Raw genomic sequence first — 101466 nt, forward strand, 5'->3', positions numbered from 1 at the left:
TTTGCAGGGCACTGAGAGCTGGATGGAGCCACTGAGGTTGCACAGGGCACAGAAACTGGGTTTACCTCAGCGATACTTTTCCGAGAAGAGCTGCGTTTAAAGCTGGCATGGAGCAAAGTGATTTTCTCGCCAGGGATTAGACTAGGGCGTAAAATCTTTCGCTTAACGACATCTTTCCACTTCAGCTGCACTGATTAAACATCAAATCCACAAACACTGTACTATGCTTAAAGTCGGCCTTAGAAGTGGCTTTAGCTTGAGTGGATTCCAGATTTAACCAAGAAGATCTACACAAACAAAATCTCCATATGAAATATGTCTAATTGTCAACTTTTTTTCCACACGTACACACAGTCACACACAGTTATTATAATCTTGCTCTGTGTTGCTTGTGACTCAAGTTGGGACAAAAGCAGCTGAAGCTCTCAGGCTTGCCATCATGTAGTCATTGTGCATGTCATGGTTGGCATGGGAATACCGTCACATTGTTCTCCCTCTAAGGGCTAACAATCACACATAGAAACACATAACACACATTGATAAGCATCTCTGGCTCTATGCATGGCTGCCATCTCTGAGACACTTTTTATGATCCCCACATCCACATGACCTCAAGATGAATCTGATGGTTCCATTTCTTTGTATATATGTGAAGATGCTCTTTGAGCACCTTATACAAACATCTCACCACAGCACAGCCTGGTTTTAATCTGATTTAGTTTGTTGTCAAAAATTGATTGGAACCTATTGGCAACACTGGAACCAGTGGAACCTGTAGTCGTGGTAGCTCTACTTAACAATGACAATGCTAACATGCTGATGTTCAGCAACGACAATGTTGACCATATTTACCTGTACCAAATTTCATCCATCAAGTCCTTGCACAGGTGTCAGCCTCATGGTGGACCTCATGACGGAAACTAGAGGGAAGTCTTTAGGATCCATTCGCTGGGCACCATGAATGTACAAATTCTGACCTGCTGGTGGCACAAGATGAAAAGTCAGGTAATCACTGAAGTCATTAGGATTTGTCCTCTGCGAACCGAGAAGAGCCATACAAAGTTTCACGGCAATGCTTTCAATGTGTTTTAATTGATCCGTTTGTTAAGAGATACAACAGCAGGAAAGGCCCAGAGCTTATATTTCTGCCGGCCAGACCAGGGGCTGCTTCGATGGACTGTCAGATGGCATGTGAATGGCGCTTTGAGACGCTGTTGAGAGCTGAGAGAGTACTCAGCATTGTACCCCTCAACACAAAGAGACAGCTCTTGTGAGGGGATGGCTGATGTTGTTTTTGTGCGGCTCAGGAGAGCCTCCCTGACCTTGAATTCAACTATTGAAGTTGATTGCTCGCACAAAGCAATGAAAACTGGTTCACGGTGTTGCCATTCAGCCACTGACAATGAGTACATCACATTCTTTTGTTGTTGGCTTTGATTTGATGGACAGCCATAAATTACAGGATTGTTTCAGTGCAGGTAGTAAAATGTGGTGAATATTTAATTTCTTTATCAAACAACCCCGGAGTGGGCCTTTGTAGCAGAAATGTTTCCGCTCCTGGCGACTGTAAAATATCTCATAGGAGCAACATTTCCGGACGCAAGAGAGAGGCCATCTCGTTAATAGCGTTTATCAGTGAGCGTTAAATCAAGCAGTCAAGTCATGTGGCTGGAGAACGTCCTGTTGCCTCAGCAGGGCGTGTGTGTGTTTTTGTGTGTGTGTGTGTGTTCATATGTGTGTCTAAGGGTGGTTGGTTGTGGGTGGAGTCCCGGGGTTGCCAAGGCAACAGTCTCAGTTATGTAACATCATTTGGCGCGGTGTAAACAAAAAGCATCCAGCAATGTGTACAATCCTGCCTTTTATCAGTGCTGTGGAGAACATATGGAACCCGGGGGTCTGTTCAAACCAAAGCACAGCAGTTAAATTTAGAACAGCAGTCTGTTTCTCTAAAGCCTTTAGAACAGTGGACATTATAGCCTCATAATTTAAATTTTACAACCATGTGTGATAACTCTAATTGAACACCCTGAAATATGGATCGTCAGGCAGGCGAGCTGCTGTTTGTGCTTTGCCTGTGGATTCTGTACTGGTGTTTAAATGGAAAACTGTCCCGTGTGCTGTGTGTATAAGGTAGAGCTTATCTACACAGGACAGCTTGGGTGCCAAAACCATTGTACTGTATTTATATAGGGTGTTTATGAGCAGTTCCTTGCATATCTGCAGCAAGAGGAAGTGTACAGAGGGAAAAAAAAAGGATAAAAGGACGCCAACCTATTAATACTTCAGCAACATCAATCAATATCCAAAAGCCTCCGTGGGTGCCAAGAGAAATAGGACACTCAGGCATTCCTTTATGAATACTGTCTTTCTTTGAACGATTAGGTTCAATAAATATCTGTTTTTGATATGAGAGGAAACAAAGACATAAAAACAGCACAAGAGGCCTTGTGTTATCAGTTAGTGAAGGACACAAACAGCAGTGCTTTCCCCTCACATAAGAAGCTATTGTTCAAGAAGACAGTTCTGCTGGGCAGCTGTGCTTATTTTCTGTTACCACTCCATGATATTAATAGCCCTGCTGCAATTCACTAACACTGCTATGGGGGCAGTTGAGGAAGTCCCCGTCTTTAATATGACCAAACTGTAATTGCACGACTCCAATGACAAAAGTCTAACTGGCATGGAAGAGTTTGGGAATGTCAAAAAAGACCTTCTGTTCAGTCTGTAAGTTGGTGAACAGATCTATGGAGAAACAATGACAAAATTAGGCAAACACATAGACGTATGCAACATTCATGCGCATGCTTTTTAAACTAAAACGAATCCATTGGAAAGGCTACAAAGTCAGCAGAAGACAGAATTTTCAGCCAAGCCATGGATTTAAAACATTAGCTTAACTTACACTCCTGCAACTGATAAATTCTGCTCCTCAGCTAGAAATAAGAAGCCTACTTCTGTTAACCTCTGTGGGAAATCAAAGATCCATTATTTAAAAAATGACCACAAATTTTGAGTGCCAGAATAATCTTTGTAAAGTGCATAAGTGCCGTGTGAGAGTGGAGAGTCTCATAATTTGCCCGTGAAGTAAATCTTGTGGAGAGAAGAGCAGTTTTTTAATGTCTCTATCATCTCTGCCTCCCATCTCAGAATTCATTACTCCAAATCTACAAACATCAGAACAACACTGCATTTCTGCTGAACCTGAAAGACACAAGCCCCAACCACAAAAAAAGATCTGAACGGTGATCATATTGACTTTGGCTGACAGAATGGGGTCAATTAATAAACAACAGTTCTGCCATCAGTATTGCATTAGTTCAAACCAAACAAGAGGTCTTCTTGGGAAAATGTGGTTATATTAAAAGGTTTTCACATTTCACACACACTTTTGCTTTTTCATCCCATAATGAAAAACCAAAAACATCTTGATTTTTATATAGCCATACATACAGTGAATGCAAAAAAAAGAGTTGATATTGATATTAACGGTTAAAAAGACTTATTGTATTTGAGAGGTGAATCATTTACACACACGATGTTATCTACACCGATCATTCACACACACACACACACAAAAAAATAAATCCCCCAAACGGACAGAAACATTGCATCATGTTCAGCTCACTGGTTGTGATAAGACAACACCTCATTCTTGTTCTTGCAGAAAAAAAAAAGGTTCCGGTATTCAAATGTGCCATTTTAAGTTGTTGCAGTTGAAACAGGTGAGTCATAAAGCTCGAGTGAGCCAGGAGTCCCACTCTGCAGTCTGCAGGAAGCTTGTGATGTGATGGTGGGCGGCTGTCACACAATCGCTTATTAATGGGTAGATTTGCCTCTCTGCAGCAAAGTTTCTTTGCACGACAGCTCTGTTTCTCTGAGACGGCTTTTGCAGAAACTGCAGCTACTGAAATGAAAAATTAGAAACTGTTCAGGCTGCAGTTTAGTTTGGTAATCTGGGTGATCTCTTCACACACTAAAGATTAAATTCAATACAAATGAGTCTATTTTTTCACTTCAAGAGGATCCTGTCAGTTGTGTGCTTATAAAACTGTGATGCATTCTCATTCTTTCCACGGAGTTGGTTGCTGGGTGAAAACTTTCGATTTATTTATGCATTTATTTGAGAGCTATTTCTGACCATGTGGCAAAAATAGCATGACCTTTTTCATTTGGCGATGTGTCATAGCTGTACCAACAGAGGATTAAAATAACAACATACATGCTGTCTTGGCTCTAGACACTGCAGTACACCCAGAGAACCTGTTTCTAATGCTATAAATGACTTGAAAGTATCATGTCATAAAAATAATAAATATAAAGTTAGAATTGACTTATTTTAGCTGTTTCAAAGCAAGACATCTTGTTTTCGCACACTTTTGACTGAGTGGGCTGTGAGAACATTATGGGGCGGCCTTGATAGATTATGTGTTAATATGTTTATTGGAAGAAAGGTGAAACTGAGCAATCAGTAAAATTTCCCTCCATACTGGTGTGTTTCCCTCCATTAGCTTGAAGTCAACAACCTAAATGGCTTGTTAGGATGGAAAGTATGAGTTAACACAGGGGAAACAAAAGTGAGCGTGAATCCTCAAAAGTCATTTGAAACTTACTGGTTCTATAATGTGTGTGCACTCACAGTTAATCTTATAGATTTGAGAATTTTGTATAATTCTCAATCAAAATACAGATTTAATGGACTGTTTAACAAATATAATTAACATTAGCCTAACTGGGGAAACATTAGCATTAGCTGTCCCGCATTTTATATTTCTGTGTCAACTCTCATAAAACTCATCCATATCTGCTTTCAAAAAACATGGAGATTCACTGTATAGTGATGTTATTTTATTAATAGACAGAAGAAAAAAGGTCTTCTTTTTGGAGATATAGCTAGCTCCTTTAGCATCGTAGTCTCTGTGGATGAGTTGGCAGAGAAACACAGTTGCTTTGCTAATGGTAGCTAGCAGGCACAAAGAAGAGGAAGAAGAATCAGTTTTTGTTGACAGTATATATATATATTTTTTAACAAACACACACTGAATTCGTCTTCAGCATTTGACCCATCTTTAGTTGAACACACATGCAACACCCGGCAAATTACATGCAGTGAAACACACACAGGAGCAGTGGGCAGCATCAAGCGCCCGGGGAGCAAATTGGGGGTTAAGTGCCTTGCTCAAGGGCACATCAGCCGGCTAATGGAGGTGACCTTCCGATCACAAGCCGCTTCTCCAACCTCTAGGCCACGGCTGCCCCATGCAGATTGTTATGTTAGCAGTGATACTGAAGAGCATGTTGAACTTTTGTTATCATCTAAAATGGCTGATCTTGTAGGTAAGTTTTTAAGCTGTTCATGGTGTGTCATGTATCTAGTTTAGCTAATGGCTGGCTAGCCAAAAAGTGAGATTAGCTACCACTCTTTTCCCAGTGGATATTTGTTTGTTTCCTTTGACAAGCGAGGGGGACAGATGTATTATGTGCCTGTGCTTCAAGATAATATGAGCATACTTGTTAGCAATATAATGTTTGTTTTATTTCAGTTCACTAGTCTTTAATATCTGTATTTTTGACAGTTCTGTGGCTGTCAGTTAGCCTCCCTTAACACAGCTAGAATGCTAATAGTTACAGCTTTATGTGGTTGAAACTGAAAATGAAATATTTTCACTGGCTGTATGCAAATAAGTTCAACATACAGGTGAGTAGATAACCAGTACTAAGCTAACTGGTTTTAGCACAGGTACCCACATTCACCAGCATGCTGGTGTATGCTGGTGATAGAAGCCATTCACAAGGGATCCACAATGGCAGTCAATGGCAGTCACAATCAGTTTGGAATTGTTTTCTCTTCGGACAGTTTGTTACCGTCAGGTTAGTGTTGGCGGATTCTTTTTTTTAGCATTTACTTGGTATTTTGCATCCCTGGTTTTTTTGTACTAATTTTAACTCAGGTAAACCCCAAATACTGTAAGTACAGTATTAAGTAAGTGTACGTTTTTACTTTGCACCAATGTAAATAACAACAATTCAATAGGGCTCCTAGACAGACAGTAGACGAAAACTGTATTTACTCAAAGTACATTTACAATTACTCAGGTACAATTTTGAGATACTTGCATTTTACTTGAGTGTTTCTTTTATCTGCTACTTTATACTTATACTCCACAATACTTAAAATACTTCACTTATAATACAAGTTCACCTCTATAGTTATTAGATAACATAAAGTACAGTGCAGATTCAGATTAATTGTACAAAATAGAATCAACTCATAAATTATGTTTATTATCAAAAAGAATTTATTGATCATCAGGGGAAAATTTACAATTTACTCAGCAACAACATTCTAATACATCAATAAGTTTAACTGAATATTACCCTGAAAGGGTCCAACCTGCAAAATGAATATTTTTAGATTTTTGTACTTTGAGTGTGTTTTGATGCTAACACGTTTGTAAGTAAAATTTAAAAGGCATGGCTGGACAAAAAAGGAAAAGAGTATTTCCTCACTGAGGTGTTACCACTTTAACTTACATAAAGGATCTCACTGCTTCGTCTTACACTACTGGTTATTTGAGTGGTTGTTTGGCACCAATGGAGGCCATAGTTCATCTGTTTATTTATTTATTTGTTTATGTGCGGCCACGAGGACCGGTGCTGGCGCAGGGAGGCCCACTGCTGCGTCCTTGCTGCAGGTTTGAGCATGGGAAAGCCCGGTCGGTAGTGGCGGAGGGGTACAACGTGACCTGACAACAAGGAACCTCCGGGAAAACCGTCACTCCTAAACTATGTGCAGGAGAGGGTGGATGGGGGTCCGTCAGGGGGGCTTACGATAAACGACACAACCTGCGGCTGCGCACTGCTCGACTGGGAAGGAATCTTAATAAGATCCAAATGCAGGGGGAGGAGGTGCAGCTTCACGAGTACGGATCCACATAAGGGTAAAGTGCTATTTGACGGTGGTCATTGGCGCTGAGGTAGCGGTGCGACCGTCGGGAACCCCCCTCGGCCAGGATAGGACACCCCACGGCGGAGAGGCGGAGACGGGACCCCCGTTGACGTCAGTGGGCCTGTCTGTTTCCTGCAATAGAAAGTGAGAGAGAAGGTGAAGGTAGCAAACACAGAGCTGTACCCCCTCCTCTTTACTCTAAAAAGTGTGTTACAACCGTGCACCTGTGAGTATTAATAAATCCACTCTGAGGGCGCTTGATTTGTTTTTCTGCGTATTTTCCAAGCCGGACCCGGAGCGAGTTTCTGCCACTATGATATGGGCTGCTGTCGGTAGCGCAGCCAGAGAGAGTCGGACATGCTTTTTTCGCCCTGTGTCTCTCGTCCAGTTTTAGCCTGCCGCGAACTTTGAAGGGTCTATTTAGTGTGATCAGGTGGAGGCAGGTGAGCTGCCCCCCCACCTTTTTTTTTGGTGCAGTGTTTCCTGTAGACTCCTGCAGCAAACCGTGCTCTGAGGACGCAACTTGAGCTCTCTGGTGGTTCTGTACGCTGCGGTCTTTGTTGCTGTTTTGCACTGTAGGTAAGCCCGAATTTGAATGTTCATGTGCTCTCTGTCACTGCTTGTGTTGATAACGTTGAGATAAATGTGCATGCGTGGAGGCTGACGGTTTGGTTTTGTTGGCTCTGGGGGGGTGGGGGGGAAGTGTCCCATTAAGCCCTGCTGCAGAGACAGCGAGGGGTTTTCCCTGGCTCCTCCCTCACTTACAGGGCGTTCACGTGTTGCAAAAGGCACAAAATACGCTATTCCCATGCATTGCTTTTGCTGACTTCATTGCATGCATTTAAAGCCAAATGATTTCTTCCCTTCTGGTGTTTTTTTTTTTTTTTTAATTTATTTAATCACGATTGCTTCCCATGAACCAGGCGCTTATCTCTCCTGCAGCACGGAAAAAAACACAAAAAGCAGCCTCACTTTAAAATTTATAGTTACTCATATTAATTACGTCGCACACTCTCAGACACCGCCAATGCGTGACTATGCGTGCACTTCCGCCGCTGCTGCCCTTCTTTACATAATGCCTGTGGTTGTTCCTCAGGTGTGAACGAAATGATCAGTCATTAGTCACTTGCAGCCCAGCCTCACAGGGTTAGGACATAGCGTTACAGCGCAGGATCGGTTTGAATCACCGGTATGTTATGTTTCTCTTTTCCTTGTGTCAGTATCAGGGTGTTTCCTCACATATTTGTGCACACACGTGCGCGCGCGCAAACGCACGCACACTCACAGAGACACGCAGACAGGCTGGCAGACGGACTGACAGACACGCCAGAGGAAATGTCTCTCTCCTCCTCCTCCTCCTCCTCTTCCTCATCCTCATCATCATCATCACCCGCGACGTCGAAGCCAAACAAAACTGGGCATCAGTGAAGCATCCAGGTGAGCTGCTCTCACTGTCTCTGTCCACGCGACCTGGACGTGTTTTCTGCGACCTGCTGCAGGCGCCGAGCACACAGCGAGTCCGTACCGAAATCCACCGTGAGATGATGTCATTGCTCTAGCGCCACATGTACCAACTGTATGGAGAAAAAAAAACATCATCCAGTTGTAGTAAGTGTTATGTAATATCGGTGAGAGGGGGGAAACAAAGGCTGATTCCTGAAGCACGGCTGCTCTCTGCACCGTGCATGTCTCTGACAGCGGGTAGAGGTGTTATGGGGACACGGTGGAGATGATGCAAGGGCAAGAAAGCTTAAAAATCTGATTTAAATCAGATATTTGTGTATGATTTGGGGATTTTATTGCCCCCCTCCCCATCTATGCAGAGGTGAGCTTTTCTTCTGCAGGTGTTTGTGCATAGCAGGCAGCACACACAAGCTTTTGAAGCTCTGTGGGTTTGACATGTCGATAACATTTAACTTCCAACACCCACCTTTTTTGCCTCCTGTTGTTCTAGCGCACCAGAATTTGCATAAACCCGTCTTAAGTTTTCGATCTTTCATTGTGTAAAAGGGCATCAAGAAGCTATCAGTTAAGACGTTTCCACTGTGAAGGTGGGTTCAGGTTTTTTTGGATGTTTTGCAGTGTTCTCAGCCCAGCAGGGAGATTTCTCTGATAGTAACCTCTGTGTGGCCGCCCAGCTGCCCCTGAGCCTTCATCACACACAGGACTTCATTGTTTGCATCGTTCGCCATCCGCGCTGACATTCGTCAAAGTGAAGAGCAGGCAGCCTGCATCAGTGGCTGACATGTCAATCAGACGTTTCCTATAAACAGCAGCGGATCTTCCACCTCTCTGTCTCTTTGTTTGAGATCAGAGTGGCAGATAGCAGCTGCTGCAGAGGTTATATTGATATGGGGAGAACACATTCACACCTCCTCCCACCGACGGAAGACAGCAGCCCGAGCCGCACTGCACATTTATCACAGAGCAGCTCAGAGAGGAGAGGCCTGAAATGAAAGTCCAGCCGGGACACCTGTTTGAGGACTGAACTCAATCAGCGACTCTGTCCTGGACTCTGACAGCTGCCAAGTTAGAGCAGAGGACGCGGCACAATGCGAGGTCAGCTTATTGATCGTGTGCGAGTTCACCTTTAGCTTATTCTGCCTGTGTGTGTGTGTGTGTTTTCTGTAGATGTATCCAGACTGTGGCTCGGGAGTCAAGTCTTCTCGAGGTCCAACGCCAGAATCCACTTTTCCCAAGATGCACGTGTGAACTGAGGCAGAAAAATGCCGCGGACCAAGCAGAACAACCCGAAAAATTTAAAAGGTGAGTTGGCTCTTCTTTTGAAGGAGTTCAGGCTGTGTTCTGCGCTTCCTGTCTGGCGGATGGCGGATTTGTTGGTTGGGATGTAAGCCTGAACTGCTCAGTCGTCTCTTGTGACCACAGAGCAGTTAGATCACTGCGTCTTGTTGGCATGAGATGTGTTATTTTGGCTTAAGGTAGCATCATTATTTCCTTCCTGCGTGTCCTGAAATGCAGTGCGATGAGGGTCTTCTGTTCCTGGATGATGTTGACCTAAAATGATGTCACATGGCGAAGGCGTTTGTAATATTCATGTATACTGAATAATACCAAAAAATACTTCATCGACTAACTTTCCAGTAAGTCTGTTTGATCATCACTGTCTCTCTGTAACTTCTGAGTTAGTTTGTTATGGGCTGAGAAAAATGTCCGACTTCTTAAGGACTCTTTATCTGACAGACTATCTGAAATGTCTGGTCACTAATCTGCCTACAGGGTTGCTTTTCTTGGCTCATGAGAAGTTTTGGAGTTTGGAGTTGTCCGGGTCTCACAGGATGTGATCCTTTAATGCCTTCGTTCTTCTTGTGCTTAAGACGAACAAGATTAACAGGGCAAACGATGGCAGGGTTTTCCCTCTTTCTTTCAAAGACTCGGTGCAGACTCTCCATTCTAAAATGTGTTTTCTTTACTGTTGCATCACTCGGGTGTTTTGAGCTTCATTGTGCAGAATGACGTATGTGCAGAGTTTGACACCTGAAGGCTGTTTTCACATTTATGTGCTGAAGGTGGGGAGTTTTTGTTGAGCCAGCTGTGGTCCACTGAGCACCACCTTTCAGCGAAGAAGACTTTCAAACACATTCATGGATGAGGGGGGGAAGAGGAGGATGTAAAGGTTGTGTTTTGTGGAAAAATCCAGTTGCACACCTGTGACAAACCTGATGTGTCACTGTATGACATTTTAATCTCAGCACAACATACAGGAGAGTCTGAGGATGCGTTGATGGTTTTTAATCTCTCATCAGTGGAGACAATACAGTCTCATCAGATACGAGACCAGCGTGCTGAAGACATTTCTCTGTCTGTAAACAGCATTTGGTGTTGATTCAGTGTGTCGCCGTCAGTGAGAAAAGAAGCCCTTACTGAGGTGAATCTTCAGGATCCCGACGCCACAGAAAACACTTACAAACAATATAACAAAATACGATAAAAATACACATTGAAGACAATAAAGCTGGTGCAGCATATTGAAGCTACGGCACGTTAAAACAGAGCACCAATTGGCTTGATGCATTTCGTGTTATGTTGAGAATTGACAGATTTACGTGTCAACAGACGTTTGCAGTTCACAGATCTACGAATTTGCCGCCGTTACATGCTGGGTGTGAAAATGTGCATCACTGCCATTCCCCAGCAGTCGATCCACACAGCAGATTTCCTCATGTCTACGAGCAGCGAGCCAGAGTCCCTCTGGTTATTTATCATATAAACATTTTTTTCCCCCATTGAGCTTTTCTGGCCAAACAACATAAATAATTAAGTTTTCGAACAGCGCGTTTCATTGCCTAACAGAAGACGAGAGAAATGGTGGCCAAATGACACTTGTTTCTATTTTTAATGATGAATTTCTCTCGATGCAGATAATGGAGCTGCAGCTGCTGCAGCGTGGTGGGACTTTTTTATTTTTTCACTTGAGTGTTAAAGATGTGGACGTGAAAATACTGTAATTCAGATTAATTTGATTGTGATGGAAGAGCCTGAAGTCGGGGGCGGGTTTGGAGACTTGGATGATAAAAGTAACTTCCTGCCATGGACAGATTATGAGACAAAAGACTCCTGGACACAGTAAGAGACCCAGACTGACGGAGACACAAATCAACAGTGTTGTTTGTAGTCATTTTGAGTCTCTTTTTGTTTGGTTTGGCCTCTTATGGTCCTTTCACGTCCCTCTGTAGCCATTTTGTGTCTCTTTATAGTGCATCTCTGTGGTTGTTTTATGTGTCCTTTGTAGTTGTTTTGCATCTCTTTAGTCATTTTGTGTCGATTTGTACTTGTTTTCTGTCTCTTGCTGTCACCTTCCGGCACCTTAATTGTGATTGAAAACACTGGTGCATAGGCCTTTTCTGGCCACATGTTCTGTTGTCTTTTTAGGATCTTAATCCAAATCTAAGCCCTTGCTGGGCTGTAAACTGAGTGAAGAATTGCAGTTGAAGGCAGTGGATGCAGCGATAGCCCGTCATGTTTTTACAGTATCTTCAAAGTGTTAACTTGAACTTGATGTAACTTGCTGTTTCCAGTTCTGGTGAAATTTCTCAGCATATTGTTGGGAGAACCCATTTCAGTCCCTCATCTGATAACTTGTTCAGGCATTTGTTTGGCTTCTTGTTTTGCCTTTTGACCTAGTTCATCACCTCTCTTCCCAGGCCTGCGCTCAAAGCTTTCCCTTCATCAGAAAGGAAATGGTAATTGCATGGCATGCTATCACATGCTTAAACTCTGCTGTGGAGAATGGCTTTTCCTCGCAACTTAAAGAGCCCTGCTTATACTGCCCCGAAGCCATCACATTACGATGATTAATGTCCAAGACTGGCTTTAAAAAAACGCCCATCCCGAAGCTAAATGAGCCTTTAAGACAGTATTTTCTTTGCTTAACAGTGTAGCCGTAATTAATCTTAGCACAGATGCAAACATGGTATTTATTTCGGTATGTTGGCTGGAAGATGGGAAACCTCAGCTCTTCTCGGGTCCTTTCTGCCTCAGAGGCTTGGCAGCCGTCGGACTCTGGTACAAAAGAAACCGCACTAACATTTTCCCTGCCGGTCATCTGAAAACCGACTTGACACGGTTTGTCCTGTCGGCGGGACACAAAGGATGAGTTGTTTTATTGACCCGACTGCTCTGATGACATCTGTCAGGTGAAGGGTGTGAATTTAAGGGTGCTGCCAATAACACTGCAGTCATGAGCGTTGATAAGATGTTATCTTTGTTTGTTTTCACGGGGGATATTTTACGACTTCTCAATTACAATTTTGCGTTTCTTTAAAACCATAATTTGCAGAGAAACAGTGGGGACTTTATATATTTGCACCTTTTTGAAAGCCCTGCAGTAAATCCAAACCTTAAGGAGTTTGTAATGATTGGTTTCTGTTGGCACTGCAGCAACTGTAGCAATTATATTTCAGGCTGTAGTTAGTGGTGGTGTTGAACTGGACCGAATTATATACAAGGAACAAGTAATCCAACCCCTCCAAAGCAGCTTCATAATGAGTTTGGCTAAATTACATTTTATAATTCAGTTGTTCTTTTTCTCCTAAGTGGAGGGCAGGCTGACCTCTCTTGACAAACCTTTTCTTTACTTGTTCTTCTGTTATTTTGGGCTATTGGGCAACTTAAAAAACATGCTGTACGGACAAGGATGTTTAATGTAGTGAAGGTGGTCCTGCGTTTGAAACAGGAGACCCTCGTATTCAGCCACAGAGCCGATCAGAGGGGTTAGACGCAGACACACATGGGACAAACCTGTGTTGTATAGAATATTCTCATACAAACGTGTTGGACAAGCTAAAACCTAAAACATTTTACGATAGCAGCGTGGCCTCGAGGCTCTGTGTGGCGTCGCTGCAGCAAACAGCTTGTAATTCATGATTTAAATAAATCAATAAATCACAACATTAACAGATTTACGCAGCAGCAGACGCTTTGTCTGTAAAACATCAGAAAGTAGAGAAGCACTGTAATGTTCCACGGCTCATGGGGATCGATGTGAGTCGCTGTGTCAGTGCAAAACTGAAAAATATTTTTGATTAATTAAGAGATTTGTCTACTAATCGTTCAAACTTTAGATTTCATAAATGTTTGTTTTTTTTGCGTAAACAATAAGAAAGAAGAGAGAAAGAAATCAGCATGTTTAGTGCAGTGTTGCGTCTGACTGGTGACGGTGGAGAAATTCACAAGCTGTTTTAAGTCGGGCTATAATCTACAGGGCATTTTAGAAAAGTGACAGCTTAGTTAATGGCTCTTGACTGAGATTAACTAAATGTTGATTTTTATTTGTTGATGTTGTTTTTTTGGTCAGGCCTCCCACTCCGCTTGACTGTATTTTTATCTGAAGCATAATAAACCATCACACACTGTAAACAGAGTAACAAAAGAAATCTTCTGTTCTGTGAAACCGCATACTCGATTGTTTTCAGATCCTTTTTCGCTCTAAGACATCAGGAAAGGATACAAGCACGCGATGAATCCCTAAAGGGACAGTGCTTAGAATCAGTCATTAAACATAAAGCTATAAAACATAAACGGTGGAAAATTTTCACTCACTTACGTCTTTGTTTTTTAGTACCTTTTTACTGCATTGTGCAGCAAACCCTCTGATTTTCAGTCCTGCCACAGGCCGGTGGATGTGCTCCTGTGTGTTTGTGTTTACGGTCAGGAATGATCCTGTGACGCAGTTTGTGGGCAGCAAAGCAGGAAGTGAGGAACTCCTGTCCCCCCCCCCCCCCCCCCCCCCGCTTTGAGTCTTTGTTTACGTTTCTCAAACAGCTGGTCTCTAAGTAGCTGAGCCGGGATAGGCAGCGGTTTCCCCCTCAGACAGATTCGCCCTCTCTCTGCCCAGTGACGCTGACTGCTGCCAGGCGAACTGTGAAGTAATGAAATATTAGGTTTTCTTCATGTGCACAGCACAAACTGGAAAACAAACAGAGAGGTTTATTCAGGCTACATCAGTGCAGCTACCAGCATTTTGTTTTCATTTTGTGTGCGACACAAAACAGAAAGTCAGAAAGCAGCTCACATCAACTCCAGCAGTGAAATCTCGGATGCCCTTTAAGGCTTGAGTCACAGTCAAATGATGTATAACAGCACTCGTAATACTCGACGTACATTTTCCTGATTAAACTTACATACTTTTACCTGAGTAACATTTTAAATGCATGACCTTAATTTGTACCAGATTATTTTTACACTGTTGTATGAGTGGAATTTTATTTATGTAAAAGATCTTAATACTTAATACATTACAATTTTGTATCAGCTTACTTCTTTCTACTCTGAAAAATGTTTGCGGTTCATGTAGCCGACAAACTTTCCCCATTTTGCTTCCCACCATATAAATTACACCTGTAAATATGTCGGCTGTAAATGCTGAAGCTGTGCAGTTTTAGTTTGCATTTACAGCATGTTGTTGGTTTGCGAGGTTGAAATATCATAAAAAAAGAAAAAGAAAAAGAAAAAAAATCCAGAAATTTAAATTTTTAAGTCTTTAAAAATTCATATAGAAGTTTTTAGTCAAGCAAAATGCGACACGGTTCAGGGGGGATGCATTTAAAACGCACGACGTAAACAACCACTGAAGACAACACCAGGTCTGTGTGGAGCGATGAGGAGTAATGTTTCTCACATCGGCACAGGAAGCAACCGTCAGTGCCACATTCACATTGTGTTTTCTATGCACGTGCAGAAATTTCTATCCTCTGCCATGAATTTGTGCTACATTTGAGTGGAAACCTGGCGTGTTTTGACAAATTGCTGCTGAAAGTGAGGCTTTTGCACAACATTTATGAACCAGGCAGTAAATGAAACACGCCCACCTCTGCTTTAAATTCAAACGAAGTCAGTGTGGTGCAGCACACTGTGGGATGTGTGGCCTAGTTAGCTGCGACAGAAAAATGTGACCCCCCCACCAACACCAACACCACCCTGAGTTAAAACTCACTCATTCAGAAATGAGTGCAGTTTTATTAACCTTTAGGACAATGTGCGCCGAGCTGCGTTCACTCGCCCTCTCAGTACGTGTCCCGTCCATGTTTTCGTCCAGACGGCCTGTCAGCGGCTGCGTGATGTCGGTGTGGCGTTTGGCTTTTCCCTCGCGCTCCTCAAAGTGCCCCTGAAAATGCCCAGACTTGTTAGCAACACTGGTGTTTATAGAACTGCCTCTGCATTCCTCTTGTCTTATAAAAGGCTCCTCACACCAGAGCCCAACAGGTCTGGTCTCCTGCTTCAGCAGAGGACATGCTGCGTGATAAATGGTGAACAACTGCAGTGAAAAAGGGGGTACATTTAACAAGGTGGAAAATGTTTACCCAATAAAGCCGATGCAGGGAGACGGATACTGAGTTTCTCATCCTTCACTGTGCTGACAGGGATGTTTATGCACAGAAATAAAGTATGTGTATTTTATCACGTTAACCTGATGGCTTATTAATGTTTAGAAGTGTAGTTTGCAACGGATGGTGGATTTATTATGTTCAAAGTAAGTGGAAAATTGTCTTCGTGAGCCAAAACTGAAGGGATGAAGACGGCTCAGATTTCCGTCTGTCAACCCTGGTTGTTTTTAACCGCTCTGGTTATTTGGAACAAACGGACAGAAACGGTTTCCTGTTAATGATCAACCGCGCATCTGACCATGGTTAAATATCCAGGGTAGGAATAAACCCCAGCAGCAGCCTGCACTAATCAGAGTTACATGCTAACCAAGACGGGTCACAGAGATGTTTGTGTGGTGCTTTAAAGCTGCAGTGTGAGTTTTCTGGCCTCAGCTGCCCTCGTTTTCAGCATTTAACCTTCAGAAATGTCTGGGAAAGAAGGTCAGAGAGGTTTGTGAGGCCTCTTCTGTCAGCTCCTTCTTAATCCCTTTAAATCTCGCTGTCAGACCAGGATCAGGATCTCCTGCATACCACAACACTGTTTCAGTAATCATTAGTTTATGCAGAAATGATCAGAGATTAGATGAGGCTGATGAGATTAAAATACTTGCTACAACATTGGTCTGTGTATTGATGGTGTCTGTTTTTAAAAAATAAAATAAAATGGATAGAGATTTAAGTTTTATTTTTCTGCAGAGACATCGTGTCCAATTCTTGGTTAAATTACATTTGATTAGTGCAATAAAAGTTGTTTGTAATTTCACGTCAGTGTTAGCAAGCTGAGCTAACTTCAGTAGAGGAAAGTAACTGAGTACATTTGCAAAAGTACTTCAATACAACTATGAGGTACTTTTTCACTGTAACAATTACAGTTTTTGTAGTTTTTACTAAAGCAACATTTTAAAAAGTATTTCTGCACTGTGGTATTACAAGGTTTAGTACTTTTTCCACCACCGACTGATTTCACTCTGTCCGAGTTTAGTTAGCAAGCTAGTTAGCCTAGCTTGCTAGCTAGCTTCTGCATCTCCTGTCAGATGTCTGCCAGCTGTTGTGCCCATGCAAGAACTTGAATTTTTTTTTTCTTTTTTACAAAAATACTATTACACATAATTTAGCATTTCTGTTAAACTGCAGCTACATTCAGTTTAGATTTCTGTATGAAAAAAGTGAGAAGAATTTAAATTTCTTTCTGCTTTTTAAATGTCCCGTGTGAGCAGGAGCTGCCCTGTTCGGTCTGTCAAAAAGGTGCAGAGAAAGAGTTAACACCCTGGCCCGAGCAAATGGATTTTTACATGTTGTGTCATGCTCAGGCAGCCAAACCAGTGTTTCCTTACGGTCCCTTCAAATTACAGTGTGCGAGGGCAGCAGGATTCACACAAAGGGAACTTCTCTCCCAGAGGCGGGAATAAACCAGGGTTTTAGCAACAGTAACTACAACAAGACAGGCTCAGACTAGTTCAGGGAAGTCTGTTAAACTTGGTAACCTCAGAGACGCTTTCACTTTGACAGAGGCCGGGAAGCGACAGGGAGGGAGGAATTTTTATGGCCATTTTTTTGTGTGAATGAAATTGAATATGGCGAGCGCTCGCTCTGCCATCCTGAAATGTGGGTTAATGTCTATTCCTTCTGTTTAATGGAGGAATAAAAGCATTTGCTCTAGACCCTTTTTCACCGTGCGCTGGTTTTAATGGCAGGCACATCGACTCATGGTTCAGACACTGCAAAATACATTTTTCGTGATGGAAAATGTGACAGTCAGGGAGCGCAGACTCGTGCCCTTTTTCCATTTTGCGTGAACTCTTAATTGTGAGGTGCATCACACAAATGGTGGTGTTTTTCATCACCTTGGGCCTTCTGCTAAGTGGAGGGCAGTCGCTCTGTGACAAATCAGCCCTCAGGGTAACTACACTGAGGTGGGGAAGAGAGGAACCTCCCCAACACCTGGTAACATCTGGTTTTGAGGAAACCAATTTGTGAGTTGGCTAATTTATGAGAATTTCAGACTGCAGCTTTTTCATGTCAATATTTTATTATTATTTTTGCATTCTACACAACTTGCTGTGGTTGTTGGCCTCATAACTGAGGAGTAGGGATGCAGAATACAGAGAACTGATCCTGGTCTTTGTGGGCTGGCACCAGCAGAAACGTCTCCATGTCACACAAAACAAAGAAGCTGGTGGTGGATTTCCAGGCGTGGACACTCACCCCTAACACCAGTGAACATCCAGGGAATGGACACTGAGATAGTGGACTCCTGGTGTTCACCTCAACAGCATACTGGACTGGACAGACAACTCCAGTGCACTGTACAGGAAGGTCCAGAGCAGACTGTACCTGCTGAGGAGACTCAGGTCCAGGGCAATGCAGGAGGTGCTCCTCAGGACCTTTCTTGACTCTGAGGTAGCATCGGCCCTTTCCTGCGGAGTGGTCTGCTGTGGCAGCAGCATCTCTACTGCAGACAGGAAGAGACTGGATAAAATCATTAGGAAGACCAGCACGGTCTTAGGGAGCCCCCTCGATCCAGTGCAGCTGGTGGGAGAGAGAAGGATGACAGCCGAGCTGTCCTCTCTGGTGGAGTATGACTCTCATGGCCTGTATGAGACCCCGACAGCACTGGGCAGCTCCTTCAGTGACAGGCTGCTTCACCTGAAGTGTCTGAAGGAGTGTTACTGCAGGTCTTTCCTCCCTGCTGCTGTGAGCCTGTACAACCAGCGCTGCTCCCACCAGACCCCCATATATATATATATATATATATATATATATCTATATATACATAGTTTGTTTAAAAAAAAAAAAATTAATATTCCTGTATTTTTAACTTTGTACATTTTTATATGACTTATCTGCACCTTTATTTTGCTGTCCTTGAGAATTTCCCCATCGTGGGCCTAATAAAGGCCTATCTATTCTTACCTTAATCAAACTTCTAGTCAAAAATTCACTCCCTTTGTATTCATTTATGTAAGAAAATATAATTAATTTAAGCAGTGGTTGCAGTGATGCCTGCTGCATTTTCTCAGGTTACTTTAAATTGAAGTTTTTGACCTTGTCTTGTATGATCAAATGTAAAATTTGACAAATGAAATGATGATGATGGCAGTTTCATTAATCAGCTGCATTTTCCTCTGTTGTGAGCTGACATTAACAACTCTGTGTGCCTTTAAGTGTTGAACCTAACATTTCATATTGAAGAATCTGTTCTACTGGGGCTCTTTAATTGCTGCATTGGAAAGTACAGTCAGTTATAAATGACTGTTGCTGAATGAATTATGATGTGAATGATTTTCAGTCACATTAAAAGCCTAAATTCACTTCTGACTACTTGTTTTATCTAAAACCCAAAGGTTACTACCACATAAGACAAAGAAGTAAATTTAATTCTGCCTCTGTTGAAGGCCCACTTGAGCTTTTCTTCCTCCCACCTCACCTGAAACCACTGCTGCGTGTAGACTCTCAGTCTGAATGTCTGTCAAACTCCTGCCTATTTATCAGACGTTGGTGACTAATACCACAACCAGCACCTCCTGCCTGCTAGTGCAGAAAAGGTCGCGCATGTGTGTCTCTCAAGTGTGCGTGCATCTGTGCTCGTGTGGGTCTTCGTTCGTTAAGTCGTGCACCTCCTCATCCGAGTTGCGAGCGTCGCTCTGTGGAAGCAGAGATGCATTTTCAGATGAGACGAAAGTTTCAGCAGACGATTGAGGCCTTGTTCATTAACAGCCTTCCTCACCTGTCGGATCTGTCTCGGATGTCCACAGCTGAGGCAGATGTGTGTGTGTGTGTCGCTGTAAAGCCTGCCCTCCACTCTGCCGTTTATGTACGACCTCCTGAGGACTAGAGGACCTTACTGTTTAAAGCCTTGTGTGTGTGTGTGTGTGTGCTGGGCTTCAGCTCGTGTGTGCTGCCCAATCAGTCAAATTATTGGGCTTGAACTCTTCAAACTGAAGCATTAATGAAGGGCTCAGGCAAGCGGAGTTAAATTGGAGCTAACGAACAGTGACCTCCTTCTTCTTGTTAGGTGCGTGTGCACACACGGGCGCGTTTTTCCCTCCACAGGTGAGCTTTTACGGCCTGCGGAGCCACTTCCTGGAAACTTGGTTGAGCAGCATTGATGTTGGCAACTCAGGAAGGTGAGCGTCTGAGTGGGAATGACGAGGGGGGAAAACAGGGTGGGGGCCCTCTTTGCCTCTGCTTGCGTCAGCACAGACACCCAGAATAGTGGAAGAAATTCTCCCTGCGGTGGCGACTCGGGGCCGATGCCGGGGCTGGATGTCACATCATTTGGAGATGTGATCATGACACATTGAGGAGGCGCAGAGCTCCTATACACACTGAGGATATATGTCATCTGCAGAGAAATGCCCCAACAAAACCTGCCTCTGTTTCGACGGCGGCTGCTGATTCCCAGGGGGTCCTTTTTATGATTGTGAGGAAAATGTGACACGTGTTAAGCTGCTGGAATTGGAGGTTAAAAAAAAAAAAAAAGCTTTGGAAAAACTGCTCAAATTAGAAAAAGAAGCTAATGTTTGCCAGCCGGAAACCCTTAAAAGGGTTGTTGTGTGGGGGCGCTTTTCTGTGTGTGTGTGTGTGTGTGTGTGTGCGTGCAGCTGTGTGTGTGTGTGTATGCAGAGCTGGCATTGCTTAATGGTTTGCACACGCAAAGCCCAATGTAGGGGTTGCCAGGGAAACAGAGCAGCATGAGTCTCCGTCTGCAGGTGCTGTTCCTTGTGTCCTACTGCTGGAACCTCCTACGAATGTGGAGGGAGGGGAGTGAGGGGTAGAAAGACGAAGGAGCACGCAGAAAAGCATTCTGGGAGAAAAGCAAGAGCTGATGCAGGCGCAAACAGCAACGGGCTGGGAAAGTTGGGATTATTATGAAAGTAAAGTGGGATGAATAGAGACGGACTTAAGCCTGGATAAAGATAACAATGAGGTTCAGACATGCAACTTGGTAATCTGATGGAAATAAACGAAATGCACCTCCTGTGCTCCCCCCTTCCAAGATGGCCGTGTCATCTAATGCACAAGGGGGAAAAAAATCAAAACTTTGGGAGCCAATTTTAAGTTATTCAGATCCATCTATAAAATCTAAAATAGACTGTTTTTGCACCTTAAACAGAAGCACTTTGCGACTAATGGGTAATTGACCAAACATGCTCTGTTTCCGGCTTCAGAGAATGGCGGCAAGATGACATAACTGAAAGAACTGCAGTCACACCTCAGACACGCCAAAACAGTGCAGAAAGCATGATGGATATGTGATATTTGTGTGTGCACGGTCGCCTCATCGTTCCACACAGATCTGATGTTTCATCTGCTGCTGTTTTTCATCTCTTCGGTGGATGTTTAAGTCGCATGCTTCATGAACGGGAATTAATTTTTGACGTGTCCACAAAACATTCGGCTCAGCTTCATTAATTCATGTGTGAGATGCATAAGTCTGATGTAAGGCCAACAGTGTCACCTCTTCCACATTCGAAAAGGCCTGGAGTCGAGGAGGAGGAGGAGGAGGAGGGGGAGGAGAAGAAACAGTGCTGTCGGTTCAACCCAAGGATCTGGCAGAAATTCGGATAGTGAGGTTTGATGGAGAAAACGGGTGGAGGCTGCTCCGTAACAGTCAGGAAAGCCACTGATTCCCCCACCCTTTGAGCAACAGTCCCGGAGGTGCGTTCATACATTCCTCCTCTCCCCTGTGAATCTCCCTCTCTGCTCGTCATCCTGTTTCCAGTGTGGTCCAGTCAGATCATGCATTGATTCATGAGGTCGTTCATTAGGGCTGCTGACTCTGACTTCCCTTATACGTTTATGAACGCTGTGATTAGTAGTACCGGGAGCAGTTTGTCGCAGCAGCACAGAAGGTCATAATTAATTCAACGTCTGCATCTCAATTCTGCTCATCTGGGACTTGAACTCTGTGATGTGATTACCCATATTGTGCTGAATTTAAGATCACAAATTACGTTAATGCCTCGGTTTATCCGTCTAGTCAGGAGATCTTGTCCTTGGCTCGGAGCGACAGGTCGTTGCTGCTGCTGCTGTGCTCACCAGATGTTGAGGTGGAGGAGAGAGCAGGTGGGCAGATGGGTGAGAAGGCTGAGGTTAGCTGTGTGGCTTCCTTAAGGTCAGACCGTGGGCTGTATTTATCAACAATGACACTTTTCTCTGCTGCGTGGGACGCCTGCTGTCATCACTGCGGCACATCGGCCAATCAGAGCGCAGCTGTGTGGCTCTCGGAGAGTCACATGCATCAGACAAGACAGGAGTGACAAACTGTTGCGCTGCGTGGGAAACCGAGGCCCGTGCTTCGCTCTCAGGCAACTAACTGAAGTGACGGCTCCACAACACATTTAAAACCCCGTAGGAAGTGTCAGGGTGCTTTCTCAAAAGTCACGAGCGCAACAATCCCCTGCTCCTTCAAACATTATCCAATCGGCCGCCTCCTTTAAAGCTTCTGCTTGTTTTTGTTGTCCCTCCTAAACACTCGGTGATGTGAGGTGAGTGAAGAAGCTCAGAGGGGACAGTTTGCGCTTTGCGCAGCATAACAAGCAATTTGAAATGATTAGAGAAAATTGCAGCAAGTTTTTAGTGTTGTGCGGTGAAGGCTATTTGGCTCTGTGTGTGTCGATGCAGCGCTGCTGAGACAATAGTTTCTGATGGGGCTGCTGCTGAAGCAGACCGTCTGATTTTGTTTAAAAACAACATCTGTGTAAGAGAACTTGGTAGATGTTTGATGATTTAGTGCTCCAGCTTCAGCACTGATGTCAGTTTATTATGCAGCTGCAGGACACTCACATAAGTTGTGCCGTAAACCAAACAAAACCTTCATTAATAAATAATAATTATTATTGTTTTATATTAATCGGTTAACTGTTTTTGCTTGTTAAACTTGAAGAAAATAAAGAAAACAAATGGTTTTGCCCAAAGCTCAAATATAATCAATCTGCACTGTTATAAAACTGAGAAAAGCAGCAAATCTTCACATTTGAGAAGAAAATATCCTGATTAATGTCTGACCATTTGTGCTTGATAAATGACTTCATCAGCAAAGCATTTCCGGACCAGTTGTTGATGAATTCTCTGTCAACTGACTAATTGATTAATTCCTTAGTAGTTTGAGCAATGTTGTTTGAGAAGAAGGAACAAAACACAAGCCAGACTTTCTCAAATGTTTAGTAAGAACACAAACTCACAAGAAGCTAAATAAATGACGACATTTTAAATTAAATCGCCATCCATCGCTCAGTTTGGACGCTGGCTGCCAGCAGGCCTCGACCCTGCTCTGGTTCTGCACAAACTCGTGTGAGTGTTGACTTGCCGTCTGCAGACACACGCAGGCTTCTGCAGTCAGTCAGCAGAAAGCAGGATGCTGAATAATGGAGCCGAAAGCCATATGACTCCACACTGTGGGCGTTTTACAGGAATCAGTGGACCCTTCGCATGTCAGCAGATAAACTCCCTCTGTAGGGCCTCCTAAGAAACCGAGGGCCGTGCTTCATATCACGAAGCCCGTCCATTCATAAACTCGCTCTGTGTTTTGATCGTTTCCTCGCTGCTTGTTTAGGCCTGTTGCCATCAGCAGGAAATATGTTGTTGCGGCTGTGCGGGTTTGTGTGTTTGTGAGGTATTGACTGAATGAGGATGCGTAGGAGGGAGTAGGAGGAAGTGAGTGAAGTGTCTGTCAGGGGAGGGGGGAGGGTAAGATAGGAAGGGGTGGGGTGGTTCTTGGCTCCCCAGACTCAGTGGACTTTAGCAGGTCGATGGTGTAAGATTGAAAGCCCCCAAACAGCGTGTGAGTCATCAGGAAGGTTAGGCGGGGTCAGCGGGGTCAGGTCAATATTTTAAAGACACACACATGCACACAGCGGAGGGTCAATACTGTACACAAACGCGCACACACATGCACACACATTTAGAGCAGCAGGTCGGGAGGTTGTTGCAGGAGTGGAGACAGCAGTGACAGGTGGCAGACAGCTGGAAGATGATGCACTGTGGAGGCGACCTCGTCTGCTGCAAATCCTGTTTGTGTGCAACTGATTTTCAAAAACAAATATGTTTTGTAGGAAACAGTGCTGACTGACTACACTTTACCTTTATGCGATGTTGACTGACATGATTATAATTAATGCAGATAAAAGATTGTAGCTTTGAAAGTTGCCTCTGGATGTAAGCAAGGCAGTGATTATGTTCAAGATTTCTGGACTAAATTCATGTAAAATCCACTGAAAGTTAAACAGCTGGGACAAATCATGAAAACACAGACGACAGACGACAAAGATGGCAGCAGCTGCAGCCTCAAAATGATTCACAGAGATAATAATCCATTAATTTTCTGCCGCTTATCCAGGTGCAGGTTGCATTAATTTAATTAGGCCTAATCATCCCTGTGAGGTTTTCTGCTACTGATCAAACCAGCCCAAATTTCATTCTATCAAAAGGTTTTAAAGGTCTTAAATGTTAACTTGGTGAACCCTGAAGAAAACCTGATTATCCGATGAAGCTGGGAAACTCGTGCTACGCTCCTCACGGCGGGGTCAGGCGGTCTCGTCAAGCCTCCCATCAAGCGATCGCGTCACGCTGGCTATCGGATCAGTTGACCGTAGTGATGGCTTCTCTTCTTTTTTTCTTTTTTTTTTTAATGGAAAAACCCATTCAGCCGTGCAACAGCAGCAGCAGCGGCACCGTGTTTCTGCAGGTGCAAGACAAGAGATAAAGCTCTCCAAAAAAAGACTTGGGGAGAAGGTGAAAAAAGAGAGTGAAACGGGGGCAGTGCAGCAGTGGAGGATGGGGAAGGAGAAGATTGCAGAGCGCCAGAGTTAAGGGCGTGAAAGAGGGGAAGAACGACGTCAGGTGAAGGCAGCGACAGGGACAAATGTAAAGAGGGTTAACAGGGAGGCTGTGAAAATATGTGTAAGAGGTAGGAGGAGGAGGAGGAGAAGGAGGAAGGGGTGCCTGCCTGCTGGCAAAGCTTCATCCTCTTGCGTAACATGGGCCATTTCTTCCTTTAGCCGCTGTTGCCATGGGGAGAGATGGGGGGGGGGGGTTCTGAGCTCCCGATGCCTCTCGGGCTGGAGAGACTCTGGGGAATTCTGAGCTGCGACGATCCCCGAGTTCCCTCCTCCAGCAGCTCACACTGAGGAGGAGCTGAGGGGAAAAATGGGCAATTTTTGAAAATCCACTGGTTGTATTTCCACCCCTGTGCCAAATCTGAAATAAAAATAAGGAAGCTGCTGCCATGTGAAACTGTGTGAGAGAGTCAGAAGTTGTGTGTGGGAACCTGCGGGATGTGTGACTCAGTCTCTGGCTCAGGTGTGCCTTGTGAAATGAAATCCAGGCATTGTTTATAACCGCGATTTTATTTTCCATGTTCACGGCATGACTAACCCTGAGTCGCAGCAGTGTGTGCAGGTGTTTCTGCAGTCTACATACTGTGTGTCTGATGGTCTGTACGTGTGTGTGTTTGTGTGTGTGTAATCATCAGTCACTGTCTCGTTCAGCAAGTGGTGAAGAAAACGTGTATCCTCACCCTTAGTGCTGGTATGAACAGTTGATTAATTGATGAGGCCGGAGAAAAGAAAATTCAGATGAGAAGATCAACAACAGTCTCATCTCTGTAAATGTTAGGCTATGGCCTCCCCCACCGGTGCTTCTTAAACAGCACTAATTAACATGTGTCTCCTTTGTTTAATTTAAAAAAAAAAAAAACAGAAATGAAAAAAAAAAGCCAGTTTGGGGAGTTACGTAACTATTTTTTAGTGAACAGCAGTCAGGCACACTGACACACACAAACATGAGATCTTCTCGGCAAATGAGTGTACTGCTGTGGTACTAACTTTAATCGTGTAAGTCATTTTATTGGTCAAAAATGACAAAACTTTGCCGTTTTCAGCTTCTCGCGTGTGAAGGCAGGCAGGATTTTAATTTGAAACATTACCAACAGAATATGAAGAAACAACAGTGTTGACGCAATGTCAAAAATGTATTGCAGTCTCCTGTCTCGCAGTACCGCTTTGTGCCTCTAGGGGCGATGGTCTGATAGCCCCCTCCTCCCCATAGTTTCAGATGGGAGATGTATTCAAGTGTTGACTTTCTTGCTTGGGTTGATTAGAACCCCGTCGCCCGCTGTGACTCCACTTCATGATCCGAGGTCCTGGTCCAGGCAGATTCAGTAAGCTAAAGGGCCGCTGGCTCCCTTTGCGAGCTCCATAGTGAACTGAACAAACTGTATCTATAACTACAGCCAAAGATAACTACAGCAAAGAGTCTCCTGAGCAGCAGCCGGCAGTGATGTGCTACGCTCAGATTTTAGGAATTCCCTTTGACCTCTGGACATATTTTAGAAGTCGCACCACACAGCATGTGAGCCCTCAGCAGTGGTGAGCTGATATCCATCAACAGATGTACCTAAGAAAGCAAACATTTTGTGTGTGTGTGTTAGCGCTGAAAGTTTCATAAACTAATTCACTAATTAAGAACACGTTCTGCAGAATAAACTACCATGAAAGTAAAAAATCCTTAAGACTAGTCATGAGCTGCATTCATATCCAGCAGCGTCTTGCCTGTGTGTTGATGTGGAGGCGGTGTTGCCTTCAAGTCCAGGTTAACCCAGTACTTTATGTCACACACGTTTCAGTAGCGTCTCCAACTGCTGCTCACCCTACACAGATAGGATCAATGCACGGAATGGATAGATGAGTATTTATAGCCTCTGCGGGGGTGTGGGAGGTTGTACGCCACAAGTAGGTTAGCTGCTAATCTGATGTTGACAGTGTGTGTGAGGGAGTTGCAGAGGAATTAAAGAGCTGTGCTGTTTTTGGAGCCTCCATCCTGCTTTGTTTTGCTTTTTTTTTTTCTAAAAAGAGACGGCACTGCTGCTCGGCTCAGGGAAGTCGGCGCTCAGGCGGGCAGGGAGGGCTTTCCCTGAATTGGAGTAGGGATTCTTAAAAAAAAAAAAAAGGAAGCCAAGGAGGAGGAGGAGAAGAGAGGAGAGGAGAGGAGGAGCAGGGGAGGTGGGGGTAGAAGGAACACAAAGGCAGGCAGGGAGCAGAAAGACGCGTGGTCGCTACGCTGACAGACCAGACCAGGCAGAAGTGAGAAGTGAAAGCTCGGCTCTCGGCACCAGAAAACACAGCTGTGTGTTAGTGTGTGAGGGAGGACGGACAGACAGACGGCGGCCGGACTTTCTGCTCTGCTGAGGCATTTCAGTTTTCTCCTTTTCTTTGCGGTGAGAGAGAGCGAGAGAGAGACAGAGAGGGAGAGGGAGGCACAGGAATGTCTACGGTTAGTGGTTGGGAAAGTATCTGTCTGGGTTGGGAATGTCAGGTGTTTCCCCGTAAGCGCGACTGACTCCGTGGAGGGAAAACCTACTCTCTGAGAAAGTGTCGACTTTCTTTGGTCCACTTCTCCCACCTAACAGGTACTGTGCTGTGCTGTGCTGTGCTGTGCTGTGCTGTGCTGTGCTGTGCTGTGAGAACTCGTCTCTGTGCTGGTCAGTTTTAGTCCTCCCTGCTGGCTTTCGTTTCACTATCGTTTCTCTCCTTATCTTCTTTCTCTTTTCCCCCCATGTCCTTACATCATTTCATGTCTCCTGCAGAAGTTTGCCTCCCTCTCTGTGTTTAGTGGTGCTTTGTCTCTGTCCTGCAGCGATGGGGAAACATTCATTTAAATTGATCAGTATTCACAATTTTTCACTTCTCTTTAGTGCTGAAAGTATTATTTTTGTTGGTGATAAGTCAGCCAGTTATTTTCTCGATTAATGGTAGCTGCAGTCTGGTGAAAGACTGTCTGTCACAGTCTTCTGCAATCTCAGCGTGATGTCTTTAGATTTCTTTTGGTCCGAACAACAGTCCAAAAATATTCACACACATTTATAGTAATGTAAAGCTAACAAAGGGAGAAAACCTTGAACCATGAACTGAAATGTTTGTTTTGCTGGAGAAAGAGTTTCCAATTTCCTTTGCACCAATTAAGTCACATTTTGTTTCAGCTATACTTGATTTAGTTTGAATTCAACAGAAAATAACTGCACAAGTTTTCCACCATTAAATTATCGTGTTCCACGCCAGCCAAAGTGCATCCTCGCTCCCCGTCCATCCTCTTTCTCGCTTGCGTCTCCCCTGAGTAACAACAGTGTCGGTCAAGGGGTTAACCTACCCAGGCGGCTCATTAACCCCCACCACACACACACACACACACACACACACACACACACACACACACACACACACACACACAAACACACACACACACACACACACACACACACAAACACACACACACACACACACACACACACACACACACACACACACCACTAACCCCTAATGCTCCAGCGCTCATTTGCAGCAGCGTGTTGGTCCTCCTCGTCCAGGCAGCAGCAGCTGACGTACAACATGAGCGGGTGGACAGGATAAGCCTGTCGGTGTTATGCAAGAGTTCGCTCCAGAGATAGAGCAGAGCTGAACTTGCGACACTTGTGACTTCTTCTTCCACACACCATGAGATCATCAGACTCACTTAGCTCCCCTTCCATCCCTCCTGCCTCATGTAAGAATAGACGTACCTGTTGTTATTATTATGGAGGAGAAACACTGAGGTCAGTTATGAGTGTTGCTGCATGCGCTCTTGACTGTGTGTTTATTTGTAAACATCCTTTTGCTAATTGCTTTTCCTTCGTCTTTTCTGCTATAATTTAATTACGCCCTGTTTAAATACATCATCTTATTAGCGCTCCTGGAAACATCCACCTCAGCGGCGGCCTCAGGTAAACCTTTTGGTTGTTGCAGGATTTCCTGTTTGCCGCGTTTACTCATTTAGTGCATTTTCCACTCACAGAAATCTGAAAAGTCAAAGTGTATGCTTCACCGAGGTTGAAAACTTGATGCTGGAAACAGACTTAACAAATGCGTCATGACGTACATTAAGCATGTGACCGAAACACGCCGAACCGACAAAAGAGCTGCGTGAAGCGAGGAGGCCGTAAACAAACAAACAAACATTGAAACAAATTCCACATTTCCATCATGTTTTCCACATCGTTGCCACATATTTTATTCCGTTGTCTTGTCGTGCTCTCTTCTTCTGTCTTGGTTTAGTGCCACCAGCTGGTTATCTCAGTGAACCAACAGAACAGTAGTGGGTGGAAACGGGATTTTCATTTTCCTTTGCAGGTTTTCTTGAACTTTGGTTAAAACCGTTTTACGTTTGGATGGAAACTTGACTTTCATTTCAGAGGAACTCATATTATTGGTTGAGCTGCAACGGTTGGTTAATTAATCAATACAGTGTTTTTTTTGTTGTTGTTTGTTTTATAAGAGGCAGACATGTTGTTGTTGCTTACCATGTACTTGAACTGTTTTTAATTCCGATGTGACAGGAACAGAGGAGAGTAGGAGGCAGGGTAGTAAAAATGGCCAAAAAATGCTGCTCTTCTTAAATGTGAGAATTTGCTGCTTTTGTTTGTCTCATAGTGAATCTTCGGGTTTTGGACTGTTGGTCAAACAAAACGATCCATTTGGTGGGCATTCCCCACTCTTTTCTGATGTTTTATTGGTCAAATGGTTAATCATTAATCAAAATAATCATTAATTGCAGCCATAGGTGGGATTGCCAAGCTGACACTTTTGTGTTCTGGTGCTGTAGATGTCTGAACATGTGAGCAGTTTGGTTTTATAAGACTCAGACGTGTAGTTGGTTGCCATGTTCTTGTACTGTTTTTAACTCTGATGTGATATAAACAGAGGAGAGGGGAGTGGGCAGTGGAGGCAGGGAGGGAGAAAATGGGAGATGGGCAGGAGGGGGGGTTAAAAGAAGGTGGTGTTGATGGAAAGAGGCAGAAAGAGGGAGGAGAACGAGAAGACAAAGTGGGGAAATTGAGGATTGAGAAAATGAGAGGAGGAGGAATGTGAAAAGACAGCGAGGGAACGCCATGTCGCTCCTGCTCGGTGTGGTTATGTAACGTTACCTCCTGCCTACTGATGATGGCAGAGGAAAGCACAGAGTAGTGAGCGGCGAGCAGCGAGCGGCGTGGAGGTGGGTGGCAACAGCAACATCACAGAGGAAGAAGCAGCCACAGTATCCATCAGAGCCATATCAAAGGTCAAAAGCTGCTTTTGCCTCCCTGTAATTCCCAGAATTCAACCTGCTACTGATGATCGGTGTTGTTCACCAGGCTGTCGAGACCTGCAGCATCACAGAGGATGGAGCCACGACGACGTGCTTTAATCTCTTAATTTTTTCAGTCATTGTTAAAGCAAGACTTTCTGCAGTTTGCTTGTCTTACGTTACCAAAATGAAATGTCTTTGGGTCTTAGGCTGCTGGTCAAACAAAAGCTACCAAACAATCCAAAGTTCCAGCTTCTTAATTCTGAGGATTTGCCATTTTTCTTGGACTTACATGTCAAACAATGAAGTGAATAATTGAGAAAATAATCAGCAAATGAATCGATGCCAGTAATTGTGTCATTTGGCCGACAGTTTATGTGGTCATGAGAGCACAGTTTCACTCTGCCTGGTAACTATGAAATATTAACATTTTAAATGCCTCACAGACAGCTTATGGACCATGTGGACTGCCATACAGCCATTCAGGCCTTTTTCTGTAAAGAATTGTTTTGAAAATGAGGCTAAGTGTGAGTTTTTCTGTGACAGTGGACTGTTTCAGTTGTTTCTTCACAGGTCAAATGCCTTGAAAGGTTAATTTCCGACACTGGTTGACATACACATGTATGCCTGTTGTAGCCACTGTCGAGATGTGTCCCTCTGTGTTTACATGCAGTATTAGCCATGTATGCGTCAGAGTGTATGTGCTAAATGAGCTATAAAAGCAGATGGTTGTCTGATGGCATCCACAGGAAAAGTAGAGAGAGCCTCACAACAGCTGCAGGAAAGCCCTGTGGGAGTCCACAGAGCCGGTCAGTGGTCTCTGTGGGTGAGCTGACGGCACACTGCAACCAGGCACTGTAGCAGCACATTGTAACAAGGCACTGTAGCAGCACATTGTAACCAGGCACTGTAGCAGCACACTTTAACAAGGCACTGTAGCAGCACACTGCAACCAGGCACTGTAGCAGCATACTGTAACAAGGCACTGTAGCAGCACACTGTAACAAGGCACTGTAGCAGCACACTGTAACCAGGCACTGTAGCAGCACACTGTAACAAGGCACTGTAGCCGCACATTTTGACAAGGCACTGTAGCAGCACATTTTGACAAGGCACTGTAGCAGCACATTGTAACGAGGCACTGTAGCAGCACATTGTAACGAGGCACTGTAGCAGCACATTGTAACGAGGCACTGTAGCAGCACACTGTAACAAGGCACTGTAGCAGCACACTGTAACAAGGCACTGTAGCAGCACACTGTAACAAGGCACTGTAGCAGCACACTGCAACCAGGCACTGTAGCAGCACATTGTAACGAGGCACTGTAGCAGCACACTGTAACAAGGCACTGTAGCAGCACATTGTAACCAGGCACTGTAGCAGCACACTGTAACAAGGCACTGTAGCAGCACATTGTAACCAGGCACTGTAGCAGCACACTGTAACAAGGCACTGTAGCAGCACATTGTAACAAGGCACTGTAGCAGCATACTGTAACAAGGCACTGTAACATCACACTGTATGCCAGAAAGACACTGCAACAACACACTCCACGAACACATTGTACAGCAAAAAGACATTGTAACAAGCCACTTTAACATCACGCTATAACAGCACAATGTAACAAGGCACTGTAACGTCACTCTGTAACAACAAAATGTAATAAGCCATTTCAACATCATACTGTAACATCACACAGCAACATCATACTGTAACAACACAATGTGACATCACACTGTACCGCCGCTGTTCGATCGTTCCGTTAATCATTTGAGCTCTAAAATGGGCGCAGCCTGAAATAGTGATTGTCTTTGTTCTAAAACCAGGACAAGAAAAAAAACACATTCTTCTAAATTAAATCCTAATTTAAGGATTTTATGTTGCTAACATGTCTCGCGTGTTTCCATGCACAACACTTAACATGCTCTTAAAGCAGTCATGACAGCCCTTATTAACATCTCAGACCCCCCCCCACACACACACACACACAACCCCCCGGTGGGTGAGCAGTGGGAGGCAGTGGATGGAGGAGAGCGAGTTGATCGAGAGATGAGCCTTGTTTTGCAATCAAAACAGCAGAAAGGAGGAGGGAGAGGAGAAGCGAGAGGCAGCCCTGAGTGAGATCCCGCTGCTGTTTTGTAACATGATCAATGACCTCACGTACCTTTGGATCCTTATTTCCTGTGCAGGCTCACTGCCTTTTGTTGCACTCGCTGCCTCTTGCTGTACTCGGCCTCATAAGCTCCAGATCTAATTAAAAGTTGTCTCTCTTCCTAGAAGGCTCGGTAGCTGTGATAGTCCCTGCTCCCACAGTGAGGAAGCTGCTGTGATTAGATCCAAAGATGTGAGAGCAACATCTGTCAGTCGGATGAAACTTATTAGCCACAATTGTGTTAGAATCCTCGCTTTGGACTCGCAGTTGCGTCAGTGTGGCCTTTATGTGAGCTATGAATCTGTTTCTGACAGTAAGTGGTTGTTTGCAGGCCTCTCTGGAATATTTGATGATTTCACGAGAGGCTGGAGGGTGGCAGAGGTGGAGGCACGACTCAGATCCTTTACTGAAGTAAAAGTACCAATACTTTGATGTGAAAATACTCAAGTAAACAGCTGGTTGAAGAGATAACCACTCATAAACACCTGAAACATGAGCAGCTAGACCCTGCTTCTGGGAGCCGTACATTTAATCTTTAATCGTTCATTATATTTGTAAGATAACCTCATGTTTTTCTTTGCAAAATCTTAATTTTTTACAGCTGTCAGATGAATGCAGTGGAGGAAAACGTGTGATATTTCCCTGAAATGTAGTGGAGCAGAAGTAACATACAATGGAGATGCTCGAGTCACTCAAAATTGTACTTGAGTGAAAGTACTCACTGGCCTGCTGGCTTCAGACTGCAGTTTCTGATAAAAGTTGAAAACAATAAATAAATCAGTTCATCTCAGCCAAGCAAAACACCTGAATGTGGCTTTTATATGCCACTGAATGCAGGTCTGATCATGACGCTTTGCATTAAAGTGTTGAGATGAAATTGAGTGAAAATGAACAGAGTCGGGGAAAAAAAGGCGTCCACCTCTGCTGTTGAGCTTTGTTATTCATCGTCCCTCCCCACGTGGTTCTGGATTGGTTTCAGTTTGGTATTCAGAGTGTGAAGGGGTCGGCGTGGGCGTCCGGTTGTGTGCAGACAGGAAAGAAAATTTCTGGCCACCAAGTCTATTCAGTTCATTACTGTTTTAAAGGTGAACGACTGAGGAGGACGCTGAATGTGTGTTAACCTGATTATGTGTGTGTTTGTAGACATGTTTAACCTAATGGACACCCAGCACACACACACACGCAGGGCAGGGCATTAGAGGTTACTAGCTGGATTACTTCATTCAGGCTCTGTTGCATTATCACCGGCTCAGCTGTCATTAACTGAGATGTTCCCACAGGGATGAGGCCATGTGTCCTCCACTGCTCTCACTGCCAACACACACACACACACACACACATTTACATGGGGGTGTGCAGAGTGATCCCTCTTCATGTCATTTTTAAGAAGAGCAGAGATTCTGCGCTAAGCCGTCTACGTGAGTCAGTGTTTATTTTTGCTTTCACCCCGCCAGCACCAACTTCAGGCTGTTGCTTTGGTCGGCCCTAATTACAGAGCGCAATGTTGATCCTGGAGTTTCTGCCTGTGAAGTATTTATCTTCTGTACCCCGGCAGTGACACTGCAAAAAGCGCTCGGTCACACTGTTTGTTGTCTCTGGCCTGGGTAAATATTTATCTGATTTTCAAAACCTTATTTGCGACCAAACTGTAAAACCCTCAGAATTCCCCATAATGACTAATCCTAAAATAGAGCAGAGGGAGCTTCCTCTTTCTCCCAGGCCAGAGTACAGTGCGGTGAAACCTGCAGGCCAGCGTCACTCTGCGAGGTGCTTTTTTTTGTCATTTAACACTTTAGCGGAGTGACTTCAGGCACAGCGAAACCCTCAACACGCTGACCTGCAGGCTGCATCTGGGCGACACCCTGCAGCTTTATCTCAGCCCGTCACCGTGGACATGTTTACCAGGCGGCTCTGCTTTGACCGAGCGCCACAGTTTTAATGTTGACTTTAGAAGTTCTCACACAGTCCCACTTCCAGACTTCTGGCTCTGCACCCACACACAGCCTTGAGTTTCTCTTTTTTCTTTTTCTTTACAGTTAGAAGGAAAAACAATATTATTGCTGGGTGTCTTCGTTTTTCCATGGATTTCCTCAGTTAAGATAGAGAACGGCAGTGGTTTGCTTTATTTATGGAAGACATTTCATGTGCTTTACGTGAAATCAGATCGAGTTTAACTTTATTATGCAAAGAAAGGACATCCATTTGATCAGAGGACGAAAGAGCTTTCCTGAGCTCCGGATGCCTTCAAATGGGTTATTTTTAATCAGAATACGAACCCAAAAGCTACTGAAACAATTCATTCTGTACAACTGACTGATTGTTTCGACTCTAAAACAGGTACGCAGATGCACGCGTGATGTGGAAACCTGAACGAAACTCTAACACTGAGCATGAGCTTGTGAGTGAAACAGGAAGAGGCATCCAGTAGTTAAACCTTTGAAACCACAGATACTTTGATACCCATAGTCTCAGCTCTGCTTTACCTAAAATCAGTGGTATTTTACTTAAACCAAGAACCACCTGATCAAAGAATAAGCAAACAAGCAAAGTGTTTTTAAAACACATCTGAAGGGACTCGGCCACATCAATCATCACAGCAAACCGAAACTAACTGCTGAAATACAACCTCCTCGCTGAAGCGTAAGGGAAGAAGAAGCTGCAGGACGAGAGTAGGACTTTTCTTATTTTAAATGTTAAGAACCTGCGAGTGAGTTGTTGGGCAACCAGCAGTTGGCAGGACACGTTAACTTCCTCCCCCCCCTCTGACACAAACAGAAAGAGGGAGGGAGAGCGAGAGAAGGTTCCCCTGGAGGGTGCCAAAGCCGGTTTACGTGACGTCAAGCGGCCGGCTCTGTTTGGGCAGGCCCTACCCCCTCCTCCCCCCTCCTCCCCGCCACCCCCCCCCCCCCCCCCCCCCCCCCCGTCTTCCTGGGCCTTACAGGAATTCCCCTCCTCGTCACATTATTCTGAGGAAGCCGCTGGCAACGCCCCGCATCGCAGCAGAGCCACAGCTGATGGGGCGGAAACACAGACGTGTGACTGCTTGTGTTGACACAGGAGTGTGTGTGCGTGTGTGTGCATGTGTGTGTGTGTGCGTGTGTGTGTGTGTGCCCTTGTTGTTCTTTCGATGTTGCCTTTTGTTCCCAAACAAAAGGAGCTTCTGAGTGTTTGTTCCATGCAACATTGTCAAGCTAAGAAGTGAACATTTTGTCCTGTAGACTGTTGTGAAACACTGAGAGGTGCACACACACACACAACCTGCATTATTTACTGCTGGAAACTGACTGTTTGCCCTGTGCTGAATGCAGACTGAAGTGTGTTAGTGAGTTGAGGCTAGATGTGTGTGCAGCTGCAGTTTTGCAGTGTGTGTGTGTGTGTTTTTGACTTCTGCTGAAAGCCACGGTCCGCAGCGACACCTCGGATGCTGTCAGCCCGAGCGTGACGGCTCTCGTCAGAGCGAGCGACGCAGACAGGAAGCAGTCAGTGTGCTGTCACTCACGTAACCAACAAGTGGGCAGGGCGGGGACAGTCGGGCCCGAGGGATCACCTTTGTTTTGAGTTTTTTCTTTCTCTGGTTGTTGTTCAGTGAGGATTCTCACCGAAGGCAGCGTGGCTTTCAGTTCTGAGCTGTCAGGCCCTGCGGGACGCCAGGTTGCAGCCCGATGTGTAAGTCCTGCATTTACTTTGATTTTTATTACTGGTAACTGCAGTAAAGACCGTGCGGCTTGTAAGTCATGTCCATGAAGTGCTTAACTGTGGTGCACTGTGGGTGTAACACGACATCAATGCGCTTCGGCACCACAGTGTTTTAGGATGTATGGATTCTCAGAAGCTGTTTTTGATCACAGTTTGACATGCAAAGGTGGTGGCGGCAGTTCCTGTTACTGTTTACCTAAAGAATCCTGCAAGTTCTTTTATTTTATTATTAATTCATGTTGCACAAAACGTAGTGCTGTGATGGTGGACGCTGCAGGGACTGTGATAAATAAGGATGCAGACCCCACTGAGGTGACTGCATTAAAAATATAAGCTTCTCTGATTCTAAGCAAATGTTGGTTTGTTCTTTATACAATCAGATTAAAAAAAAAAGTGCAATAAATTGAATCTTAATGCCTGATTAATTTTTAAGGAACAGTTTGATATTTTGGAGAATTCACTTTCTTACTGGGAGCTTCAAATGATTGAAAATTTTCTCAATCTTTTATTTATTTACATGTTTAAGTGTTGAGCAGGTTTTCAAAAGATAAACACTAATAGAAATATGTGAATAATTACAGTATAGTGAAAGTAACATTTTTCTGTTGTTGTCAGTGACAAACAGCAGTGAATTGTTATCAAAGTTTATGCTGATTTACTTTTCTGTCACTCAACTAATAATCAGTTCTTATTAACATGTTTATTAGATACAGATGTTTAAAAGTCTGCATGTGACCCCCCTCCTCCTCCTCCTCCTTCTTCTTCTTCTTCTTCTTTCTTGTCTGACACACAGCGTGTTTACTGTATGTTCGCAAAATTTATTTTCGCCCTGAAACGAATGAAACGTGCTTCCTGTCCCCGGAGGTCGGTTGAGGCGTCGCTTGACGACACAGCGACCGTCAGGAGGGGAACTCGAGACGCTGACTGGGTGAAGTTTGACGTGTCACTTATTTTACTTCCACTTTGTCTTTACCTCCGCAAAGCAAGACGTGGCCGGCGGCGGCTGGATTTCAGTGACCGTTTGGCGCCTCAGAGTTCGCTTGAGACCTTTTATAGAACAGCAGCTGTGCTGAGACGTTCAGCCAGTTAAAACATCAACTTTATTTGTCAGTATATTTTTTTTTACATACACTTTCTCTGCATTTAACCTATCGCTGATTGAACACACACATGCAACATGCAGTGAAACACACAGGAGCAGTGCGAGATATCGTGTAGGAGCAGCATACGATGAGTGAACAGTAAGAGAAATGGCAGCTGATCATTTAAGTCGAGTCAGTCTTTACGTGGAAGCTTTTAAAATGCGAAACAGCGTCAAGAATTACAGCCGTGATAATATTTAACGGATTCATCAACTTTTTATTGGCAGTATACATACTTTTTCCCATCCTTGGTTGAACACACATGCAACACCCAGCAAATTACATGCAGTGAGCACACACACACACACACACACACACACACACACACACAGGAGCAGTGGGCTGCCACTGTCAGGTGCCCTGGGAGCAAACTGGGATTAAGTGCCTTGCTCAAGGGCACACCAGCTGGCTAATAGAAGGAAAGGAGTTTTTATATTATTAGCCACTCCACCACACCCAAATTTTTCCTGCCAGTCCAGTGGGGGTATCGAACCGGCGACCCTCCGGTCACAAGCCGCCCTTCCAACCTCGAGGCCACGGCTGCCCCCCACATCATTAAACATCTGACAGTTTTCAGGTCTCACATTATGGTTTGCTCCTCATTGTTTTGTCTTAAATAAAATTAAGTTGAAATATTTTGGGCTTTGGGTGATTGTGATGGACTGATGTTTTACCAAACTATTAATCGACTGAGTGAGGAAACAATCTGCACGTTAATGAAAGAAAATCAAACCAGATGTTGATGAGGCCCCCGCATAAAATAGTTCAACAGTAAAACTGCTTACACAATAACGCACGAGCAGAAACACTGTAGTGATTTAATGATACTAATGATACTTGCATAATATTTTAACTCAGCTGTTCTGTTCTTGATTTTTCTTGTGATTTATTTTACTACGTTCCACGCCAGGCCTCACACCTTCCATGATAATGTGAGCACGAGGGAAGGAAATCATTTAGTGTTTTTCATGGCTCTGCTTCTCTGTATTGTGTTTGGCTTTTTCCCGTCTGTGTTGGTGCAGGCAGATTTTGGGGTGGAGGAGGTTAAAATGTGTGTGTGTGTGTGGTCTCAAAAACATGTAAGAGGGTTAGATTCACATTCAGCTCCTCCTGCATCATTAAATCCCCTACACACACACACACACACACACACACACACACTTCTCTACCCACCCAGTGGGTTTCTCGTTATATCAATTTTTCACAAGGATGCCCACGCAGTCCCAATAATCAGTGGCCTCCAGTCTGCTGCTTCTTCCACCTACAGCTTCCTGCGGGGGCAGCAGTACTGTACAGATACCAAACCACTGGCTTTGTCTGTGTGTGTGCACGTGCATGTGTGTGTGTGCACGTGCATGCAGGAGGGAAGAGTGTGATCAATATTTTATTTGTTTGCTGGGTGTTTGCAGCTTTATTGCAAATTATTATTAGGAAGGAGCAGAGACTTAACATGTCGTCTATTTATCATCATCATCAGTATTTTTATTATTGTTACTATTATTATTAATATTGTTGTTATTGCTGTTACGGAAAGCGGGAAGGTTCCTCGTCGTGGGTTTGCTGCTCTGTGTTCAGCTGCTGCATCTCTCGCCCTTCATAAACAAGCACTGTTAAAAGGTGCCTGCCTGAAGCTCGTCTTTTTCTAACTCATACCTGAACTGTCACTTATGTTCAACATGCAGTTCTACACCAGACATGAACAATTACCCCCAGTGCAGAGTAACCAGCTACAGCTCCACCCTCCCTCCCTCCACCTTGATGCTTAGCTGTCAGCAGCTGCTCTCCAGCCTGCAGAGACCAGGACTTGCTCCAATGTGTTGTGTTGTGGATCCTTCCTGCTCCCCGTGTAAAACTGTATCACGGATAATTTAGGACGTAGAACAAGACGTTGGCTCTTCGGTCTCAAAGCTGAAAGAATCGGTTGACTGATGGAAAACGAGTCCCTGACCATTTTGATAAAGATGCCCGATGTTTGCTCTGCATTTCTTTGTTTCTGTCAGTAAAGGTCAGACAGGAGAAACATTTTAAAGACAGAAGAGACATTTAAAGACATCAACACGGACTTAAGGCAGTTTTTGTTATTTTATGTAAACATTTTGTAAACCAATTAAGTGATTAGTCAAGTTCATTAGTTGAAGCAAACAAACTCCTCATTTTAAGTTGCATAGGTGACGTCTTCAAACGAGGTGTTTATGTTCCCCACCAACAGTCCGCAACCAAAGAGATGAAGCAGAAAACCCTCACATCTGAGAAACTGGAAGCAGCAAATGTTGGGATTTTTCTTTGATAAAAGACTCGTGCTTCGTTTGTACAAAGTCAGTGGAATGGAAAGTACAGGAAAATCTTGTTATCCTTGTGGTCACACTGTTTAAATAGCCTAAATTGGCTGCTTTTACCAGCTTGCGTATCTGGAGTTCTTCACTGCCAAGAAAAACTTGTGTTTAGCCTTTCTGCCATCGTTTGTTGACATTTGTTTAGTTCTCTTCACCAAGTGGGATATGAATGTGTTGTTGCTGTCAGAAAATCTTAATGTCTACAACTTGGAGGCTGATGTGAGCAGATTGGTTATCAAAATTGCTGAAAGTTTTTTTTAAAATGTCCTTGTTTAGGCACGGCTGAAGACATTTCAGCTGACGCTATACTCTGTCTGTCCCTCTACACCCTCTCTCCTCTGCCTCCAGCTTTCATCTTCCCATCATCCCCTCTTCCTCTATTTGATAAAGCGAGTCACTCCAGCTCCCAGTGTGGCTGATGTGAGTAAGGAGAGGGAAGTCACTTTGCGTCACCCTCTTAGCCGGCTGATGATGATAGACTGCGGGTTAATGGGACACTCTGGGTTTGTCCAGGGATTCCTCTGCTCTGCATCATCGTCTGTCTACGATCACTAAGGGAGAGCGCAGTGTGCACTTCCTGTGGCGGGCGTGTCCGTGAAGATAGAGGATGTGTCAGATGCTGACAGTAACCCTTATGGCCACTTATTGCGTGGGTCAGCTGCTGAGGGCTGCAGAAATGCCGCATCTCCTCCGCAGGCCAGAGGAGGAAGGCTGAGATAAGATCAACAGACTTCGCTTCAGAGTGACAGAGAATTGTGCATCTCCCAGCTGCTGTTGTGGCGATTTTCGCTACTCGTTTTGCTTTAAAACTGACTGAAAATAATTGACGAATTAGTTTCTGATTAATCTTACGTGATTTATCGACTTTCAGCCCTACGTTCAGGTTGTTTACTGCAAAACGTCCTCGCTAGCGACAGTTCTGAGATGCATCAGCCAGTGCGAGGGTGTGTTAGATGTTTGTGTGTGTGTGTTAGCACACAGCCGGGCGTGTGCGGCAGACTGGTGGAGGTGCTCGTGTTACATAATCTCCATCTCCCTCCCGCGCAGTGACAGGGAGGAATGGGGCAGCTGCCGACTCCCATCTCGTCATCTTCAGCCTTCTGAGACGTCTCTCTTCTCCTCTCCTCTTCTTCCTCCTCCTTCCTCGCCTCTCCAGACGCAGGGTTGGTTTGCTTTGCAGTCCACATCCAGCTGGCAGAGCAGCCAGACACCAACCTGCTGTCGTCCAAACATCAAACCCAAACCTCCTCACTGGTCCTCACTTCACTGTATGTTTGTGTTTGTCTCTAACATGTCAGCCTTTAACGCTTAAAATGCCACTTGTGCTAGTATGGCGTGATTAAACAGACTTCCTGTGAACCGATCTGCTGCTGGTAGACGCCCGTTGGCCCTCACACTGGGGTCTGTTGGAATTGTTCAGGCTTGTTGCCGGTACACTGGTGTAATGTCGTGCATATTGATGTGCTCCCCTCCTGAACATATATCCTCTATGCTAGCAGGAAGAGCTGGAGCCCCGCCGCCATGGGCCCTTCTGAAACATGTGAACAGTGTGCATATGGACGTTATGAAAAGCTGCCACTATGCTGCTGATGGCCACCATTTGGCATGTTGAGACCCAGCAGGGCAGGCTGTTGAGCAAAATATGAGTGTGTTACAAGTTGGCAGGGAGGGGCGGAGGGTGTCTGGAGCCTGGTGGTTATCTGTCAGCCAACAGGCGGAGGGGGCTCTCGTGGGGGTGGGGGAGGGGGTCCAGTGCCAGGCAGTTGTGCCACTTCACTGTAATGTAATATTGTTACTTATTAGACAGGCAGGGGTTTAGTTTCACTCACAAGTTTGGCTTATTAGGTCCATTTTCCAGATTTGGTGCTTTAGCTCCTAAGCATGTGTTTGTATCCGTGGTCACGTCTTGACTGGTAATTGTCTGTCAGATGCCTTAATGGAGATGGGCTTCCCGTCCCACTGAACAGAACTGATGGGTTTGTACAATCACATCAGGAGGGCTTTGGGATTCAAAAGCACGCACGTTTTCCGTGCGGCGGCGTCGCTTTGGCCCTCGGGGCATAAACAGTCACATTTCCCATTCATCCTCGACGGAGGAGTGGGCAGGCATATTCAAGGTGTAGGGGGGGGGGGTTTGCATTGCAAAGATTCGTGGTTGTTATGACAGCGACCAGCAGCCCTCGCCCACAAGCTCCTAATTGTCATGCACAGGCCACCTTGAGGCGTTTGGCTGCCATCCTGATGGCTTTGTCGGCTGATACTCACATCTGCAGGACTGTTGTCAAGCAGTGCTGTATGAGGAGAGTCAGTGTGGGGCTCAGGCAGACAAAGGAGTTAAAAACGACTAAACAAGAGAAGCAGCACATCTCATTTTAACAGCGTGCCGTACTTGACAGCGGTAGATCAATCTCGTGTGAGATTTGAGTTAGATGCAATATAACAACCCCGCGTTTGAGTTGCATTAGAGAGCGGATTGACTTGTTTTCTGCTAAATTATTAAAGATGCTTTACATGCGTACGATAAAGCCTACTTTAACATGCCGAGCCCCTTATGTAATTGTTTCAACGTGCTCTGCAGAATCTTGGTAGTTTTCTGCGTCCTTTATTGTTTGGAAGCAGCTTTGACTCGGTGTGACTTACCAACAGTGTGTTCAGTGCTGTATTCTCAAGTGGGAGTTTAAACATTGAACGACTTATTGCTTATTCTCTCTCTCTGCTCTCAGATTTTGTAGTCATGTTCCACGATCTGCTCTGGTTTTCATCAGCGGCAGCACACAACATGTTTGTGTACGTTCCTTTTATTGTTCTTTGTGGTTACAGGACAGTTACACAGCTTTCAGATGAAATATGTAGCCACCACCCAGACCACCTCAACAACCCCAACAGCCATAATGAGGGAAATATGAATTACCCTGTAATCATTCCCTGCTGTATTAATACCTCGGGCACTGTGGATGGAATATTTTTGTGTGTTTTTGAGGGTAACACCACTGTGTCCCTTTCCACTCATTTGGGCTGGTGTTTCCTGTTCGTTTCCATGCTTCGGAGCGTCGGACTTCGTGGGTGTCATTCAGCATGAGGGGTCTTGTTGCGGCTTGTTATGTAAGAAGTGCAGTCCGACCAATAGTAGCTTACACGCTGGTCTCCCACCATACAGGACCACTAATAAGATTTTTGCAGGGCAATAATCACTTACGCCTAATACAAGATGTATGTATCACGCCGCGCACAGAATGAGCTGTATGTAAAATCCGCCTCCAAATTTTCTAACCGCTAAAATAAGCATTTATTATCTCAAACTGGTTTGCAGTAACACAGTCGCCTGCTCGAGGAAGCTGTGAGGTTGAGCCGCGGTGACTCGGAGGGAAGCTTCGGGATCCTCTCTGTTTGGTGAAACACCGCGCCAGAGCGGCTGCCAGGAATGCACAGCCTACCTGATTTCCTGTTATCGAGGGCGTTAACGTGGTCACACACTTCTCTCCTCTCTGTCTACCTTTCTGTAACACACACACACACACAAACAAACGCTCTGCCCTCTCCTCATGAGCCTCGGTTGCTCTGTTTCTGCTGGCAGGAAGCCTTTGTTTTGCTCCACGGCAGCACAGGGGTGGGGACGCATTATGTAATCTATGGAGTGTGCCTCAGATATACAGAGAGAGAGAGAGATGGAGAAGGGTGTGACTACAGTAACACACACACACGATGACATAATCTACTGACCTCTTATATGGCCTGCTCGTGTACAACCCCCGCCGCCTTCCCCTTCGAGTATTCCCTGCATTGCACTGAGATTTTGGGAAGCGCAGAACATCCTCTTTCACCCTCCATTAGCGTCTGTGCAATCTAGGACAAAATCATTAAGGTTGGTCCTCGAGGACTCGTTGAGCGCAGTAATGTCATGTGCAGGGCGCAGAAGCCTCAGAAGGTTTGTTCTTCCATCTAGTTTCCATGGTCATGGCAGACAGAAACATGCAGGGCTTCTCGAGTAATCATCCGTTTTCCTCTGTGGATGATGTGAGTGTGCTGCATGCGCGTGAAGAAGGTTTTTACTGATTTATTAAAAAGAAGCAGGTTTATATATATATATATATATATATATATTTTAATTTTTTTTTGTCTAGATTTTATTCATTTGCACATGAGCTGCCGTTCTCTGCTCCAAGAAGAAACCCATTATTGTAGCAGGCGGTAAACAAAACTGTCTCGTGGCAGCTCTGAATATGCTTCATGTAATAGGAGGTGAAGAGAAAAATAGAAAGACAACACACACACACACACACATACACACAAAGCTGTGAACACCAAATTTTCTCAACTTAAGAAAAACAAACCGATAAACTAGAGTATGTTTTGAGTATTTGTTTCTGGGTTTTCTTTTCTCTTTTTTTGCCTCCTCAGTTTCACTTGTTGTTTTAATTAAAAAAAAAGAAAGGGTAAAACTCACAGACCGACGAGCCTCGGACACGTATGTTCACATCCACGACATACGCGCCGCCTCCCGCAGCTGGTGGGAGTGACCCTGCAGGATCAGGGTCTGCATGCTCTCCCTGCCTCTAATTCACTCTGTGTAACCCATTCACGCCACGCTGAACAGCGTATGTAATTGATATTGATTACACTGTGCCACCTCCCACATGCCCATATGGCTCGAACAGAAACAGGTTATTCACCTGCTGGATCGTGACGTATAGACGAGTGGAATTAATTTGTCCTTCCTGAGGCGTGTAAACTACGTTTCAATATGCAACCTGGTCTGTGCGTTTGTGCTTACTCTGCCATAATGAGAATAAACCCACCATATTGACTTCACATCGTACTGCTGTTATTTCTTTACGTGGGCGTGCTTGAATGGTTGTGTTATTGTGTGAGCACGCAGGCTTGCCCCCTTCATGATTACAGTAGTTTCCATAATGGAACAGAGCACTCGATCAGCTATGGAAGAATATCTGTTTTTCATTTGAAAGACCTTCATCCTGCTATAGCCGTGTGGGAAGCTTCCCCAGTATCATTAGTTACATTCTGCGCTCTGTGTGTGTGTGTGTGTGCTGTCCACCGTGCTGAAAATAGTTTCTGCTTTTTGTCTTGCAGATAAAATCGAAGAGGCACAGAAAGAACTTAAGGACCCCAAAGGTTCACAGAAAGGTAAGAAATATTTTAATAATTTTTAATTAAATGCTTGTTTTCTCTTTTAATTGAAAGAAAAATGTGTTTTTGTAGAATTGTTGTCTTCTTATTCACTAACTGGTCATGTAAAAGGATTTGACCTAAAATATTCATACACTAAAAGCACGAAGCAAATATTATTCACCGGTATGAAATGTGAGATGTTTTGTTGTTGCTTTTACGAAAAATTTTGGATTTATCATTGCAGAATTTATCAATCATAATTTTTGTAGTTGTAATTTAACTGAACTCCACTCTTGATCGATCTATATTTATATAAAAATGAAAGTATTTACTCACTAGTTGTTACAGCGGCAGATCCATTTGCTATGAAACATCTGGACACACTTAATGTTTGCGCTTCACTTAAACTATTTGTGATATAATTTATCTTTATCTGGCTTCATTGTTCCCAAGTGAACATTTTACAGCAGCAGGCTTTCAGGTCAGTACTGACACAAACTTTGATTTAGAGTCCCTGAACCCTGAATTTGCTGTTGTATCTTAGCAGTGACCTGTCATGATTCGGTTCAATATTTTCCTTTTTCCGAAAGCAGTTTTGATCGATGTAATGTTTTATTATTTATTTTCTAGATCTGATATGTAAACACAGTAATGTTTGCATATCAAGAACACTGCACAGTAATGCCATTACACACACGAGGAAGATTTTCTTTTGTTAAGTGGTTACATAAGTGCAACTTCAGCGTCTCTGTTTGAACTGACCTCGCCTCATCGCTGCACCATTTTTCTTCTTAAAACAGTCCCAGCTTATTTGCACGACGTGCGAGCTGTGTGGGAATCAGCCGCCGTGAGATTGGACAGAGACGCTAAATAGAAAGAGTACAAATAAGAATATCTCAATCCCCCTCTCAGTACAGCAGGTACTGATGTCCGTGCCTGCCAGTCAAAGGTTAATTCCTCTGCCAACAGCCCAGAAGCTAATTCTCTCACTAGCCTTTTCACACTTGAGGCTTTAGATTAAAAAAAAAAAAAAAACGCAGGTCATACGGTAATCAAGCAGAGGATTTAAAATGTGTTGTCCATAAGAGGGGAGTACAATAATACCAAGCTTCACTAGTGGCTGACAGAATTTCCTGACTGGATGAATTTTATTTTTATCCAAAGTTGGCCTAAGCAGTATTTTCCTAAGAATAAAAATTACATCTGAAAATAGACAGTGACAGATGTTTGTTTATGAAAAGCTGTTGTTTTTTTTAATGAAGGAAAAGTTGTGGAGAAGTCGTGGAATCTCTTTGGCAGACTTGTCGTGGTAGCGGGAATTGAGAACTAATCCGTTTCCCCCGTCTTTCCACGGCAGATGACACCAGTGTGCTCGTCTGTAAGGACGTGTTCGGATTGGGGGTCTGTTTTGAATGTTACGTTGCTTGTGAGCTGCTTTAAATGCTCGATGGTTGCATGTTTGTGTGGCGAATGGATTAACTTATGTAAAGACAAGGCGTTCCTCAATCTAATTACGCCCGAGGCTTTGAAGGAACCCTGACCTCATCTTGGGAAATACCTACACAAGCCAGGAAACTGTGACAGGGCACTGCTGGTCTTATGCAACATGTCCTTAAAAACACTTGCCTGGTTCACTATTGCAGGGCCAGCGTGACAGATTATGGGACACCACGGTATGGGTGCACCCTTTTTCAAAACAGTGCTGCATTATTATTGCAGTTTCTCTTCGCTGTCTTGGATTTGTTTTTGCCATTTTCTGATCAGCCCAGCATACATTTGTGGACAGTCTGAAAAGCGAGCGAGGGAAAAATGATTGTTTACTTATGTAATGATGCGTGGGTCTCTGTGGTATTAGTCACACAGAAAATAAATACAAGTAAGGGTGACGTGTCTAAATTATAGAAAATAAGATGGTGGAAGGTTATGTGCTTTATCGTTAAGCTTTTATTTAACATCCGTGAATATTACATATCAAATGTATTTTGATATGTAAATGTATTAAAAATATAGGTGAGGCTCTACAACAAAGCTGTTTAAAGATGACTATTAGCCTTGATTCGGTCTGAAAGTAGCTTTAGCATGTAAAGCCCTATTGGTTACCAGAGTTTAGATGGCACAGAATTAATATCTGACAACACTGAGGAGTAAAATAAACGTAGTCTAATTAGGACGCACTACATGTATAAGAATTAAAAATACTGAAAAGCCATGAAAAGCCAAGCCAAAAATTAGTTCAAATGTCATGAGCTCATTTTTCACACTCACTCACTCACTCACGTACATGGTAGAGGGTCTGGAAACATTTGGAAAAAGGTGGTGTTATTGTATCAACTCTGTCTCTTTCTGTCTCTCTCCTCACAGGGATATCTGAAAGCAGTCGAAGAAATGCAGACAACATAAAAGGCCTGAAGAGGAAAAAGGTTGTTGCAGAGAATCGGCTAGAGAAAATCCTGAAATCTCCCGTGAAGAAGCCCCTACAGTTGAAAACATCTGAAACTGCTCTCCACGGAGCACCATCCAAGGAGACTACACCGTCTTGCAGCTCCTCCTCCAACAGTCCTTCCCACAATCCTTCAGCGCTGGCCGGTGAGGAACGAGACCCACAGTATGCCTCACCAGTTCCAGCATCCCCTCATAAGGGGTCATCTCCTACTGACGCTGAAAGGCTGAAACAGGAAGAAACGTCACCCAGACCACCATCACTTGAGCGTGCTGATGGTGAGGAGGGCTCTTTGATTACTGCTAAAGTGTCTCAGACCAAAGACAGCAAAAGCCAAGATCCCAGCTTTGAGGGAGACACTTACCACAGCCGTGCTCCTCTTGATGTTCTACTTAAGGCCATGGAGCCTGACTTTAGCACACTGGCTGAGAGGAAAAACTCATTGCAGGCCATTGGAAAACCCACTTCCATTGTTGATGCTCAAACTAGTGGTGAATTAACAACAATGCCAGCTGTCAATGTCGGTCTCCAGACCCAACCTTCCCATATGCAGACTTATTATATTGACAAACAAGGCAACGTTATTGGAATTGCAGCACCACTACAGGGAAATGGACAGACATCAACACAGGTTACTCCCATGCAGTCCTCTCCTCTGGCCACACCACAATTTATGCCTGTTGCTTCAAATCAAGAAAAGCCCAGCTTGCACATGAGCTTTAATACTGGACCAGCCACTATAACCCATGCACCTGTTCCCTCGGGCTCAAATACTTTGCCTCAAAGCCAACCACCAGTTGTGCACACATGCCAATCCCTCTCAGCAAGTGTTCCCAGCACCATTCAGGTCCCAGTTACACCTGGCAGCAATCAAGTTCAGATGACCACCGTGATGAACTTTGGCGCTGAACAGGTTTACAAGGACCAAAAGCCTAAGAAGCCAGGAAAGTATGTTTGTGAATACTGCAGCCGGGCATGTGCAAAACCCAGTGTGCTACTCAAACACATCAGGTCTCACACAGGAGAAAGACCATACCCCTGTGTCACTTGTGGCTTCTCATTCAAGACCAAGAGCAACTTGTACAAGCACAAGAAATCACATGCCCATGCTATTAAACTGGGTCTCATTGCTCGCTCTGAATCAGGTGGAGGTGGATCACTATCTCAAGAATCCGACAAAGCCCTCGGTACACACTCGGAGGCGGAGGAGAGTGGGGACAGCGATGAGGAAGGTAGCAATGCGGACTTAGACCCTGACTCGTCTCAGAGCAGTGTGGCAGCTTTGTCTGAAAATAGTTTACAGGGTGCTGGTACTACCAAAGCAAGCCATGGGGAGGTTGACTCATCAGCTGTGTTTGAGTCAATTAAACTGGGCCCTGGTCATAGGGCTCATGAGCCCAAAGTGACGGCTGCACTTCCAAAAGTTGTTGTATACCCTGTTAATGTCTCCCCTCTGAGGGCAGATAGCCCAAGAGTTACAGGTACAGCACCTGAGCAAGCTGCTGCACAACGGCAACGAGAGTTCCAGACTGCCAATCTGAGATCAAGCATCACAGTCCTGTCATCTCTTAAAGAGGTGGATGGTACAAATCCCTCACTAGATACTGTGAGCGAAGACGAAGACCAACAGTGCAAGTCTCCAATGTTAAGCGGACATGCACAGCTTCAGAGGCAACAAGCAACAGACTTTTCTCAACAGCAACAGGTTAAGTGTCTGCTTAGTCCCCGCAGTTTAGGAAGTACAGATTCTGGCTACTTCTCACGTTCTGAAAGTGCTGACCAGGCCATGAGTCCGCCCAGTCCATTTGTTAAGATAACTCCACCAGTGGACACTGACATTGTCAAGAATATTCTTCCCAATGTCCCTCCTGTTGTTGCCACAGTAATGCATGTAGCAGCTGAGCAAAAGCCACGGGCCACAGAAGGACAGATGCGTCCACCGTTAGAAGCCAAAGCACTCTCTCTGGAAGAGCGAATCTCAAAATTGATATCTGATAATGAGGCAGTAGTTGACAACAAGCAGCTGGATAGTGTGAAGCCAAGGAGGACATCTCTCTCAAGGAGAGGTAGCATAGACTCACCTAAATCATACATATTTAAAGACAGTTTTCAGTTTGATCTTAAACCAATGGGAAGAAGGTCCAGCTCCAGCTCAGACATCCCTAAGTCCCCATTCACTCCCACAGATAAAACAAAGCCAGTGTTTCTTCTCTCTGTACCTTCTCAATACCCACCAATGGACTGTTTGCCAATAACGAGGAGCAACTCTATGCCTACTACACCAGGACACTCTGCTATTCCCCTTAATGTTGCCCCCCTCCCCCACCCTTTGAGAATTTGTCAGTCATTTGACGAAAAAATTAGTTCACTGAATGATGATGTATTTTCGTCAGCCCCATCAACCCCAAATCCAGCAATACACTCTCGTATGTTAGTAAGACAAGCAGCAGTGGAGGACTTTTCCACAAGTGAGGGGCACGGCCTCCCTTCTGTTCGCTCCATGGATGATGGTTATCATGGGCCAAGCAGTACCACAGAGCTTATGCAAAGAAGCAGATCTTTTGAGCACCATCAGGACAGAAACAGAAGGCCCCAGCAGAATAAAGGCACAATGTATGAGTGTGAAACCTGTCGTAACCGGTACAGAAAGTTGGAGAATTTTGAAACTCACAAGAAATTCTATTGCTCTGAACTTCATGGTCCAAAAAACAAGCCAATCGCTGTTAAAGAAACAGATCAAGATGTATTTCATGTTAACATACTGCAGCCCATAGTCCCAAGATCAAGTATTGGATCAGGAATACTCGATCAACAGACATCAATTAGGAAGAGAAGGAAAATGAAAAGTGTTGGAGATGAGGACGATCAATCTCCCACTGACACCATTCCACCTGTTTCAGTTAGTTTTGAGCTACCAGCAGCTCAGACAAATCAGACCTTTTCTCAGCCTAATGTAATAGTAGACATACAACCCAAAAACAACCAGCCAAAGCTACCTCAGATTCAGCTCATAGCTAGAGGCATCTCTTCAGATTCCAGACTGTCACCAATACGAGAGACCCATATGAGCACCTCTACTAAAGGAGACCTACAAAGGCAAGGCAGTGGTACTTCAGTCATTAGACACACCAACTCACTCAGCAGACCCAGTTCATTTGAGACGGACTCTATTGACAGGGCCTCTCCTGTTGATAGCATGGATAAGGATCCGTTGAACAAGCTCAAAACAGATGCAATATCAAATGTCTTAGCTGACAGCTACCATGAAAAAATATCCAAACCCAAGACTGTTGAGTATGGAAAACAAAGGAAGGAACAACAATGCACTGATGGCACAGTAGCAGCAGCAGCAGCTGGTGAAAACTCTACTCCTGTCCATCAGTCTCGTCTGGTTCGTCAAAATAACATCCAGGTACCTGAGATTCTTGTCACAGAAGAGCCCGACAGAGAACATGAAACACAGACTACTGAGTCAGCAGATAAACCTGCAGATCAGTTCAGTTGGCCTCAGAGAAGTGAGAGTCTGTCAAAGTTACCAGCAGAGAAACTTCCACCTAAAAAGAAAAGAATTCGTCTTGCTCAAATGGACCACTCCTCAGGTGAATCCAGTTTCGAGTCCAGCCTATCGCGAAGCCTCAGCAGGGACAGTAGTCTTTCTCGTTGCTCCAGCATCTCAGCCTCTTTCGACAGAGATGAGCCATCTAGATCAGAGAGTCCTTCCAGGGGAGAGTGTGTCAGCAAAATTCCAGACCCTCGAGGTTTGCCAACAGCCTTCAACACCCTTGGCGTGCCTGGAATGATGAGGCGTGCTGCATCTGAACAGATCACTTGTACTCAACCCTCTGTTGAGATTTCATGTGACTACCGTAGCAAGTCCTTTGACTGTGGCAATGTGTCTCCCAGCAGATCCCTCTCACCTATTGGGCAGCCAAAAAGTGGACCAGTCTCACAAGTTCCTCAGGTGCCACTTATTGAAAGGAGGCGGGGGCCATTAGTTCGCCAAATGTCTTTAAAGATAGGCCCAGAGAGTCAGCAACCCGTTCGGAAAGTCATAACCCTTGACAAACCTCCCATTACAAATGTTAGCTCCTTAACTCAGAACAGATCCCAGCAGATTCACATTGCCAATAGACGCACCATAGCTCAGCCTTTTATCCTGCATACTGGAGAGTCACCCTTGCAAAAGAATGAGCAAATGGTGCAAAGCATTAATTTGGGTAGCCCGACTCAGCAGCCTCAAGTCCATGGCCTTCCACACCCTTGGCATCAAACATCGAGGGTTCAAATATGCCAAAAGGTACAACAACCCCTGAGCCAGATCTTAGTTTGTCGTGAGAATGTCCAAAACAAATCAGTCGACTATGAAGAAAAGAAAAGTTTTGTGCCCAAATACCAGCTACAGTGTCCTGCTCTGAGAGCAAGCCAATTTTCATTCTCCAGCACACAGGGAACTCAGATAGCCTTGCCAGTTTTAACAATACCTATTGCCAATCCAGTTTTGAGTACTTCAAAACCATCAGATGTACTCCAAAATGTATATGTTGCTCAATCCAATCAACAGGTCTCTGAGATTAAGACACAGACTGTTATCATGCCAGGTGAACAGCAAAGGGACTCGTTTGATCAAACCCAAGCAGGTGCTATACCATTGCCACAGATCCTCATCACTCATGAGCAGGTGCACTCCGCTCCCTCTGTGTCCAATAAAAATAGTCTCTCGTCCACTCACAGTGTAGACAGTGATACTGTTGCTGTGCTAACTGCAAAGAAGGATAGGACTCCAACGGTTAGCACTCAGAATCATACTGGAGAACGAGCACCCTCTCTTGGGTCTTTACATTGTACACAAAAACTGGCATCAGTAACTCTGTGCCCACAGCAGGAGCCCACTGCCTCAAGTAAACGAATGCTGTCACCTGCCAACAGCTTGGACATCTATATGGAAAAGCACCAAAAACGGGCTAAGGATGAGCATGGTGTAGCCTGTCTAACTGATGGCAGGTCAGTCAATTATCTTAATTCCAAGATGTCAGAGGTTACCCGACAGCGGAAGCTAACACTTGTCAGGCAGGTTTGCACAACTGAACCAGTGGACAGTCCCATTGAAACTGAGGCCCCGCCTCTGCCACAGGACAAAACAGATGGGGAGAAGGACTCAGAGGCTACTGATGACGTTAAACCTATGTCACCTGACAGTACTGGGATGGAAAAAGACACAAGCATTGTTATTCATGCAGAGGCAAGCCCAGTCCTGAGTGTTACAACTGGTAGCCAGGGCACCTCGATACCATCTAATAGCCCTCAAGAGAAAGCTGAAGAACAGAGATGGACTCCTGCCAAATCTCCGATCAGGCCCTCAAGTTTTCATGGAGGTCAGATGAAACTGACCACATCTGTGTCTGTGGTTAACACAAAAGATAGTCATCGCCTGTCCTTCCCCAGCTTGAAGACTGCCACTACTTTCACATGGTGTTTCTTGATGAAGAGGAAACCTCTTCATGTTCCACAGACCGACCTGAAGACATCAGCATATGCTGTCTGGACAGTCAGCCCCAACAACCATAACCCACTTGGTTTGCCCACCAAGGTTGTTATGTCTCTCTTCGACTCCAAGCAGAGCTCCAAGAAAATACACTACACATCAGCCATAAGAACGAACGGGAAATCTGACATTTTGTCTTACTCTGGCAAGCTGAAAGACGTCATGCCCAGGGTAAGAAATAATTTCCTTTTTCCTGTTTGAAGCAAAAATGTCTGTCTTATATTGCTGCCTTTTCTTTAAATCAGATGAATAAATACATCCATCATTTACTGTTCCTTCAGGTTCCAGTAAAACAGAAGTCTACATCTGTTGAAACCAGAAGTAAAGCGCAACCAGAATCTCAGGCCAGCAACGATTCAGAAAAGGACATGGTTTCCAAAACAGAACCAAGACGCGTCAAAATATTTGATGGCGGGTATGATGAAAAAAAAAAAACATTAAATTGATTAATTAATGTTATGATATATTACAATTAGAAATCTCATTTGTTTGGTTTACGTGTTTGTCTTCTTAACTACGTATGTCCCTCACGGTTCTGTCGCAATCCCACAGATACAAATCTAATGAGGAGTATGTTTACGTACGTGGGCGTGGGCGAGGTAAATACATCTGCGAGGAATGTGGGATCCGCTGCAAGAAGCCCAGCATGTTGCGCAAACACATCCGCACCCACTCTGATGTCCGGCCATACCACTGTGTCCACTGCAACTTCTCCTTTAAGACGAAAGGTTAGTAGCTGATAAGTTTTCAAAGCCGCAAGTCTAAAGCTAATACGTCCTCATTTGAGTACATATATTTGTTTTTTATCTACAAGTTGTGAAAAAACCGAAATAAAGTTTACTATCAAACAAACATTTTCCCATCAACCAAGAAGTTTCTGATTAATCTTCTTTATTTTATATTGTGTGTGAGTCTCAGTGCTTAGTGAAATATATAATAGTGTGCTATTATAGAAGATCATATGAACTTGAAAAAATATAAATATAAAAAATAATCAGGAATATATTCTCAGCTCACATAAATAAAGTTCATGTAATGATCGAGATGTAAAACAACAATGGATCTCTCAAAATCAAATTAATATAGACAGACAGACAATATATTTTTAACGTAAAAGCCTTGAACTGCTGCAGTTCATTTCTTTCTTTCAGCAGCCATGAAATTAAAGATGTTGTTTCACCATCTCTTAAACCAAGTCAGTATGATTCACCATTCTCTATCGAACTTGCCTACCCACGCCACACTGCAGAACAGTACTTGGTGTCAGAGCAGCCCACGTTCATTTAAAAATGTCTTTATCAGTTACTCACTCTTTACATACAGTTCGCCCAGAGACCACATTTTCTTACATAAACTCCTTCTGTGCTATTGTTCAAGCGCTACCCACCCATAAGACCTTAATGCTTCTCTTCTTGCAGGAAATCTGACCAAGCATATGAAATCCAAGGCTCACAGTAAGAAATGCATGGAGATGGGAGTTCCCGAGGGTCTCATTGAGGATCAGGATGCAGAGGACTCAGGTACAGTGCTTCACTGCGCAGCCTTAACCTAGAGGGAAATACAGAAGGATGAGTGTGTGCTCCAAAGCTATAACTTAAACCAAAAATAAAACAAAATAAAACATTTCTCTGTAAATTCAGATGTTTATTTATAGCATATTGCTACAAAAGCAGTCGTGACTTAATGCAGATGGGTCTTGTTTATCCCGTTCGCTTCTTGTTTCAAACTGCAGGATTGCCCTTCTTTAAATAGTTCCCCTGTTAATGGCATGAGATGAAAAACACGGATTGTCCCCGCTTGAGCTCTGTTGCTATGTCGATCAATAGCTTTGCCATGGTGTAATTAGTAATTCTAAATGCAGCTTCTTCCTCTGTTAACTCCAAGTGCGTGTGGGCGGCATGCACAGCATTTAGAAAGAGGAAATTGCTGCGTCTAATTTTAGAAAAAAGAAAAAAAGAGAGAGAGAGAGAGAGAGAGAGATGCTGCCTGAAAGCAATCTATGGTCCCAGTCTCTAAGAGCATATTTGTTTTTCCTCCTCTGCCTGTGATGAAGCTCAGGGGTGTATGGTGGTCTAGGATGTGAAACTTAGCTTAGCATTCTTAGCTGTGGATTTTCTCACTGCAAGAGAACAGAAGACATTTAATGAATGAAAGTGGTTCAATACTACCAAAGGGCTTCGCTATTTTCATACTGGCTCCGATGACTCATATGTTCTGTGGCATAAGAAGAGTAGCCTTCCACCTTACGTATTCTGTTGCCTACAGGAGACCGCAGTCAGGTGAGCAGTGCTGACCGGCAAGATTCAGATGGCGATGACTCCGATGGCCCTGATGATGAGGAGAACGACGACAACGAGGAGGAAGAGGAGGACAGCCAGGCAGAGTCTGGCCTGTCTACCAACCCTTCTGTCTCTGCCAGCCCACAGCATATCCCTTCCAAAGAGGCTGAAGTCCCTCCTAGCGCCCTCCTAGCCCAGATGTCACTCAGCTCAGTCTCCCTACTGCCCTCCCAGCATCCAGCTCCTGAATCCCACACATCAGACTCAGAATCTGTCCCCATGATGAGCCCCGTGTCCCTCAGCAAGCAGATATACATCTCTGGGTCCTGCTGCAGCCCAGCGCCCCTCCCTTACTGTCCTCCGACTGTTCCCACCACATCAGACTCCTACACCTCAGACACAGAGTCAGTGCACATGATGAGCCCAGTGTCTCCATGCAGGCAGATGTCCATCGATTACCCTGACTTTGATGTGCCCCCTAGTCCCCCAGTTCCAGGCAAGGGCTCCAAGCTAGGCCAGGTGAGACCCATGTATTCTCATTGTGTCTCTCTCCATCACTCCCTGGCTGCCTCCTTTCTTTCCTATCCATACCCTTATTTTGAAACCTGCATGCGAGGCACTTCCACAAAGCTCCTGTGAATGCCCTGAAAAAATAAAAAGGTGAATAGTGTTGTATATTCTGACTAGGCTTGGCAGGTTGATCCAAATGGCATTTCATCTTGACCGCTTTAAGTCTTCTAGGGTTGTGCTACAATTAAGTCAACAAATAAGACTGAATATTCAAGTTTCATCTCTTTTCACAGGAAACCTCCTCCGCCGCTCCCGTTGTGACAACCAGTGAATCGAGCATACCAGTGGACCGGAGTACTCAGACTTCCTCCTATGCTTCTCAAGGTCCCATGCACTTTCCCCCACAGGGCCTGTCCCAAACACTAGGAAAAGAGACCCAGACCCACCTGTTCAGTCACCTGCCCCTGCACTCCCAGCAACCTTCTCGCTCCTCTTACAGCATGGTCCCAGTTGGGGGGATCCAGTTGGTGCCCGCTGGCCTGGCAGCTTACTCCACCTTTGTTCCAGTCCAGGCTGGCCCTGTCCAGCTCACAATCCCAGCAGTGAGTGTCATTCATAGAAACACAAGCCCGTTGCCAGCTCCCAACACTCCACCCCAACCGGAGGGCTTGCAGACCCAGCCACTTGTGGTCCAGGAACCAATCAGTAGTGTTGTGCCCTGCTTCTCTCTCGGGCAGGTCAGTGGCCTGCAGGCTCAAACAATACAGCCTGTAGGTCTGGAGACACTTAACCTCATGGGGCTGACCAACACAGGCTTGGCATCCACCCAGCTGTTGAACCAGCAAGGGCTAACCCTCAATGCGACCCTTGGGCTTCAAGTTCTAGCTGCCAGTCCCACCTCCCAAAGCAGCACCGGCCCCCAGACACACGTCCCGGGTCTGCAGATAGTTAACATCGCCCTGCCAGCCATCATTCCTTCCCTCAGCCCTCTCTCCACCCTTAGTCCTCTCCCAGGGGCCTCAGAGAGGCAGGGCAGCCCTGAAGCTCCGGGAGCACAGCATTCGCAAAGTGAACATGGTCTTGGTTCTTTGCGGAGCTGCATGTCCGCTTCACCATCTGTCCCTCTGAAAGTCAGCAGCTCTCCAGACGTGACCTCAGGCAGCAGGGCCAGCCCTGGAGGTGGCAGCGGAGCAGATCTCACACAGACTGCTGAGAGGGAAGAAAGGGATAAATCCCTACAGCAGCATCGATCACCAGCTCCTGACAGCCAAGCTGTCAGTGCCAAGGAGTCACCAGTCGAGGGAGCTAGTGATCCTGCACCGCCAAGACCACCGCCAGCGGCCAGCTGGCAGAAGGTAATGGACGACTATAATGAGGTATCCAGTGATGATGAAGACAGACTGGTCATTGCCACCTGAAAACCCCCAGCGGAGAGCTCTTCTTGTTCTCTTTTTGTAATTCTTGTCACTTTGTAAGACTGAGAACACTTTTCAGGGGTTTGTTCCTTTGCAAATCACCTTTCAAGCACAGATGCTGACATTCATATTGTATGTGCAATCATATGATAATTATATCGATGACCAATCATTTTATTTTTACTTTTTTTTTTGTCGGCTCCAGACATTTTCTTTTTTTCTTTTTTTTTTGTACATGTTGTATAGACAATTGTGCCTTTATGGAGTTTCTTGTTTGGGAACCTGTACATAATTCCTTATAAATTCTGTAGTTGCTTGTGTTTATTTCAAAAAATAGAAGTAAAGAGGCATAACAATGGAGGATATCAATTTTATTTTGGAGGATCTGTCATTCGTAAATTTATGGAACTATAAATGTTGTTCTGGTAAATGTACATTTCTATGGATTATGGGGCAATGTTTTTGTGTACAGATGTTGTGTTCAGCTATTTATTATAATCCATCTAGTGCCCATGATGATTCACAGGTCCATAGGTATGTGCATTATGGTAGCTTTACATTGCTGTATCAATATTCTTAACCGTATCAGTAAAAATTTGTTTATAAACATCAGAGTGGTGTCACTGTATTTTGTCATTTAAAGCACTGGAAACAAAGCGTCACTACACACCTGCACATCAGTCCCAGACAAGAAGAAGTCGTCCATGTTGTCAAAAGTCAAAACATGTTAGAATCTGACCTGCAGCAACGATTATTTCATCCACAGAAAAACAAACGGGCAACAGTTTTGAGCTTTGATAATTTCACCATTTTTTTAAAAGTACAAATGACAAAAATTATTCTCAAATGTGAATATTTTCTCACTCTTCTATGATGATTAGAATATCTTTGACAAATTGAGACATTTGAAAATACCACTGGACACTCTGATAAACTGGTATACTATTTTTTCCATAACAATCAATAATAGAGAAAATATTTGGTAGGTTAACTGATAATGAAAATAATTTCTGCCTGCACTAGAATTAAAAATAACATGCAGAAATATGGATTTGATAAAGGATTTCTTCTCAAAGTGAGTTGTCAATAATAATTCAATACAGAAGGAATTCAAACAACTACAGATCAGTGCCCTAATACAACTAATCAGAGATACTGATGGCTAATATTTGATCATCTGTGGCCACTGTACAACATCAGAACCACTAACTCTCCGCAGGAAGCCAAAACAGAACGTCTTACATGATCATAAATTCTGACTCTTAAAATAAATACCCAGTTATTATTTTAACTGCTGAGACCACATTGGGTCCGTCTGCTTTACAGCTGCTCTACGAAGCTCAAAAAAGGGAGGCACCGCAGTTTAACTGGTTTGTTTTAAATGACGGCTCAATTTCATGGTGTTCACAGTGAAACAATTCGCCCTCCTTCATCATCCCATAAACGGTGAAGTGTGACGAACCACAAAGCAAAGATCATTTAGAAGCAACGACGTGAGCCTCTCTCATCATCGCAGCGATCCCACTTTGAAAATCACCGGTTGCTAATCAAACAAGTGGCTCTCGATCAATTAATTATTGGATTTGTTTTTTATTTGACAGCTGCTGTGCAGGAGGAGTCGGGGTAAAGAGCTCTCAGAGGACAATCTGTCCTCAGTGAGGTGGACCTCATCTCAAGAGGCTGCACACTGATAACCTCCTCGTTCCACCCCATTCAGAAAGTGACTCATCCATCCACACTACAGACCTCATCACTCTGCCTGACTGAAACCTGTGTGTGTGGGGGGGCTATAGCAAAGCGAACAGAGACCCCTAGAGGTCATTATCTGCCAGTGCTGAGAAAACCAAAACAGCTTGAGCATGATCAGAACAAACCTCTCACGGCGGCGTCCCAGCGGCTGTGTGGTCCGGCTGGCTGAGCTCGAGCGTCCACATTTGACCCAAAACATGAGAAAGCTGCCTCTGACTGCTGCTCTGCTGGGCTGTTTCTGTTGTTTCTGACCTCCCGCCTTCAGCACAAGGCGTTCCAAATGGCCAGTGGAAACTCTCTAACACCAGCATCTGATTAGGGCCCTCAGAGGACCAGCAAGGCAGGATGCAGAGACTTTCCCCGCTTTGAGCACACACACGCACACACACACGCACACACACACACACACACACACACACGCAAGCTATTTTCCACCACGGTCTACAGCAAAGTGTCTCTGAAAAGGTGCGATTCAGGGAAATTAAGGACTCCGTAGTTCACACAGTTCAGCACAGCTGGTACTTTTCAGTAATCTTTCAAAGTGAAAAATGTTGTGGAGCCAACAGAACCTCAAATTCACTGCAAAACATTACTAAGACAAAATCCCCTCCTAACAGGCTCCCCCGGAGCTCTTGTGCTCCATCTTTTCTCAGCACTTCCGGAGCATACTGCTGGATGCAGAATCTCCTACCCCGCCCTCCTGAGGCCTGGTACCTCTGCTGGATCCTGAGCCCTCTAAGGCCCTGCCTATTGCACTGACAGTGCTGCTGGACCCAGAACCCTCTCCAAGGCCCTGCCCGGATCCTGCTGCTCCTGCTCTGCTCTGTCCTCCCTGTCTGTCCTTTTTCTCTCTCCTCTCCCCCCTGTCCTGTCTTGATATAAATGTGATGTACACATTGAAGTGGGGTCCCCACCAGCTTGAGATGTTCTGCTTGTTTGCTCTGAACATTTATTATTATTATTATTATTATTTTTAATCACATGAAGGCATCTGTAGGAAAACTTTAGGAAAATCACTTTGGAAGACTGAGACTGTGAAGGCTCAGTGGACCAGTTACTGTCCACCCGTCTTATAGAATTTATGTTTATTCAGTGTATATTTAGCACATACAGTCTTATGTGTTCTGATGTTTTAGTTCTCTTGGTTTGCACATTTTTATTTCTCTTTTTTCTATTCTTTTTGCTTCACACCTCCTGCCTGATCTCACTGATGATTTAAAGGAAAGGATTTGGTGTCTTTGGCCAAATTTAAGACTATTTTAAAACTCACAATAGTTGACTCTTTAGTCTGCTGGTTTATTTTTGTTCTGCTGCTGCGTTCTCGTTGTTTTATAATTATTGTCCTGTCTTTTGAATGACTTTGTCTCGTTTATGATGCCTTGAAAACACAAGGGATGCAAACCTAACTGGTTAATTAAAAAAAGACATTTCAAAGACGTGATCTGACAGCCGTGACACAAAGCTTTCAATCTCATTACAACCAAAGCAGTTTCAGCAAAAGATGTGATTTCACTTCTACTTGACTTAAATCACGTAACAATTCTGAACATTCAGCCTTTTTAACACGGCGGCTTTAGAACATGTTTCTGTATGGGATGCTCGACATTACACGGGGGGACTTAATCCTGACGCTTGGCTGCCACCTGCTGCATCACACGTAAAACTGCAGCTCATCCACAGAGTCCTCCGACAGCGTGGCGCAGGTCGCCCCCTCTCAATCCCAATCCCAGCTCAGAACCAGACCATCTCAAAGTCCTGCACGTTTGCTTATCAGCGGCCTAACAAACATGACTGTCTGGGTACAAGCCAAGGGACAAACCCGAGCGGCGGCGCAGCAGCAGCAGGAGGAGGAGGAGGTGGAGGAGGTGGAGGTGGAGGAGGTGGTGGAGGTGGTGGTGGGGAGGCACTTGTATAAAGTCAAAGAGCCGCACATGTGGGGCCACACTGACAGAGAGACTCCAGACCGACTCCTCTGCGCTCCTGCGTCCCCCTCTGAAACACTTTGCGAAGGAGCGACACTCTGGATGATTAACTTCCCACCTCTGGAGGATTATTAATTATTATTTTTATTATTAATGTTTTTGTTGTGCGATATTTCGTTTTAGAAGAACCTTGAAAATGGATTTACACGTTTTGATTTCCGTGCTATCAGTGATGTACTCCTGGATTTTGCACACAGGTAACTTTCCCAAACACTCAAACGAGCAGTTTTAGCTACTTAACCTGGTTATAAACACTTACAACAACTTTATGTACAGAAGCGAATATCTGAATTAAGTCATTAAGTCAAAAAGTTTGAATCTTATCGGCGATGTTGCAGAGCAAAAATCTTGCTGAAATTGTTGTGGCAACACATTTGCTTTACGCACCTTCGTGACGCGTGATGTGCTGGTAAAAGGTCATCACAATATGCGGTGTGGTAATAAAGATGATTTAATCAGCCCTTGCAGTGCCGACTGGACGGACACCCGCTGACCCCGCCGCCACCCCGGGGCGCCATGTGCGGACCAAACGCTGCTCCTGCGCCACTTTCCTGGACAAGGAGTGCGTCTACTTCTGCCACCTGGACATCATATGGGTCAACACACCTGAGTAAGTCACCGTGAGCCTGGAACTGTCTCCTGCTAAAGATCGACTTTGTTTGTTTACAAAGACACTTTAGCCTGCATGAATGACTCACTGCAAATAAGTTTGAAATACCAAAACTATGTGGCAAAAGTATGGCCGCTGTGGCTGGAAATAAAGTCCGCCTCGGATTAGTTTTCAGTGGCCAAATTGTAATTTGATTGGTGAAACGCGTTTCGACTTGAGTCTGACTCGAACTCGCGCCTCTGTCACGTCCAGGCGCGTGGTCTCCTACGGACTGGGCAACGCTCCCAGGACGAGGCGCGCGGTGGCGGACTCCATGGCAACCAGCAGCGGACCCCGGTGCCGGTGTTCCCGCGAGGGCGACAACACCTGCAGGAACTTCTGCCGGCTGGAAAACCAGCTCAGGTGTGTGCGCGCGCGTGTGTGTGTGTGCGTGCTTGTGTGTGATTTGCATTTTAAATCACAGCTTTATAAGACAAACACGTATCACGTTAACAGTCAGCGATACAAGAAATCTTCCGAGTGTGTAATTTTGTGCTCGTTTCCATCGCATGCGAGAACATGTTTTTGTCTCCTAAATGCCCCTGAACGTCTCGAAACTGTGGGATGAATAATCGTAACGCGATCCCGCTCTAATCGCGTGTTTTTCTTCCCTGTGCGCTCTCGCTCTCAGGTATGGGACGCCGCCAGACTCGGTGATCCGCTCTGCCGAGGGCGATGCTTGTGTTGAGGCGCAGTGCAAACACAAGCTGGCAGCCGACACGGGCAGGATTAAGAGGTAAGGCAACCTGCTCACACTGAGGGAGGCTGAATACCTCAGAGAGTATTTGCAAAATAAATGGACACGGTAATTATAACCTCACGCAACACTGAGGTCTTTTGTAGGGCAAAATATCTCAGGGCTCAAAATGTTTGCATGCATAAAACCCAGTGAGCCTGAGAGATAAAAACAGTCAGCACGTGTTAAAGAGGCAGGAATTTCGAGATTAACCCTCAAGCAAGGAATTCCCTGTATATGTTATGATGACAGAGCATCATGATGAATTCCATAAGCGCTCCAAGCTTGTATGGAATCTACCTGAAGTGAGCTGCATCACTTTAATGTGAGTGTAATGCAGCTCCTGTCTGCCACAGCTGCGTTCATGTACCATCATGTTTCAGACCCAAACCCTCTCAAAGGTTGCGGCGCCACATGTCTGCACCTTAACACATTAATAATTGGAAACACACAAACGAGTCCAGTCTGCTTCAAACTGCGCCCTAAGTGTGTTCTGCGTGACATTTGGCCTACTTTGCGTTTCGAGCGCGAGCGACCGGACAGCTCGAATCCACCCAGCTACACGTTTACCTTTTTAATTTTACATAACGTGAGAGATCGACGGTTTGGGTGTCTGACTGCTTCCTGTCTCCCTCTCTGCAGGATGAAGGACAGCCACGAGAAACGGGCGTCGCCTCCAGCAATGAGGGCCGCCTTGAAAACCCGCCTGCTGCTGCAGAAGTGGCGGACGAGACAGCGCCACAGGGCGAGAGCGTGGGAGGGTGAGAGCGCGGCCTCCTAAAGGAGAAAGATAACCTCCGCACCTTGTCATGCAGAGGGGGAAAGGCTTTCATAACCATGGGCCCTTCTCTGAAGCCTCCTGCCTGTGGGGAGCCCCCTGTGGTAGACAATGGACAGGCCCTAACAAGGCCGGCACACCTCCTCCATGTTGGCTTCGTGGCTGCGGTGTGCGGTGAGGCGTCTGCAGCAGAGGAGAGGGCATTCACACCTGGACCCGGTTGCACTTCACGAGACAGACGAACCAACGAGTGCAGGGGGTTCAGGTGAACGTAGATAAGCTGAACTGAGGACTTGGCCCGTCCCGGTCTGCAAGATCAAGGACATTCATCGATCTCGCAGGTGCCACGGCCAGTCTCTGTCTCTGCTACTCCTTTGGACTTGGAAAACCCCACCACCATGCAGCTAATACATCCCTCCGTTAGAGAAAATGCAAACCACTGGCGTACACGCACGAAGACTGTCCTGCTTATCACATTTCACAATGACGCCCACAGGTGCAGGAACAGACTGTTACGTGAGCACAGAGGGGATTGTGTGTCTGCCGTCGCTGCTTCACACGATGTTGATGCAATGTTTTTCACCGACTGAAACTATTTACTGCGTTTTACGTAACCTCCTGCCTCCTGTATGTCGGGGCACAGGTTGTTGTAGCCATGCAGTACAGTAGCTGCTTTATAAGTGGATCTTATCACAGGTTTCTTAACATTTATCCTAATTTAAGTTGTCACTAAATGTGCCGTGTGTGTTCTCGCTGTGTTTTATTTATTTATTCTTTCTACACGTTGTAATCCGATGGCCATATTGGTCCGTCACATGTCTGGTTTGTCATTTCTGTGAAATGTTTTGTCACCGAGGTGCCAAAGTTTGGCAAAAATTGAAATAAATTTTGACACACTTATTTAAAAAAGAAACCAATCAGCTCCTTCATCTTTATTGTTTAGTCTTTTGTGAACGCTGAGTTTTGAGCACTGAGCAGTCTGGGTTTAGTCTCAAAGGACTTTAAGTTGATAAATGAAATACAGAAACGAGTGAGACAAAATGCGAGCGACGGGGGGATTCAGGGAGTCACACTCGGATAACAAGAAAGCGTTGATGTGGAAGACAACGAGGTGAAGAGCGAGAAACCCCAGCTAACCGCACGCTTTCATGTCCGTGCCAAACCAGACTATACACTGCAATTTCTACAGCAGCTGAAAGAAGATTTGAGGTTTTCGTTGGGCAGGTTGGATTTCAAAGACACATCCAGCACGTCGTTTGTTTTCAGCTCTGTAATGATCCCCTTTGTTTCTAAAACGCTTCCAGATATCTACCACCTTCCAGCCTGAGCTTTCCCAACTCCTGACAACAAAGTGACTCAGCTGAAATTCAACAAAGCTTTTGTTACTCTCTTCACCACCTGCCTCGGCCTCTCCGCTCACCTCTGATGGTTACTGCAGATAAGGGCCATTCTGTACTGCTGCTGTGCCTGGATCACCCTTAACCTCCTCCTCCTCCGGCTGCTGCTGCTGCTCCTGTTGCTCCTCCACCTGCTGCTGCTCCTGCTCCTCCTCTTCCTACTCCTCTCCCTGCTGCTCCTCCACCTCCTCCTCCTCCACCTGCTCCTACTCCTCCTCCTGCTCCTCCTCCTGCTGCTGCTCCTGCTCCTCCTCTTCCTGCTGCTACTCCTGCTCCTCCTCTTCCTACTCCTCTCCCTGCTGCTCCTCCACCTCCTCCTCCTCCTCCTGCTGCTGCTTCTCCTCCTCCTCCAGGGTCCTTGCATCTGTTTTATCTGTTTTTCTCCCTAAATGAAACTAACACTCCTTTCACCTGAGCAGATGCCTTCAGTTTCACTTTGGCTCATAAATCAACGTCATCAAGCTACCAAAATGCCAGTTTTGCAGGAATTAAAAAAAGTTAACTTCAAAGTTAATCAAATGAGGTTTAACATAAGTTTTAGCCCAACTGGCATAAGACAGCAAAATCGTTCATCCTTGAAATCCCTTAATAAGACTCACTCAGTATAAGCACAGATTAAATGATTAAAACACAAAGTTCCTAAAGTTATTTCTGTCACCACAAACACATTTTTCAAATTGTGCAACGCAGAAAGTAAAGCAGCACTAACGTGTTGCGTCAGCGTGTCAGATTTGTCCCCCCTGAATCTCACTTGCACATGCGACACATGTCACAGGAGTTGTTGTTGGGCTCGGTTCAAACGTTGGTACGTCTGAAATCTCATCGCAGATCTGCTCGAACTGGCAGCGGAGAACAATCCAATGCAAATTGGTTGAAAAGTCTTATCTAACCAGCCCATTTAGCAAACAAACTCCATGGAGCTCGACTGAACTCGGTGCCTCGGGCTCATTGGAAGAAATGCTGCTGCGTCTAATCATAATACTACTGATGTCATATTTTCCAGACAGACTTTTTTTTTTGTTTTTGCAGAACAGTTTTAACACTTGTCTGCTGCAGGAGACAGTCAGGACCGCAGATATCATCTGAAGACAACAGAGGGAAAGTTTCGATGACACGCAAGAAACGCGTTCGGCTGGATTTAATCCCACGACGCAGGTACAGTGCGTGTTAGCCTCCGCAGCCACACTAACCTCCCGCTAATGGAAGTACGCCTGTGCTCTCTCGGGATCGTTAGGGATTGTTATCAAGTTGACAAGCAGCCAGCATATCTTTCTTTACAGTGAGTAATTTGGCCATGTTACATAACAAGTGAAAACATTTTCTCGTGTAAAACACAAGGCTCCATTACAACGTTTTTCTATCCAATGCTCTGCTCTCATGTTCACGAATGTGGTGCACGATGTAAAGGTGACGCACAGCGTGTTTCACGCCAACATCCAGCGGTGGAGGTAGAATTCGGGCCATTTTCTTCATTAAAATTGACAGAGTAGAAATACTCCATTACAAGTAAGAGAAGAAACAAGAAAAAAGTACCAAAAGTACTCATCAGGCAGCAGAATGGTCCGTACCAGTGTTATATTATTCACAGAATCACTGTTCCCAGTCATTAAATTAAAACCATGCAGGATACTCAAATCCTTCCTTTAAGTAATTGTACTTTGCTACTTCCCAGCAGGGACATCATTATTCTGCCACACACACTGCAGAAGGTGGTCATCACCTCAGCTCTTTAAACACAGCGACTCCACGGCGTGTTATCAGACTATCTTTATCAAAATCACTGCTGCTCGTTCGCTCCTGTGATTGACTCTTTCACTCCTCAACCTCATTTCATGCTCTCTACATCATGAGGCAGCTGCATTAGCCTCATCAAGCTGCCAAAAAGAGGGGTGTCTCCGTGTACCTGCACACCGAAGAGGTTAACAGCATGCTGACGGGCCCGGGAGCCAACACAATGGCACTTACCCTCTAAACTATGCAGCTCTGTGCATGGAACTCCCCTGAGACATTAGCTTTTGGCATAACTCATTAGCCTATTGAATAGAGCGAGAGAACATAATACCCCATTACACAGCGAGGAATCTCCTCGACTCCACAGGAATTCTCGAGCTCGGGAGCCAAACAATGGGACTGCGAGCGGGGAACGTCTGGGCGGGACGGACTGGCCTGGACTTCTGACGTCTAACCAACACCCGACTCTACCTCCACACGCCCTGTTTTCCAACTAACACGCCCAGCTGTGCCAAAGCAGCTCACGAAACCCTGCTGCAGCCGACCAAAGGGGATTAATTACCGTGGCTGGATGAGTCAAACTCAGGATTTGTCTGAAAAGGGCACACCGGGAGTCAGCTGGATGACTGAGCACCACGAGAAACCTGTCAGGGGGGTTCTTTAAAGGAGTGGGGGGGTGGGGTTGGTGGGTGCGGGGGCTAAGATGTTGCTAAGATGCCCTTTTAGTGTCTGCCTTGCAAGAGAAAGTCAGGCTGGCCAACCGGCAACTCGAGCGACCCTCCTGTGCCGCTGAATTCGGTTTGTCGTCTCATCTGGGCGAGAGAGGATGACACACTTCTGGAAGAGTTGATTATGGGAATCTGTGCAGGCATCTCTCAGCACTTTGTCTGCCTGTAATCCCACCCTGAGTCCTACCCAGCCCAGCTGCTGCCTCCCTTCTTACCTGCCAGGAGCACTGAAAAGCATTAGAGGAATATCCCTGAGATATTCAAAAAAATGCTCCGCTGACAGACATGAATGTGAGGACGAGTCTGCACTTAAGCTTCTGCTCCTCTCCGGCTTTATTCGACTTTACTGCAGTTTGAAATCAAAGCGAGTTTGGGGGGTCACACACTGCTCACATGCACATTCGCAGGGAATGTTCAGAATGTAAAGAATCAAACACTTTGGGTTTGAGTTTTTGACTCTGTTGCCCAAAATTAGCTCGGGCAAAGTCTGGGGTGAAGAAAAACGCGTATGCCAAAGATTTCAAATGTATACACGTTACATAACGAATACACACTTCATATATACGGATAATAAATGCATGGCAAAATATGCATTTGCGTGACACTTGAAGTAATTATTTACATTTTTGGTGAAATGACTAAACAGATGTGAGTCTTTCCAGCATGAGCAATCCAGATGGAACAGTTCATCCCATTAATCAGTATCTGACCGAGGGTTTGCTTGCTGCGAGTGAAGCTTAACTCCACCGAAGGTGTTAAAACTACAGAATCACCCTCAAAGTGTCACATTTTCTTAGTCACGATGGCAGCACTTCTCCAGGCCAGTGTGAGCCAGTCAAACTACTGGATGGACTGTCACCACCTTTTGTACAGAAATTCGTGGTTCCCGGCTGATGTGTCCGATGGCTTTGGTAATCCTCTCTCAGGTTTTCTTGAGAGCCACCAACAGGATGACACCTTCATTTGTCATTGAGGGGATTGCCATCACATTTGGTACGCATATTCACAGTCACTTTGGTGCCCTGACTTTTGTCTAGCGCCATCATCAGGTCAAAATGTCAGTACGTTCAGTACTTTGGTTTTTAACCCAATATCTGCAAACTGACATTCCCATCAGTCTCAGCTGTATTTTGTGTTTACTGCTAATAAGCTAATGTCAGCATTCTAACACACTAAACTCTGAGGGTGAAAGTACTGTAAACATCAACATGTTAGCGTTGTTATTGTGAGCATGCTGACATTACGTTTAGCTCAACGCGCGGCCTCACAGGGCTGCTAGCATGACAGACTCTTAGGGACTGCCCGAAGTTTAATTTTACAGGATATAAAATTCTTGCCAATGTTATCTTAATCTCATAATAATATCCCACAGATTGGATTGTCTCTTTGGGCTTGAGGGTTTTGACCCATATAGTGCTTTATCGGTCAACTAAGTGCTGATATATCAGACCTTGAATAAATATTATACTATTTGAGAAAACACTGCACTGCTGGAGCCCACACTGCAAACAGAGAGATATGAATGAGGTATGTGATTCGGGTTTGCAAAGATAATTTCAAAGAAAAATACATTAAGAAATGGGGACACAGTCGCAGGCTTGGTTACACGTGTTATGAATGTCTGTGCTCCTGTTTGTTTTGTTCTCCTTGGCCACTGTGTTTGTTTCCACTGCTAGGCAGGTGGAGATGAAGCTTTTATTCTCTCTCTCTCTTATTCCTGTTGGATCTCTCTCAAAATGTGATGAAAATCCCTTTGGGGGATGCATGTTGATAGACAATCACAAAAAGACATGTCACCGATGACATCTTCTCGGATTTCATTTGTTGATGCATGTAAAATATCAAAGCCATACATCACCCTTTGGAATAAGTGACTTAGAACTAACAACAAACTTTTCTGTGTTAAATGTCTACTTAGCTGAGGTGGAAGCTTAAAAACATCAGCTGGAGTAATAATCTGAACATAAATACACAGTAAAATATGATTACCATTAAATACTCTTATTTGCTTTCTTTGTGCAACCGCAATATCAATCTTATTAGAATGCAGGAATAGAATAATAATTTAGAATAATAATAAAAAGAATAATAATAGAAGAATAATTTGGGAAAATACATAAGATCAATACTGCTGCTGAGTATGAAACTGTTGCTAATAAAGAGTCAGCTGCTGTGAAACTGTGTTCTTATATTTTATAAAAGAAGATCTTTTTATTTGTGAGCTATCAAGGAGCAGGTCGGTGTATTTTTAATTCTTGGACCAGGCTACTAATTCCATCCGTTTCCATTCTTATTGCTTATGAACTTAATGCACAGTCACGGAAAAACAATCCTACAATGTTGAACTATTCCTTTAATGACAGTTTGACTCTGCCAACGTGACCCACACTGACCTCAGATCCAGAGCCCTGACCCAGGCTGAACCCAGTCTATTAAGAGGTGAATGACCTCAGCAAGTGTTCAGAGGCTCCCTGCCATCCAGCTGCCAGCAGCAGCCAACCTGGGCTGGGACAGCAGCACCAGGAGTCCGGCTCGATGTTTGGACAAGACGGCTGCCAAGAGATAAACCTCGAGGTTCAACTCATTGTGTCAAGTCTTTTTATATACTCCATCATCATCATCCTCTTTAGCTCAGCCTTTCATTGTATACAGTCATGCCAAGATGATTGTTCCTGGCGGGGCCTGGAATTTTGCGTTGCCATCTATTGTCCAAAAACTGACAGATGTATCAGACAGCAGCCTCAGCCAAAACAACAGCACTTGACTCAACTCTATATAGTATTCCTCATATCTCTGCAGATATTTCATAGCCTCATGAAAGTAATATACAAAGGAATTAATCATCATTCAGTAATTTGTTTTATGTCTGATTATCTTGGGCCAATCAGATTACAAAACTTGCTGTGCTCATAATAACTGCCCGAACTTTCTCCAAGCCTTTGTTGCAACAGCACAATATCATCCTGTCACTACGTAACACCATCATGGCTTTTCTGTAATGTTTCAGGTAGAATTCACCGAGCAAACTGGCCGGTTGCTGCAGCCTACAACATGAATCCAGTTTCTTTGATGTGTTGGACTGATGTAGTTCAGTGGAAGGTCAGAGATTTAATCCCATCCTGAGGCGGGAAATAAGGGAGTAACATCAATACGGGAGAAGCTGCAGAATGTCTTCTACAAATACGGGAGCTCACTGGTATGAGAAGACTGTTGACATGTGTGCACTGGTGACTCCAAAGTGGATGCAACCCGGGATGTAATCTGTTTGGAGGGCAGAGCAGTGCAGGTCAACAGGTCTGTGCAAAGTGCATTCGCAGGAGTGAGCTGGGGCAACAGTGAGTGAGCCCCTATTGCCAGGACTGCGGCTGGCACTCGACCTATTCAAGTCCGGGCTGTTGTCAAGGTGATAAGGGCATATTGAGAAAATATACCTAAAAAGTCTAAGGTCATGTGTTATTATAAGCGCTCCTACATCAGTGGCTACCCTCTTTTTCAGCTTGTGACCCACTGATACAAAGAAATCTGTAGTTTGCACGTGTTTACGGCCTGTGAGGAGTTCAACCAAAGGTAAAAGGTATATTTCCCGAATGTTGGAAATGTACTTTATTGCTTTTCTTGGCGACAGTTTGATAAAAAGATGACTCACTCACTCATCTGTCTGTTAAAAATATGAGGCTACAGCCATCAACTAGCTTAGCTTAGCACAAAGACTGGAAACAGCCAGCCTGGCACTGTCCAAATAAAATATCCTATAAACATAAGTAAGTATTACCCAGCTGCTAATGCTTACTTCTGTTTGAAATACATTTCATTTTTTCAAATCTGCATTGTTACAAAAACAGCAGTCAGTGGCCCGAACCTTACTGTGATTGGTCAAGGTGTAGCTTATTTACCTGCCACTGCTGATGGCTTAGGAGTAAATCAAATTCACCTGACACTTCACAGACTCACCCACATTCGGCCCGTGACCTTCAGCCCAGTTGGCTTACTGTAAATGTGAATGGTATCCACAGCTCGGCCAGCCTTGGAAACTATCTGCGAGGTCAAGGGGTTAAACATGGCTGATAAACCGGGAGATTACCGTAACTGTTAGCTCTCATTTGGTCTGCTTAAGGGAGTTTCTCGCCTCTTCTTTCTGCAACACATTCCACACATGTTTTCTGCAAGACTTTGTCCCATTTCCCAAAGCGTCTGTCAGTCTGCAACGAGGCCCCACATGTCCTCCACTCAACACTGAATACCGCACTCACAGCACCAGTACAGACTGTGCAGCTGCACCTGAGGCCTGAGGTCTGGCAGGTCCTCTGGTCCCACCTCATGGGGGACTACAGATCACAGAGAGAGCGTACGACGCAGCGTGATAGGAGAGCAATTACAGGAAAAAGATCCTGAAAACACTTTCGATCAAAGTAATGAAAACTGGGAAAGATGTAAAATTAAATACATGATACCACAAAACACATTTCAGTCTGGTTACTCACACTCTCAAGTGAAAAAAATGTCAACATATTTTTAAGGAAGATCTCAGTCAGAAATTCACTGCACAAGAATTTCCCGTGGCTGAAGCAAAATGGCAAAAACTCTCTCACAGACAACAGTGCAGCGAACCATCTCTGAATTGAAGTTACAATCCTTAATGCACATATTTGAAATAATACTGGTGTATTTACAGTTAGTAATCACCTCTAGAGGTAAGAGCAGCAGAGTAGTTTCACTTAGTAGCACCCGTGTCCACCAGTCAGCCCCTGTCCACCTTGCCGCTCCGCGTCCACACGACATTCAAATGGCCTCTCTAGACTTAAAGGAGTCATAGGAAACAATGTATGAACGTAACACAGCATTACTGATGATCAGTTTATCAGTCTCACTGTTGATTCTCTGCCTCGGCTTCACATTCAAAAGCGCATCTACCAAAGGGTCATTTGACAGCCAATCAGCTGGGAGTAATGAAGGAAGGAGCAGCCTCAGTGAGCTGCAGTTTAATATGTTTTAGTCATGTTCAACTGCACTTTCTGTAACTTCTGTAACCAGCAGTGACTCAAGACCAAAAGCTGAAGGGTTTTAACCAAGGGAAGTCAAGTCACTCTAATCAAACACAAAATGCCACAGAGTTTGAGCCTGGTTATTCACATCGAGTCACAGAAGCATCATTACTTTTAAGGAAGTTTTGCTCTGCAGCTCAACTGGTGTCACTGGAGTGACTCAGCAAACTCCAGCACTGCAAATTCACTGCACAAGAATTGCCCCCTGAGACGTCCAACCAAAAATATTCACAGAGCTACATGAAGCAGGGAGGTCATCCTCTTTATTCAGGGCATCACTTTACCGGACCTCTCGCTGTCCAGTTACCTCAACTGACTTCACCCCGGCCACTTCCACCAACTTGTCCGGGGGGGGATACCAAGACGTCCCCAGGCCAGACGAGAGATATAATCCCTCCATCTTGTCCTGGGTCTCACTCAGGGTCTCCTCCTGGATGGACACGCCTGAAACTACTCCCCGGGGAGACGTCCAGGAGGCATCCTAACCAGGTCCCCGAACCACCTCAGCAGCAGCTCTACTTTGAGACCCTCCCGGATGTCTGAGCTCCTCACCCTGTCTCTGAGGCTGAGCCTACCGTACGGAGGAAACTCATACTGTATCTACATGCACGTCACAATTGCTTCTGTTTAGATGCTGAAGTGTATTTTGTGGCACTGATACTTGCAGTACTGAGTGCAATGACAATAAATCTAATATGAAGGATGTTGTGGAAACGCTTGCACAAATCAAAGCCCACTCTATGCATGATGAGGTGTTCTTAAGGGGCTTTTTCATGAGTTGGAGGAAAAACCACTGGACAAAACATAAACACTGCTACAGGTGTTTATTTTATGCTGTTTTGCAAATCCCTGCACCTTTTGCAGTTTGCGGTCTGACCTGCTGAGCTGCTCCTCTGTTGCTCAACCACGAGTAGCCTAAACTTCAGCAAACGTCTCACTTACAGTCAGCTAATTTGATGATGTCACTGTCTGTCTGCTCTGGAACATTTTTCCAAAGTGGAGTCTGCACTCAAAGTTGGCCGCAAAGCATTGTCCAAAATAATATGGAAGCATTAAGATTTCCCTTCACTGGAAGTAAGAGGCCGAGTCCAACCCCTGAAAAACAGCCCAATAAAGAGGAGTGTCTGGATAGTTTTGTCTACATAGTATATCTTCTTCTTCTTCTTCTTCTTCAGCGCTGTTTCATGTAACTGAAAGTTTGTGTCTCAGTGTGAAAGGAGCTCAGCACCCAAACTTACACTGTGTCCTGTCATCACATGCAACATCCTCAGACTACCAGATAAACTGACACACAAAATCGAGCGAGAGGCACAAAAGGAAAGTGTTTACGCATTCTTCTATCTATCCATCATCCCTGACTCTCAGCTACTGCAGTCTATGTGCAGCTCTGATAATGTCGCTTTGCCCCGTCGCGGAACAATATACCCTGTCCCTCTGTGCTCTGCTGCTATCGCCCTCAAACTAAACAAGATTGTGTGCACCTGCAGCATGTTGAGGCAGCAGTTGCCAAACAAAACTCAAACTCTGTCAACAGCGGGTGAGTCAGCTGTCAGCCAAACACATCCGCAGACATCTCTAACCCAAACAGCATGGGAGATTATCGGAACCCGGAGTGAACCTCCGCCTAAACTGATGCACCTAACAGAAAATGTGCCATTTACAACAACAACAGGGAGGAATATTGCGTAACATGCCAAGATAGAAACTGGGAGGGTAATTCCTGAATCCTTTTGTCTCCGACTGGTTTTTAAAGGAATAGTTTGACATATATGGAAATACGCCTATTCCTGAAAGTCTCGTTATGGCTGTGAGGGCTGTCAGGCAATCAGTAGAAACACCAGTAACTGACTGGTCTGACACATCTAAAGCCCCATTAAACCAGGTTAGGTTTCTATACATCACGGGTTTCTATGGATTTAACAAATGAGACACAACATGGACAGGGTCTGGCTAGCTTCTAGTCTTTATGCTAAGCTAAGCTTACCAGCTGCTGGCTCTAGCTTCATATTCACCACATAAACCTGGTATTGTCCTTCTCATCTTCTTGGCAAGAAGGTGAACTTTCAAAACGCCAGACTAGTCCTTTAATTTGTTCACTCAGATTCATGACTTTGTGTCGACAGAGAGATAAAGTCAATCTACCAAAGCCAGTCTTAAGTTTTCTCTTTGACTTGTGTGAACAGCTGCAGTTGATAAACACTGAATTGTCTTAAAGTTAAAAATTAGTCACTACACCACTCCGAGCTGCATTTTCATCCTAAAAATCAATCAAAGAAGAAGAAGAGGGAAATGTGACTCATAATTTGTGGTTTGCTAAAAACTTGTAGAGCGGTCCTGCAAGCATTTGGTCTGCTGTTGCTTCATGAATCACTGATTCTCTGTAGTAAATCATTCCCGTAAGAGTTAAAAACTAATCCACGTCTCCTGCTGCTGACGTTTGATCGTATCAAAATTCTTGTGATCCCGGCTGTTAAAATGGTGTCATGTTGTAGCGCCGTGAATCTCAGAGTGGCAAACCCTTTTAACGGCATGATGACGATATATTTCATGATATATTTTAATTCAAAGTAACATTGGTATTAGACATGCTATCAGTCAAGCAGCTCAACACGAGGTACCGACCACAGCATTTGGACGCTAACATGAGGGTCGGGAGTGAGCGAACTTTATTCAGCGCACTGCATTACATTTACAAAGAACTTAACTGCACAGCGGTGATACAGATTTCCACTTATGAAGGCATTTTTGCAGTTTATTTTGCAGTTAATCTGAATGTTTTGACTTAGTTGCAGACTTCACAGACTACAGATGAACACGATGGTAACGCTCCTCTGTGGAATCACATTAAGCTTCTGGACGTCATGTTTCCTAATGGCTGTGAGTTTTGGAGGGTCACAACTCACCTTCCTCTCCAGCCAAGCCCTGCCTCGTCTGTGGGACCCCCGACACACTACCTGATCCCCACGGGGGTCTTGGACCCATCATGCCTTTATGAGGGCTATTTGGGACACCACTCAGGCTGTGATGACCTTCCCTGCGGGGGGACATGGCCTCGGGGCAGGCAGGGAGGAACGGGGGAGCAGCGAGGTCGACCCAGTCCCCAGTTGCCAGTGCTCTCAGTGGCCTCCATTTGACCAAACTTCACATGCTACTGGTATGCATAATGGCCAACCACAGGGAACAGACGCATGAGGGCAACGACTGTGCCTCCGCAGTCCTTTTAAAAGCAGGTCAGAGGCCACATGTTTGGGGTCTTGGAAATATATTAACAACAAAGATGACTTCTGATGACTCCTGCATACAAACTTTTACTGCTTACCATCTGGCAGGTGGGACAGTATCTAACAGCTGCAACATGCAGAAACTATTACTGTACCAGCTGCAAACTCACAGGTGTTACAGTAGTAGTTAGCAGGTGTGACCCCAGACAGCACATTATATGGGGCTTTTTGACATGAAACTAACTGTAGATAAGGACTGTGTCTTGGTCTGGAACAAAATAAAGATGTATGTAGCTCTTGTTTGGGTGCTGTAGTAAAATTGAACACTGAAAGAGTGCACGGCTTTCCAGTAATCATCTGACATCACACACAGTGTCCCAAAACAGAGTTCTTCCTGTAATAAAACTCACTTCTTGTCGGCTGGTAAACACAGACCACCGTGTTCCATAATACTGAACCTTTCTGAATGTACAGCACACACAGCAGAAGGAGACAAAAGAACAATCACACGCAAAAACAAAGAACAGAGTTGAAAAGTCTAAATAAGAAAAGATAAAGATCCAATAGCGTCCCCATGAGCTTACAGTGTTAAACCTTGTGTCTAAGCTTCACACTGCATGGCATACAGCAAATGACGTTACTAATGTATGAAGACGTAAAGTAAAGCGCCAGTGAATGTCAAACTCTGGAGTGTCGCTGTCGATTGAACTTGATTTAATGTTTTATTGTTTTTTGTCTCACCTTCATATGCAATTTATTGTAATTTTGCAGTTATAAACAAATCTTCTATATTTTCAATCAGTCCAAATCTCCTTGTTACATTCGGTGATGGATAATTTGGTCTGAAGGTAAATGAAGCAGCAAAGTTCATATAGTACACTACATAGACAAAAGTATACAGACACCCCTCTTTATGAGGCTGTTTTCAGTGCTCGGCCCCTGACTTCCAGTGAAGGGAAATCTTAATGCTTCAGCATACCAAGACATTTTGGACAATGCTATGCTTCCAACTTTGTGGCAACAGTTTGTTGAAGGCCCTTTTCTATTCCAGCATGACTGCACAAAGCAAAGCTCCATAAAGACATGGTTGGATGAGTTTGGTGTGGAAGAACTTGACTGGCCCACACAGAGCCCTGACCTCAACCCCATCCAACACCTTTGGGATGAACTGGAACAGAGATTGTGAGCCAGGCCTTTTGGTCCAACATCAGTGTGTGACCTCACAAATGCTCTACTGCATGAATGGGCACAAATTCCCACAGAAACACTCCAACATGTTGTGGAAATCCTTCACAGAAGAGTGGAAGCTGTGAGAGCTGCAAAGCTGAATGTGTGTTTGGAGTGAGACGTCATTAAAGTCCCTGTTGGTGTAAAGGTCAGGTGTCCCAATACCTTTGTCTATGTAGTATATCCAAAATGGAGAGGAAACCATTTTAATCACCCTTAATGAATATTCACAACAAATTACTGGAAATTTGTTTAAATACTCAGATCCCTTAGATTTAGGATGTGATGGACAAAAGTGTTTTTAAGTGAGGGATTACGACCTGATTGTCACACTAAACAAAAGGTTGGCAAAATAAGTCTGAATCATCTTGCAGGGATCATTAATACAAATAAACACTGTACATGAAACTTTAAGGCATGTGGTCAGTACGTTTCTCGCTCTGGACCAAAGCCTTGATGACCACTGCTGGAGCAAAAACAAAAACCACTAACAAATAAACAAAAGTGGATTCATTTTCCGGTCCTGACCAAGCGTGACAAAAATAACACAAACTTCACTTAGTCCAGTTTGTGTGGCTGAACACTGAGCAGGGTGGTGTTTTTTTTGGCTCGGTATCAGACAGAGTTTATTTAGCGATAACAACACAAACAACTCGCGCTGCTCTTCGTCTTCCTTTCAGTCGCTGGTGAGACTGGTGACACCAACAGACAAGCAGAAGCTGTGGCTCAGCCGTCGGTCAGCACTGACAGCGAGAGGTCAACCCGCTCGCTGCTGGATTCCGTGATGAATTGTGCACTTTCACATGACATATTTCTCACTCTTGTACACATTACAAGACTAATGGAAAACCATTAGTCCAGGAGGAAGATCATTTTGCCTCACCCTACATGAAGGTAATTGAAGCACAATGTCCACACGCTTCTTATAGAACACGGTTGCCAAACCTGTTGAGCTGGTTTTAAATGATGCACTGCTAATCATCTGCACGCCTTCCCTCTGAAAAATATTTAATTAGCCCTGACAAGTAGTGACTCACATGCAATTACACCGCAGTCCTTCTCCGAGTTTCTCTGCTGAGCACTACGGGGCTGCAGGCAAATCCTTTCGATTTTATAGCTTCCCCTGACCCCGACATCCACTTTTCAGACCACACAGGTCATCACAAGCAGCATCAGACCACCAGCAACGAGGGAGAGGGAAACCAACCGAGGCAGGCAGCTCTTGATCCTGACAGTGACGGGTACACAAACGAGTAGCTTGACGAATAACCACAATGTTACCATGAACATTTTTTCCTTCAAACCAGGTGGGTTAATTGGGTTACTCAAAAGCGAGAAACATAGCTGATTGTTGAGCATCAGTCCCAGAATAACTCCAACCTTTTCTAACCATGACGGGCACTAACAAATCAATCAGTTACGAAAGTCCGATCAGAAAACACCAGTGTGATTTGTTCTTCAGGGTATTTACAGAAAACTTGTTGTGCTCTCCGGGGTTTTGCAGAAATGCCCAACTCTGAGGGTCTGTCAGGTATTTTAGATGCACCGGTCACATCTGTGCAGCTGAGTGTATCCTGTTTGTCCGTGTTGCTGTGCTTTTGGGTCTGCCGTGTGGTCTGATCAGGCTCTTTAATCTCCTTAGAAAACACCTCACATCAACGCACCAGCCAGCGTGATGCAGACATCCGGACAGATCAATGTAGATTTCTCCTTCGTGCTCACTTGCCAAAAGCCACAGGCAGGAGGATGCAAACCCGGCTGTGTTTTTGTGTGTAGTGAACAAGGCCAAAGGACAAATTGCTGTCTGCTTTCTTGAGCCTTTATCTGCCTCGGGAACGGCGCTGCGAGGATGACAGCGGCGTGATGAAACGGCAGCCTTTAGAACTGGGAGTGAAAAACATGGCATGATTAATCTTGGCAGCTTGTTTGTTATTTTTAGCGAGGCATTTAGGGACCAGGCAGTTAGAAAAAAAAATCTAATGCCTTTTGTAGACAGGAGCAATTTCACCTCAAGAATCAAAACTTTTCAAACGCGACCGCTGGGAGAATTGCTGCTGCATGCCAGCGTCTCGTCTCACCTGAGTGACTTGTGTTGTTTTTGGAGAGGCAGGAAGTTAAGACCGACTGATGGCGTGACAGTGGAGGACTGGTGTTTAAGTGAAGGAGCTTGAACACTTAATGTCACCGCACCTCCTTGTACCTGCTTGTCACAGTCTGCTTCCAGGAGAGGACCTGTTCAGAAAATGGTCTGTATTACCCTGATAGTCACACACAAGTTGCTTTCTTTGTGATCTGATTTTTTTTTAATTAACATTTTGCCCTGAACAGTCAGCAGTACCCAAACACATTTTTATACCACTGTCATCATTTTCAGTTAACAAGGTATCTGCTGTTGTGATTTCCATCAGTCAACCAATGACCTGGACGGCTGCTTTAATCTCATCCACGCTGTCACAATTTCAGTGCCTCTCGTTTTACTTTAGTTGCTAGCTAACTATGAAACAGGATGACAGACAGACAGCAGTCTCCTCTTCTGCGGCATGTTGGCAAACCAGCTTAGAGGAGCATCACTGCCACCGACTTTCACTCTCACATTACATGAGGACATGGCAATCTGCCCTGCTGGCAAATCAGGTTACTCTTGTGGATTCACAAAAATTCAAATCCAACCCTGGTTTGCCACACAGCCTGCTTCAAATGTACAGTAGAAAGACTCGGGGTGAGCACCCATGCTGGAAACTACGATTGCACTGACAACCCTAAAACCCCACAATATGCCATATAGACAAAAGTATTGGGCCACCTGACCATTACACCAACAGGGACTTTAATGACATCTCATTCTAAATGGTGTTATATAGCTATATATGTCTATATGGTGTATAAACTACATGGTAATGAATAGACATGGCACCCAGTGCAATGATGTGGTTAACTGATGTGTTTCTGGACAATGACAGAAGAATATGATACACACACTTGCTAGGTGGATCAGTTTATTGTAGTTTTGGTCTTTTCACAGGTTTGTGACAATAAGAACACCAGACTAATTCTTTAATAATTGGATTGTCACTGCAAAGAGACTATAAAACCCCATTAAGATGACAATGTCTCTATTTTCTGTCATTTACAAACTGGATAGAACTGGATTCCCCTGCACAGGAACCAATTTGAACCCTATTTCTCAGACCCGGACTATTGTGTTAAATGCTTGTTAGCCACTGAACCTGAAACGAGGACGCGCTCCTGAAAAGGCCAGAGGAAGGCAAGAGTCAGGGACAAAAGGCTGAAAGAAAGAGATGAATGAAGAGGGAAAAAAAAGAAAAAAACTTGTCCAGGAAGGTTAGAGTGCACAGTGTCAGCATGGGGTAAAGTAGAATCACATGGTCTGAAAGCAGGACTGCAGTGAGTCTGCATCAGTGTACAAAATTACATTCAATTGTGGCATCACACTCACACATTACCAGTAACGACTGAATTTACAGGAATTGTGCTGTGGTGTGATTTGACACCACGGCATGTTTCACTTTCTAACAGACTGCACTGTGGCGGGAACCCACCAGAATCCGATTGCTATTTCAATTTATTTCACGGCGTTGATGTTATCGCTCGCTTGCAATCTCACCCAGCGATGAGGGAAAAAATGCTTAATCGTAGAGACAGACAAATAGAGGCAAGAGACATGAAAACGCAGATAGTATCAGATGAGGCTGTTATCCTGAATTCTGTTTATATCCAAACACGCCCACAGAAAACACATTTCTCATCAGTCATTCCACTCGTGCCACGCTCATGAACGGCACTTCCAACGACGCCACCTCGACTGGAGACAAAAACACAGTAAAAATCACAGCTAATCCAGAACGTTGCACATATTTGATTCACTGACGTTCACTTCTTCCAGCTCATTTGATTTGTTAAATAGAAGCTGATGCCGCGTTTCTCCAGTGCAGCTCACCTGTGGACGGCTTGGCTGCTAACATCACGGTTGACATGTTTTGTTTATTAGATACCAGGAAGTTTTTCACTGAACAAACAGCCATGAACATTCTTCAGAAAAACTGTTTCAAAGGAACAGTTCAACATGTTTTTTTGTTTGTTTGTTTGTTTGTTTTTTTGGCAGATTGGCACCACGTTCATTCCTGTGTGTTAAACATGAAGCTACAACCAGCAGTTAATTGGCTTAGCTTGGCACAAACACTGAAAACAGCGTCACAAAACCTTTGCCTCTAAAGCTCACTGTTCATCTGTCTGACTCACATCTTTACTGTTTGAGTTCTCTGCTCTTGTAGTGTCATTTTTTAGCCAATAGCTGGTGGACACTGAGGAGTATTTAGATATGCTAATGCTAACGTTGCTCAGTAAGTGCTGGATGTGTACACAAGCGACTGTTTGTTAAAATCTCCACTGAATCAACTAAAAAGATGATGCTGAGGTTGAGCTCACAGCTTGTTTCCACCCATGTAGCTAAAAAAAGTGTGTTGTTACAGATTTGAAACTACTAGAAGATTAAATTAAAAAAGGGGGAAGTGGATATCAAAAGATTTAAATTTGGATTTTTTTCATGCTGCTTTAATTTTATCAATTAGTGTACACTTTATTAAAACAAATATGATCCTCATTCCTGTTACACAACAACAGTGACAAACAGGAATGCATGCAGGTCTAAAACGACATACTGAAGTTTGGAGATGTTTTCACCAGATGTTTTCATTATGCCTATGTATAAACCTACACAAAGAGTTTATAACTCCAGACGACTCCATTTGGATATTTGTTATTTTAAATTTCTATGCAGGCAGCTCCTGACAAACAACGTTATCCGCATTCTTCATCTTGGAATGATGCTGGTGTCACCAGCAGCCCTCCTCCTCCTCCTCCTCCTCCTTCGCCTTACTTAGGTAATGAGCTTCGGGGAAAGCCTGGCTAAGCGTGAAATATTTTGGCAAAGCACTGGTGACACAGCCGGTTTGCAACTCTCTCCTAATTCCTGACCCGTCCCTCACAGATCCCAGGCAACAACACCACAGATCAAAGCTAAGCTGGACCCAGAGGTCACAGAGTTCAGGTCCCTGGAGAGATGACTAAAGCCATCAAAGACGGCGCAGAAACAGCAGCCAGACAAACCCATGCAATAAACTTTACAGTTTCTTGCTCTCTGGCCACACCATGAAATATTTTCAAGCGTTGCCGAGGCGATCAGAGCGGCTAATGGTATGCAGCGACAATGCGGTCACTCAGTCAGCTCAAATATACGGAAACGAGCCGTTCTCTCACCTCTCACGTTAATCCCAAAGTCATGAGCCTGCAGCACTGCCTGACAGATACACACCTCAAAACACTCAACTGCTCCATTACCTCGATGCCACAGGCAGCGGGCGTCGACGGACAGTTTCTTACAGGATTAATCCTGCAGCTCTCAGAGGGTTCAGGGTGAGAGAAGTTAAAGGCCCAGAGGGAGCAGGGAGGGCTGATGTTATACATGCTATACCCTTGCATATGAGCATATAATAATAATGTGAAATTATAAAGCGTGTTTAAGAACAGGGTTATAAACTCTTATGTTACACTTCATTTTTAAAACATCACTGCAGGACTGATAGATGACTTTCTAAAAAACGCTTTGTTATTTACAGCAAGTGCGATGATTCAGCAGGAATTCACTCTGTTATCTTCTAATTTAACAAAAACTGTTAACGTTACATGCAAATTGTTTTTGTGGCTTGGCTGCTCTGAGACTGGACTTGAAAGCACAAAAAAAAATCTGCTAAAAATAAATACAAGCAGCTGCAAGCACTGAAAAGACAACAGTATTAACAAAATGTTGTTGGCATTCAGTCAGTCCTGGCCAAAAGTTTAGACATACTGTGATAAAATCAGGACCACACAAACTCAATCTCCAATTACTGAGCCAAAAAGAGAAGTTGACAGAACAAGAGGAAGAGAAACAGGAGCAAGAGGAAGAGATGAGAGATGGCAGAGAACAACAGGAACCTGGCTGGGAATGCCCGGTAATGCCTGGTCCACAGACTGGAACTCAATCACATAAACAGGCTGGATTGTGAAGACAGAAATTTCGGGGAAGCAGCTCTTAAACTCAGCTTGTGGGGTCTGTCCGGTGCAGGTGGCACCGGCCATGATTCAGTCACCAACACACTGTGAACAGCAGCCTCTTCCTCGGCCTGCTGCCTCTCTCAGCATCATCTTAACACACCCCAGCTTGTTTGTTCGCCGGTCTGTTACAGCCGACAAGACCTCCCTGTAGCTCTACAAACTTTCCATGAACTTCTGCGTTCAGGTTGAGTGAAATCAGCTGGAAAATGTGGATGGATTTGCTTGCATAACTCTTTTAAGAGTCGAGCACTGTGAACATTTTGTGCTTCGGCTTCAGTCCTAAAAGCTCCTCCGGAACATTTTCCACAGAGGAGATGGATGTCCCGACCCCGATGTCTTCCATATTATAGGAAGCCACTTCACTTGTGGCATCTGGAGGGCTGAGCATGAGACAGTGTTGTAAAAGTCATCGTGGTCACGCTAACTGTGGTCCAATGTTTAGCAGGCAGACACGCCAGAAGAGTGGAGGTAAAGCAGATGAAAAATCGCATGACACACAGACACTTTGCGTGATATCGGGGGCGCCGCAGTCCCCTTAGGGAAGATTACATGTACAGTAAGTATGCTTGCAGGCACCTGCTAAGGATTTTGGAAAAAGAAATTCTTCACATTCATGCTCTGTGTGCTCCGCAGTGACCCCTCAGTTCACACACCAGCATTCCTGAGGTACCGGAGGAAGGCATGATAATTTCTTTCCAGCTTCACTAATTCAACAAGCCACAGCCTTTGTCCTACACACATTCCTCTGACACATGGAGCAGATTTGGGCAACGATGGCCTGACAGCTAATCTCTAGCCGATGATGTCTGGAGCCACAGGCGAGTGTCGCATACGTAGGGGCAGGCTGATACATTGTCAACATTTGCACAAGCAGTGCGGTTTGTGATGGAAAGAGATGAAATGAACCGGATCATCATGCAGAACCGACTTTGATCACCTTCTTTGTAACATAAGAGATAAATGAGCTGCCAGGCTGCACGGCGGTTTGCACTGTTACCTCACAGCAGAAAGTCTGAAGCTGAGCCAGCGGACTGCAGCTCATCTGCAGGGCTTTCAGGCCAAAGTCATCAGATATTCAGAAAACTCACCACAGGAACAACACAAAACTCAGTGAGTGGTAAGTAAGGTGAAAAAAAGGTGGAAAGCATTAAAAAAAAAGTCAAACTTTATGAACATACGAGCAGAAACAGACTCAGCCAACCTCTGTAAGCGGTTGTTTTGCTACTGGTAACAACTAAAAATGCTTGATGTTGTAGTTTTGTAAAAGCTTGGCTGATCACCCTCGTTTGCAGAGGTGGTTTGTGATTTTGTGTCTGTCTTTGCGTGAGCGAGCTGGCGTGTTCGCAGCGATCACGTGACATTTCTGAGCGCTCAGGTCACTGTTTGTTTAGGGTTGGAATATCCGTGTGAGGCTGCAGGAGGTCTCTGCTCGGTGTCGGGGCGAGACCAGAGAAGCCCCACCTGGAAGTACTTCTGCAGGGTCAGAGGTCAGCGTTATTGAACCTGAGTGACAACATCTATACGTAAACAAAAAACACTGAGCGTAATGAGAGAAACGCTGGGCTCACTGGAACAAAAGAAAAATGTAGTTTTTTATTGACGCATTACTCTTTCAGACTGTTGGCTTTTCCCAATGAAGATAAAACACAAAGACGTGACTTTTTTACAACTCTGATTCGACACAATGGATTATAGATGCTGGAAGAGTTTTAATAAACTGAACACTGTAGAGTTCATGTATGAGTATATATGTATGAGTATGAGTATGAGTATTTATCTGTCAGTATATATATCAGATTCGATTTTTATCAAAAAAGATTAAAGATAACTGATCGGCGTTATTATGCAATCCCCAGTGCAAACAGCAGTAAGAAGGAGGAAAAAAAGGACAAAGAACGTAAACTGCAGCAGCTCAGAGTTGCAGCTTCAATCAGTTATTTTCTGAAACTCTTTGAGGACGTCACTTTGGACTCTTGAGGAAGTTATGAAAGACATTCACTAGTTTTCTTTGACATTTTCAGGTCTAAACTACTAATCAATTAATCACAAAATGAACCCACAGATCAATCAGTAATGAAAATAACTGGCTCAGTGGTTGGAGGAGGAGTTGAGCTGGAGACAAGGATGCTCTCCATCTTCCACCTGCTCCTTGACATTAACTTCTACCACAGTAATCACACATGCATATGCCTCTATCAGTCTTATCCATCCATCCATCCATCCATAAAGGCACAAACCGCATCAACACATTTCTTGTGAGTCAGTTTTGTGAGGTTGACTGTTTATTTCCCATAATACTGAGTCAAAAAATTTGCACAGTAGCCAGGCATCTTACTGTAAAATAAATAGTCAGTTCCCTTTCAGCTAACAATGAGACTTTCCACTGGGGGGACCCTGCTGTTTGAATACTGTGAGAGAGAAAAGAAAAGGTTTGATTGAAGGTTTTTACTTGAACTGAAACAATTGATGTATCAGTTACAGGCAAACCTCTTTCTTCTCTCTTTGTACGCTTGACCTCCATCTAACTGAATTGTTTTGAACAATAATAGGAAACATTAAAAAAGCTTTAATATCAGGAGAGGCATCTCTTCAGATGTTGTTTATCATGAATGTAGGAGTAAAATAATGACAGCTACAGGAAGGCATCGCTGGGGAGGCTCCCTCGCATGGGCAGAGAAGAATGAGTGTCACTTTGTTTGGAGGCTCCGCTGTCAGGGTGTGGAGGATGCCAAGTTACCTCAGGAGGAGAAAGTCCCTGATTAACACAAAAAGTGCACAAGGATGCCAAGTGTGCAAAGGCATTATGATCCCCAAGGAAGTAAGGAAAGCTTCCTCTAAGTGGAAACAACATCAGCAACAGCTCTTTAAAAACAACAACAACAGAGCTCACTCCTGCAGACCAAGTCTCCCTTTCTTGTCAGGAAAACATTAATGAACCACAGCAGATAAAACTCCAGGACCGGTGTAAAGTTTACAGTACATGAAAGAGGTCATGATGCTTTTTGAACTTGTTAGCCAAAATTATGGAGACACAAGCATCAACAGCTCTTTGACCCACATAGAACATGAGTCCAGATTCGACCAAGGTCACCGAACCATCTCGGCGGGTATTTAGTCTATTCAGCGATCGCTCCTCATAACACCCAGGGAGGCTCGCGGTCTTCACGTCTCTGCTCACTGAGACATGCCAGACATTCCCTCCACTGTGTGTGAATGTATGTGTTTGTGTTTGTGCGTGCATGCTCTGACCTGAGCACAGACATGAACATAACATGTGAACTCACCTCCTCTAAATTCCAAACACTTGTAGCGACCACGAGCCAAAACATGGGGATGGTTTCCTGTTTTGTTCTCGGACCTTTTGAAACAAGAGACTCCCACCTTTTCACCACCCACCTACGGGCCCTCCCCTCAGTCCTTCTCAAACACACACACACACACACGCACACTCCCTTTCACACACACTCTCTCTCTTCAGTTTCATAAGAAAAGAATGGAAAGTCTGGAGAGGAAAGCTGAAAAGCTTTCAAAGTCTCCATCAGTAAGTAGTTTTCCATCTCAGATGTTTTCACTGCGGAGGGATTTAACTCACAGTTTGTGTGTCTTATCTCGCCCACAGAAAAGCTTTGTAACCATCTGTAAGCTACCTGTTCCATAAACATGCAGCTCAGCTTCCTGTTGTTCTCTCCAGACCTTTCAAAGAACAAGTGGTATAAACCACAACGACACGCCCAGTTTTTAAAGGTGCAGTAAGTTGTGAGGTTATGGTTTTCCGACTGTACACCACAGCGGTGAATCCAAGCACTTTCATGCTATTTTCTCAAACATCCCTAAACACTGAGCGATCATTTAAGTTGGGACTGCAGGGATTCCACCATTCATGTTCTGAAATGTTAAGTTAACCAGACTTGCTTTAGATTCCTGAAGATGTTTCATCCAACATGCATCGTCAGTTCAGTTGCCACTATCTCAGAAAGATCATTTTGGAGGATGTAGTTTGCGGTGCTGTTGAACTGCACTGCACTGTACAGGAAGGTGTTTCTGTAATTTAACCCTCATTTATATAAAACAAAACAAAACATCTCACTACGTCAATGTCAGTTAGCTCACTAGAGCTAAATTTGCCAGCTGTCATTTCAGCCAAATTGACGGCTGCCGGCAATAAATTAGAAGCCTGCATTTGTTTACTTCTGTCTGAAATCAGGGACTCCTTTATTGCAAACTGCATATGTGCTGTGGCAGAATAGAAAGCCTGGCAGGCAGGTGTAGGATCAGCAACAAAGGGGGTGGAGATTAGCCAACTGCAAATTAAGAGAGGTTTCAAAAGTAAGCACTAAATGTGGGCACATATAGAATCAACCACAGCTCAATTACAGCAAATGCACAGACGTTCTGAGAGTCAAGTCTGCAGGGTTCTTACTGATTCCAGGTCATTCAGCCTGCATTCATATTCAACACACTTGTGGTTTTATGATGTCTTCATTCCAGGCTTGCATAACTCACTATTGAATTATTATCAAACTAACTGATACCAACTGACTGATGGGCAGCTGTCAGCACAACAGGAAACTCCTGAAATTTGGCTTTACCCCAAAGAGCTGTGAAGGTAGAGGTGTTGCACGTGTTCCAGTAAAAGTAAAGAATAAGAAGCCATTTTTGGAGGAATCCTTGCTGTAAATAAACAGGGAAGGGAAGGGGAGTTAGAGGGGTGGAGGTGAGCTGTGCAGCGAGTTTGGGGGGAAGGGGGGGTCTTTTTATTGCAACAGTTGATTGTTCTCAGAGTCAAAACAACGCACGCTCAAGCCACTGTAGACTGGCATTGTAAAAACAAACAATCCTTATTTTCTGCCATCGAGGTTTATACAATCTGAATTGTAAGGCAGTGGAAAAGGCGAGAGCGCCGCCACAGCCAAAGTGGGTGCAAGTATCTGCCTGCACAGCGCGGGATTGCAATAACAGGAACCACCAAGTGGCTCCTGCAGCGCTGCAGATAAGAGCCACGCTGAATGAGGACCTGAGGCTGTTCAGGCTGCCTCATAAAAGGAGCTCCAGAAATGAATAATGCCGATAATATTCAGCTATTCAAGGCAATACGCTGCCAGGAATCTGAGAGGACAAAGGCTAAATGTTCAGAACATGACACATCAAAACACCAACCTTCATCCACCGTCCTGCGTGCATCATGGAACCACTTCTTATTCTTACACAGACAGTGTCAGGGCTGATGATGACATGTTGATGAGGCTCATTTGTCCCATTAAGTCTTCAAGCAATTTTCTCCCCTTTATGCACTTCAGACAGCCCTGATGCAATGGAAAACAGAAAATGACAAAAACTGCTGGAATGCTGGTTAGTTTAAATCACTTTTCTTAATCTCTACGCCCTCGCAAACCATACAACTTACAGGAAGCCGTTATGAATGTAAAGGTGAAAGAACTGAATTCGCCAGGCTGACATGGCTGCATCCACCACTTTGGAGGAGAATCCGGGACGACTTCCAATTAAAGTCATATGTCTCGGATGTTAGCCTCTCCAAGTACAAATATTATGAAAATACTAACCAGTAATTCAAAAACAAACACACTTATCGTCTTTCATCATCGGCGAGCACAGGAGGCCTGAGCAGAGGGCCTTGCACTGTGTTATGTAATTCTATATCAATATTTTGGGTGGTGAAACGAGGTCAGGCATTGCACGCATTTCACATCTTGCTCACCAGATACAAGTTGGTGTGCGATGGATGTGCTCCTGCTGACAAACTGCAGAGCCGAATGCAGACACCACACTGTGTGATTACAAGACACAAAATGGATCCGTTCCTTCAATGGATATTCTTGTCATAAACAGACCTGTGGTTTACACCCACTCGCGTTTCAAGGCCTCGTAATCATCACAAACTCAGATTAATCGGTTTAAATATAGATAGCGGCTCTTACACAAAAGCCTCCTCATGTTGAACAAAAATAGCGCAGCAGAAAAGCAGGGTACAGCAGGTATATCTGGAAATTGCTGAAATTGGTACGTAAACAGCAATTAAAGTATCATTTCAGCTGGATTTGAGATTTGAACAAACCTGCCTCCTAGAAATTACATGATACTAAACAGTTTGCCAAATACATTTTGAAGGAAAAGTAATTGCTCCCTGGATTATGCTTATGGGATCCTTTTTTTTCCAGTCTTGGCATCACCATCATCATCATCATCATCTTCTTCTTCTTGTACCACACAAAAGTCAATTAGGTGGATTGGTGTGTATTTACGTTAACCACAAGAAAGCCAACTGGCAGGAAGGTTTCTCGCACTGCACACAGATGCTAAATGGTACCTTGTGCATCTGGATAAGAGGCGAGGGACACGGGAACTTCGTGTTTGAAGTAGCCTGGGAAGGAACCAGACAAATCTGCTGAACTCATGTTTTAATTTGCAAATTAGTCTGGCTAGTGTTTAAGCTAAAATTAAGCTAAAACTGATCAAACAAGCGAGCTGTTTAAAGTGCAACTAAATTTGATTGTTGCTGTCTGGTATTTAAAACAGAGGAAATATGGAATAAAATCTATTTAATCCTGAACAAATTCAGTCAAGCATTAAGTTAGTGAGAATTCAATCTCTCTGAGCTATGGATGCCCTGAGGACTTTGGCATCCGACCCAGAGGCACTTTCTCACCACTCATCAGGGGAAGGACAGCTACCGTGCTCAGGGGGAGAATGATGGCTTCAAGTCGAGGGCCTTCGAGGAATATCGTTAGAAACTAAAAGAGGGAACGCGAGTCCCGACAGTCTGGTGACTCAGAGAAACACCGAGTTCTTTTGACCGTTTAAGAACAATGAGTGTTTCCACCACTTTCCTGCCCCGTCGTGCTCTCTGGCTCTCGCTCTGTGCTGTTGTGCTGTTTGCTTGTTATTCAGGTTGAACTGGAACACTCACACATGTTCTTCCTCATCATGGACTCATTTGCAATAAGGACAAAGAAGCATGCCAGGTTATTATGATAGGCAGACAGGCTCCGTTGTGTTTGAGGTTTGCACTTAAAACTGACTTAGTTCTCACTGCTACTGTATTTGGACTCGAGTTGTGAGGGGAAAAAATGTTGCTATGGGCGAAAAGGTTTTCATAACAAGACACTCCCTTCAAATGTGGTAGCTGAGTCACTTCAAGGTGGGGTGAGTGGTTTTGAAGATGGCTGATCGTTGAGTCTCTTTGCGAGCTTGTCTGTATTTGATGACCCGGGACTCGACAATCAACTTTTTTCAGAATCACTCACCGCACCTCTGAGTTCCAGTTCAGGTTGGTCCACGTTTTAATCTAATGGAGTCCGAGTCCAAAGATGCCTCATCGAGTCTGCTCAACAGTCAGATTCAACAGTCGGTTTGTCAGTTAAAATCAACCTCAAAGCAAGAACGCCAACTCAGCGGCGCATCCAACACAGATAGAAACTGAACTGCACGTTCAACGCTTTGGACTTGAGCCACTTTCCCAGGAAGGTTAGACTGCTGATTATAATAAACAGTCACTACACTATCACCACATTACACTGCACCACCAGCTGTACTGCATGCCACAGCGGATGCCTTACCTGTGAATCAATATCACTTTGGCTTACAGTAAACAATCAAGAGCACCTTTAGAGAAGGAGGAAAGAGGGGAGTGATTTTGTAAACTACTGCGAGACAGTGCTGATAGGAAGAAAGATTCAATTGTGAATTTTAAATTTAGTAATAAAATTAAATTCTGTTCTGACCAGAACAGATAAAACTAATGTTTAGTTTAGCTCTCATTACTTAATTCCTGGTAATTCTGGAAGTGAAATTCGACATTAGCTTCTCTGGATGACGAGCTCCCCTTTTCGGTCTGCTCCTGTTTGTCTCTGTCCCGTCTTCTCCTTTCCATCTTTGACCTTCAGCACATGTAGCTAATGTAAAACCCTTCAAAACAAAGCTCACAATATGTGGTGGAGCCATCTTCATCAAGGTTATCACCTGATGAGCAGCTGTTATCAGATATCCAAATGTGAGTCTGTACTGTTTACCGACCAGACGACCATGAACACACTGAAAGCACTGATGACTTGTGTGGCCACGTGTAAACCGACTGCGAAGTCTAATTTCAAGTTCCCTGAGTTGGGATCAAAATGCTGGGTATGAACGTGCCTCACTGAGGACAAATTTCTTTTCAGCAGCTACTTGGTCTTGGTCAAAATGAGCTCCCTGAGCTTTCGTCATACTTCAAACTTCACATTTGATAAATTTAAAATTTTAACCATTTTACACTCTCATATCGCTGTTGTTTTCAGCAGCAATGACAGACAGATACAGAATGCTAGTGTTGCTTCAGACCTGCTGGACACGTGGAAAAGCAACCGCTCAGCCACACGTTGGCTACAACACATTCATTTTACCCTTTAAACTCCCCAAGTGGCCAAAGACATAAAGAAGGTTTAGTATCAGGACATTTATTCAAAGTCAAAACGTGTGTTGTCTTATAAATGAACAGAAGATATTCATATACTAAGTTCATCCTGCTCAAAAGCATCACATACACACAAATTGTAGTTATTTTATACCTGAAATCTACATCTACAGTCCATAACCAGTTACATAATTCTGCTGTCAAGTAACTGCAGATCACATTTACAAAGCGAATGCTCCTGAACAGGTACTAAATGCACCTCATCGTGGGATTATTTTGTCAGTTAAGAATGAACTCAACCTCGTCTTAGTTTAAAACCAAAGCGCACGTTTTTGGACACAATAACAAACAACAAAACCATAAAACAAACTCGGCTCAGGGGTTAAATCCGAAAACTCATCACAGGCTCGCAGCTCACTGAATGCAACAAAGTCACGAGTTCTTACATACGCTTCCTAATCTGCACTGATCTCCACACACATCTGCACCTCCAATAAAATACCTATGGGAGGTATGATCGGAGAGATCTGTTCCACGTCTGCTCATACAGCTGCAGACACACACACACACACACACACACACACACACACACACACACACACACACACAGCTCTATTAATAACATCGCGTGCTGGCAGTTTTTCTTTCCTGGCTCTAACGCCATGACATCACAGGGTTTAACATATTCGTTGCGTTACAGAGCGGCTCGCGTTAAGTTGGACTGACAGCCGGTGACACTAAGCAGCATTCCTCACATGCTGCCCTGTTGGGGAAAGCAGTTAGAAGATCATAACATATTTGAGTGAAGTTTGATGAGCGTGCAGAGCTGAGGGAAGGAGCTTAAAAAGGAGGATTTCACTGATCACGTTAGAGCCGATAAACGTCGGCTCTCAATTCAGTTCAAAGTGGAGCACGTTTAAAAAGAAAAAATACATATATCACTGTGACATCAGAAACACCAATTTCATCTGTCCCGACATGTCAAATGCTAGGAAAGGCAGACTGGGACCTGGTGCTGAGCTCGTTGTGTAACTTTGACATGCATCCATCAGATTTCACAGCTGCGTGGCTCATGTCTAGCTGCCTGGACTGAAGGTATGTAAAGCCAATAAGACATCTAACAAAGGATGCACAAATGTCTTCCATCAGGGGCCTGTAAGCGTAAAACTTAATCATCATTAGAGTGGTCTGCACAAACAAATCTTAGCAAAAAAGTAAGACTTAAAAAGCACTGCAAAGTCAAGATAAATGTAGGCTTTAGCAAAGTGACTCTTAAATGCCGTAAAATAATAAGGACTACAATTTTACCCGCATGAAAAGCCCAAAAACCGAACCAGCCCACAGCAGGCCTGCAGAGGTGATGTCTCACGGCTGAATCACATCACTGCAACCCCACACACCTCGTCACTGCTCATGACTCACTCTATCGAAAGTACATTCCCAATGTACTTAACTGTAACTGTAACTGTATTCCCCAATACGCTGAAGCAAGCAGGAGCAAAATTTAGTTAGAGTTAAATATGGAAACAGAAACCAGTTTAAGCGATGAAACATCATCGCTGGATTTGTTAATCAAACAAAAACACGGGAGTCGACCCAAAAATAAAACATTATTCACGATCTTGGGCGGCACGGTGGTGCAGTGGTTAGCACTGTTGCCTCACAGCAAGGGGGTTCCAGGTTCAAGTCCCAGCCTGCATGTTCTCCCTGTGCCTGTGTGGGTTTTCTTCGGGTACTCCGGCTTCCTCCCACAATCCCAAAAACATGTACATTAGGTTAACTGGCCACTCTACATTGCCCCTGAGTGTGGTTGTCTGTCTTTGTGTGCAGCAGATGAACATCCTGTATAATAGATTCACTACACTTTCTCTCTTGTGTTTGGGGTTTTGAAGCCGATCAGTCGATGGGGAGCTGAAACCTGAAGGCTCAGGCATGTTTACGCGAGGCTAGAAACAACCTGTTTACTCTCAGGCTTTTGACTTCATCACATGTAAGACATAAACTGTACTCCTTTTGCCTACCAACCCTGGACTGAAGGCTGACAGTCACAGTCAATGTGCCCAAGATTTCATCACCATCTAAGATAAGAGATCACCTCCAATGATTGTCTACCTCCATAACTGACTTTGTAATGAGAGCAGAGTCTGACGCCGACACATCACGATGACGTACACCGAGAGGGGATTAAGTTTACTCACGCATTTGTAACCCGCGACCCATAAAAAGCGCACACCCAACCAATGTCTCACCAAAATCTATACGTTCACGTCGCTGCATTAAAATGTTTGTGTTTGTGTCTGTTTGGGGATGGGTTGTGTAGGGGCACTGAAGATAACAACCTGATCTCAAGAATATCTGAGCAAAACTATGCTCGTGTTGAGACGCGTGCATCCGGTATGCTATCTGATATGGACAATCCTAAAGGCGTGAAAACTCCTCAGCATGACTAGATACGGGAAAAGTGTACAGTCACGAATACCCTCATCGTAGCCTCGACATTACAACAGTGTCCAAAAAAGTTAGGGATTTAGGGAAAACACAGTAGAGCGAATACTCAATGTGTACTGCAAAAAAGGTCAGTTTCAACCCTCAGTCCAAATCCTGTCTGACTGATAAAACAGACCCAAACAGGTTCTGAACATCCCTTCATCTGTGGCGTGGTGTTGACGCTGTTGGCATACGGGTCGACCCCTGCCAGAGGCGAAGTTTCGAATTCCTGACGTATGATGTCATGGACCGCCACAACTGTCTGCCATCTCTGTCCATACCAAAAGTCCACTCATCCTCATCCCAACAGGGTATGAGGGCTTGAAACATCCCTCCTCTGCTTTCAAAGCCAGCGTTAACTGACAGGATATTTACAAGTGGCGTTCACATGGAGTGATGTTTACAAAATAATTTAAAAAAATAAATTAATTAATTAAAAAAAATTGTTTGACCTGCTAAGCAGCCCTTTAAAAATAGGCCTGTTGCCAGTCTGATTTCCTCCAGCTTGCGGACTCTTGCAAAGAAGCAGCAGTGCAGGAAGCAGAATTGAATGCATCCCTCCAGGGTTAGTATATACCCAGGAGAGCCTGCTTGCCTTCCTTCTCCCTCTCTCCCTCTCTCTCTCTCTGACAAAGTAGGATTAAAGTTTGGCCAGGACTGCCATTCTGGAAGCTGACAAACGAAAACCAGGCTGGCAGAAAAAAAACGTGGTTACGAAACAAACCAAGTTTAATGCAGCATTCGTCCAAGAAAAGTACACAACCATTACAGGCTTTAAAGTAGAGAGCATCAGCCCTGATTAAGGGCGTTAGGGCTTAAAAGTCTCAGTGTCACTGCAGGCAATATTCAGTGCCCACCATTTTATATTTTGTCTTCTGCGTTGGGTGTTTTGAGCTCAGCACCACAACAAAACTTTCTTGGACAAGGCACACTGCACATCACAAGCAAACACAGTCCACAGATACACAGAGAAATCATGGACATTTTTTCTATATCACTGCATCAACATGAGCAACTATGTCTCCCATAAATCACAGCTTTACACAAGTTATTTGCAACAGAAAACACATTTTGATGATGAACATAATTCTATTAACCCATCAGTAAAATGTTCATTGACCATATTTAATTTGTTTTCCTCCAAGACGTCCAATCTCACAGTACAATATCCTCTCACAGTGACTACTAACAGCACTGGGTTAAAGTTAGTGTTGACAGAAATAAGTCTGCTGTGACTTGAGCTTGTAAACGTTAAACAAAGGGAAGTACATAGAATGATGCACAAAGACATGAAGACTATCCCAATTTGATTTTAAAAACAGTAAAGTTTGTAAAAAGGAAATAAAAAACAACCTCTAGAGGAGAACATGCACCTTATTTATACTGTGTGATGCCAACATAATCTGCTGCCGGATCTCTTTACTCCTCACTCCAGTATCGTCTGGGCATTACATGCTAGCGTGCCTATTAAGCATGAGTACAGTGTTTTCCAGTGGCCATGGCAACGAGGAAGACTGATTGAGCCGTATGAGCAGGAAGTGCTGCGAGGACAACAGGATGTGGCCTGGCTCCGCCGTCGAGGGTCGAAGAATTCAAGGAAGTTATTGTACTTTGTGGAATGGGCTCAGGAATGCAAGATGTCTGCCGTTTTTTTCTTTTCTTTTTTTTTTTTCCTTTAAGTCTGAGTCGTATCACATGTTGGAGGCGACAGGCTTTGAAGATAATGCGACCCTGTGTGATACATATGTAGCCCTGCGCTGGCGCACGGATGTTTGTGGTCACCCACCTCGACATTCTCCTCCGACAGCCTGAAGGTTTCACCGCCGGACACAAAACCCCCACTCGGACGATGGACAAAGACGCTCGGCCTTGTCAGCAAGGTAGATGGGAAAACCTGTCACCTGAAAATGTAAAGACAAATGTGGACCTTGTAACCTCACTGGAATGCGGTTATCAGCAAGAACAGTGATAAATTCAGTGAGCCATCAAAATCCGATGGATGCGGAGCTCCAGATAAAACAAACAGCCGATGTAAAAGCAGGAACCTTGACCACCTGAACCCACAGTGTACCCCTGAGGTTTCCCTTGAGCTTTGGCTTATACATTCTTTCCAAACTCTACAACATTGTTCTATATATGTCCTCTATGCTCAGATGAAATACTAAATCTGCAATGCTTCCCCAAAACAAATCCAGGAAAAAGGCGTCACTCCAGAAGTATAAAAGGCTAAAGAAGCACCGCACGTCTTGAACTTGAACTAAACTTACTGCAAGTTTAGAAATATTCATCAACACTTCATTTTGCAAGGCAAAACTTCACACTTTTTCAGTTCTGCACAGAATATTTCACATCTGGAAAGTCTACAGTATTCAATTAAAAAAATGTTTTTGCATTTTATCTTTAGTCGATCAACTGATTACACAATTTACTTAATTTCGCCATTTAATTCAATCAGTTCATCAAGCTAAGGTGCCAAACATTTGCAGATTCCATGAGCTCAAATGGATGGAACAGAGAAAAGCAGCAAATCCTCACATTTGAGAGGCTGGAAACTGAATTTTTTTTACATTTTTCTTGAAAAATGTAAGTTAGATGAATCCAAAAAGCACATTTCCACTTCATCAGTGTGTACAAACTGCTGCTTATTATGTTTTTTAAGCTCTTTGTGGGTTAAATACAAATTTTACTGTAAAAATTAGGAACTGCTATAGAAAAAAACCTCTACAAAACACTAAAACACTTTAAATACTCAAATTTTTGAGTTTTTACAGATGTGTACATGGTTTATCAGTCATTTAACTCGTTCACTGCACACATCATTTGCTCTAAGAAAACCTATGACAAAGCTGAGCTCTTAATCCTGACTCTCCTCTCCAGCCTGTGGCCTCTATTCACACTTTTCCTGCAGACAGATTATGTATCCGGTAGCCTGACACTCTCAACTCGTGCGGCGTTTCTGATCCCGCGTTAGCCACAGCAGCCCCAGTTGTCCCTTCCTCCCTGTGTTCTGGATGTTTCCGTTGTGACAGCCCTTCACCCTGACGCGTGGATGGAGCTGTCGTCCCACAGGTCAGAGGGCAGCTGGGTCATGGGTTAACTCCACAAGCTGCTCTCCAACAACAAACAAGTCGTCCACTGAAAATCCCCAAACTGGAGCTGAAAGGCTTCACTTTCTGGTCCTATAAATCCCTTCACACTCTAAATATACAGCTAATGTCTCAACTTCCGCACTGAAGTCGCCACCATGGAAGTCCATGTTTGGAAGCTGCTTGGTGTGTGTGCGTGTGTGTGTTGTGGCTGTGTTTAAGTCATCCTCCAGGAGATAAATCTTTTCTCCATGTTGCAGTCTGCTCTGTTGCATCTATTCAATCTGTACACCATAAGAAATAAGTAATGGAGTGAAACACGGCGGGCTGATGGGGGTGAGGGTTAGTGGGCTGATCCGCCAACAGATCAAATGTTTGCTCGGTGCTGAAAGCTACGTTCTGCCTGTTGGATCAGGGTGTCTGTTTGTGTGCCTAAAGGTGTAGTGAACTGCACATCGCCCCTCCCCGATGATGTGTTCTTCAATGGAGAGGTTAACAGGTTTGACCCCACAACCCGCAAGGCATGAGGGTCAAAGACAGACAGGTTAGCCAACGCACAAACATACAAGCCAGGAGCGAGGATGTGCAGAAACTTCAGCCACGATGGAATTAAACAATTTACTAGTACAGAGAAAAAACTGAACTATTCTATTAAGCACGGGGGGTTTCTCAACCTCAGATCCAGGGTGGACCAAAGACCCAACCTGGAGTGTACACAAATTCTCACAGATCACTGGAACAACAACAAAAGATGATTTTTAAGTCCATAAAATGCCAAAGGATGGTGAAAAAAGTTCATCTGTATTTCCCATAACTGAGAAGGTGACTTGTTCAGACTGTTGGCTTTGTCGAATCAACAGTTCAAAGCCCAGATTTATTTAGATTAATTACACAGAAGAAGAGAAACAAAAAGTATTCATGTCTAAGAAGTTGGAACCACAGATGTTCCACCACTTCCGTCCAAAAATAAGTTAAACTATGAACTGATTATTTTCTACCAACTCACTGATCAACTAACTGCGTGCGCTCTACAAACAACCATCATCTAATAAATCTGACTTATTATGGAATGACAAAACAGCTCACATTACGGATGCAGAACTGATGGTGATGCAGCCAAACACAGGATTCAAATCACTCAGTAGAGGATTGTTAATCATTATGGGAATAAACTACTTATCATGCCTCTGGGATAAGTCAGGAGGCCCCCCACAGGCTCCCTGGACCCTAGTTTAGTTACACGGCATTAGCATACCAGTCGTACTAGTCAATCATTTTCCAGGAGTTAGGATAATGAACTGTATGTGGCGTCTCCTCTGGCTCATTCATGATCCCAGCTGTAACATAAGAACAACCAGCTCGACGGTATTGATTAAATCAGCATAGCTGGTAAAAACAGGCCTAGAATGAAAGTGGAACAGTGAATTGAGTTTTACTCCTGCTGCCAAGCCCAGCGCTATTATAAAACACATTTAGCATAGTGTCAAAACAAGTTAGGTCCAAACTAAACTGTCACTAAAGCATGTAACACTGAAGTGCAACGAGAAGAGCAGAGAAGCAAAGGGCTGCAGCCAGGAGAACACAGCATAATCACATGTATCTACTGCCCTCTACTGGCAACTACTGTCAAAAACATCAGGGGCACTTTGAAAGGAGACTATCGCAGCAAGATCCTGCACAATCCAACGGAGTTTATGAGCTATAAAACCAGTTTAACTGACTCAGCTAACTGTTTAATTTGTAGTAATAATTTAATTTTTTTGTTCGCTTCTACAGTTGCAGTTCTGGTAAAGTGTTTCTTTTTAATTGAAGAATGTAAACTTCCAACATGTTTTTGAAACCTCTAAATATGAGGCAGAAAATGACATTTCCACAATGCAGGGCTGCAACTAACCAACAACTAACTAAAATTACCTTCATAACTGATTAAACTGATTAATGTTTATTAGTAGTAAAGGAAAGCATATGGTCTACAAAGCATCAACACTTCGTAGGATTCAATTATCTTTAAAGGTGCTTTTTATCCAACCAACTGTCAAAACAAGCTAACAAACCAACAAAAACAACAACAGATTCATAGATAAGATGTTTGAAAAATGAATGATGCGAGTATTAGATTATCAGCAGGGTGAGCTGAATGGGGTTCAGAGCTGCACTTGACTGTAGCCTACCTGACTTGAATCCTACAGCATCCAAACAACGTTCATATCACACGACGCAATGACACACAATGAGTGCAGTAAACGCACCCTCTGTTTCACAAAAGCACATTTGAAGCGTCAAACACACTTAACAACCACGATAAACTCTGTGGTCATTTTCAGGCAGACTTTATGAGTGAAAGCTAAAGCTTATTGGGGTGAGGAGACAGCGCCAAAGAGCGCCTGGACAGTGTAAACAAATTAAGCTAGTAACAATTAGCTTAGTGCTTTGCGCTAACCTGGATGACACGCGCTTCCTCCTGCTGTGAACAGGTGGGCCCTGATGAATGAATCAGCGGTTAAATCTCACATGGGCTTTCAGCCACTTTGGTTTGAGTTGTAGTTACTCTCGCCACGATGGCTGTTTTCAGTCTATCACTTCGGTTTGTTTGTTTGTTTGTTTGTCAGTTAGCGCGTTATTTTACAATGAACGTCACAGGCCACGCCCACTCCCACCGGGCTAAACGGATGAGCCGCCATTTTTAATTTTTAACAAACTTTTTAACAAACATCCAAATGTCGCTGTATTGTTACATGAAGCACGAGGAAGCCAAGGAGACAAGTAGACCTTGTTTTAAAAATGTTTTCCCCACTTTTTAAATCTAAACTGCCGCCATTGTTGACCTCATCAGACATTTAAGTTAGTTGTACAGTGTAATTTGGGCTTTAGTTAAAACTGCAGCAATACTATTTGTTTAAATTTAAAAACATTCCTAGACAGTAGAAGTAGTGTTGGAACATAACCAAGTGGGCTACTGTATGTTAGTCTTTAGGGGGTACATTTTCTGCTACTTTATTGTACTTTTTCTTAGTCCACGACATGTGCTTGATACTTTTAGTTACTACTTTTCAGGTTGTTACTTTTTCAGATGTGTTTGTTATGTGTCCAGTTATTCTGTCTCGTGATACACACTAAGATAGAAACACTACCTTAAATGTGACCCTTTACATTTTACTCATGTAAGAAAATTAGATGGAATTTTTTATTGATAATTAAATTATCAATATCAATTAACTATTACTGAGTACAAACCCTAAATCTAAAGCAGGACCTTCCAGTACAGACAACAGAGACTTACATGGCCCACTAGAGGGCAGTATTACCGTGTGTAAGGCAGAACAGCCTCTCCATTCATTCAAACAGGAACATGCAGCATCATATCATTCACAAATGTGTGCTTGAAAATTAGTTTTGCACTTGAAAACTTGCGGTTGAAAGATTCTTTATGACGTTTAATTGTCAAGTCTAGATAATTAATTATCAATTCTCCCTGCATTTGACTGTGGTGGTCGTGCAGCGAGCCTGGCACATATCACCACTGTTTTCACAAGAAATCACAGTGTTTCACACACACACGTGGCCTCATCAAGGTGAAAACAGGAACTGTGTCATTGTGGCACACTGAAGGTGAAAACTAGCACTGCAACATTATGAAAAGAGTCTATTACAAGTGAAAGTCCTTATTTGAAAATGTTACATTGGTAGACGAATGTCTAACAAAATGCATTTGAAGTGTCAGAAGTAAAAGTTCGCAGCACCTTGTGTGTGTGTCTTCCTGATGCATTAATGTGTATAAGACATTATAATTACGTAGCTGGTTAAAGTGGAGCTAAATTAACTAAAATGATATGTAATTATGCACCACATTTTATAAATTAATTATGTGAGCTAATCCTGAGAGTTACATCTTTTTTTAAAAAAACAAACAAACAAAAAAAAAAAAGACAAAACACTCAGACAGTCTGATTCAATAGAAACTACAGTGATGCCAGCGGTGGACAGTAAAGCAGGTCATTATTTTATATTAAATAAAAGCCTGAAAGTGTCCCGAGAGACTTTGTGTAATCCCACTGCTTGCACATGTTGTCTTTCCCCTCAGTGTCGTCTGCTGCAGGCCTTTAAGAGGGAGATTAGAGAGTCTGGGTGAGTCAGACAGACAGATGTGTCACCAGGTGAACCTGTCTGACTCCTGCAGGAGCCACAGCTGAGCTCATTGTTCCCCTCTGCCCGTCTGTGCCCTCGTTCTGCAGCCCCCATTGTTGTGTCTTGCCACTCTTGTTCTCCTTTTCCTCGCCACTTCTCTCCTCCCTGCTCCCCTCCTGTCTGTGTCCTCCTTTTTACTCCTTTCACCCACTCCTTTTTCTGCGCAGTCTCTCTGCCCTGATTTCCTCTTGTTTCTGATGCCTCCGACCTGTTTCTTGATCTCATTTTGATTCTTTTTTTTTCTTTTTTTTAATGATGTTCATCATTTTTGTTTTGATGTAGCTGCCTTTGTTTCTCGGTGCCTCTGACTAAACCCGAATCGCCTGAGAGGCAAAGTGAAAAGTTGACAGATGAAGCTGCAGCACGTTGGCGAGCTATCAGGTTATAAAGTATTCACTTTCAGGCATAAACAAGATAGGCTTCATTATAACAGCTGCTTATCTATATTCAGAAACAGAAGCCATGATTACACCAAGAAAAACAGAGATGAAGCTGTGGAAACGGTGGCCCCTGCTGCTGCTAACTCATTTTAGGTTTCGTCTGAGTGCATTCATGCTGCTCTGTTTTAAAGGAATAAAATAAGATCAGTGGGTGTGTGACAGAAAGCCAAGATGGATCCATCGTACATTTGGATGTGGATGAAAGTGTCTGTGATGGGAGAGAGCAAAAACACACACAGCTGCTGGGCCTCATTTGTAACAGAAGCCCTGGTTCAAAAAACAAAAAGAAAAAACAATTTGCACCAGTCTTCTTCTCCTGCTGCAAAATGTGGGACATTACAGGACAAATCGCAATTACATAATGCAACTGGGTCAAACAACAGCAAATGATGCACAAAAGATTTCTTATTAAAATTTTAAAAGGGGTACAACCAAGGAAAACTTCAGGGAAACACTGCAAGTCAGCTTTAAATTCTAGAAGGTTTAAATGCTCAAATTTAAGGTGCTTGGACACATTTGAGCATCTTTCAGTTTCACTTTCAAGCCACTCATCCACATTTAGTCTCAGGATTTTTCTCTTTTTGTTTCCTGCCTCATGTCTGTTGCTGCAAAGTGGTGTGTGTGTGTGCGTGTGTGTGCTTGCAGGGGTGGTATGGGATGGGGGTCATCAGTGGACAACAACAGCTCTTTTCATAGTCGTCAGTGTATCCGGGTCAGCTGTGCAGGAGATGCTCAGAGTCTTGCAGCTGTTGGGGGGAAAGAGAAGGAAGAACAGCAGAGAAAACGAGGACAGGGGAAGGCATGGTAGTGTGTGTGTGTGTGTGTGTGTGTGGTAAAGTGTGTGTTAGTGTGTGTGCTGAATGAGGAGATCTCCCCTACACAGCTCCACCAGCCACTCAGCCAGCTCACACTGACGTGAAAACCTAAACAGAGGAGAAAACAAAG

The 101466-nt window shown here is 44.3% G+C and overlaps 2 protein-coding genes and 1 long non-coding RNA gene across 10 annotated transcripts; 2 read left to right on the forward strand and 1 right to left on the reverse strand.

Moving 5' to 3' along the window:
* Window positions 1-5193: 5193 nt before the first annotated feature.
* hivep1 (HIVEP zinc finger 1) lies at window positions 5194-57174 on the forward strand. 8 transcript variants are annotated; one of them, XM_046418439.1, is made up of 10 exons: window positions 7417-7525; window positions 8234-8383; window positions 9578-9712; window positions 44338-44391; window positions 46738-52529; window positions 52640-52773; window positions 52911-53086; window positions 53777-53878; window positions 54624-55156; window positions 55441-57174. In XM_046418439.1, the coding sequence occupies exons 3-10, from the start codon at window positions 9673-9675 to the stop codon at window positions 56563-56565; spliced, it is 7956 nt and encodes a 2651-aa protein (XP_046274395.1). In that variant the 5' UTR covers window positions 7417-7525; window positions 8234-8383; window positions 9578-9672; the 3' UTR covers window positions 56566-57174. The 8 variants fall into 8 exon arrangements, with proteins under 8 accessions (XP_046274396.1, XP_046274397.1, XP_046274393.1 ...); XM_046418440.1 differs by lacking the exons at window positions 7417-7525; window positions 8234-8383 and adding an exon at window positions 5194-5334; XM_046418441.1 differs by lacking the exons at window positions 7417-7525; window positions 8234-8383 and adding an exon at window positions 7097-7172.
* LOC124075063 lies at window positions 53040-98552 on the reverse strand. The gene is made up of 3 exons (XR_006845946.1): window positions 98337-98552; window positions 94597-94711; window positions 53040-53906 (listed from the first exon to the last, which is right to left on the reverse strand). It is a non-coding gene; the product is annotated as an uncharacterized LOC124075063 (long non-coding RNA).
* Window positions 60235-63369, forward strand: edn1 (endothelin 1). Its single transcript, XM_046418445.1, has 5 exons — window positions 60235-60490; window positions 60753-60903; window positions 61156-61305; window positions 61574-61678; window positions 62321-63369. The coding sequence occupies exons 1-5, from the start codon at window positions 60430-60432 to the stop codon at window positions 62457-62459; spliced, it is 606 nt and encodes a 201-aa protein (XP_046274401.1). The 5' UTR covers window positions 60235-60429; the 3' UTR covers window positions 62460-63369.
* Window positions 98553-101466: the final 2914 nt, after the last annotated feature.

The sequence above is a fragment of the Scatophagus argus genome, chromosome 17, assembly GCF_020382885.2.
Source record: "Scatophagus argus isolate fScaArg1 chromosome 17, fScaArg1.pri, whole genome shotgun sequence".
Lineage (NCBI taxonomy): Eukaryota > Metazoa > Chordata > Actinopteri > Scatophagidae > Scatophagus > Scatophagus argus.

Coding starts and splice junctions, on each gene's coding strand:
- edn1 (XM_046418445.1), top strand. CDS start 60,430: ATGGATTTACACGTTTTGATTTCCGTGCTATCAGTGATGTACTCCTGG. Junction 60,904..61,155: donor ATATGGGTCAACACACCTGA/GTAAGTCACCGT, acceptor TGTCACGTCCAG/GCGCGTGGTCTCCTACGGAC. Junction 61,306..61,573: donor CGGCTGGAAAACCAGCTCAG/GTGTGTGCGCGC, acceptor TCTCGCTCTCAG/GTATGGGACGCCGCCAGACT.
- hivep1 (XM_046418440.1), top strand. CDS start 9,673: ATGCCGCGGACCAAGCAGAACAACCCGAAAAATTTAAAAG. Junction 44,392..46,737: donor CCCCAAAGGTTCACAGAAAG/GTAAGAAATATT, acceptor CTCTCCTCACAG/GGATATCTGAAAGCAGTCGA. Junction 52,774..52,910: donor GTCAAAATATTTGATGGCGG/GTATGATGAAAA, acceptor GCAATCCCACAG/ATACAAATCTAATGAGGAGT.